This window comes from Cyanistes caeruleus, chromosome 11, assembly GCF_971803275.1.
Source record: "Cyanistes caeruleus chromosome 11, bCyaCae1.hap1.1, whole genome shotgun sequence".
NCBI classification, from domain to species: domain Eukaryota; kingdom Metazoa; phylum Chordata; class Aves; order Passeriformes; family Paridae; genus Cyanistes; species Cyanistes caeruleus.
In genome coordinates this window covers 21,436,324-21,573,145 of record NC_141711.1, presented here as the reverse complement: position 1 = coordinate 21,573,145, position 136,822 = coordinate 21,436,324, and the positions used below count along the sequence as shown (strand labels likewise).

Below are 136,822 nucleotides of genomic sequence, written 5' to 3'. Positions count from 1 at the left end.
CAGCAGCCCCATCCTGCGCCCTGCCCTCAGCCCTTGGGCCGCTTGGGGAAGCCTCGAGGCTGCCGCTGATGGGGCTGCTTGGCTCATTCCAGCACTGCTGCATCTGTGGCCAAAGCAGGGCCACCATCATGTGCTGCAGGGAAAACTGTGGCACATGGGAGTGTGACAGCTGGGCTGGTATTGGCACGGGTTATAAGGCCAAAGAGCCGGGTGCCCCTGGGCTGGGGGCAGTGCCCAGGCTGGGCTTGGCAGAGCCTGTCTGCTCCCTGGGGGCTGGGGGCACTGCTCGGGCCTGGCCGAGGCCTGGGGAGCCCTTGGCCATCCTGCTCGGCCTTAGAGCCTGCACTTGTGAGCCAGAGTTCAATGGCCCCAGCCTGACCAGACACTCAGGGCTGGAGCCTTCCTGTGGTTACGCAGAACCTGAGGCCATCAGAATTTGCCTCTGCACGCTCCACCTCCAGGGGCCAGCAACCGCAGGAGCCCCCAACATGAAGCATACCAAGAGTCGCTGCCATCTTGCTCTCTGGAGAGCAGCAGCTGCAGCACACAGAGTGAGGCAATAGCAGGGTCAACATACAGCAGCTCCCCAGGCCATGGGCACCATGAGTAGTGCCTGTTGTAGTTATAGTAGTTGTAGTACTAGCAGTGTTAGTAGTAGTACTTAGCGGCCTCAGCAGAGTTATAGACATGCCGGGCCAGATCACTGGGGAAACAGCTCCTTCCAGCAAAGGAAAAGCCTACCAAGTGTAACTGACATTAAAAAGGGCCACCTTCATAATTTTGCAAGTATGTTAAACTCTTTACCAAGCAGTCAGCTATTCCTTTGTGCAGCTCTAAAAATGTAATGCTGGGATTTGATACAGTTGCCCTTCAAATACCCCAGGTAAAGGGAGCTGAGTGCTTTGATTCCAGGGAAACCATGAGTAAGTATTAAGAGAAGTATGCTGCTATGTAGCAGTTCCGTAGTTAGTCGAGCATTCTTCCTTTCTGCCATGGAGGGAGAGGACTTGCACGTGGAAGAGAACATGGTGTTCCTGCACAGGGACTCACCACTGACCAGAATCATGTGCGACAGGGAGCAGGAGGGCCCTGATGGCAGGGAGCCAGGTGAGGGCAAAGCAGCCCTCCCACAGCCTGGCCCAGGGGCTGTCGGGGTGGCCAGCGTGGGGGCAAAGCAGAGGCCGGGGCAGGCAGGAGCTGCTCAGCCAGGCCAGGGCTGGGAGCCTCCTTCCTCGCCAAGTGGGGCCCAGCTGGGCCAGGGGGCAGCTGTTGGGAGCCCCGTGCCCGCAATGGCCGCTGCTCTCCAAGGCCTCCAGCCCTGCCCATCAGCCAGGCACGCAGGCAGGGACAGAGCAACCCTTGGGGCCGATGCTGCGGGCTGAGAGCCCCACAGAGCTGCTCATGCCCGCTGCCATTGCCTCTGTCCCCTGCAGCATGCGTGTTGTGTCGTCCCGTAAAGGCCGACCCCTGCGTTTCCCCAGGCCCTGGCAAGTGCCCCTGTGCTGCTCCTGCATTGCCCAGGGCACCCACAGGTGTTGCTCGTGCCTGACAGCGACCAGAACCAGCGCCGAGTGTGACAGCTCTGTTGCTCTGGGCACGGCTGTCAGGCCAAGCCCCCTTTTGGGCTTGGCAGAGCCCGTAGGCTCCTGGAGGGCTGGGGGCACTGCTCCGGCCCAGCCTGGCCCAGGCCTGGGAGGCCTTTGACATTGCTGATTGCCCTCACAGCCTCCAGGGCTGAGCCGGAGCTCAATGGCCCCAGCCTGACCGGACAGTCTGGACTGGAGCCTTCCCGTGGCTCCCCGGAACCCGAGAGCATCAGCGCCAGCTCAGAAACACTGCCTAACTGGGTTTGCCAATATTGTTTCTTGTTAGATCCTTGAAAGGATTTAAAAGGTAAAGTTGTTTGGCAACTTCTTCAAGGAACAAATAGGACACGATTCTTTTCAAGAAAGGGTTTATTAGTTTGGGTTCAGTTTCCGTTTGGAATTCTTATGCTTCCTTAGACGATCCAGAAATTAATGAAAATCTAACATATTCCTAGGAGAAGTTTTTGAATCCACTACTCGCAGAAGTCTCTAAATTCACTGTTTCTCTTAAACACTTCCCTTACATCTAGTTAGCTAGCTGCTCCTGTAACATACAGAGATGCAGTGGTTTACCTGGCTGGACATCACAACATCATGTTACACACACCAGTATACTAACAACCTTTTGTTCCCTGACAGTTACAAAGTTTCAGGCTCTTCTGGAGGTCCTGAATTAATTTTGCATGCACATCCATAGCTGTGTTCCCTCCCCATGCCCAGCATTCAGCCACAGTTACCAGGGAACAGATGTTCCATACTCACCTCAAGCAATAATCTACATCTGTCTTCCCAACCCTCTTATTCTTCACTGAGCTCTACAGATCTACAAAATAACTCTGGGCCCTCTGCACAAAACAAAACACAACACCAATCAGTAGGGTTCAACCCTTCTGATTCTGCTGCTGCTACCAACAATCATGAATGAACAACACAACAGTCAAGTCAGAAGCTCTATTCTTCACGTCCCTCCTATTCTCTTGCCCCCCACCACATGTCGGCTCCAACAGAAATGTTCCCTACTGCAGCCTGGTGTACTAAGAAAAATGAAAGGCAGCAGCTGTCTCCCTGAACCTGCTGAAATCTAAATTGCAGTGAAACAGCAGCTCTTGCATTAAATGCTCAGCAGCAGGATCCCACAGCTGCCCCCAGAAGTGCTGCCTGCCAAGGGCTGAGATCTCCATTCTAACACACCCTGTAAATCAGACAGGCTGGAAGATTGCAGGGCAGTAACTGTATGAACACAGCCATACATTTCATCAGCGTTATCTAACAAGTCTCAAGAAACAAACGTCATTTAAGCCTGACTTGAGACTATATTCTACAAAATAGAACAAGCAATTGTTTTGGCGCCCTGTGTAATTTTTGGGGGCTGTGTATGTTTTCTTTTGTTGTTGTTGTCTTTGTTTCTGAATCGAAAATTCACTGGCTTCAGAAGAGAAAGCCCCAGATTCATTAGGATGAAGAACCGCACGCACATATGCCACTGACAAGAGCACTCGGCATTCCTCAGATTAACACCAGAAAGACAGGAAAAAGTTAAAGGTGATAGACCTACCTGAAAGGATCCTAAATGTCTCAGTAACCTGTCTAGTGACTATATTTTTGCTAAGCTCTAAAAGTTCCTATAGCTATGAGGCAATTATCTGAAAGAAAGGAAAGCCAGAAAGCTGATCAGCCTTTAGTTTTTACCAGGACTCTCTCATGGGATCTACCACAACTTTGACCACAAGAAAGCATGGCAAATTTTGACTACAGAGCATTCATAACATTTTTTCCTCCTTACTCAAGTCCAGTAAGGGTTTAAAAGGGAAAAATATACAAAAGGGGCTGAACAAGTTGTGTCGTACCTCTTAGGTGTTCATCATCTTTAGAGAAGAAGAAAACTCCAGCACTTTCTGTGCATGGTAGAGAAAAAACCCTAGACAAGTACAAAGGGGTTTTAGCATCCTAAAAGGTCCTATCAAATCCCATGAGCATGAGTTAGAGCTGTAGTGCCTCAGAGAAATGGTATACATGGAAGAACTCTACTCCATAGTTTGCAAATAAAACCTTCTATTAAAAAAACCCACTTTTTACAAGAAAACTGACTGTGTCTTTGCCTTTTGGCAAAACTCAGTTTGGGCTTGGCCAAACCAAAACAACCCAGTCAATTTCTTGTGCTCATCTTCTCTCTCTTCACATTCAACTTCACATCCAATGGGCTGCTGGGACTCTGGACTCCACACAGCACCAATGGTTTTCCAAGATGACTTTCCTTGCTCAGAGGTGTGCAGTGTCAGTTTCCCATTTCCTCAGTGCTGCCATTCATATTCCCACAGCATCCAACTACTACAGCCAAGTAGACAACAAATACAAATGGAACTTGCCTTTCTTGGTGCTTTTCAATTTCTGACATCTCAGGCTCATCAGCACCCTCAGAAGTGAGGTCTTGGAAATGTGAATCCTCTTGCCACCTGACTTTTTCCAGTTTTATTGTTCCAAGTACGTGAGGCTCTGCAAAACCAGCACCAAAAGAGAAAGCAAGCCAAAACCAGATTATTTCTCTGCTTGCCAGGAAAAATTCCTTCTTTCAAGTGAAATATGTACACTGGGGAAGACAGATTTAGGAAGGACAGAATCTTCTCCTCCCTGATTTTCTGAGCTGTAGCTCTGCTCCAGGATCTTCCACTTTGTTCAAGGCATCTCCTATGTATTCTTCAACATTTATCATCGCATCCAGAAGACAGTGAATAGCTTCTGAATTTAGCACAAGTGTGGGGGGCTTGTTGCTTTGTGTTGTTGTTTGTTAATATTTTGGATAACTTGGCACGGCTTCCTTTCATTCCTATCTGACTGTGACTTGATTAAATATTCCTTCATCTTCATTTCATAAGGCCTTATTTTATCTGAGCTTAGGACACCCCAATGATCCTTCAGTGTCATTCAGTTTCACTTTTCTGAAGGTCCAGGAATAGAATTCGGTAACTAATGAATGGTCATGGAGCTTGGGGTCAACTCCAGGATTTTGCTCCTCCCTCTACCTTAACACCCATTTTCCTTAAAATCCTGTTGTGTTCCATGTAACTTGGTATGACTGCTGTGTCACCTCTGTCCCTGTTTGAGAACTTTAGGGCATGACAACAAGCTTTTTCACCACTCTGCAAAAATCCCAATGCCTTCTCAAGGCGTGCCTCTCAAAATTCCTGAGATGCAAGCAGGAGTTACCTCTCATTAATCTCCCACAACCTTGGCAAGTAGCAATGAAGATCAAAATGCTTCAGCATAAGTACTGACTTCTGCTGCTGATCATCCTCTGGATTATGACCTTCTTTACACCATCTTGCTCTACAGTGCCTGCCAGAAGCCGTTCCTTAGAAATGGCTCCGTTAGGAGGGTTCTGCTGTTACCTTCTTTGATGCCCAACTCCTCTGTGTCTCCAAAGAAGGAAAACTTGAACACACTCGACTCCTGAGTTCTGTCGTTTTCAGGTAAAGGTCTCGGACATTCGTCTGGGGCAGAGTCCTGCGCATCCTCTTTGTCCCAGGCAATTTCCACGGTCTTTTCTGGTTTGATCTTTGAAGGTCCAATCAAGTCTTTAAAATCAGCAGCAGTGTCTCAATCGATTTCTCCAGACACTTGAGGCAGTGTCTCACTCTCTTCTTTCTTCTTCTGCTTTACTGAAGGAAGGCTCTACTGAAATGAGATGGTTTAAGGATAGCAACTCAGCACACGGCCTTTTCAAAGACAGCTTCCCTAAGAGCCACCTTTCTTTTCATGTCTCCCTAAACATATCCAAGCCATTAAGGACTGGTTCACTTTCAAGGGTAAGCAGTGGGGAAATATCTGTCTAAAGGCACCAATGAGTGTCCTTTTTAATTAGCTATGTCCTTAAGTGGCTTTTCCCTTAACAATACACGATAACAGAAACCAAGAATCATAGAAATGCCAAGAGCTAATTCGGGTTTTCCCACAGACCTGCAAATCTCAAGGTCCCTGTACTGACCCTTCTCACCTTCACTTACAGCAGCAAACGGAAGGACTAGAAAGAAAAGATGACACTACGTGCTGCTGATAGAGGTCCGAGTTGAGGCCCGACGTGGCTGGCGGGAGCGGTTGCTCCAGCGCGACGTCCCCGATGGTGTCCCCCTGCGCCTGGGTGTCTCAGCACTTGCTGCTGTCCTCCTGCTCCTGTCCTGGCGACTCCGGGATTGGACAGGTTGATTTGAAGCCCAACGTTGCGGGCAGGAGCGGCTGCGTCTGGGGGACGTCCCCGAGGATATCTCCCTTCGCCTGGGCCTCTCTGCCCTCGATGTTCTCCTGCTGCGCCTGTCTCGGCAACTCCTCGACCGGGCAGGTGGACTCTGGGCATGAGCTTGCTGCCGGGAGCGGCTGTGTCTGCGGGAAGCCCGCGACGGTGTCTCCCTTTGCCTGGGCCTCTCTGCACTTGATGTTCTCCTGCTGCTCCTGTCATGGCGACTCCGCGACCGGACGGCTCCATCTGAGGCCCGCCTTTGCTGGTGAGAGCGGCTTCGCCTGCGGTCAGGCCCGGCACGTCTGGAATGGACCCTGTTCTCAGGGCCCGTCCAGCTGCTGGATCTTGCCCTTGCTGTGCGTGGGCTGCCGGTGTCTGCCAAGGAAGAAGCTGGACGCCGGAGGCTTCTGTGACTGCTGGTCCCTGGAGTTGGAGACTGGGGAGCCAGACGCGATGGCACTGCGCTGCTGGAGCTTGGCCTGATGGCCTCAGATTCTGACAGGCCATGAGCAGGCTCCAGTCCTGACTGTCTGGTCAGGCTGGGGCCATTGAGCTCCAGCTCATCCCTGGGGGCTGCAAGGCCAAACAGGAATGTCAGAGGCCTGTCAGGCCTGGAGCAGGCAAAGCCCGACCAGAGCACTGCCCCCAGCCCTCCAGAAGCCCATGGGCTTTGTCGTGCCCAGCCTGGGCACTGGCCCCAGCCCAGGGACACCCGCCTGCTTTGCCTCATACCCGTGTCGAGACCAGCACAGCTGTCGCACTCCCAGTGGGTTGTCCTCACTGTCAGGCCAGAGCAGTGCCTGTGGGTGCCCTCAGCAGCACAGGAGGAGCACAGGAGCAGCTCCCAGGGCCTGCGGAAGCAAACGGGTTGATGGCTCTGAAGACAAAGTGTCCCAGCACGGGATTGTGCAGCCGAGCTCCTCTGGCTCTTTCCGCTTTGAGCCCTTCCCGAGACACAGGTTCCCTGCAGAGCCCCGGGTGCAGCTTCCCAACTCACCCCTCTTCCTCTGCCTCCTCCCTGCCTCCTGGGTAAAAGCATTCCCTGGCATTGCACCTGTTGTGCCTCTCTCCAAGATCTGCAAAGGCGTCATTGTCCTCCCATGTTGGGTCTCTAATGGAGAAAGGAAAAGCTGATGTGTTTTTGCTGCCCTGACCCCATGGATGTAACAGGGTGTCCCTGCTCTTCCTCCAATGCTTTTCCAAGTCCCATGAGAAGCGGAAGTCCAGACTCCCTGGATGGGGCAGGGCCTGGACTGCTGGGGCAGGGCCTGGCACAGCACAGCATTTGCACCCTCCTGTCTTGTGAGCCCCACAGAACGACACCAACCTGAAGGGGATGCGGATTCCCATGATGAACATTTCAACAAGGAATGTCTCATGGTCTCTGCAGAGGGGGCAGGAGAAGGATAAAACACCAGCTCCCATGGCCTGTCCCTGCAGGGCAAACAGAAGCAGTGTGAGCCAGGCCCCGGTGCTGCTGAGCACCTGCTGTGTCCCAGGCCTGAGGGCATGGCTCCCACCTGGAGGCAGTCCCTGTGGAACCAGGCTCTTTTGCATGCCGGGCACACTATGGTCTTGTAGGTCATTCTGTCCTCCACTGGCTCCATGCAGATGGGGCATTCGGTGCCCGGCTCTGGAGTCACCTGCACGTCCTGCTCTGGACGGTGCTCAGGGCAGTAGGACCTGGGGGCAAAGGGATGGGCATAATGAGAAAGTCTTGGTCCTTCCCTGGGGGTGGCCAGGAGGGGAGAGGGGCTACCTGAATGGGGCAATGTACAGATTGACACAGCCGCCCTCCTTGGCACAGGGCAGGTGGAACCATCTGTCGCAGCCTTCTTTGCAGCACATGATGGTGGCCCCGCTCTGGCCGCAGACGCAGCAGTGCTGGAATGAGACAAGCAGCCCCATCAGCAGCAGCCTCGGGGCCTCCCCACACAGCCCCAGGGCTCCGGGCAGGGCGCAGGATGGGGCCGCTGCTGGCTCTCAGCCCTCAGAGCCAGCTGGTGAAGGAAGCTCCTGTGCCAGAGGCTCCACAGAACTGCTGGGAGCCAGACTTTGTCCCACAGCTGGCTGCATGGTCAGCCTTTCTTGCTGGAGGTATGGGATAAGTTCTGGCCAACCTCTCCTGGCACAAATTTTTTTGCTCTTTTGCCAGGCGCTCACCTTCTGTGCTGCCCGCCTGACTGCAAGCTGGATATCTCGATGCAGAAAACCCAGGAGTCCAACACGTTTATTGGCTTGCTGGAAAAGCAGTGTGGCAAAATACTGCAGAAAGGGAGAAGAGCTGATGAGGACAGGGTGGCAGGGACTGCCCATTGCAATGCTGGAGAGAGTGCCCAGAGCCACTCACCAGGCAGAAGACGTGGGCACAGAGCCCGTATTTCTCCTGTTTATCACCGCAGATGTCCGGGTCAGCCTCTACACGGTGACACAACACGCATGCTGCAGGGGACAGAGCCAATGGCAGCGGGCATGAGCAGCTCTGTGGGGCTCTCAGACCACAGCATCGACCCCAAGGGCTGCTCTGTCCCTGCTTGCGTGCCTGGCTGATGGGCAGGACTGGAGGCCTTGGAGAGCAGCGGCCATTGCGGGCACGGGGCTCCCAACAGCTGCCCCCTGGCCCAGCTGGGCCCCACTTGGCGAGGAAGGAGGCTCCCAGCCCTGGCCTGGCTGAGTAGCTTCTGCCTGCCCTGGCCTCTGCTCTGGGCCTCACGCTGGCCACCCCGACAGCCCCTGGGCCAGGCTGTGGGAGGGCTGCTTTGCCCTCACCTGGCTCCCTGCCATCAGGGCCCTCCTGCTCCCTGTCGCACATGGTGGCTGTCAGCGCTGAGTCCCTGTGCAGGAACGCCGCTGTCTCCACCAGGTGCTGGTCCTGTCTCTCTCTGCGGGAGAAAGAAGAGTGATGGGAGTTTGCAGAACAGGCCCAGAGCTACGAGGGTGCTACTCCCTGGTCAGCCCTGCGTGAGCCCTGCTCCTGTCCGCCTTCTGCTCCTATTGTCGCGTTGAGGAACACCGCCGTCTCCTCTGGATGTTCCTGCGCTGATTCTGGGAAGTGAGAGGCAGGTGAGCCTGCAGCACAGGCCCAGAGCGCCGAGGTGTGGGGCCCCTCTGGTCCCTGGGCAGCTGCTTCCCTGCCTTACCTTCTCCTCCCGTTGCCAGGTCGCACTGACACACGGCCTGAGCCCAGCCTTCCCTTTTGGGGCTTTGGTTGCACGCGTCACAATGGCCACTCTGACATCAGCATCTTGCTCCCAAAGTTCAGGCAGCCATGGCCTCAGTTGCCTGGCAGCCACTTGAGGCCGCCCCCTTGGGAACCAAGGTTCTGAGATGGTTCCAAGCCTTTGGTCAGCACGGAACCAGGCCAGGGACACCTGCAGCAAGTGCAGGGTCCAATCCCAGGCCCCAGGGCAGTCATCGAGGGTGGCACTGTAGGCAGAAAGGTGCTGTTCAGGCACCGCCATGCCAGGGCTCCTGCCCCGGCAGTCGAGCTTGTGCAGAGTCTCTTGCACTTCACAGATTCCAAACCTCCTCTCGGTGAACCAACGTTTTCCTCAAGACCTCTCTGCAGTAAACTGAGATGAACCTGATTTCATGCCCATGCTGATCACCGTTGGGAACAGGAGATGAAGCTGGGGACCACTGCAGCTGCCTCCCAACCTCAATTCTCCTGTCATCTAACCATCTAATGAAGTTGACATTTCATATTAAGTGGAAAAATTAGTATTAAGCTCCTTAGAAAGCTCATTCTTTACATTGACGCAATGGAAACACGGGAAATTCAATGAAAGATTACCTTGTATCTGACTGGAGAGCTTGCAACAGTACTCAGCTCAGGAGTCAAATACTTTTCCCAAATTAAAGAACTTTGTCAGTTTGGTCCATGCTTTCCTTCTAGCAAATATATTGAAAAAAGTAAAGACATGACACATACAAACAGTTCTTGTAGAGTTTTCACATTCACGTCTTTGCAAACACGCTCCTGCAAAGTCCAGATCATTGACTGCTAGAACTGTCAGCGGGATCCCAGGGAAACAGGGCAGGGGCTGAGAAGCAGAGATACCCTGCACCTGCCTGATGCTGGGGCACCGGGAGTTCATCCATGTTCCTGTTTCCAGGGGAGAGCCCCCCTGGGTGGAAAACAATGCTTTCACTGAACTAGGAGGGAGGCACAGCAGGTGCAATGCCAGGGAATGTCTTTATCCAGGAGGCAGGGAGGAGGCAGAAGAAAAGGGGAGAGTTGGGAAGCTGCACCCGGGGCTCTGCAGGGAACCTGTGTCTCGGCAAGGCATTGAAGCAGAAGGAGCCAGAAGAGCTCAGCCATGCAATCCCGAGCTGTGGACACTTTGTCCTCAGCACCAGGAACCCGTTTGCTTCTCCAAGCCCTGTGAACTAGTCCAGTGCTGCTCCCGCAAGTTATGCATTGACACACAGCCACCGACTCTTTCTCAACCCTTTTCAGCACCACGCAGTAAAATGTTGTCACTGCTGCACAACCTAATTACTAAAAGTCTAATTATTCAAAGTCCTGCAAAGAAGCAACTTACATTCAAAGCATACACATCAAAAATCCCAAACCCTGGTACAAATCTTGAATTGACACAAGAAACATGTTCCTATTCAGAAACACAGGCTAACACTTTTGGACAGTATTTTTTTCTATTAGATCTTTGAATGGATTTCAAAAGTAACATTGTTTGGCAAGTTCTTCAAGGAACAAGCAGGAAACACGTGTGAACTCTAAAAGAAGATTTATTGGCTTGCTTTCACATTCCTTTTGGAAACCCTATGCTTCATCCAGCATGCCAGAAAATGGTGAAAATCCAACTTCATATTAGGAGAAGTTTCTGAATTTGCAGTTTGCCTCAAAGACTTTCTTTACACAGTTAAGGAACTGGTTCTGTAACTTATAGAGATTGAGTGGTTCCCCTGACTGGACATCACCACATGACCTTATACATTCCAATATGCAAAACAACTATACTTGCCTAGCAATTGCAAAGCTTCAAGCTCTTCTAGAGGCTTTGTCCTGAGCAACTTCATTAGGTCCCTCTCTGCTTGGCTGTCAAGCCCGTCCAGGTCACTCTGGAGAGCAGCACAGCCTTGTGGTGTATCAGCCCCTGCTCCCGCTTCTGTGCTATCAGCAAACGTGCTGAGGGAGCGCTCCGTCCCTTCTGCCAGGTCACTGGGGAATAAGGCAAACAAGGCTGGCCCCAGCACGGCCCCCTGAGGTCACAACCCCTCTGAGTTTGGAGCTCCACTGTCCACTTCTCCACCCCACTCTCCCTCAGCTGCCTCAGGAGCATGTGATGGGAGGCAGGGACAAAGCCTCGCTGAAGTTCCGGCTGACAACTCAGCCACTGCTCTCCCCACACAAACCCAGCCAGTCACTGCAGCAGAGGTGGCTATGCTATGAGATTCCTCAAGCATGGTTTTCCCTTCCTGTTATTCCCGAGCTTTGGAGATGACATCCAGGAGGAGGTGTTCTGTCACCTGTCAGGAGATGGAGGAGAGGCTGATGGGCCTGCAGTTTCTTGGCTTCTTCTTGGTGCCCTTTGGCAAGACTGCAGTGATGTAGGCTTGCCTGCAATGCTCATGCCTCTCTTGTGGAGCATCACTTTGCCTGACCGGCTGAGAAAGCGCCCAGTGCCGGGGCCAGGAGCAGAGATTTCCCTAGGCCCCAAAAGGGAAGGCTGGGCTCAGGCCGTGTGTCAGTGCAACCTGGCAATGGGAGGAGAAGGTAAGGCAGGGAAGCAGCTGCCCAGGGACCAGAGGGGCCCCACACCTCGGGGTCTGGGCCTGTGCTGCAGGCTCACCTGCCTCTCCCTTCCCAGAATCAGCGCAGGAACATCCAGAGGAGATGGCGGTGTTCCTCAATGCAACGACGGGAGCAGAAGGCAGACAGGAGCAGGGCTCACGCAGGGCTGACCAGGGAGTAGCGCCCTTGTAGCTCTGGGCCTGTTCTGCAAACTCCCATCACTCTTCTCTCTCCCACAGAGAGACAGGACCAGCACCTGGCGGAGGCAGCGGCGTTCCTGGACAGGGACTCAGCGCTGACAGCCGCCATGTGCGACAGGGAGCAGGAGGGTCCTGATGTCAGGCAGCCAGGTGAGGGCAAAGCATCCCCTCCCACAGCCTGGCCCAGGGGCTGTCGGGGTGGCCAGCGTAGGGCCCAGAGCAGAGGCCGGGGCAGGCAGAAGCTACTCAGCCAGGCCAGGGCTGGGAGACTCCTTCCTCGCCAAGTGGGGCCCAGCTGGGCCAGGGGGCAGCTGTTGGGAGCCCCGTGCCCGCAATGGCCGCTGCTCTCCAAGGCCTCCAGCCCTGCCCATCAGCCAGGCACGCAGGCAGGGACAGAGCAGCCCTTGGGGCCGATGCTGCGGGCTGAGAGGCCTGTGAGGATGCACACGCGCAGCGCCTTTGGTTTGTTACCACAGAAAGGAACGTGTTTGCACCAGCCTACCAGCAGAAAACACCTATTTTGCAACAGTCCATTACTAAAACATTGCCTTTGCAGGAAACCTGCATGGATGGATCAGGGATCATCCATGCTCGCACAAAACAACAGACTTCTTTTACTGAGTACTGACTAACAACAGAAATACTACACAATGGCAGATTTCTCATACTAAGTCACGTCTTCCCTGTGAGAGAAATGACAGATTTACCTTTACAAAGAAGCTGTGGGTCTGCTGGTGGATAAAACTAGCATTGAGAGATATAAAACTAGCATTGAGAGATATAAAACTACGGGAAGGATTCCACTGATTAATGAATGGAAAAAACCATATTTGCCTTTACAAACAAACTGTAGATTTTCTGGAAAATGATACTGCATGTTGACAGATGAAAAAAACAATGGGGAAAACCCAAAAATTCTATAGGAATTAAAAATGAAGAGGGAGGGTTATACATTAGAGGAGAATCGTAAGTATCAGGCATTCTGCAAAGTCGGTACCTCTCAAATACCTCAGCCACTGGGGAAAGAGAGAGGGACAGGGAAATTAGGATAAAAAGGAGGCTGCGTCCACCTCTTTGAGAGACCCCAGGGGAATGCCCCATGGCCTCTCCCTTTTTTTGAATAACGTAAAAGGACTCCCGTGTCTCCTTTTTGGATATAAACCTCTGGTGTTTGGGGATTACTTTCCCTGACAACAAGGCACAGAGAAGAAAACAAAAATTAGAGAACCTTCAAAGAACCAGGTTTTCTTCTTTGTCTTCTCAGTACTTGCTCTTTGAACTTTTCTCATCCTACTTGTCCCTCCTCCAAACAAGGCACTTTACAGCTTTTTTTGTCTCAGTGGTGTATTTCTCCAATCGCTGACTTGCCATTTAAGCTCCGGTTTATCAAAAATACACAACAAGGGATTCTCCATGGAGGAGGGTTGCAAAAGCCTCTGGATTCCTGACCATTCACCTGTGCCAATGCTCACAGTTATCTCCTAACACACCTGAGCTTCCTGTCTTTCTCTGAGGGAAGGATTTGGCTCAAGTCTAGGAAACGGGGCAGGGGAGACCGAAAGCTTCCCCTGAGATGCTTTCTGGAAGGCCTGCAAGGACCCTGTCTTTCTTCGGGAAAGAGTGTGATCATTATGCACAGTGTCTTGCCCTAGATGCCCCCTCTATTCCAGAAGGACTTTTGTCCACTTCATCGCTTGTCTGAGCCTCCAGTTCCAGGGCCTCCAACCTGCTCTGTAAGGTACTAAATGTGTAAGTCGACTGCGAGGTTTCAGAATAAAGCAGTCAGCATGGCTCTAACTAGGTTTTTTTAGTCAGCCTTACAATATATTTTGAGAAGGAGGAGAGAAGGGGGAGATTCCACAACAGAATCCAGCACAGTCTGGCCAGCTTTCTCAGCTGGGTTCTTGAAGCACAATGCCCAGCGCTCGCACTGCGCCGTCTTTACCTGTGTTCTGGTGACCGGGACCATCCCATGGTCAGGCCCAGGATGATGTTGGTGCCAAAGCCCTGTTGCCTGCAAACATCACACTCTTTTTTTACCCAGCTGGAGCTGAGTTCAGCCTATTTGCTGAGTTGACTTTATCCAAGTTTTCCTTATCTTGGCAGTTCTACCAGATGTCTTTATGGCCCCTAAATCCTGCATCCTTTGTGTCCCCTTGTTGTGAATTTATGTTGTAAATATTGGCTTTTCACAATTATTCTGATAAATATATTATATGCTTTCACTATATTCTTTTCTCTTAGCAAGTTACAGGCTTAGATAGGAATTCTGAATGGTAAGGATATGTCTCATCTGGAGAAGGCAAGATAACTCCAACAGGCAAGACAATGGGAGGATCAAGCTGTGGAAAACAGGCTATTATCAGCAGCAGGAAATGGAGAGCAAACTGTTACCAAAAAGCCAGTACCAGGACGTTGGCAAGGGGGAAAGATATGAAGCCCATCTGCTCTCTGAGGAAGTATAAGGGGCCTGGACTCTTATAACAAGTGACCATCTGCAGCAGAAAGGAAACCAAACTCCAAAATAATACTGACCAGCTAGAATAACGATAACCAGCAAAAATTATGCTGACCAGCAGAAAATAACATGATCCAAGAAGGTGGAACCAGGGAGGGGACATGCTTGAATATGCATTAACCTCTCACAGCAAGGATGGGATAAAAAGGACACTCCTGAGATACCAGGTGTGTTCCTGGCAACCCACCAGGGCACCTGACCGTTTTAACCCTTTGCTTTATTTCTTTTGTCTCCTAATTGTCTTTTGTTTATATTAAATTCTTTTTATAATTTATAAAGTGAATCTCGTTTTTAAGACCCTGGTAGTGGGCATCCTTCTTCTCAAGCTTTCTCAGCCTCCCTCTGGGGCTGAGATCCGTGAAACTGAGCCTTAAAAAGACAATTGTAGCAACAAGCCCTTTGCTTTCCTAACACCTGGACATCACTTGGAGCTCGCAGGCTGCTGTGTGTGTCACAGGTGAGATGTCTCTTCTTGTGGATCAGGCTTGAAAGTGTGTAAAGCTCAAGCACGAAAGGCCATCCTTTCTTCACGAAATGTGACCTAGGCCGCAGTTTGCAACAGCTCCGCGCCCGCCCCTTCCTGAGAGCCAGACCGCTGGCGGCGCCATTCCGGGGCTCAGGGCGCTCCCTGCTGGGCCAGAGCCGCCATGACAGCGCGGGCGCCGCGCGGCGGGGGCTGGAGGGCGGGAAGGGGAGAGCGGGCGCGAGGGCCGGGGCGGTTGGTGCCCAGAGCCGGGCTGGCGCTGCTCCCTCAGAGCGTTCCCGGCCCACGCTCGGGAGCCGTGCGGCTCTTGCTCGGACTCTGGGAGAAGCGTGCGGCCGCTGCTGGGCCCCGGCCCGCAGATCTCGCTACTGGCCGAGGCTGGCCGAGGCTGCAGTGCCAGAGCTGCCGTGCGGCGTGGCACTGCCAGGGCCTCCCGGCCGGGCCGGGCTGGAGGTGCCCACACCTGAGGGAAAGCCCGCCATGGCAGCGCCGGGGCCGCTCCTACCCCGGGGCCGCCGGCAGGAGCCACGGCTGGGACGTGCCAACAGACCGGCACTGCTTGCACGTCTTCAGTAGATGGAGACGGTGCCCGTGACTAGGCTGCAGGGCTCCAGTGTCAAAGGGCTTTGAAAAGTGTAAATTACTATATTTTTACTACATGGCTTTGTGTATTGTGAAAAATGAGGTACACATTTTTTAAAATAGAATTTAAAAGTCTAATAGAAAGACAAGTAGGAGGTAAAGTAAAATATACAGATGTGGCCAGGTGTCTCTGCGTTCAGCTAAGAGAGCACACTTTGTTAACAAAGGATTGTCCCTTAAAAGCAGAACCCTACTACATAGTCATAAATTCTCATACAGAATTCAGACATTCTTCCTAACTTTGAGGTGTTCTTTTGTTTAGTTTTTAACTTCCCCTCTTCTCAAGAGATCAATCTCTTGGTGCCACTGGGTTTTACCCTCTCCTATAACGGGTGCAATAAATTCCTCTCTTGGAGGGTTTGGAGGACTGCTGTCTTCCTCTGGCCAAAGTAATCTAAGAATGCAGGGGGGTCTCTGACTATCTTTTCAGTCTCTGGGTTATATAAACAAAAGTAGTTTGTGCTTAAATATCATGTTATAGCCTAACATCTATATGTATTATACCAGTATTTCTAAGTTTCATCAATAACAAATAAAAGAACCTATATTAACGCACAAAGTTTTCTAACCTTACACATATAACTTCTATTTTAATATTTGTGAAAAGCCAATAATATGCACTTAGAACATGGAGGAAATTAAGTCACCTTTTTTTACCTTTTTTTAAAAAATCTTCTTCTCCAGTTCTTTTTCCAGTTATTTGATACAGCGAATTATGGCAGAATTAGCCCATGGCAGAATTACAAGACTGTAAGTACTATAAAATGAAATAATTTTTACGTTCTTCTGTCTTTCACAGACTGTTCAAACTTATGTTGGCTTGATGTGACCAACAGAAGAGTTTGGCTCTGCTTTTAATTCAAACAAGGAGCAGAGCTGGAGCCCATTGAAAAGAATCTCTTCCCTTCCTAGCTTATGCAAACTGCCAGGGTTCTTTTTTTCCAGCTGTTATAAATTTGTATTGTGATATTGGCTTTCGCAGATGAATATTATATATTAAATACTTTTTAGCTATGTATGTACTTTTTTGCTAACAAGTCTTAGGTTTAAAAGAATTTCCTGAGTACAAGGCAAGGAAACCCCAGAGGGCAAGGACACTGGAGCCCAAGTTGTTATCAGGAGAACAATAGAACCCAAACTGTTATCAGCGGAAGATATGAAGACCAGCTGCCCTCAGGGGAAGGATGAAGGGTCTGGACTGTCATCAACAAGTGACCATGTGTAAAAGAAAGGAAACCAAACTCCAAAATAATGCTCATCTGCAAGAATAATGATGACCAGCAAAAATAAATGCTGACCAGCAGAAAATAAAAATTGTACAAAAGCATGATCTAAGAGGGGATGCTTTGAATATGAATTAAACCTTCACAGCAAGGGGGGATAAAAAGAGGGTTCCCCAAAATACCAGGTGTGTTCCTGGCAACCCACCAGGGCACTTGGCCATTTTAACTCTTTGCTTTATTTCTTTTGTCTCCTAATTGTCTTTTGTTTATATTAAATTCTTTTTATAATTTATTAAGTGAATCTCATTTTTAAGATATCTAATGGGCAGAAACTGCCAAAAAGATCATTAGTTATTCAAGGAATGAGTGGAAAGGATCAAGCGGTGCATTTTATTCAACCTCTCTTAGTAGATGTGGAGGACAGGTTTAAAATGCATAAATTCCTCTTTCTTCCTAATTGTGATTGTAATTTAAGAGGAAAAGATTTGATGGCTAAAGTGAAAATGCAAATTAGGATTGTAAAAAATGACACGGAGTCCAACACTGTAATATCTTTGTGGAAAATGTCTGAAAAGGCTTATGCTAAAATAAACCTGGACGTGTGGTGAGACCCAAAGAAATACAGGAAACTTGACACAGAGCCTCTCCAAATGACTTTGAAGCAACCAGGACAAGCGGTGTCTAAAAATCAATGCCCTCTTTCAAGGGAGGGAAAGAAGGGGTTACAGCCTGTCATTGAGTCCCCGCTATAAGCAGGTCTTTTAGGGCCGTGTATGTCTCCCTACAACACCCCTATCCTGCTGGTTAAAGCACCAGCTAGAACCTACAAGATAGTGCAAGATTTAAAAATAATAAATGAAATTGTCAGATCAAGGCATGCCACAGTTCCAGATCCCTATACAATCCTGAACCAGATCCCTTCTTCACATCAGTATTATTCAGTCCTGGATTTGAAGGATGCTTTCTAGAGGAGTCCAATTGCAGAAGACAGTAAGGAGTATTTTGCCTGTGAGTGGGAACAAGAGGAAGGAAAGAAAATAGGGAAGCAACAATTGACATCAACAGTGCTCCTGCAGGGATATCCAGAGTCACCGGTTTTGTTTGGGAAAGCTTTGCAGAAAATATGAGAAGAGTTTACTCCAGCCTCAGGAGTTAGGTTGTTACAGTATGTGGATGATTTGCTTTTATCAGGGAAACAGGACAAGGTAGTTGAAGAGGCTACTGTAAAGCTGCTTAATTTTCTTGCTATAAAAGACTTGAGTGTCCAAAAAAAAAAGACAGTTAGTAGAAAAAAAGGTCAAATGTTGAGGACGTATTCTGACTGGAATGTTACGTATATTGACCCAGAAAGAATACAAGAGATTTTACTGGTACCATTAGCCCAGCCGAAAAAAGAGTTACAGCAGTTTTTAGGGTTATTGGGGTAGTGCAGAGTATAGACTGAAGATTTTTCTGTTGTGGCCAGACCTTTATATTTCTTTTTAACCCAAGACAATCCTAATGTCATCCTATGGACACCAGAAGGAGAGCAAAGCTTTAGAGAATTAAAATACAAATTGGTTAATGCCGCAGTCTCAGCCCTTCCTGACTCAGAAAAAGAATTTGAACTATATGTGAACGTAAAACAGGGTGATGCTAAAAGAATTTTGGTGCAAGAGCATGGGGGAACACGGAGGCCTGTTGCCTATTTTCCCAAGCCCTTAGAGCCGGTGGCCAGAGGCTGGCCCCTTCGTCTGCAAAACTGTGCAGCCACAGCTCTGATCATGGCTAGAGCCTGAAAGCTGACAAGGGGGAAGGTATCTGATTGTAAAAGTTTCACATCAGATTAAAGCTTTGTTAACTAAGAGACCCTCTAAGTAGATGACCAGTGCTCAGTTATTCCAGTATGAGTCTTGTTTAATGGAACCAGAGGATTTAGAATTTAAAATTAGGAAAAGGTTTAACCCAGCCTCCTGTTTGAACAGCCCTGAAGAGGGGGGACAGGAAGAAACCCATGACTGCATTCAGGTAGTAAATCTCCAGATGCAAATGAGAGAAGATTTATGAGATAGTCCCTGGCCTGAGGGAGAAAATGTGTTTATTAATGAGTCTTCAAGAGTGCTAGAAGAGAAATTATTTACAAGATACTCTATCATCAATAGAAAGCAATTTAAAAAAAAAGGCAGAGGTTACCGCCCACCTGGTCAGCTCAGACAGCAGACAAGAGAGTAAACGTTTCTATTGATTCTAAATATGCATATGAAGTAATAGAAGCATTTGAAAAACTAAAAAAAAAAAAAAAAAAAAAAAAAAGAAAAAAGAGTTTATTAGCTTGCAGGGGAAAGATGTTGGCTCTTGAGAATTTTGTCTCCCACCTATTGGAAGAAGTGAACTTACCAAAATGGGTGGTGATAATACACATCAAGGAGCAGCAGGCACAGTGCTCAGAGGAAGCAATAGGAAACTGACAGGATGATAAAGAAGTTCAGAAAGCTGCATTGTTGCCAGAAATCTTGAAGATCCTCTCCTTGCTCCCAGTAACTGCACTGCTACCAAAAAACCAGTCTTTTCCACCAGTGAAACTTGAGATAATTAAAAAGAGTAAGGCAAAGAATAAGTGAAAATAATTAGTTTGTAAGGAATGGTAAACATTAGATGCCAAAAGCTTTGGCCTTACAGTTGTTAACTTCATGAAAGGCATTAGGGCTCCCAAAGACTGGCAAAAGCCTTCCTCAAAATGTGTGCTGCTGTAAGTCTTTTTACCCTAGCAAAGCAAGCTATTAAAGATTTTTTAATTTGTGCTAAAACAAGTAACAGTTACTAAGAAACTTGCCAGGGGAGGGAGGCCTTGGCCTGTACATCCCTTCCAGAGATGCCAGGTAGATTTTACTGAAATGCCTCGAGTGGCAAGATTTAAATATCTTCTGGTAATAGTATGTCTGTTAACAGGGTGGCCAGAAGCGTTTCCAGACATTTCAGCAACTACCAGACCAGTTATTAAAGTATTTTTGGAACAAATAATTCCAAGCTATGGGACTGTGGAGGCAACAGACTCAGATAGGGGAATTTATTTTACAGGAGAATTTCTTAAAGGAGTAATGACTGCTTTAGGGATACAATGGAACCCCCTGGCACCCCCAGAGTTTGGGCCAGATTGAAAGGATAAATGGAGAAATAAAGAAGCACCTTCTGAAACTGGTGATAGAAACTAACATGCTGTAGGTATGGCTCTTGCCACTGGCTTTAGTAAGAATAAGGGCCAGACCCAGGGGGGGGATATTCAACTATCTCCCTTTGAATTGATGTTTGGAATTCCTTATCCTTGTAATTCTCCGCCTGGGGCAAGGCTAAAGATAAGTGATGTATATTTCAAACAATTTGTGGCCCAGATATTGACTCTTGTGAAATCTCTTCAACAGGAAACTCAGCTGGCACAGACCTTGTCTTTGGACTTTGCTGTTCACAACATCCAGGCAGGAGACTGGGTCCTAGTTAAGGAGTAGAAAGAAGCACCACTAGAAGCAAAGTAGCATAGACCTGTGCAAGTGTTGCTGACCACAGAAACAGCCATCAAGACAGCTGAACATGGGTAGACCCATTGCTGCAGTCTGCAACCACAGCATCATGTCCAGAGAAGCTACAATTACTAGGAACCAGCATGGGACTGGAACGAGACGGGCTTCTGTTCATGAAACCATTTATTCAGCATGGGAACAAACTCAGATTCAGGGACAGAGAGCCCCTGTTATAAATTGTCGTGACTAAATCAGAGAGCCAATTTAAATGATCATTCATGAAAATCAATTTAATTAATTCAGCAAGCGGGCCGGGGAGTCTCCACTCCACCAGCAGCGGTGCCTTGGCTGATAAAGTTTCCCCTTATATACAGTTCATATTTCCTGTATACGTGTCTTCATTACTTTTCCTGGGTTGCATCTGTGCTTGTGTCGCTAGTTGCTAGGTGGTTGTAATCTGCCTCATTCTTGATGTGAGCGTGCAGGCATTGGTTCTATACCAGTTATATGACTTCTAATGAGGAGATGTTCTTGTTATTGTTTGTACAACTGGATATTGTGGTTTGGCCTTTCTGCAGATTCAGCTCTTGTTTATACAGCTGGATATTGTGGTTTGGCCTTTCACAGGTTCAGCTCTAACATTGTATTAAGCAAAGAGTTTCAGCAATCATATTGTATTAAACAATCTTATTATATTAAATTTGATTAACAAACAATAGCAATCTGTTACAGCCCCGAACAAAGGCAGGGTGAGGGGTTTTGAGGGACAGAACTAGGGTGGAGTTCAGAGTCAAGGACCACTAGAAACATAACAAGGGAGAAACCCCAGGGGCTCAAACCCAACTCCTCTGGGCCGCCCTTCACCAGGAGTCTGGAATGGGGCAACTTCATCCAGGCCTCACACAGCCCATCCCCCAAAGCAGGAGGTCAAAATTCACACTAGCTGAGCATTTCAGCCCTGCCTCCCCTTTAACAGTACTTATCTGAAACCAAATCTTTGCCTTCTTGGGGCACCTCACAATAATTGCCCCCTTTTTTTTTTATATATATATATATCTCAAATTTTGATCAGGAGCTTAAAATGTTTCTAAAACTTACACCATAAAAATCTCCACTCCCTCAAAAAGCACCTACAGGCCATGCACACCCTGAGACCCCCTGCAATTTCCCAGTCTCCAGCTAGATCAGATCTAGGGACTGTTTGGAGAAGGGACCAACCGGGGACAATCCTGAAATCCTGGGTGTTTGCTGATCTTTATCCATGCCTTTCACAAATATTGCCTCCTGAAGATGGCACCTCCACAATGAGGAACAGCCCCATCTGATCCAGCTCTCCCTCTTCCATTCTCCAGAAATGAAACGAGAGCCTGTGCAGCAGGAAATTCCTGAGGGAAGCAGTGATTCTGTGCCAGACTGTGCTGCAGGAAGGGAGGCCATGCCAGGCACAGTAAAACAAGGTAATTGCTGTGCCTCTGGGCCTGAGCCCTGCTGAGGCTTGAACTGCCATCTCTGCTGCTTGGCAGTGCCTGCCCGTCAGGGATGTAGCACAGAGCATGGAAAGGGTGTTGAGAGTGACCAGGAGGCAGCCCAGAGCTCCCCTGGCCCCTCTGCAGCTTTGGCCATGTCCATTCAGGACAGATGTGGCTCCCACAGCCTTACCCAGCCCCACTGCAGTGCCCAGTTCCCTAAGGCTGAAGGATATCCCAGAATACCCTAAAAAAGGTTCTCATCTGTGCACCCTTCCAGATAAGGTTGCTGGCAAGGTTTCTCCATTAGCTTGGCTGCATAATGTTGTGAAGCACACTGGGCCTCCTGCAGGTATGTTCTCAGTGTCCCATGGAGGAATAATCATTGACAGCCTGTCAGGGACCAGGTGACAGAAGCTTCTGTGGCTGTTGAGTTACAGGTGTGTCTGCAGGGAGGACTTTCCCAGCTCCTTTGCTGATTGGTGTGCAGAAGCCCCACTTCCATCGCAGGGGTGAGTAGTGTCTCCCTGCTGACCCCACAGGATGAGCACTGGTTTTGTGGGAACCACTGGGAAATGGAAATGTTTTCTGTTGAGGTCCTCCGAGTGACAAAGACAAACGTACAGGAGAGAAGGAATCACTGGAGTCAAACAACATCTGGAAACAAATTGTGGAGGAACTGCAGAAAGGGCCTGGTGGGTTCATGTCTCCCTAAGCCTCCTCCTGAGACCCAGCAGCCAGGAGCTTTCTCTACTCATCAGGACACGCTGTGCCCTGCACAGCGTGCTGCTTTCTTTCCCTCCAAGGCTCATGAAAGCTGTCCGGGCTGCAGCTTCTCCCCAGCCTCCACAGGAAGGCATTTGGCATCAGCTGACAGGCAGCCCAAACTGCAGCACAGGCCGTGCACACCCTGAGATCCCCTGCAATTCCCCAATCTCTGAGCAGATCAGAAAGGGCAGCTGTTTGGAGGAGGGAGGGCCCTGGCCCAGGCCAAATAACCTGGGCACTTTCCTGGTCCCTGTCACTGATAAATACTGGCTCCTGAAGATGCCACCACCCAAATGGGGAACAGTTCCATATGATCCAGCTGGCTCCTTTCTTTCTCAAGACATGGACATACAGGTTCTGTGGAAGGCAGCATTTCCTGCAGGCAGCGGTCACTCGTCAGCAGCCTCTGCTGCAGGAAGGAATGGGATGGCACACATGAGTACGGGCCCAGACACAGGAGGTAATTGCTGTGCTGGGCTCAGCCCTCGGTGGGGCTGTGTGCCAGCAGCTCTCCCCCCAGGGCCGGCCCTTGCACAGTGCGGCGGCAGCCAAAGCTGGAGGTGCCTCAGCTCCGAGGCCTCTGGAGCTCATTCCCAGCCCTTGGGAAATGGGACTCATGCACCAACATTACTCCCTCTGCAGCTGCTCCCAGAGCTGGTCCTGAGTGCCCAGAGGCCCAAGGCACAGGAGCAGGGAGTGGGAGCCCTGCTGAGAGCCCAGGGCCACAGCCAGCCCTGGCACACCATGGGAATGATTCTCATCTTGGTTTACTTCTAGATTCGGATGCTGGGAAGGCTCCTCCATTAGCGTGGTGGTATGAAGTTTTGACGCCCTCTGGGCCACCTACAGGTATGTTCTCACTGTCCTACCAAGGAATATTCATTAACAACCTGTCAGTAATCAGGTGACAGAAGCTTCTGTGGCTGTTTTAGTTACAGGTGTGTCTGCAGGGAGGACTTCTCCAGCTCCTGGGCTGGATGCTGCACACAAGCCTGACTCCCATCCCAGCGGTGAGTAGGGTGTCCTTGCTGACCCCACAGCCTGAGCACTGCTTTTCTGATATCCATTCCTGGGAGGTTGAAATATTTCTTCTTAAGTTCCTCCAACAGAAAAGACCAAACACACATCAGACAAGAAATCCCTGGGGCCATTTGAAGTCATGTGGAAAATGCTGAAGGAAATGCAGCAGGGAGCACAACACCTTGTTGGTCCATGTCCCTCAGCTTTCTCCTGACACTCAGCAGCCGGGGGCTTTCTCTGCACATCTGGACACGCCGTGCCCGGCACAGCAGGAAGGGATCCATGGCAGCCTTGCAATCCTGCTGCTGCTTTCACAGCCTGCAAGGCTGTTCCCCAGCCTGGCCTGGCTGCAGCTTCTCCCCAGCCTCTGCAGGAAGGCATTTGGCATCAGCTGACAGGGAGCCCAAACTGCAGCACAGGCCATGCACACCCTGAGATCCCCTGCAATTTCCTGATCTTGGGGCAGACCAGGAGGGGCAGCTGTTTGCAGGAAGGAGTGCATTGGCCCAGCCCCAACAGCCTGGACATTTTCCTGATCTTTACCTGTGATTTTGACATGCATTACCTCTTGAAGATGCTACCTCCCCATTGGAGAATGTTTCCATCTGATCCAGCTGTCTTTCTTCCTTCCTCAAGTGATGGACCAACAGCCTAAGCACAAGGAGGCACTTCCCAGAGCAAGCAGTGGTTCATTGGCAGCCTCTGCCACAGGAAAGAAGGCGATGCCAGGCACGGGTCCAGACACAGGAGGTAATTGCTGTGCTGGGCTCAGCCCTCGGCGGGGCTGTGTGCCAGCAGCTCTCCCCCCAGGGCCGGCCCTTGCACGGCCCAGCAGCAGCCAAAGCTGGAGGTGCCTCAGCTCCGAGGCCTCTGGAGATCATTCCCACCCCTTGGGAAACGGGACTTGAGGAACAACATCACTGCCTCTGCAGCTGTTCCCAGAGCTGGTCCTGAGTGCCCAGAGGCCCAAGGCACAGGAGCAGCCCTGAGTGGGAGCCATGACATGAGCCAGGGCCACAGCCAGCCCTGTCTCCCAATTGGGCTGGGCCTGCACTGGCTCCTGACAGGGCCTGGCTCTGTCCCCTTGGGCTGGGGGAGCTGTCACAGAGCAGGGAGGGTCAGGGGTGGCTGTGGCTGCTCAGGGATGGCTTTGGCCTGAGTCCCTGGAAGGAGCCACTGCCCAAGCGGCTGCGCTGTCCCCGGGCTCTGCTCCCGGCCTTCTGGGCTCTGTTGGGTGGCACAGCCTGTGCCAAGGGGCAGCAAGGTGCCTGCAGACCCCAGCCCTGGGGGAAACAGAGAATGTACGGGACATACCCAGCATGCTGCCAGCTCAGCAGCAGAGCACAGCATGGGCTCACACTGCCCATTGCTTCCATTGATGCAACCAGCACAACACAAGTTCCTGGTTCCCAGAAGGTCATTGAAAGGGCTTTCTGTCAGGGAATGTTCTGCTGGATAGAGCTAATAGCAGGCGTGCTTTGTTTGGAGATTATCTTCATGTTGTGCTGCTTTGGAATCTGCTATGTCTGGAAGAGAAAACGGTGAGTGTTTTGCTCATCTTTCCCTCCAACAGCTTCTTTTGAAAGCCTATTGTAGACAGGAAACATTTCCAGGGAGGCTGCTGTGGACTTGTGGGTAGTCAGTGGTTGTCCAAATAACCCTGCTGAGAGTTCTGCTGCTGCCTGGGGCTTTCATTGGCCTCCTAATTGCTGGGCCTTGTCCTGGGGAGCCCACTTGGGCTGCAGCCAGTGCTGGCTGCCACTGAGGCTGCCTGGCCAAGAGCAGCCCCAGGAGCAGCAGGCAGAGGCAAAGCAAGGTGGGCAGGACAAAGAGCGGGAATGAGATTGCCCTTGAAAGGCAGAGGTGCTCTGGGGCCTGCTCCTGGCCAGGGACCCTGCCCAGAGCCATCCCCTGCCCGCCGGGGCCTTGAGGGGCAGCTCTCCAGCTGGGCCAAGCTGTGCCAGCAGCTGCAGCCGTGCTGGGGAGCCTTGGCCGCTCTGGGCCCTGCTGTGCAGGAGGGTCTCTGTGTGCCAGCGGCAGCTGGGGGCCTCAGCCACCTCCTCTCTCCACAGGAGCACTTCTGGACAGCATTTGAAGGACAATGGCTGCACTAAACACACAGACAGCTTGAGCAGCACCTCTGGCTGTAATAAGGGCCTGATCAGCTCTCTGAAGAACCCTGCGAAGAGGATCCCAGGACTGCTCTCTTTGAAGAAACCTCTTATAACCCTGTAGATCCCACGGCCAACTCTTCTCCCCATGGGTATCCCCAAGGTCCCTTCAGTCCCTTTTTTGGTCTTCCTCTGTCCCAGCCTAGCCCATTCCTTAGTTCTTGTAGAGACACCAGGACCAGCCCAGCACCCTCCAGCCCCACCTGAGACCAACATGGCCCTTCCTCTGTCCCTGAGCCCCCTGGCCCTGCCCTCTAAACAGCACTGAAGGTGAGCCCATCTGCCAGTGTAGGTGATGGCCCCTTCTTCTCTTCAAATAAAGAGATGGAGCTGTTAGCCCAGTGTCCAGCTGGTAGCACCAGCAAAGCCCACACAGCACCAGCCCTGGCTGAGCTCCATGTCCTGGAGCTGCCGGGGCTGACCACGGTGTGGGCAGGCAGGAGCCAGGCAGGGGCTGCTGTGACCAGCAGTGGGGCCCTGAGGGGCTGGGGGAGTCCAAGCTGAGCGTCCCTGGGCTGAGGGCACATTTCCTTCAGTGGCATCACCTGAGCCTGAACCTCCTCCACTGGAGTGCCCAGGAAAAGAGGGAACCATCAAGACCATCTCTAGGGACACAGCCTGACCAGCAACATCAGCAGGAAAAACACAGTCTCTCCCCAGTTAATAAACACTTGATAGGACCTAACCGGTGGGCCATCACCAATCCTGCAGGGTGCTGCACAGGCTCTGCTGCTCTGGGCAAGGGCCAGAAGGGAAGGGAAGGGCCATGTAGCTGTGGGCCTCAATGGGGCTGAAAAACAGCACTGGAGGCACAAGAACCCAGCTGCAACTACACTTGATTTCCAGGTCAAAACACTCGGTGTAGCTGGGCTGGGCTTCCCTGTAAGGCACGTGGAGGCTTTGGAGTCTCCCATGAGGTACACGGGAGGCTGGGGTCCCTTGTGTGACACTTCAGGTTCCCTCCGAGGTATGGAGGGCACTGGGGTTCCCTGTAAGTCATGCAAGGGATTTGGAATCCTATGTGAGGCATGCAGGGGGTTTGGGATCTTTCCCAAGGTGTGCAGGATGATGGGGTCTCTCCTGAGGTACATGAGGGGGGTTTGCATTCTTATTTGAGATGTGGAGAGGGCTGTGGGCTCCCATCAGCCTGCTGGTGCTTTGTGTCCCTCCTGCTGCATACAGTGGGGCTGGAGTCTCTTCTGAGGCACTCAGGGGACGGGGTCCCTCCCGGGGTCCCTCCTGGGGCAGGTCCGGCTCGGAGCTGCCACGGCCCAGGGGCACCCAGGGGCAGCCGCCGTGCCGGGATGGCCATGCCGAGGGGCCGAGGTGGTTGCTGCACGGGCACGGCTCAGGCGGTGCTGAGCACCCCGAGACAAGGGGCCATGGCCTGCACTGCCTCCATCTGTGCTGGGAACACAGACAGCCCAGCCGGCAGAGCGGCGGCACCGGGCCCCAGCCAGCACAGAGGGGAACAGAACCGATGCCAGAGCAGCCGTGGGGCCTGCCCGGCTCTCCGGGCCTGTGGGCAGCCCGGGCAGGAGCGGCTCGCTCTGTGCCGCGCTCTCCCCACAGAACTGGGCTCCGAGTGAGCAGCTTGGGAATGCTGAGGGCAATTCGGGGCCGCAACTGAACTTGCCAGGGAGAGAAACAATTCATAGGAGACTTCTTTAGGCCTTTCTAAAGATGAACTGAGAAACAACTTCAAATCCCAGGCTAAATAGTGTGTTCTAACGTGTGCTGATTTTTTGAAAACGATTTGTTTGCAACTCCCTGTCAGGCCCGTGGTGCTGTCCCAGCCAGCACCAACACCCAGGAGCTCTGCTGTGTGCAGCACGGCTGGGACAAGGGAAACGAGTTCACATCCCTACAGATGCCCTCTCTGCCTTCAGAGTTAACACACAATAGCAATATTCCAGCAAGAGCAGGTATTTTTACACCCTCAGGACGGTGTGCTCTTGTGGTCCTCATGGTGGATCAGAGAGGAAAGCCAAATTTGATGGACTAAACTTGACTGTAGGAGAGGGATAGCTCAGCAGAGGGCCTGGGGACACAGTGACTGGCACACAGCAGGAAGACCCCAGACTATCACAATTCAGCTGGGAGGGTATAAAAGCCCAGGGGTTCTTGGTTCAGGGTCCCCCAGAGGCACCAGCTCAAGCTGCCACTCTTGCACCATGATAACATTGTTTGAAGGATCCAGTGGTCTGACAGTCTGCTATGGAGTACATTCTACATTTCCAATCTTTTGGGCATTTGGGAGCTTTTGATTTTGCTTTGCACCCAAGATAAATAAACCCCCAAAAGTGCACAAATAACTCCTTTACCATTTCCTCCTTTTATTTTCAGCTGATTTTTATATTGTTCTATTTGCTCTGCTACCTTGTCCTCATCTTTCTAAAATTCATGGGCCTAGTCAGGTCCAGCCTGGGATGGTGCACACATTTTGTTTAGTTCTCTAGTAACTTATCCCCAGCAATCGTGCTGACCACATCCATTTAAAATATTGCAAAAACCTAACCCTGGGCTGCAGTATGTGAATCACACTCCAGTGTGTGAGATGGCAGAGCATCAGGGCAGGCACTGAAGAAGGGGGAATTCCGTAGAATAGATTTGTTTAACCTGACTGCTAATGCTAACACAGAACTGCCTGTCATGTTGCCTTGCCTCTTTGCTAAGCTGAATTTGTGTTTGTGATTCACATGTGATACTTTCTTTTCAAATGTGCCTATTTTAGGGTGATTCTGAGGATGATTTAGAATGATTAGCAGGAGTCAGTAGACACTGGAATAAATCTTTAAGCTCAGCAGGAATTGAATCCTGTGATTTCAATATAGTTCTTATTATTCCACTTAAAACCTCACTATCCGTGCTAAATTTTTTTTTTATTTATTTTACATAACTCTCTGATCACTTGGTAATTGAAAGGCCGAGGTTGGATTTGCATTGCTCCTCTGCCTTTATTATATACTACAGGAGCAGCTGTAAGCATATCTTCATCTTCTCCAGGGCTGGTATGCCCTGGGTTTCCCCACCCACACCCACCCTTGCCGGGCTCTGGGGGCCCCGTTCTCTCACTAGGCCTGTGGAGGGGCTCAGCTGCTCCCCCGCAGGAGCTGGCCAAGGGCCCGGTCCCCCGCCCCAGGGAGCTGTCTGGAGAAGGGACCAACCGGGGACAATCCTGAAATCCTGGGTGTTTGCTGATCCTTATCCATGCCTTTCACGAATAATGCCTCCTGAAGATGGCACCTCTGCAATGAGGAACAGCCCCATCTGATCCAGCTCTCCCTCTTCCATTCTCCAGGAATGAAACAAGAGCCTGTGCAGCAGGAAACCATTCCCGAAGGAAGCAGTGATTCTGTGCCTAACTCTGCTGCAGGAAGGGAGGCCATGCCAGGCACAGTAAAACAAGGTAATTGCTGTGCCTCTGGGCCTGAGCCCTGCTGAGGCTTGAGCTGCCATCTCTGCTGCTTGGCAGTGCCTGCCCTTCAGGGATGTAGCACAGAGCATGGAAAGGGTGTTGAGAGTGACCAGGAGGCAGCCCAGAGCTCCCCTGGCCCCTCTGCAGCTTTGGCCATGTCCATTCAGGACAGATGTGGCTCCCACAGCCTTACCCAGCCCCACTGCAGTGCCCAGTTCCCTAAGGCTGAAGGATATCCCAGAATACCCTAAAAAAGGTTCTCATCTGTGCACCCTTCCAGATAAGGTTGCTGGCAAGGTTTCTCCATTAGCTTGGCTGCATAATATTGTGAAGCACACTGGGCCTCCTGCAGGTATGTTCTCAGTGTCCCATGGAGGAATAATCATTGACAGCCTGTCAGGGACCAGGTGACAGACTGTTCAGTTACAGGTGTGTCTGCAGAGAGCATTGTCCCAGCTCCTGAGCTGGTTACTGCACCCAAGCCCAGCTCTCAACGCAGCAGTGAGTAGTGTGTCCCTGCTGACCCCACAAGCTGAGCACTGGTTTTATGGGATCCATTCCAGTAAAATGGAAATATTCTGTTCTAAGGTCCTCGAAGAGAGAAGACTCAAGATACAGCAGAAGAGATATCCCTGAAAAAAACTGAACTTATACGGCAAATGCTGAAGGAAATGCAGGGGGGAGCACAAGGTGGGTCCATGTCCCTCATCCTTCTCCTGACACTCAGCAGCCGGGGGCTTTCTCTGCACATCTGGACATGCCGTGCCCGGCACAGCAGGAAGGGATCCATGGCAGCCTCACTTCCCCTCTGCTACTTTCACAGCCTGCAGGGCTGTTCCCCAGCCTGGCCTGGCTGCAGCTTCTCCCCAGCCTCTGCAGGAAGGCATTTGGCATCAGCTGACAGGGAGCCCAAACTGCAGCACAGGCCATGCACACGCTGAGATCCCCTGCAATTTCTCAGTCTCCAGCTAGATCAGGTCTAGGGGCTGTTTGGAGAAGGGACCAACCGGGGACAATCCTGAAATCTTGGGTGTTTGCTGATTCTTATCCATGCCTTTCACAAATATTGCCTCCTGAAGATGGCACCTCCACAATGAGGAACAGCCCCATCTGATCTAGCTCTCCCTCTTCCATTCTCCAGAAATGAAACGAGAGCCTGTGCAGCAGGAAATTCCTGAGGGAAGCAGTGATTCTGTGCCAGACTGTGCTGCAGGAAGGGAGGCCATGCCAGGCACAGTCCCAGGAGGTAATTGCTGTGCCTCTGGGCCTGAGCCCTGCTGAGGCTTGAGCTGCCATCTCTGCTGCTTGGCAGTGCCTGCCCGTCAGGGATGTAGCACAGAGCATGGAAAGGGTGTTGAGAGTGACCAGGAGGCAGCCCAGAGCTCCCCTGGCCCCTCTGCAGCTTTGGCCATGTCCACTGACACCTGGCTCCCACGGCCTTACCCAGCCCCACTGCAGTGCCCAGTTCCCTAAGGCTGGAGGATATCTCATCACACTCTGAAAAAGGTTCTCATCTGTGCTCCCTTCCAGATAAGGTTGCTGGCAAGGCTTCTCCATTAGCTTGGCTATATAAAGTTTTGAAGCCCACTCGGCCTCCTACAGGTATGTTCTCAGTGTCCCATGGAGGAATAATCATTGACAGACTGTCAGGGACCAGGTGACAGAAGCTTCTGTGGCTGTTGAGTTACAGGTGTATCTGCAGAGAGGACTTTCCCAGCTCCTTTGCTGATTAGTGTGCAGAAGCCCCACTTCCATCGCAGGGGTGAGTAGTGTGTCCCTGCTGACCCCATAGGATGAGCACTGGTTTTGTGGGAACCATTGTGGGAAATGGAAATGTTTTCTGTTGAGGTCCTCTGAGTGACAAACGTACAGGAGAGAAGGAATCACTGGAGTCAAACAACATCTGGAAACAAATTGTGGAGGAACTGCAGAAAGGGCCTGGTGGGTTCATGTCCCCCTAAGCCTCCTCCTGAGACCCAGCAGCCAGGGGCTTTCTCTACCCATCAGGACACGCTGTGCCCTGCACAGCCCCCTGCTGCTTTCATGCCCTGCAAGGCTCATGAAAGCTGTCCGGGCTGCAGCTTCTCCCCAGCCTCCACAGGAAGGCATTTGGCATCAGCTGACAGGCAGCCCAAACTGCAGCACAGGCCGTGCACACCCTGAGATCCCCTGCAATTCCCCAGTCTCTGAGCAGATCAGAAAGGGCAGCTGTTTGGAGGAGGGAGGGCCCTGGCCCAGGCCAAATAACCTGGGCACATTTCTGGTCCCTGTCACTGATAAATACTGGCTCCTGAAGATGCCACCACCCAAATGGGGAACAGTTCCATATGATCCAGCTGGCTCCTTTCTTTCTCAAGACATGGACATACAGGTTCTGTGGAAGGCAGCATTTCCTGCAGGCAGCGGTCACTCGTCGGCAGCCTCTGCTGCAGGAAGGAATGGGATGGCACACATGAGTACGGGCCCAGACACAGGAGGTAATTGCTGTGCTGGGCTCAGCCCTCGGTGGGGCTGTGTGCCAGCAGCTCTCCCCCCAGGGCTGGCCCTTGCACAGTGCGGTGGCAGCCAAAGCTGGAGGTGCCTCAGCTCCGAGGCCTCTGGAGTTCGTTCCCAGCCCTTGGGAAATGGGACTCATGCACCAACATCACTCCCTCTGCATCTGCTCCCAGAGCTGGTCCTGAGTGCCCAGAGGCCCAAGGCACAGGAGCAGGGAGTGGGAGCCCTGCTGAGAGCCCAGGGCTACAGCCAGCCCTGGCACACCATGGGAGTGATTCTCATCTTGGTTTACTTCTAGATTTGGTTGCTGGGAAGGCTTGTTCCTTAGCCTTGAGATATGAAGATTTGAAGCCCTCTGGGCCACCTGCAGGTATATTCATTATATATATTATTATTATATATATAATAAGGAATAATCATTATCAACCTGTCAGGGACCACATGACAGAAGCTTCTGTGGCTGTTTTAGTTACAGGTGTGTCTGTAGAGAGGATTTCTCCAGCTCCTGGGCTGGATGCTGCACACAAGCCTGACTCCCATCCCAGCGGTGAGTAGTGTGTCCTTGTTGACCCCACAGCCTGAGCACTGCTTTTCTGGGATCCATTCCTGGGAGGTTGAAATATTTCTTCTTAAGTTCCTCCAACAGAAAAGACCAAACACACCTCAGAGAAGAAATCCCAGGAGCGATTTGAAATCATGTGGAAAATGCTGAAGGAAATGCTCCAGGGAGGACAAGGTGGGTCCATGTCCCTCAGCTTTCTCCTGACACTCAGCAGCCAGGGGCTTTCTCTGCACATCTGGACACGCCATGCCCGGCACAGCAGGAAGGGATCCATGGCAGCCTCGCTGCCCCACTGCTGCTTTCACAGCCTGCAAGGCTGTTCCCCAGTCTGGCCTGGCTGCAGCTTCTCCCCAGCCTCTGCAGGAAGGCATTTGGCATCAGCTGACAGGGAGCCCCAAGTGCACCACAGGCCATGCACACCCTGAGATCCCCTGCAATTTCCTGATCTTGGGGTAGATAAGGAGGGGCAGCTGTTTGCAGGAGGGAGTGCTTTGGCCCAGCCCCAACAGCCTCAACATTTTCCTCATCCTTAACCATGCCTTTGACAAGCATTGCCTTCTGAAGATGCCACCTCCCCAGTGAGGAATGTTTCCATCTGATCCAGCTCTGCCTCTTCCTTTCTGCAGAAGTGCATGAAGAGGCTGTGCTGAAGGCGGTGTTTCCCGGAGGAAGCAGTGGTTCACTGGCAGCCTCTGCTTAAGGAAGGGAGGCCATGCCAGGCACAGTCCCAGGAGGTAATTGCTGTGCCTCTGGGCCTGAGCCCTGCTGAGGCTTGAGCTGCCATCTCTGCTGCTTGGCAGTGCAGGCACAGCCTGGACAAGACCGGCACAGCCCAGAGGAATTATCCCCAGCAGGCTCAGGACACTCGGTACTGAGCAGTCCTGTTGGGCTCCCTGCATGGGAGACACGTCCCAAAACCCAGCAGTGGCTGCAAAAGGGTGCCCGTGGTGGGGAAAGGGCAGAGGGGGAGGTCAAGGCTCCACTGCATCCTGAGAGGGCCTGGCTCTGTCCCCTTGGGCTGTAGGAGCTGTCCCAGCAGAAGGAGGGCAGGAGGGATGGAGCGGGGAAGGGATATTTGTGGCACTGCCTGCTGTTGTTTTCCCCAGGGCTTTAGGGAGGTTTTTCTCTTTGGGAGGGGAGAGAGCTCCCAGGAGCCCCCAGCTACCCCACTTTCCTCTCCAGGGATGTTGCACAGGGCATGGCAAAAGGGTGGAGAGTGACCAGCAGCCAGCCCAGAGCTCCCCAGGCCCCTCTGCAGATTTGGCCCTGTCCATTGGCACATAGCTCCCATGGCCTTACCCAAACCCGCTGCAGTGCCCAGTTCCCTAAGGCAGAAGGGGATCCCAGAATGGACTGAAAAGGGTTCTCATACGTGCTCCGTTGTAGATTGGGATCGTGATATGGATTATGTGGAAGCCCTGGTGGAAAATGGCTTGAAATTCTTGGAGGATGTTGGAGGCAAGTTCTCAATTCCCTTTTTACTTACAGAATAATCAATGTCAAGGTTGCAAGAGCTCAGCCATGTGCCATTTCCCTTAACATAATCTCAGGGGTGATGGATTCTGGAAATCTTGTTCCACTGCCTCCTGCAGCCTGGAGGGATCCCACAGGATTGCTGTCAGTGGGAGGAAGGAGCATTTAGCTGTCAATGTTCTTCCCATGTGCAATACCAGTGTCTCCGGTGTGTTCTGTGCACCCACGGAGAAGAGCAGAGAGGGAAGGGGCCAGGCCCAGGGCTGTGCCCTGGGCCTCTGCCTTGTGTGGCTCCTTTGCTGGCCCCAGGGAGCCTGAGAATCTCCTACAGAGCCACAAGAGATGTTCTGTCCTGCCTTTCTTTGCAGCCAAGCCGCTTGGTGAAGGTGATGCAGCTTCTCAACCCATACCCAGGACTGAGCCTCAGGGAGGTGGTGAGGGTAGGTCAAGGCCTTTCCCCCAGGGAGAGCGGCCAGCTCAGAGCCCAGAGCTCGGCCAGGGCAGCATCGCTGAAGGTGCCAGGACAGAGCTGTGCACGTGTGTGCCCTCGGCCTGCGTGATCCCCTCACTGCTCCTGCAGCTCAGAGCTGCCTGTGCAGATCAGCAGAGATGAGAGAAGCTTCTGTGGCTGTTTAGTTACAGGTGTCTGCAGGGAGCGCTTCCCCAGATCTTGAGGTGGTTACTGCACCCAAGCCCGGCTCCCATCGCAGGGGTAAGTGGTGTGTCCCTCCTGACCCCACAGGCTGGGGACTGGTTTTTTGGGATCCATTCCTGGGAAATTGAAATACTTTGTGTTAAGGGCCTCCAAAAAGAAAGACCCAAGATAATGGAACCAAAAAGTCTCTATCATCAAATGATTTCCTGAGACCAACAGAGAAAGAAGTGCAGGAAGGACAAGGTGGGTCCATGTCCCTCAGCCTTCTCCTGAGACTCAGCAGCTGGGGGCTTTCTCTGCACATCTGGACACGCCGTGCCCAGCACAGCAGGAAGGGATCCATGGAAGCCTCACTTCCTCTCTGCTGCTTTCACAGCCTGCAGGGCTGTTTCCCAGCCTTGCTTGGCTGCAGCTTCTCCCCAGCCTCTGCAGGAAGGCATTTGGCATCAGCTGACAGGGAGCCCCAAGTATATCACAGGCAATGCACATCCTGAGATCCCCTGAAATTTTTCGGTCTCGGGCTAGATCAGCTATAGGGGGTGTTTGGAAGAGGGAGGGCCCCAGAGCAGTTCCAAAAGCATGGGCTTGTTCCTGATCCTTATCCATATATTTGACAAGTATTGCCTGAAGAAGACCAGCACAGCGCAGAGGAATTATACCATGCAAGCTCAGGGGTTTGGGTACTGAGATGTCCTGTGCAAAATGGGGCGGCAAGGTGCCTGCAGGCCCCAGCTCTGGGGGAAACAGAGAACATCCTGGCCATATCCACCGTGCTGCCAGCTCAGCAGCAGAGCACAGCACGGGCTCACGCTGCCCATTGCTCCCACAGATTCAGCCGGCACCACAACTCATGCTCAGAATATCTGGGAAAGCATGAGAAGAATTTTCAGCCCGGGAACACATGGTTTGATTAAGCTAATGGCCATTTTGGTTGCTGGAGCCCTTTTTCTGATGATGTGCTGTGCTGGAATCTGGTATTGCTGGAACAGAAAAGGGTGAGTGTTTTGTTGATCTCTACGTCAAACAGCTTCTTGAAAGGCTGCTCATAGTAAACATTCCCAGTGAGGCTGCTGTGGACTTGTGGGTAGTCAGTGGTTTCCCAAATAACCCTGCTGAGGGTTCTGCTGCTGCCTGGGGCTTTCATTGGCCTCCTAATTGCTGGGCCTTGTCCTGGGGAGCCCACTTGGGCTGCAGCCAGTACTGGCTGCCACTGAGGCTGCCTGGCCAAGAGCAGCCCCAGGAGCAGCAGGCAGAGGCAAAGCAAGGTGGGCAGGAGGAAGAGTGGGAACGAGATTGCCCTTGAAAGGCAGAGGTGCTCTGGGGCCTGCTCCTGGCCAGGGACCCTGCCCAGAGCCATCCCCTGCTCGCTGGGGCCTTGAGGGGCAGCTCTCCAGCTGGGCCAAGCTGTGCCAGCAGCTGCAGCTGTGCTGGGGAGCCTTGGCCGCTCTGGGCCCTGCTGTGCAGGAGGGTCTCTGTGTGCCAGCGGCAGCTGGGGGCCTCAGCCACCTCCTCTCTCCACAGGAGCATGTCTGCACCTTCAGAAGACCAGCCAAAGGCTCCCCTCAGCGAGAAGCTGACCTGTCATCCCCGGTCTTTAAATCTGTCCCCATCTGCTGTGCTGCAGCCCCATTTTGAAGGTGTCCCAAAACCTATACCTCCAAAGCTAAACCCTATTCCCCAGACCCCCCTGGATCTGCTCCCTAGTGTGCAGGAGGTGCCCTTTGTGCCAGGAGCAGATGGGGCCTCAGCCGCCTCCTCTCTGCTCAGGAGCACCTCTGCACCTTCAGAAGACCTGACAAAGACTTTAGTCAGCGAGCACTTGACCTGTTACCCCTGCGCTTCAGCTCTGTCCCCATCTGCTTTGCTGCGGGTGCAGCCCCGTTTTGAGGGTGTCATAAAACCCAAACCTCCAAAGCGAGACCCTCTGCCCCTGAGCCCCCTGGCCCTGCACCCTGGCCAGGACTGAAGGTGGGCAGCCCCTGTCCACCAGAGCAAGCCTTGGCCCATGTTTTGTGTTTAAATATTGGCCCATGTTTTGTGTTCAAATATTGGCCCATGTTTTGTGTTCAAATATTATCCCATGTTTTGTGTTCAAATAAAGAGTTGAAACTGTTACCCCAGTGTCTGGCTGGTACCACCAGCAAAGCCCACACGGCACCAGCCCCGGCTGAGCTCCATGTCCAGGAGCAGCCGGTGACTCAAGCCAGAGTTTTCCAGCTAGCTCAAATACAGGTTTTCTTCTCTCTCCGGCCCACTGCCAGGAGGGATCTTGGCCAGAGCTGCTGTCTGGGTTTAGATCAGGATTTGAGCAGTCCAATTCCCTCTGAGCACAAGTCTATAGACCAAGTAAAGAAGCTGTAATAAATTTTTATTATTTGTTAATCAAATTAAATATTATTATTAAAACATGATTGCTAAGGTTGTTTTAAAAAAGCTAACATAGCAGAAACGCCTAACCACAATGACCACATATGCGGCTGTGAAGGCAAGAAGCTGAAACTGCAGAGCTGGAGCTGCAAAATGCCATCCAGCTGTAAAAAGGGGAAGTAGAACATCTCCTTATTAAGGACAATTGCCTACCCACGACCACCAAGAGGCAGAAGAAGACCCCCTAGCAACAGGAAGGGAAGCGCAGGTGCTGATGCGATCCAGGAAGACACAGATGCAGGGACTGTATAAAAAAGGGAACCTCCTCAGCCAAGGTGCGCGCCATGTGCAGGACACTTAAGAGGAAGTGTCCTCCGGCTCGCCCCCAGCTGGGTTTTTGCTTGCTTTACTGCTTGCTGAATTAATAAAAATTGGCTTTCATTAATTATTATATAAATTGTCCCTTCTATTTTGTCACGACAATTTATAACAGAAGCCATAAGGGGGACTCTTCTGGGTTATATTTCACAATGTATTCTTGCAAAGGGAACGCCAGGAAGAGGCAAAGGTTTGGGGGTCTGGGCTGATTATTTTAACAGGACTTCTTTGGAGGGTGCGAGTTTCAGAAAGAACCAATTATTTTTCACAGCTAGCAAACTTAAAAACTTTTTACAAATCAATGTTAAACACGCTAAGATAAGAAGTAACAGACACAGACTCCTTCGAATGCCTACAAAGGTGTAGGAGTAATCTCACAGGAGGGGACTTGGGTATTCGGGGAGAGCGGGGCGGGGGACAGTCACCCGACCTCCTTTAGATGGGACACAGGAGACGGAAATGCCCCGGGGACCACCGGCGAGAACACTTCACTATCCTCGGGAAACCAAAAGGCTGAGTCCCCCGCATGTTCCTGGGCCGGGGCCGGAGAAACACAGAGCGGCCCCGACTGCTGGAAATGACAGCGGCGCTTTCTCTCCGTCCCCTCAGGCTCCCCGCTGCATCCCCACGGCGGGGCAGAGGGGGAGGGCGGTCGGCACGGCCCCCGGCGGCAAGGACTCAAACAGAGGGGTCCTTAAAAAGGAAACTCCAGAAACAACGATAAACCTGGGCCCCGGCAGGGAGCGGGGAAGGACAGAGGAAAAAAGCCTCAACCTCTGGCGCTCCCCCCGGAGTGGGGTACGGGGGAGGAGTGGGCACTCCCCGAGCTGACAGCCAGAGGGGAATGACACAACAAGCCGGGGCTGACCACGGTGTGGGCAGGCAGGAGCCAGGCAGGGGCTGCTGTGACCAGCGGTGGGGCCCCGAGGGGCTGGGGGAGTCCAAGCTGAGCGTCCCTGGGCTGAGGGCACATTTCCTTCAGTGGCATCACCTGGGCCTGCACCTCATGAGGCACGCAGGGCAAATTTCAGCTCTCTCCTGAAGTGTGCAGGGTTCCCACATGAGGTGTGCAGTAGGGTTTAATTGAGAGGGTTTTTTTCTCTTCTCAGCACAGCAAAGGGGACACTCTTGGCTGAGGTTTTGCAGTGCTTGGAGAAAACCTCTTGCGAGCACTTGGGCCTTGCCTGTGGGCACAGTGGGCAGGTGGAGCCCATCCCTTGAGGCCAGTCTGGGCTGCTCAGGCCGGGCTAGGCCAGGTGAGGGCCCTGGCAGGGAATGGCTGCAGCTGTGGGGTCTGATGAGGCTGCCAAGCTTCAGCCTGGCCCTGTGCTGCAGCCAAACAGACATTTACAGCTATGGCCATTCTCTGGGGCACAGGAGGCACCCAGGGGTATAACTGGGGCAGTGGCTTCTCACCCTGAAGGGAGGCTGGCTCTCTTGGTTCCGAGGGCACAGCTTCAATCCCAGTTACCTTTGTGAACCTGCTGGGGAAGTATTGAGGGGCAGAGAATTCCAACCCTTCTCACTGGGAAGCATGGCTGCTGGTGTGGCGTTTTTAAATTTTTTGCCCTCTAAATTTGTGTCCTGGCAGAGGGTTAAGTTTGCTTGCTCTCAGTAAGAGCCTTTTCTTCTTGGTGCTTGGGGGGCTGCAATGCAGCCAGGATTGAAGAAGGATCAGCAGCTGCTTGGTCCATGTTTGTGGGATACCTTGTGGGGCACCTTTTGGCTGTGATTTATGGTAGTGCTTATGCAGGCATTTTACAAAAACTGGCTTCAGTTCTTTCATCTTGTCAAAGTTGGGAATAAATGTCTTTAACACAACTTTAATATTAAGAGCCAGGCATTACTTGCTTGAAGTGCTGCATGCACAGGCCATTGGAATCACAGGCCCAAGGCACAGGAGCAGCCCCGAGTGGGAGCCCTGCCATGAGTCCAGGGCCACAGCCAGCCCTGGCTCCCAACTGGGCAGGGCCTGTACTGGCTCCTGACAGGGCCTGGCTCTGTCCCCTTGGGCTGGGGGAGCTGTCACAGAGCAGGGAGGGTCAGGGATGGCTGTGGCTGCTCAGGGATGGCTTTGGCCTGAGTCCCTGGAAGGAGCCACTGCCCAAGCGGCTGCGCTGTCCCTGGGCTCTGCTCCCGGCCTTCTGGGCTCTGTTGGGTGGCACAGCCTGTGCCAAGGGGCAGCAAGGTGCCTGCAGGCCCCAGCTCTGGGGCAAACAGAGAACATCCTGGCCGTATCCAGCATGCTGCCAGCTCAGCAGCAGAGCACAGCACGGGCTCACACTGCCCATTGCTTCTGTAGATGTTATCACTGAAACAGGAGTCTATGTCGAGGATGCAGTGAACTGTCTGCCCCCAGGATGTCCACAGGTCCTGCATGATAGGCACAGTAGTGACACTGTTCACTGTGCCACTTGTCCTGATATGCTGCTGTTTTGGGATTTGGAAGCTTTACGACATGAGATGGAAAGTTGTTGATTTTTGTCCACAGTCATGCTGCTGTGCACTTGTGGGTAGTCCTTCATTGCCCAAATAACTTTGCTGAAAGTTCTGCTGCTGCCCAGGCCTTTCTTTGGCCTCTTCACTGCGGGGCCTTGTCCTGGGGAGCCCGCTCGGGCTGCAGCCAGTGCTGGCTGCCACTGAGGCTGCCTGGCCAAGAGCAGCCCCAGGAGCAGCAGGCAGAGGCAAAGCAAGTTCACAAAATTTGGCAATCATTTCATGATAGGACAGAAGTTATTTAAGAGCTCATGTAAAGTTTCATGGTAACAGTGATGTTACTGGACAAGCAAATTTGCTACAATTCAGTGTTAAAACCAATCCAACCTGATGAAATTTTGGCTTTGGCCTTGAGACTTTTCTCTTTGTGTGAGCCCTGTTCTGGATTGACTCCCAATCAGTCTTGGAGCCAGTTCTGGGTGAAGGCTCATCCCAGCCCTGACCCTTAGCAGATTTGGGCTCCAAGAGGAAACTGAGGCTGCACTGCACGTGACTAGGCTGCAGGGCTCCATTATCAAAGGGCTTTGAGAAGTTTAAATGACTATATTTTTACTACATGGCTTTGTGTATGAAATTAATTTACTTTTTTTAAACTTAGTTTTAGAAAAACTTATTTTCCAGTTCTTTTTCCAGTTCTTTGATTAATTGAGTGTAATTGAGTAAATTACAGCATAATTATCCTATGGCTGAATTACAAGGCTGTAAGTACTATAAAATGAAATAATTTTTATACTCTTCTGTCTTTCACAGACTATTCAAACTTACATTGGTTCGATGTGACCAGCAGAAGAGTTTTACTCCTCTTTTACTTCAAACAAAGAGCAGAGCTGGAATCTGTTGGAATGAATCTTTTCACTTCATAGCTTATGCATACTACCAGGGTTCTTTCATTTTTTTCCAGCTCTGGGCTGGAATATAAAAATATAACAACAGCAAATACTCCTGTGTTGGAATACAAAATAAAAGCTTTAATACATAAATGAGTATAAGCAGAAATTCTGTATTTATTTTAGGTTTGATGATGTCCACAGTTGCACAAGCATAGTGTGACAGTAATGACATTAATATTTAATACTAGTATATTTTAATTTGCAATATATAACAAATCAAGTATGTCTCATTTTCTGCTATTCAAAGAAAACTAATAATAAGCTGATAACATGCAGCTTGGGAACTATTTCGACACTTTTGGTTAAATTACCACTCCTGACTGTAAAACCCATGATAAATAACAATTTTAATCTACTACTCCTAAAAATAAAATAATTGTGACATCATGGCTCTCATAGGGTGGCTTTACCTTTAAGATGGCTTTGGGAGCTAAGGAAGTTGAAGCTGCTGGTGGCTGATGGGAGTCTTTTCTCCTGACCAATTATTGGTCATTTCTGAGAATTGGTGGTGGTTTTAACCATTGAGAAGTGAGATCAACCTGTGAACACCACCTTAAGATGTAAAGCAGGGTTCTCTTGCTCTCTTTGGTTTCCTGATTCTGAAGAGGTAACAGGCTCTGTCTCGGCCTCCTCCCCCTCCCCCGTCCAGGCCGGACAAGGCTGCAGAGGGCGGGGGGAAGAGAAACGGAGCCGGCCGGCCTGACTGGGTTTGCAGTTTCTGCTGCTGAACTGAAACCTGACACCATGAACATCTGTAGCTTTCCAAGACTTTGACTCTTTTACTACCTGGATGAGACTTACAGATTACTCCTTTTTCCCAGAGAGAGAGAGACAATCAACATAAAAAAAGACATCATAAAACCATCAAAGACAGTGAAGAAAAGAGTTAAGTTTTAGATGAGGAAGAGAATAAGGAGATGCTTTATAAGCTGAAATATTTTTCTGTTAAAGCTATGGAGATGGACAGTAGTGTTCTGAAAAAGCTCCCTTAATTCATGACAGAGTACATTGGGAGGAATGGAATGTTCAAAGTGTGGATTTTGAGCAAAACAGTGAAGCAGTTGTGATACAGTGAGGTGGTGGAACAGAGGAGAAGAAGTAATAGTTGAAGATTTGGGGCTCTGTTGTGGTTTTAAAGCAGTAATTAAAGAATTAGTAGAAAACTTACTCATTTTCTTGCTGTGAGATATGGATTAGAACAAGAGCAAAACAGGGGTAAAACTTAAAAGGAATAAAGAAAGTTTATTAACAAAAGTACAAGAATAAAAAAACTAAAATAAAACTTCCAGAAAACTCCTTTTTTTCTCCCACTACCCAACCATTCCCTTGTTTACATGACAACATAGAGACAAAAAACTTTGGAACTTTGGTGCTTAAACAGTCCCCAATTCCTGCTAGAATCTTTTCATCAGTCTCTGTAGAGAAACAGAAGTCTTCTTCTGCAAATCCATGGAGTTTCTCACGAGAAAACTATTTCTGTTATAATTTTCTATTTTTCTGATGCCAGCTGCCCGAAATCTGTCATCAGTCCTCTCCTCCCATTTCACATCACTCTGAGGTGTGTATGGGTCCATGAGTCTAGGGATGTCATTTTTAAGGATGAGTTATTCAAAGGCAGAAGTTCTCTTCATCTGTCTCTGTGAGCCTCCCTGGAAACAGAAGTTTTCTCTTTGCCCCTCAAGGCCCCAAATCTTCAACTATTACTTCTCCCCGCCCTGTTCCAGCACCTCACTGTATCACAATTACTCCACCTTTTGCTCAAAATCCACACTTTAAACACTCCATTCCTCCCAATATACTCTGTCATGAATTAAAGGAGTTTTTTTTCAGAACACTATTGTCCATCTCCATAGGTTTAACAGAAAAACATTTAAGCTTAATTAAAGCATCTCCTTATTCTCTACCTTTTCTGAAGCTTAAATCTTTTCTTTACTGTCTCTTATAAAGTCTCTTTACATGTTGATTACTCTCTTTTTCTCTCTCTGGGTAAAAGGATTAATCTGCAAGTCTCATCTGGGTAATGAAAAGGTTAAAATCTTGCCCAGGCTTTGTAGATGGTTTTGTGATCTCTGTCGGAGCAGCGGCTGGAGCTGTCTGCAATGGAAGATTCTTCATGGCTGCTCTGGAGAGTGTGGTCACTGTCTCAGCCCGCCACAGGTCAAGAGCTTTTTCTTTCTTTACTCAGCAGTCTGTGGTGAATTCAGTCACAGCAAAAACTGCAGCTGAGCCAGGAACCGGCCAGGCCCGGCCAGAGCCCAGGGCAAGCCCCGCAGGCCCCATCTCCTGGCCTGGAGCCGCTGGGCCCAGCCCAGCCCCTGCCCGGGCCGCATGCCCTGGGCCGGGGACGGGAAGCCAGCTGGAGCTCTGTTACCTTTCACAGCCAGGAAACAAAGAAATTCCCAGGCTTAGGTCTTAAGGTGGTGTTCACAGGTTGATCTCACTTTTCAATGGTTAAAACTGCTGTCAATTCTTAGAAATGGCCAGCTGTTGGCTAGGAGACAAACTCCCACCAGCCTCCAGCGGTTTTAACTTCCTTAGGTGTTTCTCTTTGTTTTCTTAAATGCCAATCTATCACAGGCTGCTTGAGGCAAAGAAAAAACTTCTGTTTCCAGGGAGGCTCACAGAAACAGATGAAGAGAACTTCTGCCTTTGAATAACTCATCCTTAAAAATGACATCCCTAGACTCATGGACCCATACACACTTCAGTGATGTGAAATGGGAGGAGAAAATCTGATGACAGATTTCTGGTCAGCTGGCATCAGAAAAATAGAAAACTGTAACAGAAATAGTTTTCTCGTGAGAAACTCCATAGATTAGCAGAAGAAGACTTCTGTTTCTCTACAGAGACTGATGAAAAGATTCTAGCAGGAACTGGGGACTGTTTAAACATCAAAGTTCCAAAGTTTTTTGTCTCTATGTTGTCATGTAAACAAGGGAATGGTTGGGTAGTGGGAGAAAAAAAGGAGTTTTCTGGAAGTTTTATTTTAGTTTTTTTATTCTTGTACTTTTGTTAATAAACTTTCTTTATTCCTTTTAAGTTTTACCCCTGTTTTGCTCTTGTTCTAATCCACATCTCACAGCAAGAAAATGAGTAAGTTTTCTACTGATTTTTTAGTTACTGCTTTAAAACCACGACAATGGCATTAACATTAAAAATTATATTCTTGCATACATAACACAGAACTTTATCAAATACTAAAATGTATTGAAAATCTATTAGGTAATTGCTTTTATGTGTTCTGTGATTACAGCAAATTACCATACTCTAATGTTGCTAAAATATAATTTTAATGTATCCAGTTTCTAGAGTGTATATAGTACAAGAACAAATATATGCAAAGGTCTGGTTTCACTTCTAACTTCTTCCAAATAGTTGTGTCTAGTCTGCTGCATTTATTTTAGTATTTTGATTCTGGTTTATGATATGGGTTAAGACAATGACAAAATTCTTGGTCTTTTCAGCTACATACTGAAAAATTACATACATAAGAAATTAAAAGCCTTACCTGAATGAATTTACCTCTCAGAGACAAATTATAGTAAACACGTGCCTATCTTTGGTACAACAGTAGTTTCTGTCTGAGCATTCCTGCACAGTGTTGAAATGTTTTTGGTAGATCTTCAAGCATTTCCCATCTGAGGCTTTTTTCCTCCATAGTAATCCTGCAGAAAGATAAACCTGAAAACTTGTTGGTAACACATTCAAACAAGTCACATCTAGGTATATAACAGCGAGAGAATGAAGAAAAAAATTTGGGTGGTCTAACAAGCATTGAAAAGAAACAAATTCTTTTTCTAACACAGTAGGCCCACAAAAGCTAAACTGACTGAAGAACACTGGGTTTTCTTACCAAGGCAGAGCAAGATGTTACCACCTGTCTAGAGGATATTCATAATAATCCCTTAAAAAGTACTGGAAAACAACTTTTTTTTTTTTTTAATTAAAAATACAGTCACACTGTTAAATTATCACATTGGCCATATTCACTGTTTTTCAAGTATTACTGTTGGAGGGTAATTTTCTCACAAATGGGATGGGACCACCGGCTGAAGCTTTTATTTCAGGCACCAGTCTCAGCTACAGACACAGGAGATGGCACAAGCTCACGTCTACCACAAGCAGCTCCAAAATCTCTTTGTTACAGAACATTTTATAAGTTTTTCACGCAATAGCATATTGCTAAAACTTACAGACAGTTGTTCTAGCCAAACATTAAAAGCACATGTACACCTCCAAACAATGCTTGTTTGCTTTCTATTAACAGTTTGTTATATTCTATTACTAAGCTTAAAACCATCTACTATTTTGTAAGCATGTTTTTCTGCAGTCTTAAGGTCCAGCTTAGCCAAGCCTAACAACTCAACTATTGTTTCATGTCCTTGCATATTGTATCTTCTTTACTTTTAGGCTTTGCAGCTGCAGCTAGCTCTAAGTTCTCTGCTTTTTCTCTCATGAGGCCTATTTTCACAGCTTCTGAAAGTCCTCTTACCTTTACTGTTTCCCACATATTATGTTCAAATGACATTTTTCAGAGCATATACAAAGAAATATTCAGAATGCCTAAGTACCTTCCCCTGCCTTGGCACAGATTCTCTTCAGAAGCAGCCAGGACTGGGAGATACTGGAATTGCTCACCAGAGAGTATTGCCATGTCGCTGTCACAAAAAGTCAATCTCAGACAACTTCTTGTGCCCAAACCTCACCTTAAGAGCTTACCATGTGTTTTATATAAACCAAAAATACTTTATTACTGGATTATTATTTTATTACCAAAAATATTTGTTTACTGGAATTGTTTTGAAACACAAAATGGAATAAAATTCCTAAGTGCCTAAACATCTTAGGCATTAATTTGAATAGTTTTGCATGGCACATATCTCAGTTCTTTAGAGTACAGCTGAAAGAAGCCATATAATAATTTTCTTAGAGAAGGGGAATGGAACCAGTTTTTTTCCTCATTTATTCCTATCAATGGACTATTGAGCACAAGAACGTAGTGTATAAAATATATTGATCTTGGACATGAAAATGTTGGAAAGACAGGCACACATTAAATGTGGCTGTGGGTTAAACTTGATGAACTACATCTACAAGCCTTCCCCCCTCAGCATTTTCTCTAGTATGGGTAAGAGGGGGAGGTGCATACAGTGTTCCAGGAATGACCAGAGGATATCAGGAAGCACAGTAGTGCTAAGACAATTTAAAAAATAATGAATTGGATTCCAGCTTTTGAGGTCACTTTATCTGGCAGTAGTGCAGTAGGATTCCTGAGGGTGCTATCCTACTGTAAAACCAACTTAGAGCCGCCCATTTGCTATTGAAGAGCAGCTCAAGCAGGACATAGCCCTTGTTGCTGAGATGCACCCAAAAGGGTGGGTTTAGCTTTGTTAGTGAAGCTTGTTTTCCACTGCGTTATCTGCTTGCTTGAACATCATTTCCCCGTAGTTATCGATTTCCTGCTTGTGCATGAAATTCATGTGTCAATTCACTTCCTGACTCCCTAAGCTTATTTTCCTTTTCTTAAAACCAAAAGTCAGTGAAAATCGAACTGTTCTGCAGCTGCTGAATTATTCTCTACATCATGTCTTTACCAATGCTGAGGGGCTGCATCGTGCAGCTGCTTATAGGAACTGCACTTGAGATCATCCCACTGAGTGGATGGCGAGGGACGCTGTGTAAGTCCCTGGGTATTAACACCGTGGGAAGAGGGAAGATCTTTCAATTCCAGTCTTTCTTAAAAAGATGTAGTATATAAAATGTTCCAGTTACATAAAGGGAGGACAACAGGGGCTGCAGCAGAAGAGGAGCTGTGTGAGTCAGAAAAGGAAAAGAAAGACGTGCTGTGGTGGCTAAGGATCGACCCCCAGCCCCTCTCGTGGCAGGTCTAGTGCCTGCTGGAGCCTCTGTCTCATCTGAGATGCCACCTCAGCAGCCCAAGCCCGCCCAGCTCCAGCATCCGCCACCACCACGTCCTGCTCCGCTACCCCTCAGAGGAAAGGGGCTGGAGAGCTGCGGACCCGCTCTGGGCCACGTCCCTCCTCGCTACCTGCATCGGGGCTCGGCTGGGCTCGCCTGGGCTCGCCTTGCTTCGGCTCAGTTCGGCTCGGTTCGGCTCCATTGGGCTGGGCTCGCCTTGCTTCGGCTCAGTTCGGCTCGGTTCGGCTCCATTGGGCTGGGCTCGCCTTGCTTCGGCTCCATTCGGCTCGGTTCGGCTCCATTGGGCTGGGCTCGCCTTGCTTCGGCTCCATTCGGCTCGGTTCGGCTCCATTGGGCTGGGCTCGCCTTGCTTCGGCTCCATTCGGCTCGGTTCGGCTCCATTGGGCTGGGCTCGCCTTGCTTCGGCTCCATTCGGCTCGGTTAGGCTGGGCTCGGCTGAGCGCCACTCGGCTCCGCTCAGTCGGCAGCCCCGGCCCGGTGGACGCGGAGCGGAGGGAGGTCGGTAGGCGCCGGAGTTGTCCGGAGACCTTTCAGGCCGCCCCCGACTCTGGGAAGGCGGCGCCATCTCGCGTCTGGCAGGGCAGACGCTGGGCCGGCGTCCGCAACGGGGCCCGGCCTTGCTCCAGGGGGCCTGGGCTCTCCGCCCCACCCCGGGGGCAGCCGGGCACTGCTCGCCGCTGGTGCCGGCGGCGGCGGCTGAGGGGCAGCGGGGACGTGCGGGGGGGGCGGGGAGCAACGAGCTCTTGCGGGCCGGACTCGCGGGGATTCCCGGATCCGCGGCAGCCGGGGCTCCCCCTCAGGGGGTCGCGGGCCCCATGAGGCTCTGCGGAGGGGGCTGGGGGTTGCCGGCCCCGGGGCGGGAGGCCACTAAAGCTCCAGGGACCTCGGCAGAAACAGGTGCAGGGCAGCACAGCTGAAGACGGGGTGACCGTCTGCTCTAGGTCTGTCCTCGGATCCTGCTCAAAAATAGGCGCTATTGAAACGGACACTCCGATCAGCCTTTTGCTGACTGGTAGGAGAGTTCTCTCTGCTGATGTCCCCTGGAGAAAAAAACCTGCATGTAATCTTTTCGTATGACAGAACGAGATGTGGTGAGGGGGGTTAGGACTTAACCTTTGACTCTCCTGCTTTGCTAGTCTGGCGTTCGGGGAGAGAGATGTCGTTGAAACCATTCACCTATCCATTGCCTGAAACAAGGTTTCTTCATGCTGGCAGGCATGTGTACAAGTTTAAAATCCGGTATGGCAACTTCAACAGGTACGTGTGTTAAAGCCAAGAAGTCAGCCTGCTGTCTGTTGACTGCATGTGGTAGTGAGTTAATACAAGACCTTAAAACACAGAATACAAGTGGGTAGAAAGTTCGCACAGAGCAATCCTTGGAATAAGGGATGTTTTTTAAGAGTAATAAATGAGGAATTAATCTGCCTGTTAAGTATTTTTTCCTGTTCAGTGGGAATTATGTTTTGTTGCTGTTTAAACTCTTACATGAAACGTAGCTTTGTTGCATTTTGACTGGGATGGTTCCAGCTCTCTCTTTGTTTCACAGTTCTCCCAGTCTCAGTCTCACTGAAAGTGCTGCCAAGGAGTCAGAGGTAGGAGCTGAGACAGGTCCATAGGACCTCAGATGGGTGTTAGGTGAGCAAATGCTTGTTATGGCACTGACAGTATTTTGTCAAATGCAGCATTTCAGGTGTGAATAATGGGGAACTTCCTGGAGAGTCTGAGTGTGGAAAAAAAAAAAATACATTAATGAAAAATATTCCTCAACAGACAAAATTTAGTGTAGAAGAGTCATGCTTTTGTTTGAAATATTCCAAAGAAGCTACTGACTCTTAAAATTGGACAAATGGAAACTCCTGTTTCCATGTTTCAACATTTCCTGTTGAGTTAGTGACAGTTTCTATCTGATTCCTCTTCAGAGTAATTCTTGCAGGAACGCTTTCTCAGGATTTTAGTCTCAACCTCAAAACTGACCATCAATTTCAAGTTGTCTGGCTTGACTGGCTGTTAATACCCCTTGGTTTTTCAGGAGCTGTGGCAATACTGGTGGGCTGGCTTGATGGAGGCTAATCTAATGCTAAATTGCATGTGTTTTCCTTGCAGCTGTGGAACCCATGGGTGTTCTTTTAAGGATGCCATTGCTTTGTGTCCAAGCACAAATTGATGGTCACAATTGATGAGTTGTGTTATTATCTTCTTCCTGAGACATAAGAAGGACTCTGCCATTACTGAGAAATTGAGACAAATATATTGCCTGCTTAAAAATGTTCCTTCCTATTAATTTCTAAAGATATTCAGAATATAGTAATAGCATTAAAAACCTTACTGAAGAAAATGTGCTGATTTTAATTGATAGGAAGAATTACATTTTTTTTTCACTTTTGAAAATATTAAAAGGTATTACAAGAAAAAGTTTTGTGTTTGTAGAGGAGGAGCTTGTTGGGGCTTAACTGCAGTTTCCTTGTAACTGATTTGAGTCAATATTCAGAGAAAGAAGAGTAGGTAAATGCTATGTGTGTTTTGCTGGAAAAATGAAATGACACTCCTTAAATTTAAAGCTTCTTAAATATAATTTTCCTCATTTTTCCATAGTAATTCTTCTATATTAATTTTAGATTAAGATACTCATTCACCTAAATTTCTATGAGTCTGTCAGTGCAGTGCACTCTAAAATGGCAGGAGGGAGTGGGGAGGAGAAGGGGAGAAGGAAAAGCAGAGTATATAGAACCTGGTCTTCCATAATTCAAACCTGGTCTTCCATAATTCACAGAAGCTGTAAAGTAATGTTAATTTTTTCCCCAAGCCTTGAAAGTGTACTTGACAGTGGAATTGTGACGATGTTTTTAATATTTTTCCTTTGTTTATTTTTTTGGCCTCTCCAGGAAGTTTTTCGAGTAATCCTTGGAAATCTTGATGATTTACATCCATTTTCTACAGATCACTTCACTGTCTTTCCATGTATCCTTTCTTCCCTACTCGTAGAAGATTCAATGACTTGTATCTTGTCTCCTTTGGGACCAGTCAGCAGATCTTTTCCATCTTCCCTAAAGTTTGCAGAGGCGTTGGGCTGCTGTCCACAGACAGTGCTGTAAAAGCTCTGTGCAGTTGCACAGCATGGTCATAGAGAAGCTGATACTATACATGAATATTGGCATGCACAGCTTTTGAGGAGTGTGGTTTCCTGGGATTTCACTTTTGATATAGAAGTGCTGTGGCATTTGAGATTGGATTATTCTAGCTAGCAGCTGTACTGCAGGCTCCTCTGCTTTCTAGGTGTTTTTTCATCAGAATGCACGGACTGGCCTTCATTTTTGTCTTCTGGCTTGTGCAACTGGACAGAATTTAGTTGTGTCTGCCACATATTCTGCAGATTGTTAATTTAAAACAACAGTAATTTGAAAAAAGAGATGACTTCATATTTCTGTTGTAGTTGCTGTTGTGTAATGGGTTAAGAAGTTACTCTCCTGAGGCTTTTGTTGAAGAGAAAAGTAATTCAGTTAAATGTTAGCATTTTCCATCTTAAAGGTGTGTCAGCTTTTGGATCAGATCTGGCATCACCTCCTGTGATTCTGAGTGCCCAGGAGTCATGAAGAGCTCCAAGGCATTCCCCTCCTGTCTTTGAAGACTGCATTATGCCTCCTAATAGCAGACAGGAATGAGGCCATCCTCTTTCTCTGTTTGAAGCAGGTACATACGACAGCAACCTATTCCTGTTAGAGGCAGGAAGATAATGTAGCCAAGAGCATCATTATACAGGAGGCAGCCAACCCAGCCATTATTGGTTTGCTTCTCTAAGCTCAGACAGTTCTGCCTGTGTGTTGAGGAGTGTTTGGTTCACAAACTTGTATTTCTAGAGCTTGTAAGTCCATCCACGTGCTCAGGCAGCACTGGGCCTGGAAGAGAACTGTGAGCTCAGAGGCCTGGCATGAGGAGTTGTCTTTCAGTTGGTGTGTCAGGCTCCTCTCTGTAGAGTGACTCTGTTAATCACCAGCTATGATTAGGCCAAAACGCAGGCAATTTCAGTCCTTAAAGGAACTGATTGTATCAATGTTTCATCATCGTCTGTCCCTGGGATGTTAGTTTCTGCTAGCAAATGTGGACTGACAGTATACATTTCACCTTTTTCTCCCTGAGATCAGAGGTGTGTGAAGAGACATGTCCAGCACCATTTGTTCTTCCAAGCAGAAGCTCCTGGATGTCAGACCTGCACTCACATGAAGGAAAGGCTATAACTGTGGTGGCTGTCATGTAAATTATCTCTTTCCCCCTGTTTTGAACTGTGAAGTAATGATGCTGCTTCTATGAATCCAAATCTTTTTCAATTTTTAAATAAAATTTTTAAATAAAATTTTAAAATAATTCCTTTTTAATTGGGAAGACTGCTGAGGGGTTTTTTTTATTCATAGGTTTAGAAGAGCCTGGCATGGTTTTTTGCAGGAGGGAGCCAATACTAAAGGCAGACACAGTTAAGGGAACAGAACCCTCTTAACACAGGTGACTGACGGGGCAGTGTGGATAAGTAAACCTGGGTAAGTGTTTCCTGTAGTGCGTTACACAAATTCATAGTAGCAGGTTGTATTTGCTCCTTTGTGCACATGTGCAGTGTGCTGTGTCTTTTGAAGCTTTAGGAGATATCTTCAGGACTCGTGTTCCTTTGAAATGTTAGTGTTGTGTTTTTAAATCTTACCATTCTTCTCAGATTTGAGTAAATGGGAGCGAGTATCAAAGATGAAATTCAAACATGAGAATGTCCATCTTGTGCCTTATCCCTACATTTGTAAGTTGTACCTAGAATTGAACTCATTTCAGCAAAGTATATCTTGTGGTAAGTCACTGTGATTGTGTTTGGGTAATTTTGGGAAACATCTATGATCTATGTCTTGCTTTTCTCTTTTCCTTCTCCTACTGTATCTGAATCAGAGAAAGCAAAACTGCATGTGGGATAACTGTACCATGAGTCTGAAATAGAGCATAACAGGGTGTTCTTTGTTGTCTCACATTGCTTTTCTAAAATTCCCTGAATTTCCTGTTGTCTTTCCAACCACGGCTGACTCTTTAGTTGGTATTTTTACGAAGCAGTGCCCATTGGCTCCCAACCTTCATTTTTAATGTCAGTCATTGGGCTGGAGCCAGCACATGCATGTATATGGGACACCTTTTTCTTCCTTGTGCTTTACTATGTTTGTTGACAGAGAACATCACACTCTTTGTTGCTATTTTACTAAAGAAAGAATGGATTTCTCTAAAAAAATAATGATAGTAATCATGGTAATAGCCTCTTTTATATAATTAGCAAACATTTTCCCCTCAACAGTGTCTCGTTTTCCAGGTTTTCTGTGAATTCTCTGAACAACCTCAGGCTGCAACTAAGGCCTCTGTGGGACTCTACATTTAAACTTCTTTTGTGAAAACTGAGTATTCTTACTATTTCCTGTTCTGATTATCAAGCTCTGAAAAAAGTTACTGTTTTTTTTTCTTTTAATGACTGCTTAGCAGATAATGTGATCTTTATAAAATTGCCAACTAGCAATTTCTTAGACTATCAAACATCCCATGTTTGGATGTAAAAGCTTCTAGCCATGGAGAGTTCACTAACTTCCCTCTACACCTGTTCCAGTATTTAATTGCCCTATCCAGATAGTTGTAGTGCATTACTATTCTAAAATTAGGATCATTATAAGGCTCTGTTCCTTTCAGACTTGATGTTTCAAATTTCTGTTGGTGGGGATTTGTCTTCAGGGAAATACATGTGAACCCCATACATCCTACAGCTGGCCAGTATTCTCTAGGGGCTGTGTTCCAGATGTCCTTGCATCTTCCATCTGGTGCCCAAAGCACAGTGAGATGCTAACTGTTCTTCAGGCCCTTGTCTTCTGAAGACACCTTTGACTTCTTGAAGACAAGCAATTGTCACATCCCATTGATATCTGGTGTTCATAGCCAGGAATTCTGGTTCAGGAAGAGCTGTATTTGAACATTTTCAATTTCAGTGTATCTTGTGCAGGTCCAGTAGTTTATCTTGCTCCTGGAAGAGGAACTGCAGTGCAAAAATGTATTTTTCAGTTGGTTAAAGTCCAGTCTAAATACTCACCAAGTTTTATACCTCTCTTGCAGGTAAAGAAGTAAAAAAGGGCAGTGATAAGCTTGTAAGTTGTGCATCTGGTTTTCTTTTGTTGTTCTAAGTATTCTTGAGAAGCAGAATATATGCCTTTAGGCAATGCTAGAGTTCTCCTACCACTAGGAGTTAGTCAGTCAGTGTAAAGTGGCACCAAATTCTCACCTGGAACCATCCAAGGGAGAGAAGTTCTTGTGGTAGTTCTGCTGGGCCTGGAAAGCAGTCTTGTATCAGGACCTAAGAGCCTGCTGCCTTGAGTTCCCCGGATTTCCTGCCAGCCTGAGTGAGCTGTCCAGTCTTTTCTCACTGGAAGAATCTGTGAGATTGATATTGCTGAGTAATTTAGTTCCCCAGGTATTGTGTTGTAAACAGCAAAGTTACGCTTATTTGAGGAGTTTTTGTGTAATGAGAGCTCAGGGTAGGTTTATTTTCAATATAGGTAAGTGTCTGAAGTGAATTAAAGAAGAATAATTCAAATCCAAATTTCCCCAAAGAAGTGTCCAGATTCCCCTACGGATTTTTTTTCTACCTCTGCATTCCTGCTACTTACATTCCTTGGCAGTCCTCTGAAAATGGAGGAAATAAGATATCCTAGAAAGAAATACTTTGTTTAAAACGGTTGAGCATAATTCTCTGGCTGACCTGCCAGTGCTTGCTTCTTCAGTCCTGAATCCTTTTTTGGTTTTCAGTGTATAAGCAGGGACAATTTTTGCAAAATATGAATGTACATTAACTATGAATTTTGTTCTAAAATAGAAAAGTCAAAATCAATTGTTATCAATACCCAGTTTGCAATGTTTTGAAGGTCAGGAGAAGAAACGAAGTGTCAGAAAGTACTGCAACGAAAGAAGCAGTGAAGAGGAGAAGAGTGGAAGTCAGAGATGATATCTCATGCCCACAATCATGTATGGACAGGTCAGTTGACTCCAAAAGAGTCTCCCAGGACACATATTAATATTTTTAATGTCTCTTGTACCTTCTTCATGTTTCATTTCTGTGCAATCCTTTGCCCCATTTTTCTTCTTCCTTTTCTTCCATGGGTAACACAATCTAAGCATCGTTGCTTATATTGGGAAGAAAGTGGTCCTGTACTTTCCAAGTTCCCATACCATTCACCAAAGCTCTGCCTGTTTAATTCCTCTGTGTTCACATCACCTTTTGAGTCACAGTGAGGTGATAGCTCAGCAGCCAGACAGAACAGTGCACTGACTTGCACACCTGAGTTTAGGACAGCAAGGGAAGAACTGGAACCAGTTTTCCACCTGCCTCCCAGCCTGCTCCATTGAGCCAGCTGATGAATTCTGCCCTCTTGGCTCAAGGCTGATGGCAAAACACCTTGGAACTTGCTCTTTTCCAACTGCTTTAAAGTCTCGAGAAATTGCATATGTTGTGTGTACACAGGAGTATTCTCCCACAACTTCACCATGTGTTTCTTCTGTAGCTATACTTCTCATGGTGATTCCCAAGTAGATCTCTAGCTTTGGATTTTACAGAATGGTTGAGGTTGGACAGGTCCTTTGATACCATCGAGTTCAAGCCCTCCTGCTCAAGCAGGGTCACCCAAAGCAATTTCCCTCAGGTCTTGAGTAGACTCTGAGGGTGGAACCACCACAACTGTGAGAGAGAGCCACTTGCAGTGTATGACCACAGTTCTAGTCAAAAAGGTTTTTCTTGTGTTCAAATTTAATTCCATGTTTTGCAGTCTGTGCCTTTTTCCTCTTGTCCTGCCAGAAGACAAGAGGGTTGAAGAGAGTCTGGCTCTCTGTTCTTCATTCCCTCCTATCAGGTGTACATTGGTAAGATCCCACCTAAGCCTTCTCCAGGCTAAACAGCCTCATCTCTCAAAGCCTCAGTTTACCCCGGTGAGTCCCAGTCATGTACTGGGGTTTCTGCTCCAGACTGGGACAGAGGTGCCTCAGCAGCCTTGAACAGAGGGCAGAGATCACTGCTTGAGGACAGTGATTTGGCAGAGCTCTGCCTAATTCAGCTCAGGGTATTGTTGGACACCTTCAGTGTGGGGGTACAGAACTGGCTCTTGGCTAACCTTGGGCTTAGTTCTTGACTACCTCTCAGAGACCCAGTGTTATTTTCAGGCTGGCAGGCTTCTTTTATTTTTTTTAAAAGAAGAAAATGTATACCTGTATTGGATCCTCACAAGTATGTGTCAAACAGTCGTGGATCCATCCATGGGCAGAAGTGTTTACACACACCTTTCCCCTCCCATGTACAGACTATATGCAATCATCTACCTTGTTGCCTTATATCCTTCCCAATTCCCAGATGTGTTTCATGCAGGGATATTAACAAAGTTTGAAGCCAGTTCTTCTCCTGCTCATGCAAATGTAGTCCTTTAATCCCTCTCCCATCCCCCTGGCTTGTTTCTACTCGCAGTACAACTGTTGGATATGAGGGAAGAATGAGCCCAGGATTCAGAATGCTTTTATTTCTTTTAGCCAAAGACAATCAAGTTGTAGGTTAATAAAATACAAGGTGAAAAAAGACTATTTCATGATCCAGTCTAGCAGTTCTCTCTAGGTCCTGTATCTTGCCTCAGCAGGTATGATTAGAACAATCCATAATTCCTAAGTGTATGCTTGACTTCAAAATCCAATTTGTGAGCATTAGCTTCAAGCCTTCTGTCATTTTTTCCCAGTTACACTGTTATACTGGAGAGCTCATTCAGGCTGAGCATCTTCCCTGCCCCAGGAAGGAGTGTGTCTGCTGTAGTGAGACCAGCTCTCTGTCTTCTTTCTGGACAAGCTCTTTTGCTCCTAAATTCTCTTGGGGGGGTTGGGTTTTCTTGGGGTGCTACTGAGCATTGAGAAATCAGAATTTCCAAGTGACACTGCCAGTGATTCTGATCACCTCAAGTGAAGCCGGGATGGTTTTTCTGCACATGCATCCCTTTGTACTTCTCCATATGGAGTTTCCTCTGTCATTTTAATGCTCCACAACCAAGCCTTGCAAGATCTTTCTGTGGTTCTTTGCTATCTGCCCTGGTAACCTGTCACCCTGAAAACTCAGCTTCTGAGCTTGCTAACATAGTTTTCTAAAGACTTTCCCAGGACAGTAACTGTAAACATAGATATGTGTACATTCTTTCTGTTACACGTCATGTGACGGGCATCTCTCATGGCCAGTGCAGTGAGAAAGTGTTATCCTGACCATCCAATCCCTGGCCATGGTCAGAAGCCTAGAAATCCTGGGAGGAAAAATAAACTCTGCTCTTTCTTGCACCACACCTCAGCCTGTGTCCGCGTGATCTATTCATCTTCAGCAGCAACAGTAATCTTGTAAGATTCACAAGCTCTCTCGGCTATCTGCTCATCCCCCTTTTCATTTAACACTTTTTAATTGCTTGTTTGTCATAAAAAGTCAAAATGAGTGCATATTTTCATTTTTAAGGAAGAGTTTGAAACATGAATACAAATACAGATTAAGGGTATCTATCTTGTTGAGTAGAGTCCTACTATAGTCCTGGTTTCTAGTGATGTACTTGGAGTAGCTGATTCCTTCTTGTGACTTATTGTAAACTCAGTTTTTATTTGCTTATCTTTAGAACTGGAGCAGAGTGTCTTCACCAGATGAGTAAAGCAGAACATGGATTTGAAAAGGTAAGCTACAGAATATTCAGAAAGAGACAACAGCATCAATTAATCCTGGACCCTTACAGTGGAAAACATAAAAATGCCTGCAGGTAATTAGTCTCCTTTTTCCCTGCATCACCCTAATAAATTTTTACTCCTCTCCAGACTGCAAAGGGATGTATTATGTTTTTTTTGAGATGACACAAGCTTTTCTGACTGTCAAGCTACAAGCTTGGGGGTAAGCTCAGCCTCTGAGAGGTGAGCCTGAGGGATGCCCTGCCTTTTCTCCAGGACTCCAGTCCTCTGTCATCTCACATGCCCCTTTATGGAGGATTCCACAAAGGGCCAACAGTAGGTGCTGGCATCTTTACCTTGGCTTCGCTGTGACCATGTGCCACTCCTCAGCTCTCTCTGCTGATGGCCATGCAGGCATCACCCTGTGGCTGAAACACTGCCATGCCTTTTCTCACTATGGCATCAGAAGGCAGATTCATGACAGGATTGTTCCAGAGGGATTGGCTGTTGGTCTCTAAAGCCACTGTTCTCCAAAGACCTTGTTAGGAGGAGAAGATTCTTTCTCTTGTAGCCCACAGGCTCCAAGGTTGCTCAGATAGAGCTGCTCTTAGGCATACCCCAATGCCCGTGGTCCTCCTGGCTGTTGCACATCCTCCCAAATACACTTCATCTATTTTCTGGATACCCATTCTAAATTCAATTCAAATCCCTACCACACTATCACCTTTCTGGCTTTTCCCCCCCTCTCTAACTCTTTGGAAGTGTTTTTTTTCCAAGGAGGCAAACACATTCCTCTTGGGTTTGCCCACAAAGGAAGCCCAAAACTTTCTTTCAGAGCAGGGTTTTTTGACAGGTCTGTTGGATTTGCAAGACAGGAGAAGACTGCCTGGTAACTCCGTGGGAACATTCAGTAAAGAATAACTTCTCTAAAACAAGCAGGTTTATTTGTCTGTAAAACTTGTATCCCTTTTTTCCCCCCACTCTGCTTACCTTTGCAGTATTAGTGACAGGTGTCTACACATACCTTCTCTGGCTTTTCCTCAAGTACTCAAAGCACTGTTGGTGAGATAAGGATCATTTTTTGAAAGATGCTTTTTTATTCCCCTGTGGTGGTTTTAAAGCAGCAACTAAAAAATCAGTAGAAAACTTACTTATTTCTTGCTGTGAGATATAGATTAGAACAAGAGCAAAACAGGGTTAAAACTTAAAATGAATAAAGAAAGTTTATTAACAAAACTACAAGAATAAGAAAACCAAAATAAAAGCTCCAGAAAACTCCTTTTTCTCCCACTTCCCAACCATTCCTTTGTTTACATGACAACATAGAGACAAAAAACTTTGGAACTTTGGTGTTTAAAGCAGTCCCAATTCCTGCTAGAGTCTTTTCATCAGCCTTTGTAGAGGAACAGAAGTCTTCTTCTGCAAATCCATGGAGTTTCTCACGAGAAAACTATTTCTGTTATAGCTTTCTATTTCTCTGATGCCAGCTGACCAAAAATCTGTCATCAGTCCTCTCCTCCCATTTCACATCACTCTGAGGTGTGTATGGGTCCATGAGTCTAGGGATGTCATTTTTAAGGATGAGTTATTCAAAGGCAAAAGTTCTCTTCATCTGTCTCTGTGAGCTTCTCTGGAAACAGAAGTTTTCTCCTTGCCTCAAGCGACCCCGAATCTTCAACTGTTACTTCTTCCCCTCTCTGTTCCAGCACTTCAATGTATCACAATTACTCCACCTTTTACTCAAAATCCACACTTTGAACACTCCATTCCTCCCAATATACTCTGTCATGAATTAAAGGAGCTTTTTCAGAACACTACTGTCCATCTCCATAGCTTTAACAGAAAAATATTTCAGCTTATAAAGCATCTCCTTATTCTCTCTTCCTCATCTAAAACTTAACTCTTTTCTTCACTGTCTTTGATGGTTTTATGATGTCTTTTTTCATGTTGATTGTCTCTCTCTCTCTGGGAAAAAGGAGTAATCTGTAAGTCTCATCCAGGTAGTAAAAGAGTCAAAGTCTTGGAAAGCTGCAGATGTTCATGGTGTGAGGTTTCAGTTCAGCAGCAGAAACTGCAAACCCAGTCAGGCCGGCCGGCTCCGTTTCTCTTCCCCCCGCCCTCTGCAGCCTTGTCCGGCCTGGACGGGGGAGGGGGAGGAGGCTGAGACAGAGCCTGTTACCTCTTCAGAATCAGGAAACCAAAGAGAGCAAGAGAACCCTGGCTTTACATCTTAAGGTGGTGTTCACAAGTTGATCTCACTTCTCAATGGATAAAAGCAACGCCAATTCTCAGAAATGACTAATAATTGGTCAGAAGAAAAAACTCCCATCAGCCACCAGCAGCTTCAACTTCCTTAGCTCCCAAAGCTGTCTTAAAGGTAAAGTCACCCCATGACAATAAGAGAAAAAATGTAAATCTATGTGCATTAGCCAATAGTAATTTGCTTAGCCTGCAGATCCTGGCAAACCCTATAATAGGTGTGCTAAAGATAGAAATAAATGGTGTTCACTTTTACTTCTGTGAAGAGTCGTGAATAAGCTGGTGGTCTCTCAATATTGGGCGCTCTGAACGGGACCCTGCGGGCAGGGGGGCTTCGGCGTTGGTGGAGCGGATCTGAGCGCGGATAGACGCTACCTCGGATTGGTACCGGACAGGCAACCTGTGCGCGGTGAGACGTGGTGCTGTAAGACGTGGAATTGGAATTCAGGTTGCTGGGGGAGACCGAGTGCGGAGGAGTAAGTGAGGGGGCGCGATCCTCCCCCCGCCGTGCGCCGCCAGCATGGAGGTTGAATTTGCAGCGGCAAAAAAACTGCTTCTGAGTATTCTCGTTAAACGAGGTGAAGCAGTCAAGGAAAAGGACCTGGAAAAGCTCGTTGTGTGGGCTTAAAACCATGGGCACTTGGCAGTGCCCCCTCTGCTCTTTGCAGTTGGGGAATGGACGGATAGAAGGGCTCTGATGTGGGAAGCAGCAATCATTGGAAAGAGTAAAGACGTAATAGCGCTCAGTTCGATATGGAAAATTGTGTTAAATACCTTAAGGGATATGAAGGCAGAGTCCAGAGTCGTAGCCGCCGCTGCAGAAGCCATGGCACATCCCGAAACGCACGTGCCACCACAGTCACCTCCTGCCACATCAATCAGCCGTCTGGGAGCTTTCTTTGGGGTTGGGCACGTTTGGCCAGCGAAGGGGTTCACAGGAAGGCAGTGTAGCACCGTATCGGAAATTTTAAAAGCTCAGGAGTGTGCCAGGGCAGGCAGGACCGTGGCAGCAGAGCCCAAACCTGAAGTTACTCCGCCGGATGTGGATGTAGAAATGACTCATCTCTGGAAGGAGATGGCGCCAGCCCCAGGCAGGCACAGCCTCACACGTCATCAGAAATCAAAGCCCCAATTGCCAGCCCCCATCTACTGTTCACTGGGGAAAGCTGCAGGACGTCCCTCTCCCCCCTTGGCGTGTTGATACATTCAACAGACAGGCAACCACCGGCAGCAGATGAATCAGTCAATTGTAATGGTGCATCTAAAAAAGATCTATTAGGGAGGCAACAACAAATAAAACTGTCATTCTAATTAGGAACGGCAAAAAGAACGACACAGACTCTCAAGGGAGTCAGAACAGGAGAATTCCTCTAGTTTATTGCTCTAGGCTTGTCTTATAGACAGATACATGGAAAGTATAGAAAGGAAACTCTTATTGGTTAGTAAAGTGCTACATTACCATCATTGATCAGTGGGGCACAACACCCTCTGACTCTCTCTTGCAAGGAAAACAAGGGGACAGACAAACAGCACTTGGCAGTTGTTTTCTGTCTCTGAGGATTGTTTTGAGATCCTCCTATGAATTTCTCAGGCTAGCTTCTCAGGCAGGACTGAGAGGCCATGGGGCCTGCAGCTTGCTCCAAAGCTAGCATCCATATAAAACAGCTCATGCAACAGCTGCAAGCTCAGATTGAGCAGACACTACGTGCAAACAAAGTCCAGCGGTATCAAGAGAAAGCAGCTCTGCATCAAACACCGAAGCAGCAGGGAGAGTCTGTTCAGCTACGGCAGGATGTGATACATCCTGAACTATTTGCTTCACTTTTGGACACACTCTTAACACTACAATCTTACTTAAGTTCCAACTTTATTACCCTGGAAGAAAAGAAGCCAAATTTAGATTGGTTTCTACCCAAACCAGGAGGACATGGGGGAGCACCGAGGTGTGTGCAGAGAACAAAGGCACCCCCAGGGCAGAGGCAGAGCAGAAGAAGCTCCAAGGCCACGCTGGACAATTGCAGGAGCAGCTGAGCAGAAACAGGTGGCTCGGACAGTTTCAAAGAGAGACAAAATAGCCCAAAAATCTCAAACTATATGGTATCTAGTTGGAAATTCATCACTGTAATTAAAAGTTGATAAGCTGCAATGGTCACTGTTGTTACCACCTGGCCCTGAGAGGCTTTTCGTATAACATCACCTGCTTTTGTAAAATCGTGCCCTTTTTCCTCTATCTGCAAACAACGAGAGAGAAATTGAGAGAAAGAACTGCATGTGTTATAGTTAACTTTGTGAGGTATTTTCTTTCTCTCCGTTTTTCCTCTCTGCGAGAGTATGTGGGGGATGACAAAGAAAGATAACAGCAGAGCTGCAGCAGCAGCAGAGCGGGCAGTCCACCGCCCCCCGCTCCCTCTCTAAGAAAACGCACCAGGTTAGTACCCAGTTTGTTAAAAAGTCACGATTCACTGGTTTTTTCAAATGTTTTTATGTAGCCTGTTAATTTTGTGTTTCAAGTAATTATGAGTTTATGCAGTTGCAGTTTTTAGAGTCTTAATGGAGAAATTATTGTGATTCTTTGAAAGTTTAAAAAGGCCCCTTTTCAAAAGAAGGGGTTAAAGGTGAATATTAACAGAAGTTACCTTGCAATAATTAGCTTTAAAACCTAAGGTTAAAATATTGAATGATTTACAGCTCCTAAGAAATCAAACTTCCAATTAATGTTATCTACAAAAGAGATTTTTGGTTTAAAAAATAATTAGTTCACAGAACTTTACTATACAAGAGAAAGTTAAGTTAAAGCATATATTACCCATTTGCTTGCTTTGTCCACAATTTTAATAAGGTCATTTCAATGGGAGTCATTTTTTTATATGAAACACATATAACTGCATATATACCAATTTGGATTTTGGATTTCAATTAAGAATTGGACTTGATGTTTCTGAAAAGTGCTACAAAAGCTGAATGGCAACTTGCCAAATCCTGTGTTGTTGTGGTTTTTCTCTAGAAAACCGCACTTTAAAATCCTAACCAACTTAAGCATATACTAAGCAAATTCCTGTTATGAATAAATATTTTTAGTAGAATTTGCAGTTATTGTGAGTTATTATCAAAGCTAGATGACATAGAATTGTGATGTATTTGTTACATTTTTATAATCTTTATAGTGAATCCATGTTATTGTTATATTGTGTTTAAAAGGTATATATCAAACTTTTAGTTGCCTTTTTGTAGGAACAGAATAAGGTTAAGTTATGTTTTTATTTAATATAGATTGTTAATAGAATTAAGAAAAGTCAAGTTTTAGTATGTTTAGGCTTGAATGTTTTTAAGTTAAGTTTTATAACTTAGATATTCCTTTAAGGTTAAGTTTTATTATTTCCTTTTGTTATAATTAATTTTTATTAGGTTTAAATATGGTTTAATTTGAATTGTTTTGGTTTTTTGGAGACACTTGTCTAAACTGCAAAGTATAGTTATTTTCCTAGAGAGATGAAGATAGCTACAATTAAAACAGCTGTGATAGAACACTGGTGAACCTGCTTGTGGATAGAAGTGAATGCAGTCTGTGACACCTTGACTTCATTGGGAGTTCTATTGGTTGTTGCAATTGCTGCAGTTTTTGTTTGTTATAGCTTTCTTATTTTTCAGTGTTTCCAGAATTCCAAGAAAATGTACCATTGCTGAGAGTCAGCTGCCATGGGAGAGCTTCAGATTAAACCAACTGCTGAATGGTTGAATTGGTCTGGTACCTGAGGCTTCTGATCATTTGCTTTGTACAAATGCATTTTAACAGTTTGCTGTGCTGTAAGTATCTCATAGCTTCTACTATTGAGAACCTTGTTTTAAAAATGAGTTAAGAGACATCTTTCCAGTTAAAAGCCTAGGTCCTGGCCAAGCCTTGACTTTAGCAGGACAAAATGTTTGCCAACAGATCCAGATGTTTTCTGCACCAAATCACTATTTGAGTCAGTTTTTGACTCGGCAATTTGACCCTATTAATATGACAGCTGGATCAATTTTGAAGTGAGCTTGGAGAATCATTTCTGGAGGTGGTTGTCCAATCCTTCACTGAGTTTTTTTGGCTTTTGTTTATTTGCAAACTATGGGATGCTGGTGCAGTGTTTTAGTAGTTAATAGTAGTTTCATATTACATATATGTTATTAATAATGTTTCTGATTTGATTGATTTTTAACTGCTATAAGTTTTTATTCATTGTGTATATAGTTTTGTGTTAATGTTGATGTGTATAACAGAAGTACATCTCATTTTTATTTATTTATTTATTTTTAAATGGGGGAAATTGATACCCTAAAAGCATTTGATTAGTATAATTCATTAACTTCAAGGGGAGAAGTGTCTGTGTTTTGTTGACAGGTTCAAAAAGGTCACCTGTCCATCTGACCAGACTGTCTGCCTCTGAACACACGAGATCCAGTGAACAGAGAAGTCACCACACAACCTTGGTACTCCAAACAAGATCAGAAGTGGAGCTGTCAGGACACAGTTATGTCTGAACACTACACAGTTTGCCAACAGAAATTTTATGTTATTATCATGATGTTGTGTCTCTACCAATTTTTTCAGTTATCTTTTGTTTTAAGATTTAGAAGGATGTGAAGAACAAGCTGAACATCGATGCCCTCACTCAGTCACCAATCAGCTGACAGCTGACATCACGGGAGCAGTGAACGTTCCAAGACTGAATCGTGTTCAATCATAGTCTGTTTGTGAGGGAAATTCTGTAGAAGATCTAAGAGTCTAGAGACTCCATCTAACTGTTTATAAAGGAAATTGTAGTTGTGTGTTTACCCTTTCAGCAAATTGCTTTCACTCTTAGACTACATATATACCAGAGCACGTGTGTTAAAAGTAGTTAGATAATAGTTTAAAATAAAGAGTTTAGCCTGTGTAGTAATTGTTATATTAGTATAAAGGATAAGTATTCCTCCTTCAAGAGTTAATGTGAGCATATTTGAATGTTCATTTAACATTAATGCCTTAATTGTGAGTCTGCAGGCATGGTGTCATTTGCATGGAACACACTGCTTATGGTAATTGTGCTGTGTATAGTCCCAGCTGTCTGCTAACTGACATCCAAAAGTGACAGAACATTTGGGTCACTCTGGCACACTTGAGTGGCCAAAATGTCGATGTGTTTTAGCCTAGTCACACCTGGAGATCCTTTTCACACCTGTCTCACAGGAGTCCCTGAATGGGATCCTCAAGCATTTAAAGGTTTAGTTAGTAAAGAGACACGACTGAATCGATTGGCAATGTCGCAAGAGTGCAGTCGCACTGTTGGCTTCACATCAAGACAACTTGAAGCCTGTTGGCAAGCAAAAATTATCAAAGTTCTTAGTATTACCACAGAGCCCCCAGAAGAATTAGGCTTGTTAGGTTTCACCAATACCTCAGGTGGATGGATAATACTCGAGCCCCTGACATAAAGCCATTCCAACAAAGTAATGCAACACTGGGTTACACTCAATCCTATAGTTGATCTCATTACTCACACTGAAAGTAAAGCCTTTTATTCATGGTGCAATCTCACAGGACAATTACCAAGGCAATTACCTAGTTCAATATTCCTAATCTGTTGAGGTAGAGCATAGAGTGCAATTCCTGCTAGTCCATATGAAGGACCCTGTTATCTTGGGAAATTTACTTTGCTCCATCCAAGCTTTCATCAATTGCTGAATGTAACTGATAAAATAAAAAACATCAAACGGTCAAAGCGAAGCCTGAATGAATTACAATGTAATGATGTTAGAGACCCTGACTTTTGGAATCATGTTATAATATGGGCAGCGTCCTTCTTCATTCCAGGAGCAGCTGCTGCTAAAGGATTAGCAACTCGAAAAAGGCTCGCTTGCTGGACTAGAAAAGAATTCTACTAAACATCCACAATGTTAAGTGAACTTTCAGCTGATGTGAGTAGTGTACATCATGCAATATTATAAAATTGAGCTGCAATCGACTTTTTGCTCTTAGCACAAGGCCATGGTTGTGAGGAGTTTGAAGGCATGTGCTGCTTGAATCTTACTGATCATTCAGTTTCCATCCACAAACAACTACAACAGCTACAGGATGGGTTACATGCCCTGAAAGAAGATAGTGACACCATTGGAAGTTGGCTCACCAGCTGGGGCATCACTGGATGGTTGAGTCCTCTTGTGCTAGAAGGGGGATGGAATTTGCTTATAGTGTTAATTGGGATGATACTTTTAAGTTGTATGTTATCTTGTCTTGGCAAAAATGTAGAACGAGTCGCATCCAAAGCCTGGTTTGTGCAAAAAGAGAAACGGGGAACTGTAGATAATATTCTAACAGAAGGTGGGCATGAAAGGCCTGTCTGCACAAACCAGCCTCTGGAATAAGTCGTGATATTAAAGGCTAAAGTCCTTGAAACTTTCCTGCAGAAGAGAGAGTAAAGTAAAACAATATCCTTGTGTACAGGAGAAAAAATGTAAACCTGTGTGTATTAGCCAATGGTAACTTGCTTAGCCCGCAGACCCTGTAGAACCCTATAAAAGGTGTGCTAAAGATAGAAATAAACAGCGTTCACTTTTCCTTCTGTGAAGAGCCGTGAATAGCTGGCAGTCTCTCAATACACCTCTGTCCCTCCATTGGGAACAACGAGAAGAACAACACAGACTCTCTTGTGCATTGAACAGGAGAGCGAGGTTTATTACCTCAGATCTTCTTTTATAGACCGATACATGAAAGTACAGACAGGTACAACTCTTATTAGTTAGTAAACTAACACATCACCATCATTGGTCAGTGCGGTACACCACCCCTCAACCTTGTCTTGCAAGATAACAAGGAACAGACAAACAGCACCTGCAAGGCTGTCTTCTATCTCTGAGGGTTGTTTGAATTCCCCCTTACGATTTCCCAGGCCACTTTTTTCAGGCGAGACTGAGAAAGTTATGCGGCCTGCTTTTCCACAGGCACTGTGCTCCCTGCTTTTGCTCACAGTTAGCATCCATACACCGCTGCCAGAGAAGCTGTCTTTTCCACCAGAGGAACTTGAGATAGTTAAAGAGAGTGGGGCAGAGGAAAGAGGGGGTAATTGGTTTACAAGGGATAGTAAGCAGTGGATACCCAAAGCTCTAGCTTTACAGTTGTTAAAACAATTTCATGAAGGAAGTCATTGGGGCTCCCAAGGAATAGCAGAAGCCTTCCTCAAAATGTACGCTGCTGTGGGTCTTTTTACTCTGGCAAAGCGAGCTATTGAGGGGCATTTGATTTGTGCTAAAAACAGTAACAGAGTTACAATGAAACTTGCCAGGGGAGGGAGGCCTTGGCCTGTACATCCCTTCCAGAGATGCCAGGTAGATTTTACTGAAATGCTTCGAGTGGCAAGATTTAAATATCTTCTGGTAATAGTATGTCTGTTAACAGGGTGGCCAGAAGCGTTTCCAGACATTTCAGCAGCTACAAGATCCGTTATTAAAGTATTTTTGGAACAAATAATTCCAAGCTATGGGACTGTGGAGGCAACAGACTCAGATAGGGGCACTCATTTTACAGAAAAATTTCTTAAAGGAGTAATGACTGCTTTAGGGATACAATGGAACCCCCTGGCACCCCCAGAGTTCGGGCCAAGTTGAACAGATGAATGGGGAAATGAAGAAACACATTCTGAAGCTGGTGATAGAAATTTAGATGCTGTGGGTACAGCTCTTGCCACTGGCTTTAGTAAGAATAAGTATGGATGCTAACAGTGAAGCAGGGAGCATAGTGCCTGTGGAATAGCAGGCCACATACCTTTCTCAGTCTTGCCTGGGAAAGTGGCCTGTGTGATAAGCAGAGACCCTTTTGTTTGCCTAAACATGTAGATACGATGCTTTGCAAAACTATGCTTTGTGGAATCAGGATGAGGTTGAAGGTTGCTACTGACGCTTGCATAAATCACTAACGGCCTTGCGAGCTTTCTTGAATTCCAGAAAGTCACCAAAGATAAGCCTTAACAGAAAACAGTGAAGAAAGATCAAAAGGATAAGACTGAAGAAGACCTATGATCTTCATCCCGCGACCACCAGAAGGCAGAAAAAGACCCCCTAACAACCGGAGACACATGCGCAGAGATGCCAGAGAAAGGACACGTAACCCGGAAGGCGGGTTAAAAGGGGGAATACAGAAACCAGCGGCGCGGCAGTTTCGCAGGGCGGGAACTCTCCTGCTCCCCTGTCGCCCAGTGCTGATCTTTTGCTTATTGCTTGCTTGCTGTAATTAATAAAACTTTTCTCTGATTGAACCATATCACTCTTTTTGAGTGAATTCATAACAGCCTGGGAATTCATAAAGAGGAATTCAAACAATCCTCAGAGATAAAAGACAGCCTTGCAGGTGTTGTTTGTCTGTTCCTTGTTTTCTTGCAAGACAAGGTTGAGGGGTGGTGAACCCCACTAAACAATGATGGTAATGTGTTAGTCTACTAACCAATAAGAGTTTTCCTTTCTGTACTTTTCCCTTATCGGTCTATAAAGAAGACCTGAGGTAATAAACCAAGAGAAATTCTCCAGTTCGACTCCACAAGAGAGTATGTGTCGTTCTTCTCGTTGTTCCCAATTTTGCGACAAATAAGGGCCAGACCCAGGGGGGATATTCAACTATCTCCCTTTGAATTGATTGGAAATCCTTACCCTTGTAATTCTCCGCCTGGGGCAGGGCTAAAGATAAGTGATGTATATTAAAAACAGTTTGTGGCCCAGATACTGACTCTTGTGAAATCTCTTCAACAGGAAACTCAGCTGGCACAGACCTTGCCTTTGGACTTTGCTGTTCACAACATCCAGCCAGGAGACCGGGTCCTAGTTAAGGAGTGGAAAGAAGCACCACTGGTGGTTAAGTGGCTTGGACCTTTCCAAGTGTTGCTGTCCACAGAAACAGCTGTCAAGAGAGCTGAACACAGGTGGACCGATCGCACTTGGGTCAAGATCTCTGAAGCCTTGGAGATTTGGACATCTCAGCTGGAGGAGAAGGATGGGAAGCTGTGACTGACACTCCACAGAAGTGGACCAGAGCAGGAGCCAGTGCGTCGACATCAGGGGGAGCCCCGAGTGCCTCCCCACAGACTGCCTGCTGAAATAGTTTGTGTGGGCATCCCTTCTCTCCAACCTCCAGTCATTAGAGGCCAATCCTGGCTGTCATGGCTTTCTTTATGTTAAGGTGTTTCTGTGCCTTCCCTCACCACAGGTGGTGCAGGAGACAACATGAAAGTGAAAATTAGGTGGGGAAATTAGATGACACCATTAGAATGTTTCTCTTAATAATCTTACCTTTATACTGTCAGGCTGGGGCTAAAATTGGGAAAATAATTTTTTAACCTTAGGAGAAGAAGTAGCAGAAACCTTTAACCTTAGCAATTGCTGGGTCTGCAGAGGCCCAGGGGAATCTGAAAACTGGCCATAGGTGGCCAGCCCAGTCAAACCTTAATAGTGGGTTAGCACCCTGGATGAGGTCCATAATAGAAACAAGATTTTGGGATGAAGAAAGAAATCCATGACAGCTTCATTCTTCTGAAAGAGGCATTTATTGTCTAAATAGAACAGGAAGCATATACAGGAGAATGGGACATGTTTCCATGGTTACCTCATGAGCTATAGATTAAACAAATGCTTTTTTGTGCTGCAGCAACTCTGACCTTTTTACCATGCATCATCCCTTGCTTAGTAGAAATAATTCAACGTGTGATCAAAGAGATGCAAGTATTAGCCATGCCTACTGATCCAGAGATGGCTGCAAAAGGATAGAAATTGATGTCACTGCAAATAATTGCAAAATCAAAAAAAGACCCAGGAACAAGAAATTAAGTCAATGATAACTAAAGTTTGTAAAGACAATTATTAAGAAAAAAAAGGAGAGGGATTGAGAGGAATAACAGATTTGTCTTTACAAATAAGCTGTGGGTCTGCTGGTAGGTAAAACTAGCACTGAGAGATAAAAGAATCAATGGGAAAGATTCCACTGATTGATGAATGGAAAAAAGATATTTGCCTTTACAAACAAATTGTAGGTTTGCTGATAAATGAAATTGGATATTGAAAGATGAAAGAGACAATGGGGAAACACCATAAATTCCTAAGAATTAAAAATGAAGAGGGAGGGTTATACATTAGAGGGGAATCTTAGGTATCAGGGGATTTAGCAAAATATGGATATGATCTAGTATCAATATCCAACTGGATGGACAAAAACTCTCTAATTGTTTTAATTAGAAAGGATATGTTTAATTAGCGCTGGACTGGTGCTGGGTCATCCCTAATGTGCACGCAGCCCTGAGTACAAATGGTAATTGGCTTTGATTTACAAAATTATTGAATACAAATACATATTCATAACTCAGTTACCACCCACTCTCCATTTCTCATGTTAATGAGGAAAAAGGAAATTAAGCACGCCTGGTTTGTTCTTTGAAATAAGTCGGTGGTCTTTTTATGAGCAGTGGTCCTGGAAGGGAGGAAGGAATGCGTCTTGACCTTCCTACCTTTCAGGGTAAGATGACAAATGGGCCAGATGGGCGTCTGTCTGCGCTCTTAGTTTCTTGTTTTAGTGAGTCTTTCTGATTTACTCTTGTCTTTATCAGGTTTTCTGTTTTCTTTCTTAAGCCCAACTGAGTCAGCGTCTCCATCTTCTACCCTTGGTAAGGCCTCCCCATTTGCCCTTGGTGTCTTGGTTTTAGAAGACAGGTGTCTGCTAGGGAGGGCAGGAGCCTCCCTTGGAATAAAAAAATGTAGACCCCCTCCCTCCAAATTATTGTAATTCTGAAATCAAGGGGCCTCTCAGGCAGAGATCTGGGGATAGGAATAACAGTTCTTTACTAGTATTTATAACAAGGCAAACAAACAACAATAACTACAGCATTAGCAAGAAAACAGAACCAGGGACCCCGTGGCAGCTTTCTTGGCCGAGACGGGAAGGGATGGAGGAGAGGCTTTGCTTCACAAACCCCCTCGGGCGGGCAGTCCCGGTACTCCTGCAGGGCTCTGAGGAACAGTCGGCTGGAACAGCAGGGATGAGCAGAGATCCCGGAGCACTGGCTGAGGTGTAGGGAGACACCATCGCAGGATGACACATCCTGGTCATCCCCCGATGTGTTATCCATCCCCCAACGTGTCTCAATGCATCCCAATGTTCCACCAGGCACATTGGGCCTCCAGTCCAGCATTCCACTGCCCTCCAAAGTAGAGGCCAGACCCCCAGAAAGAAAGGCCAACCATGCAGCTGGCTGTGGGACAAAGCCACAGCCACATGGAGCCTCTGGCACAGGAGCCTCCTCCACCAGCTGGCTCTGAGGGCTGAGAGCCAGCAGCAGCCCCATCCTGCGCCCTGCCCTCAGCCCTTGGGCCGCTTGGGGAGGCCTCGAGGCTGCCGCTGATGGGGCTGCTTGGCTCATTCCAGCACTGCTGCGTCTGTGGCCAAAGCAGGGCCACCATCATGTGCTGGAGGGAAAACTGTGGCACATGGGAGTGTGACAGCTGTGCTGGTATCCGCACGGGTATAAGGCCAAAGAGCCGGGTGCCCCTGGGCTGGAGGCAGTGCCCAGGCTGGGCTTGGCAGAGCCTGTCTGCTCCCTGGGGGCTGGGGGCACTGCTCTGGCCTGGCCGAGGCCTGGGGAGCCCTTGGCCATCCCGCTCGGCCTTAGAGCCTGCACTTGTGAGCCAGAGTTCAATGTCCCCAGCCTGACCAGACACTCAGGGCTGGAGCCTTCCTGTGGTTACGCAGAACCTGAGGCCATCAGAATCTGCCTCTGCACGCTCCACCTCCAGGGGCCAGCAACCGCAGGAGCCCCCAACATGAAGCATACCAAGAGTCGCTGCCATCTTGCTCTCTGGAGAGCAGCAGCTGCAGCACACAGAGTGAGGCAATAGCAGGGTCAACATACAGCAGCTCCCCAGGCCATGGGCACCATGAGCAGTGCCTGTTGTAGTTATAGTAGTTGTAGTAGTAGCAGTGTTAATAGTAGTACTTAGCAGCCTCAGCACAGTTATAGACATGCTGGGCCAGATCACTGGGGAAACAGCTCCTTCCAGCAAAGGAAAAACCTCCCAAGTGTAACCGACATTAAAAAGGGCCACCTTCATAATTTTGCAAGTATGTTAAACTCTTTACCAAGCAGTCAGCTATTCCTTTGTGCAGTTCTAACAATGTAATGCTGGGATTTGATACAGTTGCCCCTCAAATACCCCAGGTAAAGGGAGCTGAGTGCTTTGATTCCAGGGAAACCATGAGTAAGTATTAAGAGAAGTATGCTGCTATGTAGCAGTTCTGTAGTTAGTCGAGAATTCTTCCTTTCTGCCATGGAGGGAGAGGACTTGCACGTGGAGGACACCATGGTGTTCCTGCACAGGGACTCACCACTGACCAGAATCATGTGTGACAGGGAGCAGGAGGGCCCTGATGGCAGGGAGCCAGGTGAGGGCAAAGCAGCCCTCCCACAGCCTGGCCCAGGGGCTGTCAGGGTGGCCAGCGTGGGGCCCAGAGCAGAGGCCGGGGCAGGCAGGAGCTGCTCAGCCAGGCCAGGGCTGGGAGCCTCCTTCCTCCTCAAGTGGGGCCCAGCTGGGCCAGGGGGCAGCTGTTGGGAGCCCCGTGCCCGCAATGGCCGCTGCTCTCCAAGGCCTCCAGCCCTGCCCATCAGCCAGGCACGCAGGCAGGGACAGAGCAGCCCTTGGGGTCGATGCTGCGGGCTGAGAGCCCCACAGAGCTGCTCATGCCCGCTGCCATTGCCTCTGTCCCCTGCAGCATGCCTGTTGTGTCGTTGTGTAAAGGCCGACCCCTGCGTTTCCCCAGGCCCTGGCAAGTGCCCCTGTGCTGCTCCTGTGCTGCCCAGGGCACCCACAGGTGTTGCTCGTGCCTGACAGCGACCAGAACCAGCACGGAGTGTGACAGCTCTGTTGCTCTGGGCACGGCTGTCAGGCCAAGCCCCCTTTTGGCAGAGCCCGTAGGCTCCTGGAGGGCTGGGGGCACTGCTCCGGCCCAGCCTGGCCCAGGCCTGGGAGGCCTTTGACATTGCTGATTGCCCTCACAGCCTCCAGGGCTGAGCCGGAGCTCAATGGCCCCAGCCTGACCGGACAGTCTGGACTGGAGCCTTCCCGTGGCTCCCCGGAACCCGAGAGCATCAGCGCCAGCTCAGAAACACTGCCTAACTGGGTTTGCCAATATTGTTTCTTGTTAGATCCTTGAAAGGATTTAAAAGGTAAAGTTGTTTGGCAACTTCTTCAAGGAACAAATAGGACACGATTCTTTTCAAGAAAGGGTTTATTAGTTTGGGTTCAGTTTCCGTTTGGAATTCTTATGCTTCCTTAGACGATCCAGAAATTAATGAAAATCTAACATATTCCTAGGAGAAGTTTTTGAATCCACTACTCGCAGAAGTCTCTAAATTCACTGTTTCTCTTAAACACTTCCCTTACATCTAGTTAGCTAGCTGCTCCTGTAACATACAGAGATGCAGTGGTTTACCTGGCTGGACATCACATCATGTTACACACACCAGTATACTAACAACCTTTTGTTCCCTGACAGTTACAAAGCTTCAGGCTCTTCTGGAGGTCCTGAATTAGTTTTGCATGCACATCCATAGCCGTGTTCCCTCCCCATGCCCAGCATTCAGCCACAGTTACCAGGGAACAGATGTTCCATACTCACCTCAAACAATAATCTACATCTGTCTTCCCAACCCACTTTTTCTTCACTGAGCTCTACAGATCTACAAAATAACTCTGGGCCCTCTGCACAAAACAAAACACAACACCAATCAGTAGGGTTCAACCCTTCTGATTCTGCTGCTGCTCCCAACAATCATGAATGAACAACACAACAGTCAAGTCAGAAGCTCTATTCTTCACGTCCCTCCTATTCTCTTGCCCCCCACCACATGTCGGCTCCAACAGAACTGTTCCCTACTGCAGCCTGGTGTACTAAGAAAAATGAAAGGCAGCAGCTGTCTCCCTGAACCTGCTGAAATCTAAATTGCAGTGAAACAGCAGCTCTTGCATTAAATGCTCAGCAGCAGGATCCCACAGCTGCCCCCAGAAGCGCTGCTTCCAAGGGCTGAGATCTCCATTCTAACACACCCTGTAAATCAGACAGGCTGGAAGATTGCAGGGCAGTAACTGTATGAACACAGCCATACATTTCATCAGCGTTATCTAACAAGTCTCAAGAAACAAACGTCATTTAAGCCTGACTTGAGACTATATTCTACAAAATAGAACAAGCAATTGGCAGCCTGTGTAATTTTTGGGGGCTGTGTATGTTTTCTTTTGTTGTTGTTGTCTGTTTTTAAATCGAAAATTCACTGGCTTCAGAAGAGAAAGCCCCAGATTCATTAGGATGAAGAACCGCACGCACATATGTCACTGACAAGAGCACTCGGCATTCCTCAGATTAACACCAGAGAGACAGGAAAAAGTTAAAGGTGATAGACCTACCTGAAAGGATCCTAAATGTCTCAGTAACCTGTCTAGTGACTATATTTTTGCTAAGCTCTACAAGTTCCTATAGCTATGAGGCAATTATCTGAAAGAAAGGAAAGACAGAAAGCTGCTCAGCCTTTATTTTTTACCAGGACTCTCTCATGGGATCTACCACAACTTTGACCACAGGAAAGCATGGCAAATTTTGACTACAGAGCATTCATAACCAGGCAGCATTTTTTCCTCCTTACTCAAGTCCAGTAAGGGTTTAAAAGGGAAAAATATACAAAAGGGGCTGAACAAGTTGTGTCGTACCTCTTAGGCGTTCATCATCTATGGAGAAGAAGAAAATTCTAGCACTCTCTGTGCGTGGTAGAGAAAAAACCCTAGACAAGTACAAAGGGGTTTTAGCATCCTAAAAGGTCCTATCAAATCCCATGAGCATGAGTTAGAGCTGTAGTGCCTCAGAGAAATGGTATACATGGAAGAGCTCTACTCCATAGTATGCAAATAAAGCCTTCTATTAAAAAAACCCACTTTTTACAAGAAAACTGACTGTGTCTTTGCCTTTTGGCAAAACTCAGTTTGGGGTTGGCCAAACCAAAACAACCCAGTCAATTTCTTGTGCTCAACTTCTCTCTCTTCACATTCAACTTCACATCCAATGGGCTGCTGGGACTCTGGACTCCACACAGCACCAATGGTTTTTCAAGATGACTTTCCTTGCTCAGAGGTGTGCAGTGTCAGTTTCCCATTTCCTCAGTGCTGCCATTCATATTCCCACAGCATCCAACTACTACAGCCAAGTAGACAACAAATACAAATGGAACTTGCCTTTCTTGGTGCTTTTCAATTTCTGACATCTCAGGCTCATCAGCACTCTCAGAAGTGATGTCTTGGAAATGTGAATCCTCTTGCCACCTGACTTTTTCCAGTTTTATCGTTCCAACTGTGTGAGGCTCTGCAAAACCAGCACCAAAAGAGAAAGCAAACCAAAACCAGATTATTTCTCTGCTTGCCAGGAAAAATTCCTTCTTTCAAGTGAAATATGTACACTGGAGAAGACAGATTTAGGAAGGACAGAATCTTCTCCTCCCTGATTTTCTGAGCTGTAGCTCTGCTCCAGGATTTTCCACTTTGTTCAAGGTATCTCCTATGTATTCTTCAACATTTATCATCGCATCCAGAAGACAGTGAATAGCTTCTGAATTCAGCACAAGTGTGGGGGGCTTGTTGCTTTGTGTTGTTTGTTAATATTTTGGATAACTTGGCATGGCTTCCTTTCATTCCTATCTGACTGTGACTTGATTAAATATTCCTTCATCTTCATTTCATAAGGCCTTATTTTATCTGAGCTTAGGACACCCCAATGATCCTTCAGTGTCATTCAGTTTCACTTTTCTGAAGGTCCAGGAATAGAATTCGGTAACTAACGGAATGGTCATGGAGCTTGGGGTCAACTCCAGGATTTTGCTCCTCCCTCTACCTTAACACCCATTTTCCTTAAAATCCTGTTGTGTTCCATGTAACTTGGTATGACTGCTGTGTCACCTTTGTCCCTGTTTGAGAACTTTAGGGCATGACAACAAGCTTTTTCACCACTCTGCAAAAATCCCAATGCCTTCTCAAGGCGTGCCTCTCAAAATTCCTGAGATGCAAGCAGGTGTTACCTCTCATTAATCTCCCACAACCTTGGCAAGTAGCAATGAAGATCAAAATGCTTCAGCATAAGTACTGACTTCTGCTGCTGATCATCCTCTGGATTATGACCTTCTTTACACCATCTTGCTCTACAGTGCCTGCCAGAAGCCGTTCCTTAGAAATGGCTCTGTTAGGAGGGTTCTGCTGTTACCTTCTTTGATGCCCAACTCCTCTGTGTCTCCAAAGAAGGAAAACTTGAACGCACTCGACTCCTGAGTTCTGTCTTTTTCAGGCAAAGGTCTCGGACATTCGTCTGGGGCAGAGTCCAGCGCATCCTCTTTGTCCCAGGCTATTTCCACGGTCTTTTCTGGTTTGATCTTTGAAGGTCCAATCAAGTCTTTAAAATCAGCAGCAGTGTCACAATCGATTTCTCCAGACACTTGAGGCAGTGTCTCACTCTCTACTTTCTTCTTCTGCTTCACTGAAGGAAGGCTCTACTGAAATGAGTTGGTTTAAGGATAGCAACTCAGCACACGGCCTTTTCAAAGACAGCTTCCCTAAGAGCCACCTTTCTTTTCATGTCTCCCTAAACGTATCCAAGCCATTAAGGATTGGTTCACTTTCAAGGGTAAGAAGTGGGGAAATATCTGTCTAAAGGCACCAATGAGTGTCCTTTTTAATTAGCTATGTCCTTAAGTGGCTTTTCCCTTAACAATACACGATAACAGAAACCAAGAATCATAGAAATGCCAAGAGCTAATTCGGGTTTTCCCACAGACCTGCAAATCTCAAGGTCCCTGTACTGACCTTCTCACCTTCACTTACAGCAGCAAACGGAAGGACTAGAAAGAAAAGATGACACTACGTGCTGCTGTTAGAGGTCCAAGTTGAGGCCCGACGTGGCTGGCGGGAGCGGTTGCTCCAGCGCGACGTCCCCGATGGTGTCCCCCTGCGCCTGGGCGTCTCAGCACTTGCTGCTGTCCTCCTGCTCCTGTCCTGGTGACTCCTGGATTGGACAGGTTGATTTGAGGCTCGACGTTGCAGGCGGGAGCGGCTGCGTCTGGGGGACGTCCCTGAGGATGTCTCCCTTCGCCTGGGCCTCTCAGCACTTGCTGCTGTCCTCCTGCTCCTGTCCTGGAGACCGCTGGACCGGACAGGTTGGTTCAAGACTTGACGTGGTAGGCGGGAGCGGCTGCGTCTGGGGGCTGCCTGCGATGGTGTCTCCCTTCGCCTGGGCCTCTCTGCCCTCGATGTTGTGCTGCTGCTCCTGTCTCGGCGACTCCTCGACCGGGCAGGTGGACTCTGGGCCTGAGCTTCCTGGCGGGATCGGCTGAGTCTGGGGGCTGCCCGCGATGGTGTCTGCCTTCGCCTGGGCCTCTCTGCCCTTGATGTTGTCCTGCTGCTCTGGTCACAGTGACTCCTTGACCAGACAGGTGGACTTAAGGCCCGAGCTTGACAGCAGAAGCAGCTGCATCTGGGGGAAGCCTGTGATGGTGTCTCCCTGCGCCTGGGCCTCTCAGCCCTTGGTCTTGTCCTGCTGCTCCTGTCATGGCGACTCCGTGACCGGACGTGTCGATTTGAGGCCCGACTCTGCTGGCGAGAGCGGCTTTGCCTGCGGTCAGGCCCAGCACATCTGGAATGGACCCTGTCCTCAGGGTCCATGGAGCTGCTGTGTCTTGGCCTTGATGTGCTTGGGCTGCCGCTGTCTGCCAAGGATGAGGCTGCACGCCGGGGGCTGCTGTGGCTGCTGGCCTCCGGAGATGGAGAACGGGGAGCCAGACCCGATGACACTGGGGTGTTGGAGGTGGGGCTGATGGCCTCAGATTCTGAGAGGCCCTGAGAAGACTCCAGTCCTGACTGTCCGGTCAGGCTGGGGCCATTGAGCTCCGGCTCATCCCTGGAGCCTGTAAAAGCAAACAGGAATGTCAAACAGGCCTGGACCAAGCCATGCCCGACCAGAGCACTGCCCCCAGCCCTCCAGGAGCCCATGGGCTTTGCCGTGCCCAGCCTGGGCACTGGCCCCAGCCCAGGGACACCCGCCTGCTTTGCCTCATACCCATGTCGAGACCAGCACAGCTGTCACACTCCCAGTGGGTTGTCCTCACTGTCAGGCCAGAGCAGCACCTGTGGGTGCCCTCGGCAGCACAGGAGGAGCACAGGAGCAGCTCCCAGGGCCTGGGGAAGCAAACGGGTTGATGGCTCTGAAGACAAAGTGTCCCAGCATGGGATTGTGCAGCCGAGCTCCTCTGGCTCCTTCTGCTTTGAGCCCTTCCCGAGACACAGGTTCCCTGCAGAGCCCCGGGTGCAGCTTCCCAACTCACCCCTCTTCCTCTGCCTCCTCCCTGCCTCCTGGGTAAAGGCATTCCCTGGCATTGCACCTGTTGTGCCTCTCTCCTAGATCTGCAAAGCCATTGTTGTCCTCCCATGTTGGGTCTCTAATGGAGAAAGGAAAAGCTGATGTGTTTCTGCTGCCCTGACCCCATGGAGGTAACAGGGTGTCCCTGCTCTTCCTCCAATGCTTTTCCAAGTCCCGTGAGAAGCGGAAGTCCAGACTCCCTGGATGGGGCAGGGTCTGGACTTCTGGGGCAGGGCCTGGCACAGTACAGCACTGGCACCCTCCTGTCTTGTGAGCCCCGCAGAACGACACCAACCTGATGGGGGTTCGGATCCCCAGAAAGAACATTTCAACAAGGAAATCCTCATGATCTCTGCAGAGGGGGCAGCGAAAGGAAAAAAGACCAGCACACATGGCCTGTCCCTGCAGGGCAAACAGAAGCAGTGTGAGCCAGGCCCCGGTGCTGCTGAGCACCTGCTGTGTCCCAGGCCTGAGGGCATGGCTCCCACCTGGAGGCAGTCCCTGTGGAACCAGGCTCTTTTGCATGTTGGGCACACGATGGTGTTGAAGGTCTTTCTATCCTCCACTGGCTCCATGCAGATGGGGCATTCGGTGCCCGGCTCTGGAGTCACCTGCACGTCCTGCTCTGGACGGTGCTCAGGGCAGTAGGACCTGGGGGCAAAGGGATGGGCATAATGAGAAAGTCTTGGTCCTTCCCTGGGGGTGGCCAGAAGGGGAGAGGGGCTACCTGAATGGGGCAATGTACTGTGTCACACAGCCGCCCTCCTTGGCACAGGGCAGGTGGAACCATCTGTCGCAGCCTTCCCTGCAGCACATGATGGTGGCCCCGCTCTGGCCACAGACACAGCAATGCTGGAATGAGACAAGCAGCCCCATCAGCAGCAGCCTGGGGACCTCCCCACGCAGCCCCAGGGCTGCGGGCAGGGCGTAGGATGGGGCCGCTGCTGGCTCTCAGCCCTCAGAGCCAGCTGGTGAGGGAAGCTCCTGTGCCAGAGGCTCCACGGAGCTGCTGGGAGCCAGACTTTGTCCCACAGCTGGCTGCATGGCCGGCCTTTCTTGCTGGGGGTCTGGGATAAGTTCTGGCCAGCCTCTCCTGGCACAAATGTCCCTGCTCTTTTGCCAGGCTCTCACCTTCTGTGCCGCCCTCCTGACTGCAAGTTGGATTTCTTGAGGCAGAAAACCCAGGAGTCCAACATGTTTCTTGGCTTGCTGGAAAAGCAGTGTGGCAAAATACTGCAGAAAATGGGAAGAGCTGATGAGGACAGGGTGGCAGGGACTGCCCATTGCAATGCGGGAGGGAGTGCCTGGAGCCACTCACCAGGCAGAAGACGTGGGCACAGAGCCCGTGTTTCTCCCGTTTGTCGCCGCAGATGTCCGGGTCAGCCTCTACACGGCGACACAACACGCATTCTGCAGGGGACAGAGCCAATGGCAGCGGGCATGAGCAGCTCTGTGGGGCTCTCAGCCCGCAGCATCGGCCCCAAGGTCTGCTCTGTCCCTGCCTGCATGCCTGGCTGATGGGCAGGGCTGGAGGCCTTGGAGAGCAGCGGCCATTGCGGGCACGGGGCTCCCAACAGCTGCCCCCTGGCCCAGCTGGGCCCCACTTGGGGAGGAAGGAGGCTCCCAGCCCTGGCCTGGCTGAGCAGCTCCTGCCTGCCCCGGCCTCTGCTCTGGGCCCCACGCTGGCCACCCCGACAGCCCCTGGGCCAGGCTGTGGGAGGGCTGCTTTGCCCTCACCTGGCTCCCTGCCATCAGGGCCCTCCTGCTCCCTGTCGCACATGGCGGCTGTCAGCGCTGAGTCCCTGTGCAGGAACGCCGCTGTCTCCGCCAGGTGCTGGTCCTGTCTCTCTCTGTGGGAGAAAGAAGAGTGATGGGAGTTTGGAGAACAGGCCCAGAGCTACAAGGGCGCTACTCCCTGGTAAGCCCTGCGTGAGCCCTGCTCCTGTCCGCCTTCTGCTCCCGTCGTCGCGTTCAGGAACACCGCGGTCTCCTCTGGATGTTCCTGCGCTGATTCTGGGAAGGGAGAGGCAGGTGAGCCTGCAGCACAGGCCCAGAGCCCCAAGGTGTGGGGCCCCTCTGGTCCCTGGGCAGCTGCTTCCCTGCCTTACCTTCTCCTCCCGTTGCCAGGTCGCACTGACACACGGCCTGAGCCCAGCCTTCCCTTTTGGGGCTTTGGTCGCACGCGTCACAATGGCCACTCTGACATCAGCATCTTGCTCCCAAGATTGAGGCAGCCATGGCTTCACATGCCCGGCAACCACTTGAGGCCACCCCCTTGGGAACCGAGGTTCTGAGATGGTTCCAAGCCTTTGGTCAGCACGGAACCAGGCCAGAGACTCCTGCAGCAAGTGCAGGGTCCAATCCCAGGCCCCAGGGCAGTCATCAAGGGTGGCACTGTAGGCAGAAAGGTGCTGTTCAGGCACGGCCACGCCAGGGCTCCTGCCCCTGACAGTCAGTTGCCCAGAGAGCTTGTGCAGAGTCTCTTGCACTGCACAGATTCTAAACCTGCTCTTGGTGAACCGACGTTTTCCTCAAGACTTCTCTGCAGTAAACTGAGATGAACTTGATTTCATGCCCGTGCTGATCACCGTTGGGAACAGGAGATAAAGCTGGGGACCACTGCAGCTGCCTCCCAACCTCAATTCTCCTGTCATCTAACGATCTCATGAATTTGACATTTCATATTAAGTGGAAAAATTAGTATTAAGCTCCTTAGAAAGCTCATTCTTTACATTGACGCAATGGAAACCCGGGAAATTCAATGAAAGATTACCTTGTATCTGACTGGAGAGCATGCAACAGTACCCAACTCGGGAGTCAAGTGTTTTTCCCACATTAAAGAACTTTGTCAGTTTGGTCCATGCTTTCCTTCTAGCAAATATTTTGAAAAAAGTCAAGACATGACACATAAAAACAGTTCTTGTAGAGTTTTCGCATTCACGCCTTTGCAAACACGCTCCTGCAAAGTCCAGATCATTGACTGCTAGAACAGTCAGCAGGATCACAGGGAAACAGGGCAGGGGCTGACAAGCAGAGATACCCTGCACCTGCCTGATGCTGGGGCACCGGGAATTCATCCATGTTCCTGTTTCCAGGGGAGAGCCCCCTTGGGTGGAAAACAATGCCTTCACTGAACTAGGAGGGAGGCACAGCAGGTGCAATGCCAGGGAATGCCTTTACCCAGGAGGCAGGGTGGAGGCGGAGGAAGAGGGGAGCGTTGGGAAGCTGCACCCGGGGCTCTGCAGGGAACCTGTGTCTCGGCAAGGCATTGAAGCAGAAGGAGCCAGAAGAGCTCAGCCATGCAATCCTGAGCTGTGGACACTTTGTCCTCAGCACCAGGAACCCGTTTGCTTCCCCAGGCCCTGCGAACTGCTCCGGTGCTGCTCCCGCAAGTTATGCATCGACACACAGCCACCGACTCTTCCTCAACCCTTTTCAGCACCACGCAGTAAAATGTTGTCACTGCTGCACAACCTAATTACTAAAAGTCTAATTATTCAAAGTCCTGCAAAGAAGCAACTTACATTCAAAGCATACACACCAAAAATCCCAAACCCTGGTACAAATCTTGAATTGACACAAGAAACATGTTCCTATTCAGAAACACAGGCTAACACTTTTGGCCAATATTTTTTCCTATTAGATCTTTGAATGGATTTCAAAAGTAACATTGTTTGGCAAGTTCTTCAAGGAACAAGCAGGAAACACATGTGAACTCTAAAAGAAGATTTATTGGCTTGCTTTCACATTCCTTTTGGAAACCCTATGCTTCATCCAGCATGCCAGAAAATGGTGAAAATCCAACTTCATATTACGAGAAGTTTCTGAATTTGCAGTTTGCCTCAAAGACTTTCTTTACACCGTTAAGGAACTGGTTCTGTAACTTACAGAGATTGAGTGGTTCCCCTGACTGGACATCACCACACGACCTTATACATTCCAATATGCAAAACAACTATTCTTGCCTAGCAATTGCAAAGCTTTGAGCTCTTCTAGAGGCTTTGTCCTGAGCAACTTTGTTAGGTCCCTCTCTGCTCGGCTGTCGAGCCTGTCCAGGTCCCTCTGGAGGGGTGCATCAGCCCCTGCTCCCGCTTCTGTGCTATCAGCAAACGTGCTGAGGGAGCGCTCCGTCCCTTCTGCCAGGTCACTGGGGAATAAGGCAAACAAGGCTGGCCCCAGCACGGCCCCCTGAGGTCACAACCCCTCTGAGTTTGGAGCTCCACTGTCCACTTCTCCACCCCACTCTCCCTCAGCTGCCTCAGGAGCATGTGATGGGAGGCAGGGACAAAGCCTCGCTGAAGTTCCGGCTGACAACTCAGCCACTGCTCTCCCCGCACAAACCCAGCCAGTCACTGCAGCACAGGTGGCTATGAGATTCCTCAAGCATGGTTTTCCCTTCCTGTTATTCCCGAGCTTTGGAGACGACATCCAGGAGGAGGCGTTCTGTCACCTGTCGGGAGATGGAGGAGAGGCTGATGGGCCTGCAGTTTCTTGGCTTCTTCTTGGTGCCCTTTGGCAAGACTGCAGTGATGTAGGCTTGCCTGCAATGCTCATGCCTCTCTTGTGGAGCATCACTTTGCCTGACCGGCTGAGAAAGCGCCCAGTGCCGGGGCCAGGAGCAGAGATTTCCCCTGGCCCCAAAAGGGAAGGCTGGGCTCAGGCCGTGTGTCAGTGCGACCTGGCAACGGGAGGAGAAAGTAAGGCAGGGAAGCAGCTGCCCAGGGACCAGAGGGGCCCCACACCTCGGCGCTCTGGGCCTGTGCTGCAGGCTCACCTGCCTCTCCCTTCCCAGAATCAGCGCAGGAACATCCAGAGGAGATGGCGGTGTTCTTCAACGCAACGACGGGAGCAGAAGGCGGACAGGAGCAGGGCTCACGCAGGGCTGACCAGGGAGTAGCACTCTCATGGCTCTGGGCATGTCCTGCAAATTCCCCACACCCTCCTCCAAACAATGCACTTTACAGCTTTTTTAGTCTCAGTGGTGTATTTCTCCAATCGCTGACTTGCCATTTAAGCTCCGGTTTATCAAAAATACACAACAAGGGATTCTCCATGGAGGAGGGTTGCAAAAGCCTCTGGATTCCTGACCATTCACCTGTGCCAATGCTCACAGTTATCTCCTAACACACCTGAGCTTCTTGTCTTTCTCTGAGGGAAGGATTCGGCTCAAGTCTAGGAAACGGGGCAGGGGAGACCAAAAGCTTCCCCTGAGACTCTTTCTGGAAGGCCTGCAAGGACCCTGTCTTTCTTTGGGACACAGTGTGATCATTATGCACAGTGTCTTGCCCTAGATGCCCCCTCTATTCCAGAAGGACTTTTGTCCACTTCATCGCTTGTCTGTCCCTCCAGTTCCAGGGCCTCCAACCTGCTCTGTAAGGTACTAAATGTGTAAGTCGACTGCGAGGTTTCAGAATAAAGCAGTCAGCATGGCTCTAACTAGGTTTTTTAGTCAGCCTTACAATATATTTTGAGAAGGAGGAGAGAAGGGGGAGATTCCACACCAGAATCCAGCACAGTCTGGCCAGCTTTCTCAGCTGGGTTCTTGAAGCACAATGCCCAGCGCTCGCACTGCGCCGTCTTTACCTGTGTTCTGGTGACCGGGACCATCCCATGGTCAGGCCCAGGATGATGTTGGTGCCAAAGCCCTGTTGCCTGCAAACATCACACTCTTTTTTTACCCAGCTGGAGCTGAGTTCAGCCTATTTGCTGAGTTGTCTTTATCCGAGTTTTCCTTATCTTGGCAATTCTACCAGATGTCTTTATGGCCCCTAAATCCTGCATCCTTATGTCCCCTGGCAGTGGGCATCCTTCTTCTCAAGCTTTCTCAGCCTCCCTCTGGGGCTGAGATCCGTGAAACTGAGCCTTAAAAAGACAATTGTAGCAACAAGCCCTTTGCTTTCCTAACACCTGGACATCAGTTGGAGCTCGCAGGCTGCTGTGTGTGTCACAGGTGAGATGTCTCTTCTTGTGGATCAGGCTTGAAAGTGTGTAAAGCTCAAGCACGAAAGGCCATCCTTTCTTCACGAAATGTGACCTAGGCCGCAGTTTGCAACAGCTCCGCGCCCGCCCCTTCCTGAGAACCAGACCGCTGGCGGCGCCATTCCGGGGCTCAGGGCGCTCCCTGCTGGGCCAGAGCCGCCATGACAGCGCGGGCGCTGCGCGGCGGGGGCTGGAGGGCGGGAAGGGGAGGGCGGGCGCGAGGGCCGGGGCGGTTGGTGCCCAGAGCCGGGCTGGCGCTGCTCCCTCAGAGCGTTCCCGGCCCGCGCTCGGGAGCCGTGCGGCTCTTGCTCGGGCTCTGGGAGAAGCGTGCGGCCGCTGCTGGGCCCCGGCCCGCAGATCTCGCTGCTGGCCGAGGCTGGCCGAGGCTGCAGTGCCAGAGCTGCCGTGCGGCGTGGCACTGCCAGGGCCTCCCGGCCGGGCCGGGCTGGAGGCGCCCATACCTGAGGGAAAGCCCGCCATGGCAGCGCCGGGGCCGCTCCTACCCCGGGGCCGCCGGCAGGAGCCACGGCTGGGACGTGCCAACAGACCGGCACTGCTTGCACGTCTTCAGTAGATGGAGACGGTGCCCGTGACTAGGCTGCAGGGCTCCAGTGTCAAAGGGCTTTGAAAAGTGTAAATTACTATATTTTTACTACATAGCTTTGTGTTTTGTGAAAAATGAGGTACACATTTTTTTTTTAAGTAGAATTTAAAAGTCTAATAGAAAGACAAGTAGGAGATAAAGTAAAATATACAGATGTGGCCAGGTGTCTCTTCGTTCAGCTAAGAGAGCACACTTTGTTAACAAAGGATTGTCCCTTAAAAGCAGAACCCTACTATATAGTCATAAATTCTCATACAGAATTCAGACATTCTTCCTAACTTTGAGGTGTTCTTTTGTTTAGTTTTTAACTTCCCCTCTTCTCAAGAGATCAATCTCTTGGTGCCACTGGGTTTTACCTTCTCCTATAAGGGGTGCAATAAATTCCTCTCTTGGAGGGTTTGGAGGACTGCTGTCTTCATCTGGACAAGGTAATCTTAAGAATGCAGGGGGGTCTCTGACTATCTTTTCAGTCTCTGGGTTATATAAACAAAAGTAGTTTGTGCTTAAATATCATGTTATAGCCTAACATCTATATGTATTGTACCACTATTTCTAAGTTTCATCAATAACAGAAATAAAAGAACCTATATTAACGCACAAAGTTTTCTAACCTTACACATATAACTTTTATTTTAATATTTGCGAAAAGCCAATAATAGAATATGCACTTAGAACATGTAGGAAATTAAGTCACTTTTTTTAAACTTTTTTAAAAAAATCTTCTTCTCCACTTCTTTTTCCAGTTATTTGATACAGTGAATTACGGCAGAATTAGCCCACGGCAGAATTACAAGACTGTAAGTACTATAAAACGAAATAATTTTTTACATTCTTCTGTCTTTTTACATTCTTCTGACCATTCGAACTTATGTTGGCTTGATGTGACCAACAGAAGAGTTTAGCTCTGCTTTTAATTCAAACAAGGAGCAGAGCTGGAACCCGTTGAAAAGAATCTCTTCCTTTCCTAGCTTATGCAAACTGCCAGGGTTCTTTTTTTCCAGCTCTGGGCTGGAATTTAAAATTATCCCAGCAACAAACACTCCTGTAAAGTAACTGATATAAATTAGGGATTTGTTGTGTGTGCTCACTAACCCCTGAGCCCCTCCGAGCTGCAGCTCCCTGTTCTCTTTGCAGACAGAGGCTGGCTATGGATGACAGTCGTGCGTCTGGCCTGATGCACAGCACATCCACACAGGAGCTAAGGGATCATCCTTGCACAGCCCATCCTGGAAGAAGAGAGTTCACTGATGAATCCGACACCGTTTTATGGCATGGCAGCAGAATAAAGGCTAGAATTGGTCCTGTTCCAAGCCCTTTACATTTTGCTGTGTGTAATGGACACAGGAACTACGAGTTTCCTATTCATGCACAATTTGCTGTCTGAGAGCACACATGTTGCCACCTGTTAGTTTATCTTCATTAAGTATGTTTGTTCACCTTCGTTGAGTTTAGAGTTGGTTTGTCCCAGTTACTCCCCCACTATCCCGATATAGTTTGTTCCCAGTTGCCTGTCATTGTAAACCTCTCCCCTCTTTCCAGATTGTTCCCCATCCATCACTTTGGTCCTACCCCCAAGCCCTATCAATCTATGTACACCACACCTTTTGTTCTGGTTCCTTCCCTGCTCATCATCCCTTACTCGATGCCCTATTGGTTGTATAGCTATCCTCCCTCCCCCAAGTCCCTACCATTGGATTTGTGTATTGTAACCCCTTCCCACAACACCTCCCCTGCTGCAATATTATTGGTTGTTGTATGAGCCGCCCACAGGCTTTAAAACCTGGAGCACAGAGGTGCCCAGGGTCTCGGCTCGGACTTTCTTCTCGAGGTCCCAGCCCTGTCCCTCATCGCCTTCTCCCTGCACCTGCTGGAATAAACTTGTTCCTGGGAAATTGGAGGACTCCGAGCACTCTCTCTCCCTTTACTGCACCTCGTGTCGCCCTGCATAATATAGAGCCCAAGCCCAAAGGAGCTCTAGAGGTTCCAGGTCGAGCCACACAGTGCTCGCCTGGTTCCCCACTCCTGCCGCTGATGCTTGGCACGAGCTAGCCGGGGCGTGAAGGGCCAAGCGGGCAGCGACACACACAGTCCTCAAGGTCACAGGGGCTTGCAGATCTGTGTCTGAGATGACTTTAAAAACAAAACCAACCTTTATGTGCAACACCTGTGCTTCAGAACTTTACAATACAAATCACAAGCTGATTCCGACTGTTAAGTGGGAAAAAACTAAACCAAAGAACAAAACCAATACTCTGACCCCACAAAACAAACAAAGAAAAGAACCACTAAGAAAACCACTAAGAGAACCACTAAGAAAATAAACCAGAACCAAAAATAAATCAGAACCAAAAATAAACCAGAACCAAAAGCCCCACAAATCCAGAAAAAGATAAAAATCAGGTGAAGGAGGCAGAGATCCAAGAGCAACAAATGGGCAGAGGAACTACAAAAAGACAGGTAATAAGAAGGGGCAGATAAGAAGTGGCTATGGCACCAAGCTAGCCAGGTCATCTGAGATACTCTTCTCACACTTCTGAAAACCATCTGACACAAAAATAAACAGAAAATAAATGATGATGTCTGTGATAATGGGGCTCTGCATGTTTAGCTGTAATCTATCCACTGTGTGTAAGTTCTGTTTCCTTATTAAGTCACATCATCTGGCAAGGCTGTTTTTCTGTCCAAAGAAAAAACACTGCAGTGGAAAGGAGGCCAGCTTGGAAAATACTAAAAGCAAGAGCTAAAAATAATGTGTTGTTTGGTTGGTTTGCTGTTTGCTCATGGGTTTTTTGTCTGTCTTTGAAAGGAGCTCCTTGGATGTTAATGCAAGCAAGAAGTCCTTTGTAAAGGGCTGTCTTTGCAAAACACCTGCCACTTCTGTGATGCAAGACAGAAACAGCTTCCCTTGGGCTGCAGCTGGAAGGCTTGAAAATGTGTTCCAGAAACTCGTGATATGACAGAGTCTGATGAACACAATTTAATGTCATGAACTGCAAGATGTAAGTTACCTGATAAAATAATCCGAGTATTTCTATGGCAAGCAGCAGGAAAGGGCTGTGCATTGGAATGACAGGAAACAGCCCCAGAGTGCATGATGGACAAGTTTCCCAGCCAGAGCAGACCAGAAGCACTGGGAGCACAAAGAGACACACCCAGGAGGCCCAGCAGCTCCTTGCTGAGGGCCCATTTCATGCAAGGACTGTCAGTCAGAATATTAAATCAATTAAAAATAAAAGGGTGGGGGCAGGCAGCAGTGAGGTGGCCTCAAAGGTTCAGCTCTGCACTCTGCTTTTGTCACCAATATTCTCCTAGTTCCTGTGTTGGTTTTCCTAGAGAATTTGTAGCCAACAGAGCTTCCAGTCCCTTTGATCAAATCAGTCTTAAGAGCAGTTTGAGGCTGTGTCAGTCATTTGGATGTGAGCACTGACAGGGCTCCAGGCAACAAAAGAACATTAAGTGCAGGCCACCCCTACAGCTTTTCATATTAATGAGCACAAAGCCTTTATTTTTGCAAACAGAGGGATGTTGGGGGCATTTTTGCACCATCAGGTTGAGGTACAAGGCTGCGGATCTACACCGCACTGTGGTAAGGAGAGGAACACAGGTGGGGACAATCCAGGCTGTTAGCAGTGCCCCCACCCCTTCATTAGGGACATCACAATTGCTTTTTGAGCTCCTAAAGCTGCTGGTGAACAGCTCTTCTTCTTTTCTCGCCCCCTGCACACTGACAGGCAAGTTGAACAGAAAATCTGCCCCTCCATCCATAATCTCTGAGCACCAAAGCAAAGAACAACAACAAAAAAAAAAAAACAAAAAAAACCAAACAAACAGAAAAGAAAAGATCACTTTGTGCCCAGGCAGATGTTTTTAAGAGCTTTCTAAGATTGACTAAGCCAGTGCTAACACCATTAATCTCAACAAATATTTTTACTTCCAAAAGTATTGTGCTGAATGAAGTGTCACACATTGTGTGCCTTGCACAAAGCATGGGCCGGCTGCTGCCATGCACAGGTGGGTGCCGGGTCAGACCCTTTACCTTCAGAACCAGCCCTGCCTTCCTGAGGGACAGAAATTCATCTGTCAGAATCCCTTGGAGCTTCTGGAGCTGCTCTTGGCTCACCTGTGGATAATTGGGCTTCTGTGGAGAACTTTGAGCTTGGTTCCAGCACATGGGGTCTGCAGAATCTAAGCAGCATCTTTGTGGGGCTGAGAGGAATGACGCATTTGCCTTTACAAACAAGCTGTGGGTCTGCTGAGGAATAAAAATTGGATATGGAAAGAGAAAAGAAACAATGGTGAAAAACCATAAATGCTATAAGAATTAAAAATTAAGAGGGAGAGTTATACATTAGAATGGAATCTTAGGTATCAGGCACTCTGGGAAGTCTGTACCTCTCAAGTACTTCAGCCAATGGGGAAAAAGAGAGGGATGTGTCACCAGGAAATTAGGATATAAAGGAGGCTGCGTCCTCCAAAAATTGGAGAGAACCCAGGGGAATGCCCCATGGCCTGGCCCTTTATTCAAATAAAGTGAAAGGACTCTTCTGTCTCCGTTTTGGACATAAACCTCTGGTGTTTGTGGATTAATTTTCCTGACAAATGGTGGCTCTGTCCGGGATATTTGCACCATCCAGGGCGGTGGGCAGCGAGCGCAGCTGAAGGCGCCTCACCCAGTTTTGGTGGCCAGCTCCCCTTGGTGGTGGCCAGCACCGGGCGATCGATTGGGTTCCCGAGACTGTCCAGGAGACAGACGAGAGGTGGACCAGGGGGGTCCATGAAGAGTCCACAAGGAAGGACCACTGAAAATCTCACTGGTGAGTAAAATGGGATCTTTGGGGAGCAAACTTGAGAGTGCACCCATGGAGGGTTGCAAGGGTAAAGCTGGGAAGGGCCCCCAGCAAAAGCAATGACAGTCCCATAATAGCCCCCAAAAATCCCTTGGGGAGAATGCTGAGCTCTTGGGACAGATTGTGCATTCACCAGGAGGTAACTGGGGAGATAATGGTAAAATATTCTTATTTTGTGTGGCCAGAATATAAATTGCCAAAGGGGCTTATATGGCCGCCTTATAAAACCAATGGAATTTGTTTGTGTCGCATTTTATGGAACTAGGTAGAGGAGAATTGGAAAAGATAGACTGAAAGGAAATGTAGATTGATATGGTTTTGACAAGCAGAAGGAGAAATCTATGTGTCAAGAGAAAGAGGAGGAAGAGGAAAACAGTGAAGATTAGGATGTTTTTCAGCACCTTCCCCTGTCTTGTAAGCCAGTGTTGCCAGCTGCAGGTCCCCTGTATCCTCAGCTTCTGGAGCAAAGGGATCAGGGCAATGCTGTTCCTATGGTTCCGCCTGCAAATAATAATGGTGTAGTGGGAGGGGAGCAGCATATCATACCACCCCCTAGAACTAGAAGAGGAGCTCAGTTTAGGGCATTAGCCCCCCAGACCCAAGAGACAGGGGTACACCAGATGCCACTCAGCCAAGTTCCTTTGGGAGGTCAGGGGGGAGGGTTTGGCTTTGTCATTGTAGCACTTAGCACCCAGGATATAAGTGGATTGAATAAAGAATTACCCCCATATTAAGATGATCCCATAGGGGTAGGGAAATGATAGAAGAAGATTTGGGCAATGCAGATTATACCGAGAAAGATTGAGATTTTCTTTTGGGGGTTTTGTTTGGGTCATCAGAGAAACAAACGATTTTGCAGAAAGCTGGGCAGCTGTGGGAAGATGAACATCCACAAGCAGTGGGGGAGTCTGGACCTAATGCACCTACAGTGGATGATGCCAAGCCCCAGGCAGAGCCCCAGTGGGACCCAAATAAACAGGCCAGTGTGGCTCACCTCTGCAATTAGCATGCTTACTTGATTAGGGCAATCAAATCAGTGGCTCCCAGAACTAACAACATAGCTAAGGCTATGTGGTTAGAACAAGAAAAACATGAAAGCCCCTCTCATTGGTTAGAGAGGATTAGGGATGCCTTGCGGAAGCATGGGGGGATGGATCCTGAAGGACCAGCCTTTGACACATGACTGAAGGTACAATTTGTTACTAAGGCCTAGCCTGATATAGGGAAAGTGTTACAAAAAGATCAAGAGTGGCAGAATACGCCTCTAGAGGAATTGGTTAAGAAAACCCAGCAAATATATGTAAGAAGGGATGAGGAAAAAGCAAAGGCTAAGGTGAAAATATTTGCAGACTTTTTGCAACCCCAAATGAATACACCACAGGGTTCAAGGGGTCCCCCGGGGCAGAGGGGACGGCATTGGCCACAAGGAAGTGGCAGAGGCGTTCCCTCCTCGACAGGGAGAGCCGACCCAAAGAGCGGCTGGGGAGGAACCAGTGTGCTGCCTGCAAGGCAGAAGGGCATTGGAAAAGGGAATGTCCACAGAAACAGCTGGACCCTCAGGAGGAGGAAGTCCAGAGGATCATTATAATGGATTGTTAAGAGTGTCAGGAGCTCCCATGATATCAAGGACCCACCACTTTAGAGCCCCTGAGAATTTTTAAGGTGGGTCTGGATCGAGAGGAGGTGTGTTCTGGTACACACACAAGGACATCTTGACCCACCTTAAATTTTATACCTAAGGGGCAGAAACTGCCAAAAAGATCATTGGTTATTCAAGGAATGAGTGGAAAGGATGAAGGAGTGCATTTTATTCACCCTCTCTTAATAGATGTGGAGGACAGGTTTAAAATGCATAAATTCCTCTTTCTTCCTAATTGTGATTGTAATTTAAGAGGAAAAGGTTTGATGACGAAAGTGAAAATGCAAATTAGGATTGTAAAAAATGACACGGAGTCCAACACTGTAATATCTTTGTGGAAAATGTCTGAAAAGGCTTATGCTAAAATAAACCTGGAAGTGTGGTGAGACCCAAAGAAATACAAAAAACTTGACACAGAGCCTCTCCAAATGACTTTGAAGCAACCAGGACAAGTGGTGTCTAAAAAGCAATACCCTCTTTCAAGGGAGGGAAAGAAGGGGTTACAGCCTGTCATTGAGTCCCCGCTACAAGCAGGTCTTTTAGGGCCATGTATGTCTCCCTACAACACCCCTATCCTGCTGGTTAAAGCACCAGCTAGAACCTACAAGATAGTGCAAGATTTAAAAATAATAAATGAAATTGTCAGATCAAGTCATGCCACAGTTCCAGATCCCTATACAATCCTGAACCAGATCCCTTCTTCACATCAGTATTATTCAGTCCTGGATTTGAAGGATGCTTTCTAGGGGAGTCCAATTGCAGAAGACAGTAAAGAGTATTTTGCCTGTGAGTGGGAACAAGAGGAAGGAAAGAAAATAGGGAAGCAACAATTGACATCGACAGTGCTCCTGCAGGGATATCCAGAGTCACCGGTTTTGTTTGGGAAAGCTTTGCAGAAAATATGAGAAGAGTTTACTCCAGCCTCAGGAGTTAGGTTGTTACATTATGTGGATGATTTGCTTTTATTAGGGGAACAGGACAAGGTAGTTGAAGAGGCTACTGTAAAGCTGCTTAATTTTCTTGCTAAAAAAAGACTTGAGTGTCCAAAAAAAAGGACAGTTAGTAGAAAAAAAGGTCAAATGTTGAGGACGTATTCTGACTGGAATGTTACGTATATTGACCCAGAAAGAATACAAGAGATTTTAGTGGTACCATTAGCCCAGCCGAAAAAAGAGTTACAGCAGTTTTTAGAGTTATTGGGGTAGTGCAGAGTATAGACTGAAGATTTTTCTGTTGTGGCCAGACCTTTATATTTCTTTTAAACCCAAGACAATCCTAATGTCATCCTATGGACACCAGAAGGAGAGCAAAGCTTTAGAGAATTAAAATACAAATTGGTTAATGCCGCAATTTTTCTGAGTCAGCCCTTCCTGACTCAGAAAAAGAATTTGAACTATATGTGAATGTAAAACAGGGTGATGCTAAAAGAGTTTTGGTGCAAGAGGGAACACGGAGACCTGTTGCCTATTTTCCTAAGCCCTTAGACCTGGTGGCCAGATGCTGGCCCCTTTGTCTGCAAAACTGTGCAGCCACAGCTCTGATCACGGCTAGAGCCTGAAAGCTGACAAGGGGGAAGGTATCTGATTGTTAAAGTTTCACATCAGATTAAAGCTTTGTTAACTAAGAGACCCTCTAAGTAGATGACCAGTGCTCAGTTATTCCAGTATGAGTCTTATTTAATGGAACCAGAGGATTTAGAATTTAAAATTAGGAAAAGGTTTAACCCAGCCTCCTGTTTGAACAGCCCTGAAGAGGGGGGACAGGAAGAAACCCATGACTGCATTCAGGTAGTAAATCTCCAGATGCAAATGAGAGAAGATTTATGAGATAGTCCCTGGCCTGAGGGAGAAAATGTGTTTATAAATGAGTCTTCAAGAGTGCTAGAAGAGAAATTATTTACAAGATATTCTATCGTCAATAGAAAGCAATTAAGAAAAAAAGGAGGCGGTTACTGCCCACCTGGTCAGCTCAGACAGCAGAACTGTGTGGGCTTGTGAGAGCCTGTGAATTATATCAGGATGTAGAGAATATTTTAACAGAAGGTGGGCATGATATTTTAGTAAAAGCCTGTCTGCACAAACCAGCCTTTGGTATAAGTTGCAATATTAAAGGCTAATGTCCTTGAAACTTTCCTGAAGCAGAGAGAATGAAGAAAAACAATATCCTTGTGTCTAAGAGAAAAAATGTAAACCTGTGTGTATAAGCCAATGGTAACATGCTTAGCCTGCGGACCCTGTAAAACCCTATAAGAGTGTGCTAAAGATAGAAATAAACGATGTTTGCCATACTTCTGTGAAGACTGGTGAATAGTCTGAGCTGTTTCTCAATATCTGGCACTCCAAACAGAGACCCTGAAGGCAGGGGGCTTCAGCAGGTCGGTGTGTGGAGAGACGCGGTTGTGGACCATGGCTGGTGGAGCGGATCCATGTGCGGAGAGATGCGGTCTCGGATCGGTACCGGGTAGGCTCGCCCGTGCGCGGGGAGACACTTTTAGCACCGCAATCTTACCTAAGTTCCAACTTTACTGCCCTGCAAGAAGAGAAACCTGATTTAAAATGGTTTCACCTGAACCAGGGGGACGTGGGGGAAAGCACTGAAGTGTGCACAGAGAACAAAGGCACCCCCAGGGCAGAGGCAGTGCAGAAGAAGCTCCAAGGCCACGCTGGACAAATATCAGCAATTATGGAAACAGTTGAAACAAAAACAGGTGGCTCAGACAGCTTCAAAGAGAGACAAAATAGCCAAAAAATCGCAAACTATATGGTATCAAATTTGAAATTCATCACTGTAATTAAAAGTTGATAAGCTGCAATGGTCACCATTGTTACCACCTGGCCCTGAGAGGCTTTTCGTGTAACATCGCCTGTTTTTGTAAAATGGTGACCTTTTTCCTCTATCTGTGAACAACGAGAGAAATATTGAGAGAAAGAACTGCATTTGTTAAACTTAACTTTGTGAGGTTTTTTCTTTCTCTCGGTTTTTCCTCTCTGCAAGAGTATGTGGGGGATGATGGAGACATTACTCAGACCTTCTAGAGATAACAGCAGCAGAGCAGCAGCAGAGCGGGAAGTTCACCCCCCTGCTACCGCTCTAAGAAAAAGCACCGGGACAGTATCCAGTTTGTTAAAAAGTCATGATTCATTGGGTTTTTAAAATGTTTCTGTATACCCTGTTAGAGTGAATTTTGTGTTTTAAGTAATTATGAGTTAATGCAGTTGCAGTTTTTTGGAGAAAAGTATTGTGATTCTTTGAAAGTTAAAAAGCGCCTTGTTTAAAAAGTGTTTAAGGTGAATATTAACAGAAGTAAAAGTTACCTTGCAATAATTAGTTTTAAAACCTAATGTTAAAATATTGAATGATTTAGAGCTCCTAAGAAAACAACCTTCCAATTAAAGTTATCTACAAAAGAGATTTATGGTTTCAAAAATAATTAGCGAGGAGAACTTTACTGTAAAAGACAAAGTGAAGTTAAGCATATATTACCCATTTGTTTGTTTTTTCCACAATTTTAATAAGATAATTTCAATGTCAATATTTTTTGTTATAAAAGACACGCGTAACATGTAAATATATATTCCAAATGGGACTTCAGATTGTAATTAAAAATTGGACTTGATGTTGCTTGATGTTGCTACAAAAGCTGAATGGCAACTTGCCAAATCATGTGTTGTTGTGGTTTTTCTTTAGTAAAAGTGCACTTTAAAATCCTAACCAATTTAAGTATATACTAGGCAAATTCCTTTTATGAATAAGTATTTTAGCAACATTTGTAATTATTGTGAGTTATTATTAGAGCAAATTGAAACAGAATTTTTGTGTATTTCTTATATATTTATAATCATTATAGTGAATCCATGCTACTGTTATATTGTGTCTAAAAAGTATATGCCAAACACTCAGTTGCCTTTTTATAATAATAGAGGAAGATTAAGTTATGCTTTTATTTGATATAGATTAAGTGTTAATAGAATTAAGCAAAACTAAGTTTTATTATGTTTAAGTTTGAATGTTTTTAAGTTAAGTTTTATAAATTTGATTTTCTTTTAAGGTTTTGTTATTTCCTTTTGTTATAACTAACTTTCATCATGTTTAAATATGGTTCAATTTGAATTGTTCTATGTTTTGTTAAACATACTTGTTTAAACTGTAAAGGATAGTTATTTCTTTTAGAGAAATGGAGATGACTACAACTAAAACAGCTGTGATAGAACACTGATGAACCTGCTTGTGGATAAAAGTGAATGCAGTCTGTGACACCCTTGATTTCATTGGGAGTTCTATTGGTTTTTGCAATCACTGCAGTTTTTGTTTTTTATAGCTTTCTTATTTTTCAGTGTTTCCAGAATTCCAAGAAAATGTACCATTGCTGAGAGTCAGCTGCCATGGGAGAGCTTCAGATTAAACCAACTGCTGAATGGTTGAATTGGTCTGGTACCTGAGGCTTCTGATCATTTGCTTTGTACAAATGCATTTTAACAGTTTGCTGTGCTGTAAGCATCTCATAGCTGCTACTATTGAGAACCTTGTTTTAGAAATGAGTTAAGAGGCATCTTTCCAGTTTAAAGCCAGGCCCTGGCCAAGCCTTGACTTTACCTGGACAGAATGTTTGCCAACAGATCCAGATGTTTTCTGCACCAAATCAGTATCTGAGTCACTTTTTGACTCAGCAATTTGACCCTATTAATATGACAACTGGATCAATTTTGAAGTGAGCTTGGAGAATCATTTCTGGAGGTGGTTGTCCAATCCTTCACTGATTTCTTTTGTTTGTTTGCAGACTCCATGATTCTGGTGCAGTATTTTATTGGTTAGTGGTAGTTTGATATTATATATGTTATTAATAATGTTTCTGATTTGATTGATTTTTAACTGCCATGGGTTTTTATTTATTGTGTATATGGTTTTGTGTTAATGTTGATGTGTATGACAGAAGTACATCTCATTTTATTATTTTTTTTTAAAAAAAAACAAAACAGGGGGAATTGATGCCCTAGAAGCATTTGATTAGTGTAATATGTGCATTAGAAATTTGGAGCAAAATAATGAAATATTTATATTGAAAGTTTAGAAAGATCATATAACTTAAATTTCCAATTGGGTGAACCATAGCTAAGCCAAAATGCTTCATTAACTTCAAGGGGAGAAGAGTCTGTGTTTTGTTGCAGGTTCAAAAAGGTCACCTGTCCATCTGACCAGACTGTCTGCCTCTGAACAGATGAGATCCAATAAACACAGACGTCACCACACAACCTTGGTACTCCAAACAGGATCAGAAGTGGAGCTGTCAGGACACAGTTGTGTCTGAGCTCTACACAGACAGTTTGCCAACAGAAATTTTGTGTTGTTCTCATGATGTTGTGTCTCTACCAATTCTTTCAGTTATTCTCTGTTTTAAGATTTAGAAGGATGTGAAGAACAAGCTGAACATCGATGCCCTCACTCAGTCACCGATCAGCTGCCAGTTGACATCACAGGAGCAGCGGACATTCCAAGACTGAATCACGTTAAATCATTGTTTGTGAGAAGAGTTTTATAGAAGATCTAGAAGAGTGTAGAGACTCCATCTAACTGTATATAAAGCAAATTGTAATTGTATTTGACCCTTTCAGCAAATTGCTTTCACGCTTAGATTGCATAAATACCAGAGCACGTGTGTTAGAAGTAGTTAGATAATTGTTTAAGATAAAGAGTGTAGCTTGTGTGATAATTGTTATTTGTAGGTTATTGATAACTTTAGAAAAGATATTAGTATGAAGTATAAGTATTCCCCTTTCAAGAGCTAATATAAGCATATTTGAAAGTTCATTTAATGTTAATGCCTTAATTGTGAGTCTGCAGGCATGGTGTCATTTGCATGGAACACACTGCTTATGGTAATTGTGCTGTGCATAGTCCCAGCTGTCTGCTAACTAACATCCAAAAGTGACAGAACATATGGGTCACTCTAGCACACTTGAGTGGCCAAAAAATCGATGTGTTTTAGCCTAGCCACACCTGGAGATCCTTTTCACACCTGTCTCATAGGAGTCCCTGAATGGGATCCTCAAGCATTTAAAGGTTTAGTTAGTAACGAGACTCGACTGAATCAATTGGCAATGTCGCAAGAGTGCAATCGCACTGCTGGCTTCACATCAAGACAACTTGAAGCCTGCTGGCAAGCAAAAATTATCAAAGTTCTAAATGTTACCATAGATCCCCAAAAGAACTGGACTTGTTAGGTTCCACCAATACCTCAGGTGGATGAATAATGTTTGAACCCCTGACAGAAAGCCACTCCAACAAAGTAATGCAACACTGAGCTCTAGTTAACCCTATAGTTGATCTCGTTACTAACACTGAAAGTAAAGCTTTTATTCATGGTGCAATCTCACAGGACAATTACCAAAGCGATTACCTAGTTCAATATTCCTAATCTGTGGAGATAGAGCATGGAATGGAATTCCTGCTAGTCCACATGGAGGACCCTGTTATCTTGGGAAACTTACTTTGTTCCATCCAAGCTTTCATCAATTGCTGAATGTAACTGATAAAATAAAAAACATCAAACAGTCAAAGCGAAGCGTGAATGAATTACAATGTAATGATGTTAGAGACCCAGACTTTTGGAATCGTGGTATAATATGGGCAACCTCCTTCTTTACTCCAGGAGCAGCTGCTGCTAAAATCTTGTCAACTCGAAAAAGGCTTGCTTGCTGGACTAGAAAAGAATTCTACTAAACATCCACAATGTTAAGTGAACTTTCAGCTGATGTGAGTAGTGTACATCATGCAATATTATAAAATTGAGCTGCAATCGACTTTTTGCTCTTAGCACAAGGCCATGGTTGTGAGGAGTTTGAAGGCATGTGCTGCTTGAATCTTACTGATCATTCAGTTTCCATCCACAAACAACTACAACAGCTACAGGATGGGTTACATGCCCTGAAAGAAGATAGTGACACCATTGGAAGTTGGTTCGCCAGCTGGGGCATCACTAGATGGTTGAGGCCTCTTGTGCTAGAAGGGGGATGGAATTTACTTATAATGTAATTGGGATGGTGGTTTTAAGTTGTATGTTATCCTGTCTTCATAGAAGTGTAGTGTAACTTTTCTTTAAAAACTTGTTTTTCTGTTTCTCTGTTTCTGCTGTATCTGTTCTGTATTTTTCTGTCTCTTCCCGGATTTCTTAGCCTCCTTTGGACTGAATTCTTTTGGGATTCTCCCTTGTGGGGAGCCCTGCTTATCTCAGTTCTTCTGATTTGAAGAAAACTCTCGAGCTCGTTAGAATCTTGTTTCTCATGTTTATTAACAGGTCATCACAAAACTTAACAGGTCTCTCCAGGCTGGCTACACAAGGTTAATCTTTGCAATCTGGTACATTTCTTTCTTCTGATGGTACAAACAAGGCCTTGTGGCACATTTGTGTCTGATGCACAAAATGGCTCTGAACTACGCAGTTCTTTTATCTTTATACCTATTGTTACCTAATTAACAATAGACACGTATATTATTTTTCTTAATGACCCAAAGACCCATCACCTGTGTGCAGCACTGTGGCATTTTCTGTCCAATCACTTACTATTACCCAAAAATCTCTAGGAGAAGAACATGAAGAAGAAAGAAGAAGGGACAAGAGACAACACCCTAAATCCTCCATCTTGTCTCCTGTTCTCTAAACTGACTTTTTCACCCAGTGATTTTAAAAAACTTTCTAATCTACACACTTACACTTTTAGCTTTTATTATCTACCTTTAACATTTGTTCTCATATATCACCATGAAAACATGCTCATGAATTTCATGTTATATGAAATTCAGTGTTTTTCTGGATCTTATAACTAAGTATCAGAAACAAGGGCACACACTCTGTATTCCAGACTCCAACAGGTTCTGATCACTCAGAGCAACCAGAGGTTTTTCAGGAAGCAGAAAGCCTTTATTTTGGGTTTTTCAACCCAATTTTGGGTTTTTTAAGGTGTTCCAATACAGGTTGACTTGGTAGAAAGAACAAGACCTCCCTCATCCCACTGGTGGGACAAGAGAAAAACACTATCAGGACATCTGTGTCTTGTTTTGGGAAAGCAAACCTTACTCTCACTGACACTCCTTGAGAGAGAAAATATTCCCCAAAGACTTTCCCTTGGGAACAATCAGCCCCTGAGAGCTTGAATGTCTCTCAGGTTCAGAAAATCATGTCCACAGTCAGGCTGTGTCCCTGGTGTTGCTCTTGATGGTTTCCTGGGCACTCCAGTGGAGGAGGTTCAGGCTCAGGTGATGCCACTGAAGGAAATGTGCCCTCAGCCCAGGGACGCTCAGCTTGGACTCCCCCAGCCCCTCAGGGCCCCACCGCTGGTCACAGCAGCCCCTGCCTGGCTCCTGCCCACCCACACCGTGGTCAGCCCTGGCAGCTCCAGGACATGGAGCTCAGCCGGGGCTGGTGCTGTGTGGGCTTTGCTGGTGCTACCAGCTGGACACTGGGCTAACAGCTCCATCTCTTTATTGGAATGGATGAAGGGGCCATCACCTACACTGGCAGATGGGCTCACCTTCAGTGTTGTTTAGAGGGCAGGGCCAGGGGGCTCAGGGACACAGGAAGGGCCATGTTGGTCTCGGGTGGGGCTGGAGGGTGCTGGGCTGGTCTTGGGGTCTCTACAAGAACTAAGGAATGGGCTAGGCTGGGACAGAGGAAGACCAAAAAAGGGACTGAAGGGACCTTGGGGATACCCATGGGGAGAAGAGTTGACCGTGGGATCTACAGGGTTATAGGAGGATTCCTCCTGTTCTGGGATGGCTGCTCTGGGATCCTCTTCTCAGAGCTCTTGAGAGAGCTGCCCAGGCCCTCATTACTGAAGAGGAGCTGCTCAAGCTGTCGGGGTGTTTAGTGCAGCCACTGTCTTTCAACTGCTGTCCAGAAGTGCTCCTGTGGAGAGAGGAGATGGCTGAGGCCCCCAGCTGTCGCTGGCACACAGAGACCCTCCTGCACAGCAGGGCCCAGAGCGGCCAAGGCTCCCCAGCACAGCTGCAGCTGCTGGCACAGCTTGGCCCAGCTGGAGAGCTGCCCCTCAAGGCCCCGGCGAGCAGGGGATGGCTCTGGGCAGGGTCCCAGGCCAGGAGCAGGCCCCAGAGCACCTCTGCCTTTCAAGGGCAATCTTTTCCCCTCTCTTCTTCCTCCCTACCTTGCTTTGCCTCTGCCCACTGCTCCTGGGGCTGCTCTTGGCCAGGCAGCCTCAGTGGGAGCCAGCACTGGCTGCAGCCCGAGCGGGCTCCGCAGGACAAGGCCCCTCAGTGAAGAGGCCAAAGAAAGGCCTGGGCAGCAGCAGCAGAACTCACAGTAGAGTTATTTGGACAACCACTGACTACCCACAAGTCCACAGCAGTCTCACTGAGAATATTTCCTGTCTACCATAGACTTTCAAAAGAAGCTGTGTGAGGGAAAGATGAACAAAACACTCACCGTTTTCTCTTCCAGGCATAGCAGATTCCAAAGCAGCACAACATGAAGGTAAGTTCTAAACAAAGCAGGCCTGCTATTATCCCTAGCCAACAGAGTGTTCCCTGACAGAAAGCCCTTTCAATGTCCTTCTGGGAATCAGGAACATGAGTTGTGGTGCCGGCTCCATCTACGGAAGCAATGGGCAGTGTGAGCCTGTGCTGTGCTCTGCTGCTGAGCTGGCAGCACGCTGGATACGGCCAGGACGTTCTCTGTTTGCCCCAGAGCTGGGGCCTGCAGGCACCTTGCTGCCCCTTGGCACAGGCTGTGCCACCCAACAGAGCCCAGAAGGCCGGGAGCAGAGCCCAGGGACAGCGCAGCCGCTTGGGCAGTGGCTCCTTCCAGGGACTCAGGCCAAAGCCATCCCTGAGCAGCCAGAGCCACCCCTGACCCTCCCTGCTCTGTGACAGCTCCCCCAGCCCAAGGGGACAGAGCCAGGCCCTGTCAGGAGCCAGTGCAGGCTGTGCCCAGTTGGGAGCTAGGACTGGCTGTGGCCCTGGGCTCATGGCAGGGCTCCCACTCGGGGCTGCTCCTGTGCCTTGGGCCTCTGGGCACTCAGGGCCAGCTCTGGGAACAGCTGCAGAGGGAGGAATGTTGGTGCATGAGTCCCATTTCCCAAGGGCTGGGAATGAGCTCCAGAGGCCTCGGAGCTGAGGCACCTCCAGCTTTGGCTGCCACCACACTGTGCAAGGGCCAGCCCTGGGGGGAGAGCTGCTGGCACACAGCCCCGCCGAGGGCTGAGCCCAGAACAGCAGTTACCTCCTGTGTCTGGGCCTGTGCCTGGCATCGCCTTCTTTCATGCAGCAGAGTCTGGCACAGAATCACTGCTTCCTTCAGGAATGGTTTCCTGCTGCACAGGCTCTCATTTCATTTCTGTAGAATGGAAGAGGGACCGCTGGATCAGATGGGGCTGCTCCTCATTGCGGAGGTGCCATCTTCAGGAGGCAATATTTGTGAAAGGCATGGATAAGGATCAGCAAACACCCAGGATTTCAGGATTGTCCCAGGTTGGTCCCTTCTCCAAACAGCCCCTAGACCTGATCTAGCTGGAGACTGAGAAATTGCAGGGGATCTCAGGGTGTGCCTGGCCTGTGCTGCAGTTTGAGACTCCCTGTCAGCTGATGCCAAATGCCTTCCTGCAGAGGCTGGGGAGAAGCTGCAGCCAGGCCAGGCTGGGAGACAGCCCTGCAGGCTGTGAAAGCATCAGCGGGGCCCAGGAGCCCCGGCAGAGGCAGCAGAGCAGCGCTGCCCCCAGGGTCACTGCCAGGGAGGACAAGGTGAAGGCTGAGCATGGCTCAACCTCAGGCAGAGCTAAGGTGGGATCTGGGCTGCTCTCTGGCAGGAGGAAGGGTCTTGTGCCATCCCAGAGAGCCTGTGCTCGTCCCCAGGGAACAGTTCTGCCCTGCATGTGCCCCCTGCAATGAGCTGTGCTGCTGCCAGTGCCCCGTGTAGCTGTAGGGCTGCTCAGCTGTGGGGCAGGGACAGGAGCAGGAGGCTGCATGTGCAGCTGAGCCATGGCTGCAAAGCCCAGGGCTCTGGGCTCCCTGCTGTCCCAGGCCAGCCCAGAGGCCAGGGGGTTCCTGTGGTAGCTCTGTGCAAGTGGGACAGGGTTTTCCCCCTGGCTCACTTCAAGTGGCTGCTGGCAGGAGCATGTTTCCCTGTGCAGCTATTTAGAAGTTTGCAGGAAGTCTGTCCCATGAAATACGGAGCTCCAGATGTTTTAGGTTTGCATTGTGGCCTCTGTTACATTTTGTGTGTCCATTTTGCAGACCTGAATGACTGCAGTGGTCCCAAGGAGGTTACCCTGGCGTCAGAAGTTTCCCTGCCAACTTCCCAGATGCTCTTACCTTCCAAGGCCTTGCCTTCCATCTAGAATTGCCTTTTTCCCTCAAAGACTTTATCTAACTCTCCTTTATTTTTAAGCTGACCATTCTGCAGGGGCAAAAAATCCTGATTTAAAACACTGGCTATTTTCTGCTTTGCTGCCACTTGATTTTAGCCTCTGTGAAGTTGTTGTATAGAATGAGTAGTTCTCTGAATTTTTACAGCTCTGTTGGATAGTATTTCAGAATGAGCTGCATTATTCTACTTGCATTAAGAAAATCAGCTTTTAGTCAGTCTGTCCCAAAAGTGGCCCAATCTCATACAGTTTTGAATGAAAATCCTTGGGGAAGGATTTGTCTTCCCTTCGGGGAAGACAAATTATCTAGTATCAAGAACAGAGTTCACCTTTGGGTATCACTCCTGCACTCCTAAGCTTTTCTTTCAATCTCCTCTAAAATACTCCAGCAAAGAGAAGAAAGTGTTGATTTAAATGCCCACAGGTATTAGAACCAGGGATTTCTTTTAGAAACCCGAAAGAAGATGTTTACTAAAATCAGCATAAGGGCAGATAAGAATCTCTGCCAAGAGCAATCTCCATCTCTGCCCTTCTCTTTCAAACACCGAGGCTCTCCAGCATCCAGGGGCTGAGGCCTTCATCATGCAGCAGGTTTCAGTCTGCTGGCCAACAGAGTAATGTCCTGTCTGCTGCCAGTAGCACATCCACTGGGAGAGGGTCCAGGCATATGTACCTTGCTGCTCTCCTACACAATCTCTGTGTCTTATGAGAGCTCTGCAGTCTGGAACCTGTCTTGCCTGTTGCCCACATGGCGTTTTTGAGGGCTTGAAGTCTGCCAGAGGTTTACACGAACCTTTGCTTCCATTACCAGGCCTCCCACTGAGCCAAGCCAAGGAGAAGGATTATCCCAGCAGAACTGGTTTTAGGAGTGACAAAGACCTGAGGGATGGCTTTGGAAAGGTAAGGGATAAAGACATAGATGAGCAGACTTCCTTCAGGGTCCTTCAGAGTCCTTCAGAATCCCTCAGAGCTGAGTCCTTCAGAAGCCAGGAAGTGAGAAACAGCTGCCATTCCTGGCCATGAGTGTTAAGCAAGAGCAGTTACCCCTCCTTGCTGCATATTGCACATGGTTTATATTCTGCTGCCATGGCCTGTAGGAACTGAACTGCCTGCTCACTGGGCATGTGAGCTCTTCATCTGTCTTGGAGCACTCTGATGACTTTTGTGCTTCAAGCAGGGCTTCCTGTCATAGGTTGCAGTTGGAGCAGTGTAAGGTTGTGGCCCTAAAGTCTTCCACTTCCCTGTGTGTAATTGCCAAGGTGAGGACAGGAGACATGCTTGTGAAACTATTGGAATGAATATGGAGCTGCATTAAAGGCTGTGGCACTCTATGGACCCTGTGCTCCTGATGAGATGTTGTGTCTGGTTTGGGTGTCTCTGCTTACATCTGTGATGTATTTCCATTGCAACTAGACCTAGTTGCAATGCATTATGCAAGTTGGCTCAAAAGAACTTAGAGTGGAAGGTTGAGGAGCTTATTGAGGAAGAAGTGAAGAAAAGGACACAAAGGAAAACATCCTTGCAGCTGCCTGCACAGACAGTTGACAGTGGGAATGCAGAAGAAGCAAGTAGGTGGTGGCTACACTTGTAGTCTTTTTTGACCACTTGCTTGCCCTTTGCACGGTGCTGCAATCAGACTGGGGGGCTGCTCTGATTGCATCTGAGTGGAAGCTTGAAGAGGAGTTCTTTCTTCTCCCCCAAGAAATATACAGAAGCCCATAGCCTCACTGAGTCAAAAACAGAATATCAGCTTCCCACCTTAACCTTCAAAGCCTTTCAGAGAAGAAAATTTTGTCTTGCAAAGTTGACTGAGGCTTCAGACTCTCTCCTGGAGAGCAGCCTCCAGGGAAGGGGAGTCCAAAAGAATGCTCTTTAGCCATGGTGGAACTGAGAAGAAACAAAATTCAACTTCTTCTAATGGAAACACCAGAGATCCTCCTCCTGCCACAGCCTGCAGAGGAGCTGGCACTGTAGAGCTGTGCTGAAGCCCCAAGCCAGTGCTTCTGCTGTAGCCCCAGGAGCCAGCAGTGTTCCTGACTGAATCCTGGCTGAGGGGCTCTGACTGCAGTGCTGTATGTGCTGCCCCCAGGGTGGCAGCAGGGACCTTAGGAGGCATCACTCAGCCCCAGGGCATCATGCAAGGCTATCTGCACTTTCATTTGGTAACTTCCCCAGCCAGCCTCTGAAACAGGAAAACAAAAGCAAAGCAATACTGGGTTTTCCCTGTTTATTAGGGGAAGCATCACTGCAATTTGGTTTTAAATTAGAAGAGAGTAGATTCAGATTAGATACTAGGGGGAATGTTTTTATAATGAAGGGGATGAAGTACTGGAAGAGTTTGCTCAGAGAAGCTGTTGTTGATCCAACCTTGAAAGTGTTCAAAGCCAATTTACATGGGGCTCTGAGGAATCTCATCTAGATGAAGATGTCCCTGCTGACAGGGGTTGGACTAGATGGTGCTTAAAGGTGCCTTCCAACTCAAACTCTTCTAGGATTCTGGGATTCTGGGATCACTGTTCCATGTTAGCGTGCCAGTGTTATACTTGAAGTTCTTTGGGATAACAAAGAGATGTTACCCAACTCCAGCAAGTTTTCTGGCCCTTTCCATCGTCACCCTGTGCAGCAGCCTTCACTTACAAGCTCCTCTTTGGTCTCCCCACAGGCTTTAGCCTACTGCCTATCAATGGCACAGCTTCCAGTGTGCAGAGAAAACACCCTGGTAGTGCCTTGAAGAAGAAGGTCTTGAGGAAGCAGGACAATGTGCCCGTACTGGCCAATATGCCCATCATCCATGGGGATGGCAGCTTCCCACAAAATTCCTCAGGTAAGCCTGCTCCGAGGCAGCTTTTTCCCACACGGGTTTTTCCTGCCCCAAGAAGCCCAAACTTCCACCTGCCTCACCCAGCACAGCTTGGATCTTGGGTCCCTAGCCTGTCCTGAGAATGAAGAGCAAATGTACTTTTGAGTCACTCCAGCTCTGCGTAGTGGAGCAGCTGGTTCTTAGAGATCCATTGGAAAGTGGAACTGAATAAAGTAGTGGTGAAGGCCTAAGCTCTGGCTTTTGCCCCACCTGGTAGTCCAAACTTCAGCACTGGTGCCAGGAGGCAGCTGTAACTGCAGGGATGTGGTGTGGGGCAGTGTGCCAGGGTGTGCTCACTGGGCACCCACGAGTACCACCACGATCAGTTGTCCACTCACCATCTCGGCCCTCTGCCCGTGCTGCTGTCCGGCTCTGCAGCCAGCTTTCTGCTATCCCAGCAAGGGCTGTCTCTGCATGGCAGTCAGCCCTTGGTGCAGTCGTGCTGCTGCTCCCAGAAGTGCCCAGTGGCTCCTCACTGCTGCCATCCCACGGCCTGCAATGCCAAGAGGGAACAAGCAGTGCCTCCTGTGTCCCCCCAGCCAAGTACAGTGGCCGTATGTAGCAGGTGACAGCCGGGCGGGGCTGCCTGGTGCTCCCAGGCTGTTTGCTGCCTGCAGTAAATACCCAGCAGATAGTCCCCAGTGGCTCTTGTCTCTCCCTTGTGGGTAGAGTGCCTGTGCTATCATTCCAAGTAGGGAGAAATGAAAAAGAAAGGAGCTAGGATTGATACTTGGAATGCTCTTTTCTAGAGGTGCTACTTCCATGTTCAGAATTGACCAGAACTAGCGTGACGTGGCTCTCCATTGGTAGTGAACCTAGATGTGTATGTCTACACACTTCTGCAGTGACATCACTGATGTCAGTGTCTGGGGTACATCAGTGAGATCCACATTAGCTCCTGGCTGAATATTTTTGATGTTATGGTATACTTTGTGAGAACAGGCAAGGTAGCACAGAAACCCTAGAGAGTCTAGAGCAGTTCATCTGGGTTCTGTGCAATGTTTATTACTCCGTCATTGTAGACAGCTCAGATGTTTTCATCCACACATTAGTAAATGATCTTTTGAGTGCACAACATGAAATTTTGGATGGACAGTGCTTTTGATGACAATTTGGTTTCATAAGAAATGCTTTTATCATCTGATTTTTCTCATACCATGTACATTTTTTTCCTTACAAAAAATTCAATTAAGGAAAAGCCTGGACACCTGATTATCAAGAGCATGTGTCTGGCAACCATTTGCAGCTGCATTTGCATATTTTTATCAGAGTTTGCATTTGGAAGGCTATTTTATCAACTGTCTAGACTGGAAATTGCATTTTTCCACAAGTGAAGGCTTAGGCACTGCTGAGTTCACAAACATGAACATTTGATGACAAACAAATTTCACCTCAGCATCTTTGAAATACAGCCAGTGTGTACCTCTGCAAGAGCAAAGATTCATGATGCTTGGAAAGAGCAAAATCCATAAAGTACTCCCTGGCCAACAGTAGGCTACAATGTATGTGCAGTCAGCTGCCTGCTGTCTAGAAGATTTGAAGGCAATGGAAAGAGAGGCGCTGTCAGGAGTGAAGGGTCAGGTATCGCTGCTCCCTGGTCGCTGCTGCGTGGGGATTCAGCCGGGCCCAGCAGGGCTGGGTTGTTCAGCCTTGGCTTGGGGCTGTGGCAAGGCAGCTGCAGGTGTTTCCTCAGGGAGCTGCAGAGTGCCTCTGTCCTCGGGGCTGGGGGAAATCAGGGTGCTGAGACAAGAGAGGCAGCTGAGGGGTTCCCTCCTGGGGTAGCAAGTGCTGCTGGTGGGCGCTGTCTGGCAGGCAGTGGGAGCTCGGCGGCCTCAGGAAGCTGCCGCTGCCTGTGGTAGCTGTGGCACTTGGGAGCTGGCGCTGTGTGGGCAGCTGTCAGCTTTAGCCTGGAGCTGTGCCCAGCTGGGGGGGCTGGGAGAAAGCAAGCAGCCCAAGGAGCCAGGCAGCAGGGAAGTGTCTGAGCCAGTGCCACTCTGTCCCACATGGAAGCCTGGCTGGGAGGTGGGGCTGCAGGCCGCTCCATGGCGGGGTGCCTTGCCCGGGGCTGCAGCGCTCATGGCTGACCCTGTCCTTACAGTGACCTGGCAGACGGCCACTGGTGCCAAGCGTCGAGAGGAGCCGCTGCGTGGGAACAGGCAGAAGGACACAGCCTCTTGTGACCCACAGCAGGCCTTGCTCAAGGCACTCTCCTTGCTGGGCAGCGATGACTGGTAAGAAAGGCCCCGTTCACTCTGTCTCCCTCTTAGCGTTAAGGTAGCTCAGAAGTGGATCTTGCTAGTGCCTCTGAGCCCCAAGAGCCCAGAGGGCCAAGGAGCACCAGTGAAACCACTGCAGAGCAGTGGGAGGATAAAGATCTGACAGCAGCCTTTCCTTGGCCTTGGTCTGCAGCAGTGCTCCAGCTGCAGCAGGTCCCTGCTCTTTGCTGGCTTTGCCTGCTGCTTCATGGAGCTGCAAAGGCAATCTTGAGGGAAGAGAGAAAGCTGTGGGACAAGATGATTTGCTGGCTGAAGGCAGAAGCAGGACGGCAGCACTTTTGAGTGTAGAGATTTGGGTGCCTTGGGGCACTGGCCCAGTGGGATTGAGTAAGGTTTCTTCTCTCTGGTCCCACTGCTGACAGCAATGGCAGCTGACAGGGTCTCCCTGGCACCTCCTGCATGTGAATGCCACAAGCAGCTCCAGGGAGTTCCTCTTTCTGAGAAATGGCCTGACTTGTGCTTTCAAGTCCCTCAGCCTGTCATTACTGTAGAAGGGCTCATGGCAGAAGAGAAGGAAAAAGAAATATAATCCTCTAGGAATCTTGCACTTTTGGAATTCAACTTTTTCCTTCAACTTTTTCCTTCTCACTGCATCATATGGGCCTGAGATGCTTGGTCAAAACTCACATCGTGTCCCAAAATTTGACATAGACAGAAGGAGGCCCAGCGGTGCTAACCTGACAAATGTTAGTTGGTATTGTTAGCGTTCAGGAACACATAATCATGGAATGATTATATGAAGGTGCTTTATTGAAGAGCTCTGGGTGTCAGGGGTACTCATACCCAAACCTGACCCACCTTGGTTTCGAGCTGAACATGTTTTTATACTCTGTCATTATATAACTTACATATTAATTATTAAACTTATATTGTTCTATTGTATCCATTGTTTTTACTTAAGCAGGAATTTCTCGTGATCCCCTCTCAAACCCCTCACATTGTTTCTCATGTTCTTTAAACAATAATTGTATCTAATCACATCTAACAATTGTATCATTCATCATATACTGATTACACAGGTGCAGTTTCACATGATCTTTAGCAAGCACAAGGCCAACCATTCCCAGGACCTACTTTTCCCAGGGCTTGCCAAGCCTAAATTTCTTTCTAAGTCCCCAGATTTTCTATGATTTTAAAACCTTTTACTATCAGTATTGATTGTCTTTTTGATGTCTGTGTTAGCATCCACTCATTGGTGAATGCTTCATTCACATGGGGATAAGGACTCCATTCACATTGGGATAAACATGAAAAATCTGCTACAATGCATCTCCATGTGCAGTCGCCTTTGCTTTGCCCTTTCTCTTCTGCTTTCTCTTCCTCATTTCTCTTTGGTGCCCTGTGAGGTGCAGAGAGCATCTGCAGGTGTGGGGGTGTCTGGGTGACACTCAGGGGTGCCCGTGGGATCATCACCAGCCCTGTGCTGCATCCCTGATGCCTCACCAACTTTGCTGTAGCTGAGGGCCTGCACAAAGCAGGTGCTGAGAGATGGAGTTGTTGTTTGCACCTTTTAAATAACACATTGCTGTTATGGGGGTTGTTTTAGGTAGAGGGTTTTGCCAGAGTTTCAAGTGTTCTTGCCCAGGTGTGGAGTCTTCTGGGACATGCTGCTGCTTTTTTCTGGGCAATGTGGAAGAGGAGTGGAGTGGTTGACAGACAGGCGTAGATTGCAGAGTGGAAAGTCAGCTCCAGAGTGCCAGTGCAGTCTCTTACTGCTGAACTGCCTGCTGGGGCTGGTAAAGAAGGAAAATGCCCCAGGAACAGCCCGATGGGACTGTGTCTCAGGGACAGGAACAGGGAGGTGACAGGAAACAGCAACTTGGTCTGGTCTCACAGCTTCTAGGAAGCAGTGACAGAGGAACTTCATGGGCCAGAGGTTTCAGAAAGGCTGTCTTGTAAAACGGCCACAAATGAAGACTCTGAGAAAAATCCTCTATTTGCCTCGTCGATTTGTGTATGCTTTTGACAGCCACAGCATCCTGTGGCAACAAGTTGTACAATTTGCTTAAGTGCTCCTTGAAAAGCACCTCCCACTGAGGTGCCACTGAGCTGCCAGCCTGGTCATTTCAGAGGGTGCTGCCTAGTTCTTGGGTGGAGAGAAAAACCAATCTTTTTGGTACTTGCCTTTCAGGGAGCTGAAGGAGAAGGCACTCTCCAGCATCAAACAGCTGGCTGGGTCCCATTCAGAAGTCGTGCTTTGCAGACTTTGTGAAATTTGCCTGGCAGTTACCAGCGAGGTGAGAACATTCTTCTGAATTGTCCCCTGTACTTCATACATGGTGTGTAGAGTAGATATGTTCATGTTCATGTCCATGTGTGCTCAGGAATTGCCTCCAGTTCTGTTTTTAGACCTTATATTTCTAGTGTCTGTCAGCTAGGATGTGTGTGTGCATGTAGCTGTATTTCCTGGTAGGTTGGGTGTCTGACACTCATCTTTGAGTGAGGTGTCATTGTAGTGCAAGGTGCAAATGCACAAACTGAGACACTAATTATGTTATTTACCAGAGTCCTAACCTCTGCCTGAGCTGTAATTCAACACTGCCAATTAGTCTGTAGACTTGAGCCTGTGCTTTCCGTTTCTTGGCTGAGTGCTTTAACTTCTGGTGTTGCTTTTTTGAACAGGAGCACATGATTCTTTTGTCTTTATGACTTGTGCCTTATGGTTTGCTAGCAGCCCTTGTTTAATTTGTTTGTTTCCAAACAAAAGGACCTAAAATCAAAGGGGTGGGCATTATAGAAGAGTTAAGTGAAATTGTTTGTTTTTAGGCCTGCTGTCAGCAGGTCTGAGGCCCGAAATTGGTGCCAGACTAAGTGCCTTTCTGTGCTTCAGCTCTCCTGCTCTTATTATGCTTTTTGTTCCCCTGGACAAATTGGGATGTGTTGCCATTTCCTGAGACTTTTGTCTAAGGCCACAGGTTTTCTTTTCAAGGTGATTCTTATGTTTCTCTCATCACTTCCCCAGGTGAGCAACCTCTGCTCCAAGGTGTCCTACACTGCAATCGTCACTCTTGGAGAGCTCTTTGCAACCTTGAAGAAGGACATGGACTCCGAGGTGGATGAGGTTGCTCAGGTCCTGCTCCCAGTGGTTTGGAATTCTCCAGAGTTTGTTGAGAAAGCAGCCAATCAGACCCTGGGAATCATGGTTGAGAACGTGAGTCCTGCACGAGCACTGGCTGCTCTCATGGACAGGGAAGACAAGTAGTTTCTTCTTCTTTTAGTGATCTTCTTCACCTTCTTGTGTGTGGGTGGGGGAAGGGATGAGAGACAGAATGGGAATGGTGGGAGGGAAGGCTCCTGCACCCTGCATCTTCTGTGAACTCAGTGACTTTGTTCTCCCACCAACCTCACTTCTTTCCTCTTGTCACCTATTTCTGCCCTCCTGCAGCCTATTAGTTCACAGAATCATAGAGCTGTAGAATGTGGGGAGTTGGAAGGGGCCCATCAGGACCGTCAAGTTCAGCTCCTGGCCTTGCACAGAGCACCCCAAGGATCACACCAAGTGCCTGAGATTGTTGTTAAAATGCTTCTTCAACTCTGTCAGGCTTGGTGCTGTGAGCACTGCCCTGGGGAGCCTGTTTCAGTACCCAACCACCCTCTGGGTGAAAAACCTTTTCCTGATATCCAACCTAAACCTCCCCTGACTCAGCTTCCTGCTGCTTCCTGGAGTCCTCCCAGCCTGTCAGAGCTTCCCAGAACTGGTGAATGGTGGGGAAGGGAAAGTGCCTGCAAAGGCTAAGGATAGAGCCTTGGGCTTTTGTGGGAAGAGGGACAGTTGCAGTTGCAGCTGTGAGCGCTCTTTGATATTTCACAGCGCCAAGCACAGAGGCCTGGGGAAAAACCACACATCCTCATTATGCCATTAGCTTGAGAAAGAAGGAGGAGACTTGCTGGGGTGAGGAGTACATGGGGGAGAATGTACTGGATGGGGCACAGCCTGCACAGCTGGTGCAACTCCTGCCAAAAGGAGTCTTGTAGTACTGTCCTGGCCTTAGAGCTTTACTTTCTATTCAAACTGATGTTTCATGTTAGCTTTGAGATGATGAATCACTCTACTGGCACCTTCACAGGCTGACTGCCATGGGACAGCTGAAGCAAATGCTGCCTTCAGTGTTGGTGCTGGGCCTGATAGTTCCCAAGAGACACTCTCTAGAACAGGACAGCCTGGCTAAACTGCCTGCCACCCCTTCCTCAGCTTTGGAATAGGGTAAAACATTCAGATGTATCCCTTGCCAAGCCTCCCAGAAGGAACAGGCAGCATTGCTGGATATTCTGCAACGTCAAGCCCCACAGCAGGTTTTTCCCTGCATTTCTTTTTTATCAAAGGTCTGCAGATTTGGGGATAAATGGGTGGAAAGAGCCTCAATCCTGCTGCAGCTCTGTGTAGTGAGTGTCCTCTGATAAGACAGCATGAGTTGTCATTAACTTCTAAAGAATTTCTATGTAATCTATTTCTTTAATCTTTCTCAGAGCAAATTTTGGGAAAGAGATTGAATATCAGATAATGCAGGGAGACTGAATTCCTCCCTCTTCCTTGCAGGCAGTCCTTCTGTTCAATGCTAACTTTGTGTTTAGCTGAGGACAGAACCTCCTACAGGTGTCTAAAGTTGCAGGAGAACCCAGGCCTCCTTTGCCCAGCAACAACAGGGAGCATTCTCTGGCCAAGGCCTGTGCTGCTGTGCCTCCTTCTCCCTGTGTCCCAGTGTTTGCTCTCTTCTTCCCAGGAGCCGCTATGTCCAGGTGCGGAAGTGTGCGGCCAAACTCCTCCTGTCCTTGATGGGGAAAATTGGAGTCACGAAGCTCGCAGACACACCCAGGGCTGAGAGCCTGGCACAGGTGGCAGGGAAGCTTGCTCAGGACTGTCACAAGGACACAAGGTAATGATCTTCATTTCACCTCCTAAAACAGGAAATCTGTTTGGTGTCTGGCATTAAAAGGGAAATCCAGAAAAGTGTAGGAACTACAGGAAATAATACTTTACCTCTCCGTGTGGATAAGGGTCATAGAATCATGGAATACGCTGAATTGGAAGGGAATCATCAGGGTCATCGAGTCTAGCTCCTGGCCAAATGCAGGACACCCCAAGAGACACTCCATGTACCCAAGAGCATTGTCCAAATGCTTCTTGAGCTCTGTCAGCCTTGTTGTTGTGACCAGTGCTCTGTGTTCCCTGGGGAAATGAGTGTACTGGGTAACCTGAGCATGTCCAGCAAGAAGGAGCATTGCCAACTTCCTGTGACTTGAAGGACTCTTGACTGTGATCAAAAGAGCTCAGATTAGCCAGACTAACAGTTTTGTTTGGCCTTAGGTGCACAACCCAATGCCAAAGTGGTGGCTAATGTTCATCACTGAAGGATCCCAAACATCAATTTCTCATTAACTTAGGACTTTCCTAGAAGTATTTCAGGGACCTTTAGCCAAAGTATTCAGTCTTTCTAAACCTCTCTTGCAGATTTCTATAATGCTGCTATCTGTGGCTGAATGACCTCCAAATTGCTTCTTGAAGAGCACTGCAGTTTCCTAGTGGCAAAATCAACCCAAACCACCAACATCCTCTTACTTTGATAATTATATTCATTTCCGTTGATGATTAGATTCCCATTAAGATTCCCATTCCTCATATTCTCCTCTTGCCTCTTGTGTTCAGCTGACAGCACTGTGCAGCAACAAGTGGAGGTAAATGTCTCTCTTTGCTGAGTAGGTAATGCCTTCTTATGCAAGGATTGCACCTGATGAGTTTGAGGTATCAGCCTCTTCTGTTAACACTCTTCCTATGTTTGTTCACTTTTCTTTCTTCTCCTTCCTTTGTTCCTTAGGCACTATGGACAGGAGATGGTGAAGATGTTGCTAAATCATCAAAAATTTAAAAGGCTTTTGGAGCAATCTGTTTCTACCTGTGACCTGGAAGATATTCTGTCAAGAATTAAGAAGAAAGTAAGTGTTTGGCAGGAGAAATGTCTCCTTTGTGCAAGGATTGCCACTGCTAATATGAGTTCAAACATACCTAATCAGTCTTTATCTCATTCTTCTTCTTCTGAATCACTTTGCTTCTGGGAATGAGCTGTTAATCCTCAGCCTGTTCATCTGCAGACTACAAAGGAACTGATATTCTTAGGGAAGAAGTGGGGTTTTGAATATTTTGAATATCACAAAGGGGAAAAGGGAAGAGGAGAAAATGGGGTTTCATTTCAGCGTAACCCCTCACCATGCTCTCCAAACTCTGCCCCCAGTAAAGGAATTAAGTGAGAATTGTGCTTCTGAAGATAACAGAATCTTTGGAAAAGACATTGGACATAGTAGTGCCATGAAAATTTCCAAATATACAAAAGATGTACATGTCAATCCCAATTACAACAATTACTGTCTGTCTGCTGGGAATACTGCCCTGCTCTCGAGCCCTGTGGAGCTAGAGGAAGCTTAGTGAATTCAGCAGAGTCCAGTGGAAAACCATAGGCTTGTTTGTGGGTTTTTGTTTTTGTTCTTCTTATCTACATTATAGAAGGGAGTGTGACTTTGTGGAGGAACAGGGAGAGCAGGTATTGAATCAAATCAACTTCCAACACAATGGGCCAGCCCCCAGGGAATCTAAATTTTTCTGCTGCTTCCTTTAAGAACACTCATTGCCTACCAGTTTGCATTATTCCCATTCCTGCTCAAGACTAATGAAATTGGGATTTTAGAGTGCTGCTCAGTATGGCAGCACCCATAACCTGCCTTGGGCTATTGAGAACAAAGAGTTGGCATCACTGAATCTCTGGTCCATTTCCTTCTGTAAGCCAGGAAATGTCTCCCTAAGCCTTGGTAGCTGTGATCCTGAGGTTCTAACCTTCGTTTTAAACAGAGACTGTCCTACTGTATATTCTAAAGAGTCATGGGCTTTCTTTATGTCTTTGTAGGAGATGGAAAACCAGAAGAGTGAAGGCCCATCTAGCTAGCTAGATGACTACTAGCCAGGCCTCTACAGCTGATGTTTTCAGGAGCATCCAAATAATCGGGAACATCAGGAACTCAAGGATGGTTTTGCTCTCCATTTTCTATAACAGGACATAAAAGACATGGGGGGGTTATTTTCTTTTTTTCTTTTCTCTCCCATCTCCCCCCTCTTTAAAACAAACCAAACAATTATAAGCAAGGTTATTCTGTGTATTGGGGACACATGACCCGGCACCAGCAGCAGCACAGAGGTACATTTTGGTGTAAACTGGCAATTTGGGCTAGGCAACGAGGGCAAGAAGGGGAGGGGGGAGGGAGTTAAGAAGACTTGTGAACTGTCACAGTGTCAGGTATGACATTGGCAGTCGTCTCTCGTCGTGGCCCTGGTAGCAGGACGGTTTGGCCTCTGTCTGGTTGTTGGTCTGGTGGCAGGTCGGTTCGGTGGACTCCGACAACGTCTCCGTTTTCAGGCTGCAGTGGACTGCTGTTTTTCAGGACCTGTGTGGGTCTCAGGAGACTTTGAAAGTTCTGAGTCAAGATGCCAGTGAAGAAGAGCAGCGATTCCTCAAAGTAGCCCCAGGCCACATTGCCTTCTAGTAAACGGTACTGAGCACTTTTGTTAGATGGGACAAAGCACATGACAAGCTTTACATGTGTCTTCCTCAGGAAATTCTTTCTGCTTGAGATGACCTGTGCCAGAGATTGTTTCCATCCCCTACAAATGCCCTATGATAAAAATTGGCTACTTCTGCATTACACTGAACACAGCTTCTCTGGAGAGGTTTCCACAGAAATTGGGTGACAAAAAGACACCCATTGGTTGTGGCTCAGACGATCCAGTGCACTGGCAAGGGCAGTGTTGTGGAGGCGTGGAGAGGGCTGTGTCTCTGCTGCCTGACTTGGGACAAGTAAATTCAATCAGGGCTGTTCTTTTTCATCAGAGAGGAGTCTTTTTCAGATTGGTGTTTTGATGAGAAGTCCCAGTCAAGAAGCAAGATGCCATTCCCCAAAAAAGCAGCTCCTGTGCAAGTTGTTTGGCCTGGCTGATTCATGGCTTTCTTACTCTCAAACAGTACCAAGTCTGAGTAGTAAGTATCAAGGCAATTCCTAAGCAACATTGGTCAACAGGTGTCTCAATGTGGATTTATGATATTCCTGTCCTTCACACTGTTTGCTTGATGGACAGCAAGTTTGGTTTATTTCCCCCTGTGCTGCAGTCCAAATTCAAGACAGGAATTTGGTCCTTGCTGTCCTTTCTGGCAGGGGCAGAGCTACTCGTACCTGTTCTCCTCTGATAAGAAGAGAGTTATTTAGCTCTGTCATGCTCAGTGGTGGCAGAAGAGTGACCACATGCCTCAGTAGCATAGCTAGGATCTTGGAATGCTCATGGAAGAGACAGGTTGATCCAGGAGAATTGTTCCCTGTGGGTTTGTTAAGTTGTGGATCTAGTCTCTGGGAAAGCAAACATCATGTTAGCATAGTGCTGGGATGTCTGTTTTGACTATTCTGATTTTATCTCTGTTACTGATTTCCTGGATCCTTCAGATATGCCCCTGTTCATCTGTTCAGATGCATCTGAGCTACTGTTACAGATTGTCATGCCTGGTGTAGAGACACTTCTCCAGAGTGATGAGTTTCCTTATTATAAGACACACATGTCCCCTATGAGGAGGCATTTAAACTTGGAAGTAATGTCCCTCTGTCCCCATAAAGCAATGAGACCTGTGTGCCTGGGAAGCCATCTGAAGGTAGATCAGATACATCTCATCCTTGGTTTTCCTGAGTGAGCACTGGTGAGAGTGTTACTCACAGACTGTCTCCTGTAATGATTGTTATGAGGTCCATATTGTTTTTCAGAGCCTCATGATTTTCCAGCTTGAAATTACATCATTAGGGAAGCTCCTCGAGATGTTTTGCTCACAATTAACTGAAGGTATTATCACCACCAAGTTATAATTTGGTTTTATTTCCCAGGGTGAAGTCTACCTCTGAGGAACACCTCCTACACCGTGCAAAAGCCCAGGTCACGTTACCTCCACCTGTGGAAGAAACGGAGCCGCTCCAGAAGCTTTACAATCTCCTGGAAGCCAAGGGGTTTCAGACACAGCTGGAAGGAGTGGCATTCCTTCTCGAGCTGTGCAAAACCAGCCCCCAGCTCATCTCCACTAACATTGTCCAAGTATGTAGGGTATCTTCATTGTTCTTTTCCTTTAGCTCCTTTCCCAAGCCTGGAGCAGTGAAGTTCATTCTGTGTGTCTTGGCACTACATCCTGGCAGTTTGGGACAGGCTGGTCCCTCTTACACAGACAAATTTCATTTGGGTCCAGGCTTCAGAACAAGTTCTTTCAGTCCAGCTGTATTTGTCAGGCAGGGGCCTATTGATGCTGTTCATCAGATGATGACAGAGTTTGCTGCTGCTGTAGCTCCTGCTGTCTCCTACTCCCAGCTGGGTTAAGTGAAGGGAATACCAGCGCTGAAAGCATGGCAATTATTCTCTCGATAAAAAATGGTTGATCATGAGGAAGAGAAGTATCAGGCTGGGTTGGTTTAAACCCATATTTTTTGAAAGGTTACTTCTGTAAAGACCACCTTGTCTTGCACAGGCACAGCTCCGGGTTACTCATATCTATCTTTGTCCCTATTCCTCTTGGTAGAGATGGTGCTCACCCTCCCTATGGGGGGCCTATTTTACTCTCTGGAAAGGGAGGAAAATGACTAAGAACAGATCTGTGCCTTCACCTCCCAGAAGCTGCATTTCCCTTTCTCCAGAAAATGGTGCCTGATAATGTGGTTGTCAAGTGACTGAACCTGCTCTAATGAGAGCTGTAGAGCACATTAAATTTCAGAAGCCGTCCTGTTAGTTAGACAAATGGTGTGGATCCTGGAAGAGTTGATCAGAGCCCTGCACTTCTCCAGACCCAGAGACAGACAAAAGAAAACTTAGATCTCCTCCAGCCATAGTTTTGACAAAATCAAAACTGCCCTCAATACTTGAGGCAAGTGCATAGAAAAATGGGCACATTAAATATCTGGTTCCATACTTCTAAAGCAAAGGTCATCTTTTTGAATTAATAAATGGAATTAATTTAATGATTTACAGGTGGAGAGAAACACCACAGGAATTATTCTTTCCCCACTCAAACCTCTTCAAAATACATGAAAATCTTTCAACCAGCATGAGGTTGTGCAACCACTCCAGTGAGTGGCCCCCAGGAAAACAGTGACATTGTGCAAGCAAGTGCTGACCTGTCCAAAAGGATCAGATTCATCTTTTACGTTGCTGAGTGCGCTTGTCCACATCCCCTGTTCAAACAAGGACATTGTAATCCAGCAGTCATGTTGTTTGCTCTCTCCAGATTTTTGATTATTTTGTCCTGAGAATATCTGACAGCCACGAGAAGGTGAAGCAGAAGGTGCTGGACGTGCTGTCAGAAATCATCGGCGTCCTGGAAGATGCCTTGAGCCCGGTGATCATCCATTTGGTTGAAGGAGTTACAAAGAACCTGAACTCAAAGGATCCCGGGGTTCATGCTGCAGCTGTGAAAGCACTGGAAGAATCCATTTCTCATTTAGACAAGGCTGAGCCCTGACATGGACTCTCCTCAGCTGTGTCTCTGCCTCTGCCACACAAGAGATCACTGAGAGCCCTGATAGCTCTTGTTGTCTGTGGAACACTGCAGCTGACATCCACCAGAAGCTGTGGAGCTGCAGTCCCTACACACCAGTCCCCCAACAGGCTTGAATGTGCATCAGCATTTCCCAAAGGTCCCAGGAGCCCTTGGCTCTGTGCTGCTTGTCTGAAGAGGAAGCCCTGGACTACAGCTTTGCTAGAATTCAGAGCCAAGGGGGTTTTGGAGTTTGCTTGGGCCCCATTTGATTTCCCAAATGAATAGCTTGGCTGTTGGCATGAAGGGACACAGGCCCATCAGAGCTTCTGCAGAGCAGCCTCCTGGAAGGCTCTACATTATAGGCATTAGCTGCCCATTTCCCACCTTTCTTCTTTGGTTTCTTTTTTCAAAGGAGAACTTTTGATTCACCAAGTTCATTTCCTTATAACAAACAGGTAGAAATCCAGCTGTCAATGATGCCTTGTTCCACATGTTGTTTTGCATGGGGCAAGATGGCTGTAGCAAATAGCTACCTAGGCAAGGGCTGCTGCAAATTCCTTTGCCACACAGATTGATGTCAGCTCTGAAAATGCCGCACTGGGGAATGTGCCTGAGCAATGAAGTGTTAAAAAGGCAGGTCTTCCAGGGGAGTTTCCACTTTCTCCACCTCAGCTGTTCTGTGAGCACATGAACTGCCTGACTCAGTGCCTTTCTGTGTTCCAAGTATGGAGTTCTTCCTTTTTACTCTGGGATGCAAACCCTTTCCACTGTTTACATGTGATTGAACTCTTGAGGTCCCTGGTGTGAAATGTTTAATGTAGCTCCTGGTACAGCAGACGACTTTGGATCTACTAACGTGAAAGGAGAGCTTTTCTTCTGGAATTAAAAGCCCTCCCAAGGAAGCTGGAAGGAAAGAAGAAAAGGATTCAAAAATAAAATGTTATTTTATAAAATGGGCTTGCCCCTGCCCTTTCCCACCCCACTGTCCTTTCACTTAGGACTTCTGAAGAGTGAGCAGAAAAGTGTGTTTCTCTTGTAGATAAAGATCTACTTTATCAGTAGATAAAGTATCACTGATGAAAGAGTTTGGCCACCGATGGAGTCAACTGAGTGGCCAAGCTCTGCTGGATGTCACAGAGCGTATCACAGGTATGGCCAACCCTTCTAAGCCAAGAGGTCTTCCAAGGGAGAATGTACAGGGAATGCCTGTGAATAGACAGTAGAGTAGCTCCTCCAAATCAGGAGGTGCTGAGCTTGTCCCTCCTGCCCAACACCCATGGCAGGTGTATTGGGCAGGTTTTCCTGGCTGCTGCTGTGGTGTGCAGCATCTGAGACGGGGGCAGCGCTCGGCCTCGGGGCTGAGCTCTCACTGGGGCATGTCAGAACCCACCTCCAGGAAAGGGAAGGGCTAAAAATACCCTAGCTGGCTCCTCTCTTGGAAGTTCAGGGGCATCTGTGATCCTTGAGGGAAAGTGGTGGCAAATGCTGTTTCAGGGGATCAGTTTGTTTTGTCCTCACAGAATCCTTATTTTGCTCTTGGAAGGTTTTAAGGCTGAACCCTGCAGGGCCTGGGGCTCACAGCTTAGGTCAAAGCTTAACACACATATTAGAGGCACAGATTTAGTGCAAGGCAGACACCTGTCTTCTAAAACCAAGACACAAAGAAAGTTTCCCAAGTTAACAGGGTCCTCCATGTGGACTAGCAGGAATTCCACTCCATGCTCTATCTCCACAGATTAGGAATATTGAACTAGGTAATCACCTTGGTAATTGTCCTGTGAGATTGCACCGTGAATAAAAAGCTTTACTTTCAGTGTGAGTAATGAGATCAACTATAGGACTGACTGTAACCCAGTGCTGCATCACTTTGTTGGAATGGCTTTATGTCGGGGACTCAAACATTATCCATCCACCTGAGGTATTGGTGGAGCCTAACAAATCCAATTCTTCTGGGGGCCCTATGGTAACATTAAGAACTTTGATAATTTTTGCTTGCCAGCGGGCTTCAAGTTATTTTGATGTGAACCCAACAGTGTGATTGTACTCTTGTAATATTGCCAATCGATTCAGTCATGTCTCGTTACTAACTAAACCTTTAAATGCTTGAGGATCCCATTCAGGGACTCCTATGGGACAGGTGTGAAAAGGATCTCCAGGTGTGACTAGGCTAAAACACGTTGATTTTTGGCCACTCAAGTGTGCTAGAGTGACCCATATGTTCTGTCACTTTTGGATGTTAGTTAGCAGACAGCTGGGACTATACACAGCACAATTACCATAAGCAGTGTGTTCCATGTAAATGACACCATGCCTGCAGACTCACAATTAAGGCATTAACGTTAAATGAACTTTCAACTATGGTCACATTAACTCTTGAAGGGGGAATACTTACACTTTATACTAATATCTTTTCTAAAGTTATCAATAACCTACAAATAACAATTATCACACAAGCTACACTCTTTATCTTAAACTATTATCAAACTACTTTTAACACACGTGCTCTAGTATTTATGCAATCTAAGTGTGAAAGCAATTTGCTGAAAGGGTCAAATACAATTACAATTTGCTTTTATATACAGTTAGATGGAGTCTCTACACTCTTCTAGATCTTCTATAAAACTCTTCTCACAAACAATGATTTAACGTGATTCAGTCTTGGAATGTCCGCTGCTCCTGTGATGTCAACTGGCAGCTGATCGGTGACTGAGTGAGGGCATCGATGTTCAGCTTGTTCTTCACATCCTTCTAAATCTTAAAACAGAGAATAACTGAAAAAAATTCGTAGAGACACAACATCATGATAACAACATAAAATTTCTGTTGGCAAACTGTCTGTGTAGAGCTCAGACACAACTGTGTCCTGACAGCTCCACTTCTGATCCTGTTTGGAGTACCAAGGTTGTGTGGTGACGTCTGTGTTTACTGGATCTCATCTGTTCAGAGGCAGACAGTCTGGTCAGATGAACAGGTGACCTTTGTGAACCTGTCAACAAAACACAGGCATTTCTCCCCTTGAAGTTAATGAATTACATTAATCAAATGCTTCTAAGGCATCAATTTCCCCCATTTTTTAAAGAAAAAAAAAGTACATGAACTGCCCTCTCTGCTGTTGCTCTCTGCTGTTAACTCTAGAAGGCTTGAGCAAAGTCTCTGTCATCCCCCACATACTCTCGCAGAGAAGAAAACAGAAAGAAAAACCTCACAAAGTTAACTTTAACAAATGCAGTTCTTTCTCTCAATATTTTTCTCGTGGTTCACAGATAGAGGAAAAAGGGCACCATTTTACTAAAACAGGCGATGTTACACGAAAAGCCTCTCAGGGCCAGGTGGTAACAATGGTGACCATTGCAGCTTATCAACTTTTAATTACAGTGATAAATTTCAAAGTTAGCAGTTTTTTGGCTGTTTTGTCTCTCTTTGAAGCTGTCTGAGCCACCTGTTTCTGCTCAACTGCTCCTGTAATTGCCCAGCATGGCCTTGCAGATTTTTTTTCTGCTCTGCCTCTGCCCTGGGGGTGCCTTTGCTCTCTGTGCACACCTCAGTGCTTTCCCCCGTGTCCCCCTGGTTTGGGTAGAAACCAATCTAAATTTGGCTTCTCTTCTTCCAGGGTAATAAAGTTGGAACTTAAATAAGACTGTAGTGTTAAAAGTGTCTCCAAAAGGGAAGCAAATAGTTCAGGACGTATCACATCCTGCCATAGCTGAAAAGATTCTGTTCGTTGTTTCAGCATTTGCTGTGGAATTTCTTTCTCATTATTTTCTTCTCTTTGACTCTCCCTCCCTCTCTCCAAGGACAGCATAGACAGGAATGCTCTCCCAGCAGAGGGAGGCAAAGACATCTGCTGCTGTGACGCAGGTAGAATTACGGGGCTCACAGCCTCAGCATATCTCGCTTTTCTGGTTTTTAAGGTATTAATTACAATCTGCCAAGTGGGACTGAGAGACAGTGTCCTTGCTTTTCCCTGTAATTATTCTCTGTCACAACAAATCTCCTATATTTTTCGATTCTTCCAGGCGCCCACGCCTATTATCTCTAGCCCATAGAACGAGCTTGTCCAGGTCTTATCCCCTGACTGCTTTGCCTTGTTTAATGAGAATAATCAGAAGCAGCTTTTTCGCTGCCACAAACTCAATTTCCATGCTAGCAGCGCACGGCAGGGGGAGGGTCACGACCCCTCACTTACTCCTCCACCTTCAGTCTCCCCCAGTGACCTGACTCCTTTTTCCACATCTCACCGTGCTGCGTCTCACCACGCTCAGGTCGCCTATTCGGTACCGATCCGTGTCCGCGGCTTCCAGCGCCCAGATCCGCTCCACCAGCTCCACTACTGAATCCCCTCAGCCCGTGAGAGGTTCCTGTTCAGAGCGCCAGATGTTGAGAGACCGCCAGACTATTCACGAGTCTTCACAGAAGTAAAAGTTAACGCCATTTATTCCTATCTTTAGCACCTTTTAAAGGGTTTGCAGTATCTGCGGTCTAAGCAAGTTACTATTGGCTAATACACATTGGTTTACATTTTTTCTCTCATACACAAGGATATTGTTTTGTTTCATTCTCTCTGCTTCAGGAAAGTTTCAAGGACATTAGCCTTTAATATCATGACTTATGCCAAAGGCTGGTTTGTGCAGACAGGCCTTTACTAAAATATCATGCCCACCTTCTGTTAAAATATTCTCTTCACCAGTGTCTCCATCTGTCTGCTCTGTGCAACTACGGAGAAGAGCAGAGAGGGAAGGGGACAGGCCCAGGGCTGGGCCCCAGGGCTGGGCCTTGTGTGGCTCCTCTGCCAGCCTCAGGGAGCCTGAGCTGCTCCTGTTGCCGCTGCCAAGCTCTGGCCCTGCCTGAGGCTCAGTTCAGAGCTGCTGGCAGCTCCAGTCAGCTTCTCCCCTGACTGCCATGCAAGGGGCTCCTTCCATCCCAGTGTGGGGCTACTGCAGGCACGTGGTCCCCCTGCCCCTGCTCCTGAGTGGAAGGCAGAGATGAGGGAGTGCCTTGGAGGGCAGCAGTCACCCAGGTGCACTCCATGCCCCTCTGGACTGAACGAAAATCTTGACTGTCTAAGACCTGTCCTGTCCTGTCCTGCCTTTCTTTCAGCTGAGCCTGTTAATGAAGATGATCTGGCTTACCATCCCATGTCCTGAACTGTGCCCCTGGGATCCAGGAGTGATTCTCTGGGAGATGGTGACGGTAGGTCAAGGCTTTTCCCACTGGGAGAGCTGCCACTGCAGAGCCCAAAGGTCAGCCCCAAGAAACGGGACTCATGCACCAACATCCCTCCTGCTGCAGCTGCTCCCGGAGCTGGCCCTGAGTGCTCAGAGGCCCAAGGCACAGGAGCAGCTCTGAGTGGGAGCCCTGCCATGAGGGCAGCTAGCCCTGGCTCCCAACTGGGCAGGGTCTGCACTGGCTCCTGACAGGGTTAGGAGCTGCTGGGGGAGCAGTCACGGAGCAGGGAGGGTCAGGGGTGGCTGTGGCTGCTCAGGGATGGGTCTGGCCCATGACCCTGGAAGGAGCCACTGCCCAGGCAGCTGCGCTGTCCCTGGGCTCTGCTCCCGGCCTTCTGGGCTCTGTTGGGTGGCACAGCCTGTGCCAAGGGGCAGCAAGGTGCCTGCAGGCCCCAGCTCTGGGGCAAACAGAGAACATGTGGCAGTATCTAGTGTGCTGCCAGCTCAGCAGTGGAGCACAGCACGTGCTCACACTGCCCATTGCTTCCGTAGATGGAGCCAGCACCACAACTCATGTTCCTGATTCCCAGAAGGACACTGAAAGGGCTTTCTGTCAGGGAACATACTGCTGACTAGAGATAATGGCCATGGTAGTGAGTGGAGAGCTTGTCTTCATGTTGTGCTGCTTTGGAATCTGCTATGCCTGGAAGAGAAAACGGTGAGTGTTTTGTTCATTTTTCCCTCAAACAGCTTCTTTTGAAAGTCTATTGCAGACAGGAAATATTCTCAGTGAGACTGCTGTGGACTTGTGGGTAGTCAGTGGTTGTCCAAATAACTCTACTGAGAGTTCTGCTGCTGCTGCCCAGGCCTTTCTTTGGCCTCTTCACTGCGGGGCCTTGTCCTGGGGAGCCCGCTCGGGCTGCAGCCAGTGCTGGCTCCCACTGAGGCTGCCTGGCCAAGAGCAGCCCCAGGAGCAGCAGGCAGAGGCAAAGCAAGGTAGGGAGGAAGAAGAGAGGGGAAGAGATTGCCCTTGAAAGGCAGACATGCTCTGGGGCCCGCTCCTGGCCAGGGACCATGCCCAGAGCCATCCCCTGCTCGCCGGGGCCTTGAGGGGCAGCTCTGCAGCTGGGCCAAGCTGTGCCAGCAGCTGCAGCCGTGCTGGGGAGCCTTGGCCGCTCTGGGCCCTGCTGTGCAGGAGGGTCTCTGTGTGCCAGCGGCAGCTGAAGGCCTCAGCCACCTCCTCTTTCCACAGGAGCACTTCTGGACAGCAGTTGAAAGACAGTGGCTGCACTAAACACCCCGACAGCTTGAGCAGCTCCTCTTCAGTAATGAGGGCCTGGGCAGCTCTCTCAAGAGCTCTGAGAAGAGGATCCCAGAGCAGCCATCCCAGAACAGGAGGAATCCTCCTATAACCCTGTAGATCCCACGGTCAACTCTTCTCCCCATGGGTATCCCCAAGGTCCCTTCAGTCCCTTTTTGGTCTTCCTCTGCCCCAGCCTAGCCCATTCCTTAGTTCTTGTAGAGACACCAGGACCAGCCCAGCACCCTCCAGCCCCACCTGAGACCAACATGGCCCTTCCTGTGTCCCTGAGCCCCCTGGCCCTGCCCTCTAAACAGCATTGAAGGTGAGCCCATCTGCCAGTGTAGGTGATGGCCCCTTCTTCTCTTCAAATAAATAGATGGACTGTTAGCCCAGTGTCCGGCTGGTAGCGCCAGCAAAGCCCACACAGCACCAGCCCCGGCTGAGCTCCATGTCCTGGAGCTGCCGGGGCTGACCATGGTGTGGGCGGGCAGGAGCCAGGCAGGGGCTGCTGTGACCAGCGGTGGGGCCCCGAGGGGCTGGGGGAGTCCAATCTGAGCGTCCCTGGGCTGAGGGCACATTTCCTTCCGTGGCATCACCTTGGCCTGCACCTCCTCCACTGGAGTGCCCAGGAAAAGAGGGAACCATCAAGAGCAACACCAGGGACGCAGCCTGACTGTGGACATGATTTTCTGAACCTGAGAGGATTCAGCTCTCGGGAGCTGATTGTTCCCAAGAGAAAGTCTTTTGAGGAGTTTTTCTCTCTCAAGGACTGTTTATGAAAATAAGCTTTGGTTTCCCAAAACAAGACACAGATGTTCTGAGAGTGTTTTTCTCTTGTCCCACCAGTGGGATGAGGGAGGTCTTGTTCCTTCTACCAGTCAAGATAACCTGTATCAGAACACCTTATAAAAGTGTTGAAAAACCCCAGAATAAAGGATTTTTGCCTCTTGAAAAAAACTCTGGTTGCTGTGTGTGATTGGAACCCTCGTTCTATAGTTCGTGTCCTCTAGCAACACCTGACCAGCAATGTCAGCAGGCAAAACCAAGGTTTTGTTTAGCAATGGCCCTTTGATGAAGTAAAATATTTACAATCAGGGCAGTCAGATGGGAGAACACTCAACGGGTACAGCCAAGGCTGTGAGGTCACAGCAGGCTCTGGGGTTACACAGGTTGAGGTCACGGCAGGCTCTGAGGTCAGAGAGGTTGCAGAGCCCCGTGGTTGCACAGCACCACAAGGACGGAGCAGTCAGTCCTTTACGACTGTTGCAGCAGCATCGGCGGCTACGGCAGCAGTGCTGACACTGGGACAGCGTTGTGAGGACAGTGGTGGCAGCAAGAGTTGGAGGACTGGCAGTGGGCAAGGCACCATGGCCTTTGCTCTGCGCCTCTTCCTCCTGCTCCTCCTGGCAGTGGCCCTGCCTGACAGGGCTGCCCAGGCTGCTCCCTGGCGAGCACAGGGAGCAGGTGAGCAGGCGGCCTGGTTCCCCTTTCTCAGGACAGCACTTCCTTCTCTCTGGGAAGCATTGGGGATGGTTTTCCCCAAAGCATAAGGGAGGGTTTCCTCTGTGGGAGGGAGAGAGTCCCCAGGGGCCCCAGGCTAGTCCTGTCACCCCTCCAGGGATGTTGCACAGGGCATGGAAAGAGGGTGTTGAGAGTGACCAGAGCCAGCCCAGAGCTCCCCAGGTCTCTCTGCAGCTTTGGCCATGTCCATTGACATCTGTCTGCCACGGCCTACCCCAAACCCCTTGCAGTGCCCAGTCCCCTAAGGCAGAAGGGGATCCCAGAATGCACCATGGACATGGTTCTGATCTGTACTCCAATCTAGATTGGAATCATCACATGGATTACCTGGAAGTAATGAATGATGGCTTGAAATTCTTGGAGGATGTTGGAGGCAAGTTCTCAATACATCTTTCCTGACAGAATAATCAGTGTCAAGGTGTCAAGAGCTCAGCCATGTGCCATTTCCCTTAACATAATCTCATGGGTGATGCATTTGGAAACCTTGTCCCACTGGAGCCCTGAGTGATCCCACAGGATCACTGTCAGTGGGAGGAAGGAGCATTTAGCTGTCAATCTTCTTCCCATGTGCAATGCCATGTCCCGTGCAATTCCCTAGTGCAGTGTCTCCTTCCGTGTGCTCTGTGCAGCCACGGAGAAGAGCAGAGAGGGAAGGGGCCAGGCCCAGGGCTGTGCCACAGGGCTGTGCCTTGTGTGGCTCCTTTGCTGGCCCCAGGGAACCTGAGGATCTCCTATAGAGCCATGGGAGCTGTTTTGTCCTGCCTTTCATTGCAGCCAAGCCTCTTGGTGAAGACAATGTAGCTTCTCATCTAACACCAAATACTGAGGCTGTGGGAGACGGTGAGGGTATGTCAAGGCCTTTCCCCCGAGAGAGCTGCCAGCTCAGAGCCCAGAGCTTGGCCAGGGCCGCATCGCTGCAGGTGCCAGGACAGAGCCGTGCACGTGTGTGCCCTCGGCCTGCGTGATCCCCTCACCTCTCCTGCAGCTCAGAGCTGCCTGTGCAGATCAGCAGAGATGAGAGAAGCTTCTGTGGCTGTTTAGTTACAGGTGTGTCTGCAGGGAGGACTTTGCCAGCTCCTGGGATGGTTACTGCACACAAGCCCAGCTCCCAGGGTAAGTGGTGTGTCATGGCTGACCCCACAGACTGAGCACTGGTTTTGGGGGATCCAATCCTGGGAAATGGAAATATTCTGTTCTAAGGTCTTCCAAGAGAGAAGACCCAAGATACAGCAGAAAAGAAAACCCTGAAACGATCTGAACAAATACGGCAAATGCTGAAGGAAATGCAGCAGGGAGCACAAGGTGGGTCCATGTCCCTCAGCTTTCTCCTGACACTCAGGTATGGATGCTAAATCTGAACCACAGTGCCTGTACAAATTGCAGGCTGCATGGCTCCTCAGGCTGCCTGAGAAAGTATCCTGGGAAAAATATGAGAAGGAATTAAAACAATTCTCAGGGACACTAAACAGCCTTGCAGGTGTTGTTTTGCAGTCTCTTGTTTTCCCTTGCAGGAGGGAGTCAGAGGGGTTGTGTGCCACTGACCAATGATGGTGATGTAGCACTTTGCTAGCCAATAAGAGTTTCTTTTCTGTACTTTCCACGTATCTGTCTATAAGACAGGGCTGAAACAATAAACTAAAGAATTCTCCTGTTGAGACTCCCTTGAGAGTCCAGTGTCGTTCTTTCTAGCTGTTCCCAATCGGAACGACACTCAGGAGCCAGGGGCTTTCTCTGCACACCTGGACACGCTGTGCCCGGCACAGCAGGAAGGGATCCATGGCAGCCTCACTGCCCCCTGCTGCTTTCATGGCCTGCAGGGCTGTTTCCCAGCCTGGCCTGGCTGCAGCTTCTCCCCAGCCTCTGCAGGAAGGCATTTGGCACTGGCTGACAGGGAGCCCAAACTGCACCACAGGCAATGCACACCCTGAAATCCCCTGCAATTTCTCAGTCTCCAGCTAGATCAGGTCTTGGGGCTGTTTGGTGAAGGGACCAACCGGGGATAATCCTGAAATCCTGGGTGTTTGCTGATCCTTATCCATGCCTTTCACAAATATTGCCTCCTGAAGATGGCACCTCCGCAATGAGGAACAGCCCCATCTGATCCAGCTGTCCCTCTTCCATTCTCCAGGAATGAAACGAGAGCCTGTGCAGCAGGAAACATTCCCTGAAGGAATCACTGATTCTGTGCCAGCCTCTGCTGCAGGAAGGGAGGCCATGCCAGGCACAGTCCCAGGAGGTAATTGCTGTGCCTCTGGGCCTGAGCCCTGCTGAGGCTTGAACTGCCATCTCTGCTGCTTGGCAGTGCCTGCCCTTCAGGGATGTTTCACAGAGCATGGAAAGGGTGTTGAGACTGACCAGGAGGCAGCACACAGCTCCCCTGGCCCTTCTGCAGCTTTGGCCTTGTCCATTGACACCTGGCTCTCACAGCCTTACCCAGCCCCATTGCAATGCCCAGTTCCCTAAGGCTGAAGGGGATCCCAGAACACCCAGCAAAAGGTTCTCATCTGTGCTCTCTTCCAGATAAGGTTTCTGGCAAGGCTTCTCCATTAGCTTGGCTTCATAATGTTGTGAAGCCCACTAGGCCTCCTGCAGGTATGTTCTCAGTGTCCCATGGAGGAATAATCATTGACAACCTGTCAGGGACCAGGTGACAGAAGCTTCTGTGGCTGTTGAGTTACAGGTGTGTCTGCAGGGAGGACTTCCCTAGCTCCTGACCTGGTTACTGCACCCAAGCTCGGCTCCCATCGCAGGGGTGAGTGGTGTGCCCCTGCTGACCTCAATGGCTGAGCACTGGTTTTGTGGGATCCATTCCAGTAAAATGGAAATATTCTGTTCTAAGGTCTTCCAAGAGAGAAGACCCAGGACACAGCAGAAAAGAAAACCTTGAAACGATCTGAACATATACGGCAAATGCTGAAGGAAATGCAGGGGGGAGCACAAGGTGGGTCCATGTCCCTCAGCCTTCTCCTGAGACTCAGCAGCCGGGGGCTTTCTCTGAACATCTGGACACGCCGTGCCCGGCACAGCAGGAAGAGATCCATGGCAGCCTCACTGCCCTGCTGCTGCTTTCACGGCCTGCAGGGCTGTCTCCCAGCCTGGCCTGGCTGCAGCTTCTCCCCAGCCTCTGCAGGAAGGCATTTGGCACTGGCTGACAGGGAGCACAAACTGCAGCACAGGCCATGCACACCCTGAAATCCCCTGCAATTTCTCAGTCTCCGGCTAGATCAGGTCTAGGGGCTGTCTGGAGAAGGGACCAACCTGGGACAATCCTGAAATCCTGGGTGTTTGCTGATCCTTATCCATGCCTTTCACAAATGTTGCCTCCTGAAAATGGCACCTCCACAATGAGGAACAGCCCCATCTGATCCAGCTGTCCCTCTTCCATTCTCCAGGAATGAAACGAGAGCCTGTGCAGCAGGAAACAATTCCCGAAGGAAGCAGTGGTTCACTGGCAGCCTCTGCTGCAGGAAGGGAGGCCATGCCAGGCACAGTCCCAGGAGGTAATTGCTGTGCCTCTGGGCCTGAGCCCTGCTGAGGCTTGAACTGCCATCTCTGCTGCTTGGCAGTGCCTGCCCTTCAGGGATGTTTCACAGAGCATGGAAAGGGTGTTGAGAGTGACCAGGAGGCAGCCCACAGCTCCCCTGGCCCCTCTGCAGCTTTGGCCATGTCCACTGACACCTGGCTCCCACGGCCTTACCCAGCCCCATTGCAGTGCCCAGTTCCCTAAGGCTGAAGGATATCTCAGCACACTCTGAAAAAGGTTCTCATCTGTGCTCCCTTCCAGATAAGGTTGCTGGCAAAGCTTCTCCATTAGCTTGGCTATATAAAGTTTTGAAGCTCACTGGGCCTCCTGCAGGTATGTTCTCAGTGTCCCATGGAGGAATAATCATTGACAGCCTGTCAGGGACCAGGTGACAGAAGCTTCTGTGGCTGTTGAGTTACAGGTGTGTCTGCAGGGAGGACTTTCCCAGCTCCTTTGCTGATTGGTGTGCAGAAGCCCCACTTCCATCGCAGGGGTGAGTAGTGTGTCCCTGCTGACCCCACAGGATGAGCACTGGTTTTGTGGGAACCACTGGGAAATGGAAATGTTTTCTGTTGAGGTCCTCCGAGTGACAAAGACAAACGTACAGGAGAGAAGGAATCAAACAACATCCAGAAACAAATTGTGGAGGAACTGCAGAAAGGGCCTGGTGGGTTCATGTCCCCCTAAGCCTCCTCCTGAGACTCAGCAGCCAGGGGCTTTCTCTACCCATCAGGACACGTTGTGCCCTGCACGGCCCCCTGCTGCTTTCATGCTCTGCAAGGCTCATGAAAGCTAGCCTGGCTGCAGCTTCTCCCCAGCCTCCACAGGAAGGCATTTGGCATCAGCTGACAGGGAGCCCAAACTGCAGCACAGGCCGTGCACACCCTGAGATCCCCTGCAATTCCCCAGTCTCTGAGCAGATCAGAAAGGGCAGCTGTTTGGAGGAGGGAGGGCCCTGGCCCAGGCCAAATAACCTGGGCACTTTCCTGGTCCCTGTCACTGATAAATACTGGCTCCTGAAGATGCCACCACCCAAATGGGGAACAGTTCCATATGATCCAGCTGTCTCCCTTCTTTCTCAAGACATGGACATACAGGTTCTGTGGAAGGCAGCATTTCCTGCAGGCAGCGGTCACTCGTCGGCAGCCTCTGCTGCAGGAAGGAATGGGATGGCACACATGAGTACGGTCCCAGACACAGGAGGTAATTGCTGTGCTGGGCTCAGCCCTCGGTGGGGCTGTGTGCCAGCAGCTCTCCCCCCAGGGCCGGCCCTTGCACAGTGTGGCGGCAGCCAAAGCTGGAGGTGCCTCAGCTCCGAGGCCTCTGGAGCTCGTTCCCAGCCCTTGGGAAATGGGACTCATGCACCAACATCACTCCCTCTGCAGCTGCTCCCGGAGCTGGTCCTGAGTGCCCAGAGGCCCAAGGCACAGGAGCAGGGAGTGGGAGCCCTGCTGAGAGCCCAGGGCCACAGCCAGCCCTGGCACACCATGGGAATGATTCTCATCTTGGTTTACTTCTAGATTTGGTTGCTGGGAAGGCTCCTCCATTAGCCTTGAGATATGAAGATTTAAAGCCCTCTGGGCCACCTGCAGGTATATTCATTATATATATTATCATATATATAATAAGGAATATTCATTAACAACCTGGCAGGGACCACGTGACAGAAGCTTCTGTGGCTGTTTTAGTTACAGGTGTGTCTGCAGACAGGATTTCCCCAGCTCCTGGGCTGGATGCTGCACACAAGCCTGACTCCCATCACAGGGGTGAGTAGTGTGTCCTTGCTGACCCCACAGCCTGAGCACTGCTTTTCTGGGATCCATTCCTGGGAGGCTGAAATATTTCTTCTTAAGTTCCTCCAACAGAAAAGACCAAATACACCTCAGAGAAGAAATCCCAGGAGCGATTTGAAGTCATGTGGAAAATGCTGAAGGAATTCAAGCAGGGAGCACAAGGTGGGTCCATGTCCCTCAGCCTTCTCCTGACACTCAGCAGCCGGGGGCTTTCTCTGCATATCTGGACACGCTGTGCCCAACACAACAGGAAGGGATCCATGGCAGCCTCGCTGCCCTGCTGCTGCTTTCATGGCCTGCAGGGCTGTTTCCCAGCCTGGCCTGGCTGCAGCTTCTCCCCAGCCTCTGCAGGAAGGCATTTGGCATCAGCTGACAGGGAGCCCAAACTGCAGCACAGGCCATGCACACCCTGAGATCCCCTGCAATTTTCTGATCTTGGGGTAGATAAGGAGGGGCAGCTGTTTGCAGGAGGGAATGCTTTGGCCCAGCCCCTACAGCCTGGACATTTTCCTGATCCTTAACTGTGCCTTTGACAAGCATTGCCTTCTGAAGATGCCACCTCCCCAGTGGGGAATGTTTCCATCTGATCCAGCTCTGCCTCTTCCTTTCTGCAGAAGTGCATGAAGAGGCTGTGCTGAAGGCGGTGTTTCCTGGAGGAAACAGTGGTTCACTGGCAGCCTCTGCTGCAGGAAGGGAGGCCATGCCAGGCACAGTCCCAGGAGGTAATTGCTGTGCCTCTGGGCCTGAGCCCTGCTGAGGCTTCAGCTGCCATCTCTGCTGCTTGGCAGTGCAGGCACAGCCTGGACAAAACCGGCACAGCCCAGAGGAATTATCCCCAGCAGGCTCAGGGCACTTGGCTACTGAGCGGTCCTGCTGAGGTCCCTTCATGAGAGACACATCCTGAAACCTGGCAGTGGCTGCAAAGGGGTGCCCATGGTGGGGAAAATTCAGAGGGAGAGGTCAAGGCTCCACTGTATCCTGAGAGGGCCTGGCTTCGTCCCCTTTGGCTGGGGGAGCTGTCCCAGCAGAGGGAGGGCAGGAGGGATGGAGCGGGGAAGGGATATTTGTGGCACTACCTGCTGTTGTTTTCCCCAGGGCTTTAGGGAGGGTTTTCTCTTTGGGATGGGAGAGAGCTCCCAGGAGCCCCCGGCTGCCCCACTTTCCTCTCCACGGAAGTTGCACAGGGCATGGCAAAAGGGTGGAGAGTGACCAGCAGCCAGCCCAGAGCTCCCCAGGCCCCTCTGCAGCTTTGGCCATGTCCATTGACACATAGCTCCCATGGCCTTACCCAAACCCCTTGTAGTGCCCAGTCCCCTAAGGCAGAAGGGGATCCCAGAATGGACTGAAAAGAGTTCTCATACGTGCTCCGTTGTAGATTGGGATCGTGATATGGATTATGTGGAAGCCCTGGTGGAAAATGGCTTGAAATTCTTGGAGGATATTGGAGGCAAGTTCTCAATTCCCTTTTTACTTACAGAATAATCAATGTCAAGGTGGCAAGAGCTCAGCCATGTGCCATTTCCCTTAACATAATCTCAGGGGTGATGGATTCTGGAAATCTTGCCCCACTGCCTCCTGCAGCCTGGAGGGATCCCACAGGATTGCTGTCAGTGGGAGGAAGGAGCGTTTAGCTGTCAATCTTCTTCCCATGTGCAATACCAGTGTCTCTTTCTGTGTGCTCTGTGCAGCCACGGAGAGGAGCAGACAGGGAAGGGGCCAGGCCCAGGGCTGTGCCCTGGGGCTGTGCCTTGTGTGGCTCCTTTGCTGGCCCCAGGGAGCCTGAGAATCTCCTATAGAGCCACAAGAGATGTTCTGTCCTGCCTTTCTTTGCAGCCAAGCCGCTTGGTGAAGGTGATGCAGCTTCTCAACCCATACCCAGGACTGAGCCTCAGGGAGGTGGTGAGGGTAGGTCAAGGCCTTTCCCCCAGGGAGAGCGGCCAGCTCAGAGCCCAGAGCTCGGTCAGGGCAGCATCGCTGCAGGTGCCAGGACAGAGCTGTGCATGTGTGTGCCCTCGGCCTGCGTGATCCCCTCACCTCTCCTGCAGCTCAGAGCTGCCTGTGCAGATCAGCAGAGATGAGAGAAGCTTCTGTGGCTGTTTAGTTACAGGTGTGTCTGCAGGGAGCACTTCCCCAGATCTTGAGGTGGTTACTGCACCCAAGCCCGGCTCCCATCGCAGGGGTAAGTGGTGTGTCCCTGCTGAACCCACAGACTGAGCACTGGTTTTGGGGGATCCATTCCTGGGAAATTGAAATACTTTGTGTTAAGGTCCTCCAAAAAGAAAGACCCAAGATAATGGAACCAAAAAGTCTGTATTGTCAAATGATTTCCTGAGACCAACAAAGAAAGAAGTGCAGGGAGGACAAGGTGAGTCCATCCTTCTCCTGACACTCAGCAGCCAGGGGCTTTCTCTGCATATCTGGACACACTGTGCCCAACACAACAGGAAGGGATCCATGGCAGCCTCACTTCCCCTCTGCTGCTTTCACAGCCTGCAGGGCTGTTTCCCAGCCTGGCCTGGCTGCAGCTTCTCCCCAGCCTCTGCAGGAAGGCATTTGGCATCAGCTGGCAGGGAGTCCCAAGTGCACCACAGGCCATGCACACCCTGAGATCCCCTGCAATTTTTCAGTCTCGGGCTAGATCAGTTGTAGGGGGTGTTTGGAAGAAGGAGGGCCCCAGAGCAGTTTCAAAAGCATGGGCTTGTTCCTGATCCTTATCCATATCTTTGACAAGCATTTTCTGAAGAAGACCAGCACAGCGAAGAGGAATTATACCATGCAAGCTCAGGGGTTTGGGTATTGAGATGTCCTGTGCAAAATGGGGTGGCAAGGTGCCTGCAGGCCCCAGCTCTGGGGCAAATAGAGAACGTCCTGCCATATCCACTGTGCTGCCAGCTCAGCAGAGGAGCACAGCATGGACTCACGCTGCCCATTGCTCCCACAGCCGGCACCACAACTCATGCTCAGAATATCTGGGAAAGCATGAGAAGAATTTTCAGCCTGGGAACACATGGTTTGATTAAGCTAATGGCCATTTTGGTTGCTGGAGCCCTTTTTCTGATGATGTGCTGTGCTGGAATCTGGTATTGTTGGAACAGAAAAGGGTGAGTGTTTTGCTGATCTCTACGTCAAACAGCTTCTTGAAAGGTTGCTCATAGTAAACATTCCCAGTGAGGCTGCTGTGGACTAGTGGATAGTCCTTCGTTGCCCAAATAACTTTGCTGAGGGTTCTGCTGCTGCTCAGCCCTTTTATTGGCCTCCTAATTGCTGGGCCTTGTCCTGGGGAGCCCACTTGGGCTGCAGCCAGTGCTGGCTGCCACTGAGGCTGCCTGGCCAAGAGCAGCCCCAGGAGCAGCAGGCAGAGGCAAAGCAAGGTGGGCAGGAGGAAGAGCAGGAACGAGATTGCCCTTGAAAGGCAGAGGTGCTCTGGGGCCTGCTCCTGGCCAGGGACCCTGCCCAGAGCCATCCCCTGCTCGCCGGGGCCTTGAGGGGCAGCTCTCCAGCTGGGCCAAGCTGTGCCAGCAGCTGCAGCCGTGCTGGGGAGCCTTGGCCGCTCTGGGCCCTGCTGTGCAGGAGGGTCTCTGTGTGCCAGCGGCAGCTGGGGGCCACAGCCACCTTCTCTCTCCACAGGAGCACATCTGCACCTTCAGAAGACCAGCCAAAGACTCCACTCAGCGAGAAGCTGACTTGTCATCCCCGGTCTTTAAATCTGTCCCCATCTGCTGTGCTGCAACTGCAGCCCCGTTTTGAGGGTGTCCCAAAACCCATACCCTCAAAGCTAAACCCTATGCCCCAGACCCCCCTGGATCCGCTCCCTAGTGTGCAGGAGGTGCCCTTTGTGCCAGGAGCAGATGGGGCCTCAGCCGCCTCCTCTCTGCTCAGGAGCACCTCTGCACCTTCAGAAGACCTGACAAAGACTTTAGTCAGCGAGCACTTGACCTGTTACCCCTGCGCTTCAGCTCTGTCCCCATCTGCTTTGCTGCGGGTGCAGCCCCGTTTTGAGGGCGTCATAAAACCCAAACCTCCAAAGCGAGACCCTCTGCCCCTGAGCCCCCTGGCCCTGCACCCTGGCCAGGACTGAAGGTGGGCAGCCCCTGTCCACCAGATCAGGCCTTGGCCCATGTTTTGTGTTTAAATATTGGCCCATGTTTTGTGTTCAAATATTGGCCCATGTTTTGTGTTCAAATATTGGCCCATGTTTTGTGTTCAAATATTATCCCATGTTTTGTGTTCAAATAAAGAGTTGAAACTGTTACCCCAGTGTCTGGCTGGTACCACCAGCAAAGCCCACACGGCACCAGCCCCGGCTGAGCTCCATGTCCAGGAGCAGCCGGTGACTCAAGCCAGAGTTTTCCAGCTAGCTCAAATACAGGTTTTCTTCTCTCTCCGGCCCACTGCCAGGAAGGATCTTGGCCAGAGCTGCTGTCTGGGTTTAGATCAGGATTTGAGCAGTCCAATTCCCTCTGAGCACAAGTCTATAGACCAAGTAAAGAAGCTGTAATAAATTTTTATTATTTGTTAATCAAATTAAATATTATTACTAAAACATGATTGCTAAGGTTGTTTTAAAAACGCTAACATTGCAGAAACGCCTAACCACAATGACCACATATGCGGCTGTGAAGGCAAGAAGCTGAAACTGCAGAGCTGGAGCTGCAAAATGTTTTCCAGCTGTACAAAGGGGAAGTAGAACATCTCCTTATTAAGGACAATTGCTTACCCACGACCACCAAGAGGCAGAAGAAGACCCCCTAGCAACAGGAGGCGCAGGTGCTGATGCGATCCAGGAAGACACAGATGCAGGGACTGTATAAAAAAGGGAACCTCCTCAGCCAAGGCGCGCGCCATGTGCAGGACACTTAAGAGGAAGTGTCCTCCAGCTCGCCCCCAGCTGGGTTTTTGCTTGCTTTACTGCTTGCTGAATTAATAAAAATTGGCTTTCATTAATTATTATATAAATTGTCCCTTCTATTTTGTCACGACAATTTATAACAGAAGCCATAAGGGGGACTCTTCTGGGTTATATTTCACAATGTATTCTTGCAAAGGGAACGCCAGGAAGAGGCAAAGGTTTGGGGGTCTGGGCTGATTATTTTAACAGGACTTCTTTGGAGGGTGCGAGTTTCAGAAAGAACCAATTATTTTTCACAGCTAGCAAACTTAAAAACTTTTTACAAATCAATGTTAAACACGCTAAGATAAGAAATAACAGACACAGACTCCTTCGAATGCCTACAAAGGTGTAGGAGTAAACTCACAGGAGGGGACTTGGGTATTCGGGGAGAGCGGGGCGGGGGACAGTCACCCGACCTCCTTTAGATGGGACACAGGAGACGGAAATGCCCCGGGGACCACCGGCGAGAACACTTCACTATCCTCGGGAGACCAAAAGGCTGAGTCCCCCGCACGTTCCTGGGCTGGGGCCGGAGAAACACGGAGCGGCCCCGACTGCTGGAAATGACAGCGGCGCTTTCTCTCCGTCCCCTCAGGCTCCCCGCTGCATCCCCGCGGCGGGGCAGAGGGGGAGGGCGGTCGGCACGGCCCCCGGCGGCAAGGACTCAAACAGAGGGGTCTGGAAAAAGGAAACTCCAGTAACAACGATAAACCTGGGCCCCGGCAGGGAGCGGGGAAGGACAGAGGAAAAAAGCCTCAACCTCTGGCGCTCCCCCCGGAGTGGGGTACGGGGGAGGAGTGGGCACTCCCCGAGCTGACAGCCAGAGGGGAATGACACAACAAGCCGGGGCTGACCACGGTGTGGGCAGGCAGGAGCCAGGCAGGGGCTGCTGTGACCAGTGGCTGGGCCCTAAGGGGCTGGGGGAGTCCAAGCTGAGCGTCCCTGGGCTGAGGGCACATTTCCTTCAGTGGCATCACCTGGGCCTGCACCTCATGAGGCACGCAGGGCAAATTTCAGCTCTCTCCTGAAGTGTGCAGGGTTCCCACATGAGGTGTGCAGTAGGGTTTAATTGAGAGGATTTTTTACTCTTCTCAGCACAGCAAAGGGGACACTCTTGGCTGAGGTTTTGCAGTGCTTGGAGAAAACCTCTTGCGAGCCCTTGGGCCTTGCCTGTGGGCACAGTGGGCAAGTGAAGCCGATCCCTTGAGGCCAGTCTGGGCTGCTCAGGCCGGGCTAGGCCAGGTAAGGGCCCTGGCAGGGAATGGCTGCAGCTGTGGGGTCTGATGAGGCTGCCAAGCTTCAGCCTGGCCCTGTGCTGCAGCCAAACACACATTTACAGCTATGGCCATTCTCTGGGGCACAGGAGGCACCCAGGGGTATAACTGTGGCAGTGGCTTCTCACCCTGAAGGGAGGCTGGCTCTCTTGGTTCCGAGGGCACAGCTTCGATCCCAGTTACCTTTGTGAACCTGCTGGGGAAGTGTTGAGGGGCAGAGAATTCCAACCCTTCTCACTGGGAAGCATGGCTGCTGGTGTGGCGTTTTTAAATTTTTTGCCCTCTAAATTTGTGCCCTGGCAGAGGGTTAAGTTTGCTTGCTCTCAGTAAGAACCTTTTCTTCTTGGTGCTTGGGGGGCTGCAATGCAGCCAGGATTGAAGAAGGATCAGCAGCTGCTTGGTCCATGTTTGTGGGATACCTTGTGGGGCACCTTTTGGCTGTGATTTATGGTAGTGCTTATGCAGGCATTTTACAAAAACGGGCTTCAGTTCTTTCATCTTGTCAAAGTTGGGAATAAATGTCTTTAACGCAACTTTAATATTAAGAGCCAGGCATTACTTGCTTGAAGTGCTGCATGCACAGGCCATTGGAATCACAGGCCCAAGG

General features: G+C 48.6%; 6 protein-coding genes across 35 annotated transcripts; 4 read left to right on the top strand and 2 right to left on the bottom strand.

Moving 5' to 3' along the window:
- Nucleotides 1–1,940: 1,940 nt before the first annotated feature.
- On the bottom strand, nt 1,941–9,319 carry LOC147651120 (E3 ubiquitin-protein ligase PHF7-like). Of its 4 annotated transcripts, none has more exons than XM_086846526.1 (16): nt 8,958–9,319; nt 8,587–8,862; nt 8,168–8,259; nt 7,981–8,082; nt 7,577–7,701; nt 7,338–7,500; nt 7,145–7,251; nt 6,815–6,928; nt 6,550–6,668; nt 5,578–6,390; nt 4,791–5,258; nt 3,953–4,079; nt 3,434–3,504; nt 3,142–3,229; nt 2,349–2,431; nt 1,941–2,130 (listed from the first exon to the last, which is right to left on the bottom strand). In XM_086846526.1, exons 2-10 carry the CDS (start codon nt 8,627–8,629, stop codon nt 5,624–5,626), a joined length of 1,632 nt encoding a protein of 543 aa, XP_086702652.1. In that variant the 5' UTR covers nt 8,630–8,862; nt 8,958–9,319; the 3' UTR covers nt 1,941–2,130; nt 2,349–2,431; nt 3,142–3,229; nt 3,434–3,504; nt 3,953–4,079; nt 4,791–5,258; nt 5,578–5,623. The 4 variants fall into 4 exon arrangements, with proteins under 4 accessions (XP_086702652.1, XP_086702650.1, XP_086702653.1 ...); XM_086846524.1 differs by having other exon boundaries at nt 4,973–5,258; XM_086846527.1 differs by having other exon boundaries at nt 4,791–5,255; nt 8,958–9,101.
- A 19,540-nt stretch (nt 9,320–28,859) lies between these two features.
- Nucleotides 28,860–32,027, top strand: LOC111942645 (uncharacterized). The gene is made up of 10 exons (XM_086846666.1): nt 28,860–28,967; nt 29,257–29,477; nt 29,565–29,666; nt 30,118–30,222; nt 30,507–30,578; nt 30,667–30,738; nt 30,825–30,917; nt 31,334–31,453; nt 31,771–31,842; nt 31,942–32,027. Exons 3-10 carry the CDS (start codon nt 29,636–29,638, stop codon nt 32,025–32,027), a joined length of 651 nt encoding a protein of 216 aa, XP_086702792.1. The 5' UTR covers nt 28,860–28,967; nt 29,257–29,477; nt 29,565–29,635.
- Nucleotides 32,028–33,875: 1,848 nt separating this feature from the next.
- Nucleotides 33,876–135,000, top strand: LOC111942221 (uncharacterized). Of its 17 annotated transcripts, none has more exons than XM_086846446.1 (24): nt 124,410–124,677; nt 125,039–125,107; nt 125,509–125,654; nt 125,776–125,847; nt 125,935–126,036; nt 126,863–126,970; nt 127,255–127,326; nt 127,415–127,486; nt 127,574–127,675; nt 128,127–128,234; nt 128,519–128,590; nt 128,679–128,750; nt 128,835–128,924; nt 129,341–129,460; nt 129,778–129,849; nt 129,946–130,023; nt 130,111–130,212; nt 130,665–130,772; nt 131,426–131,497; nt 131,884–131,955; nt 132,152–132,229; nt 132,317–132,415; nt 132,992–133,151; nt 133,678–135,000. In XM_086846446.1, the coding sequence occupies exons 4-24, from the start codon at nt 125,817–125,819 to the stop codon at nt 134,126–134,128; spliced, it is 2,241 nt and encodes a 746-aa protein (XP_086702572.1). In that variant the 5' UTR covers nt 124,410–124,677; nt 125,039–125,107; nt 125,509–125,654; nt 125,776–125,816; the 3' UTR covers nt 134,129–135,000. The 17 variants fall into 17 exon arrangements, with proteins under 17 accessions (XP_086702584.1, XP_086702572.1, XP_086702570.1 ...); XM_086846442.1 differs by having other exon boundaries at nt 124,412–124,677; nt 125,509–125,580; nt 130,123–130,212; XM_086846448.1 differs by having other exon boundaries at nt 124,477–124,677; nt 125,509–125,580.
- On the top strand, nt 46,613–55,302 carry LOC147651119 (membrane-anchored junction protein-like). 2 transcript variants are annotated; one of them, XM_086846599.1, is made up of 8 exons: nt 46,613–46,731; nt 47,370–47,490; nt 47,780–47,825; nt 49,116–49,191; nt 50,933–51,058; nt 52,348–52,379; nt 53,154–53,263; nt 55,002–55,302. In XM_086846599.1, exons 2-8 carry the CDS (start codon nt 47,390–47,392, stop codon nt 55,168–55,170), a joined length of 660 nt encoding a protein of 219 aa, XP_086702725.1. In that variant the 5' UTR covers nt 46,613–46,731; nt 47,370–47,389; the 3' UTR covers nt 55,171–55,302. The 2 variants fall into 2 exon arrangements, with proteins under 2 accessions (XP_086702725.1, XP_086702724.1); XM_086846598.1 differs by lacking the exon at nt 46,613–46,731 and adding an exon at nt 47,057–47,245.
- On the bottom strand, nt 71,462–78,885 carry LOC147651118 (uncharacterized). Of its 7 annotated transcripts, none has more exons than XM_086846514.1 (16): nt 78,742–78,885; nt 78,371–78,646; nt 77,952–78,043; nt 77,765–77,866; nt 77,361–77,485; nt 77,122–77,284; nt 76,929–77,035; nt 76,599–76,712; nt 76,334–76,452; nt 75,085–76,181; nt 74,489–74,774; nt 73,471–73,597; nt 72,952–73,022; nt 72,652–72,739; nt 71,867–71,949; nt 71,462–71,651 (listed from the first exon to the last, which is right to left on the bottom strand). In XM_086846514.1, exons 2-10 carry the CDS (start codon nt 78,411–78,413, stop codon nt 75,139–75,141), a joined length of 1,908 nt encoding a protein of 635 aa, XP_086702640.1. In that variant the 5' UTR covers nt 78,414–78,646; nt 78,742–78,885; the 3' UTR covers nt 71,462–71,651; nt 71,867–71,949; nt 72,652–72,739; nt 72,952–73,022; nt 73,471–73,597; nt 74,489–74,774; nt 75,085–75,138. The 7 variants fall into 7 exon arrangements, with proteins under 7 accessions (XP_086702640.1, XP_086702639.1, XP_086702641.1 ...); XM_086846513.1 differs by having other exon boundaries at nt 75,093–76,181; nt 78,742–78,825; XM_086846515.1 differs by having other exon boundaries at nt 74,489–74,771; nt 75,093–76,181; nt 78,742–78,799.
- LOC111941291 (TOG array regulator of axonemal microtubules protein 2-like) lies at nt 98,588–124,170 on the top strand. 4 transcript variants are annotated; one of them, XM_086846603.1, is made up of 16 exons: nt 99,972–100,178; nt 101,883–101,971; nt 103,734–103,895; nt 106,030–106,162; nt 108,339–108,444; nt 109,170–109,358; nt 110,929–111,081; nt 112,021–112,138; nt 113,101–113,740; nt 115,112–115,316; nt 116,238–117,894; nt 120,540–120,603; nt 121,008–121,160; nt 121,843–121,935; nt 122,463–122,628; nt 123,163–124,170. In XM_086846603.1, exons 3-7 carry the CDS (start codon nt 103,850–103,852, stop codon nt 111,025–111,027), a joined length of 573 nt encoding a protein of 190 aa, XP_086702729.1. In that variant the 5' UTR covers nt 99,972–100,178; nt 101,883–101,971; nt 103,734–103,849; the 3' UTR covers nt 111,028–111,081; nt 112,021–112,138; nt 113,101–113,740; nt 115,112–115,316; nt 116,238–117,894; nt 120,540–120,603; nt 121,008–121,160; nt 121,843–121,935; nt 122,463–122,628; nt 123,163–124,170. The 4 variants fall into 4 exon arrangements, with proteins under 4 accessions (XP_086702731.1, XP_086702730.1, XP_086702729.1 ...); XM_086846605.1 differs by lacking the exons at nt 120,540–120,603; nt 121,008–121,160; nt 121,843–121,935; nt 122,463–122,628; nt 123,163–124,170 and adding exons at nt 98,588–99,183; nt 111,657–111,880 and having other exon boundaries at nt 100,051–100,178; nt 116,238–118,562; XM_086846604.1 differs by lacking the exons at nt 120,540–120,603; nt 121,008–121,160; nt 121,843–121,935; nt 122,463–122,628; nt 123,163–124,170 and adding an exon at nt 98,588–99,183 and having other exon boundaries at nt 100,051–100,178; nt 116,238–117,698.
- Nucleotides 135,001–136,822: the final 1,822 nt, after the last annotated feature.

What these genes read in the sequence shown, in the direction of transcription:
- LOC147651118 (XM_086846514.1), bottom strand. Translation starts at nt 78,413, where the DNA reads ATGTGCGACAGGGAGCAGGAGGGCCCTGATGGCAGGGAGCCAG. An exon ending in CCCTGATGGCAGGGAGCCAG is followed by an intron (nt 78,044 to 78,370) that starts GTGAGGGCAAAG and finishes TGTCCCCTGCAG; the next exon opens with AATGCGTGTTGTGTCGCCGT. An exon ending in CAGTACATTGCCCCATTCAG is followed by an intron (nt 77,285 to 77,360) that starts GTAGCCCCTCTC and finishes CTTTGCCCCCAG; the next exon opens with GTCCTACTGCCCTGAGCACC.
- LOC147651120 (XM_086846526.1), bottom strand. Translation starts at nt 8,629, where the DNA reads ATGTGCGACAGGGAGCAGGAGGGCCCTGATGGCAGGGAGCCAG. An exon ending in CCCTGATGGCAGGGAGCCAG is followed by an intron (nt 8,260 to 8,586) that starts GTGAGGGCAAAG and finishes TGTCCCCTGCAG; the next exon opens with CATGCGTGTTGTGTCACCGT. An exon ending in CTGTGCTGGTCTCGACACGG is followed by an intron (nt 6,391 to 6,549) that starts GTATGAGGCAAA and finishes TTGGCCTTGCAG; the next exon opens with CCCCCAGGGATGAGCTGGAG.
- LOC147651119 (XM_086846599.1), top strand. Translation starts at nt 47,390, where the DNA reads ATGTCGTTGAAACCATTCACCTATCCATTGCCTGAAACAAGGTTTCTT. An exon ending in AAAAGGGCAGTGATAAGCTT is followed by an intron (nt 52,380 to 53,153) that starts GTAAGTTGTGCA and finishes AATGTTTTGAAG; the next exon opens with GTCAGGAGAAGAAACGAAGT. An exon ending in CCACAATCATGTATGGACAG is followed by an intron (nt 53,264 to 55,001) that starts GTCAGTTGACTC and finishes ATTTTTTCCCAG; the next exon opens with TTACACTGTTATACTGGAGA.
- LOC111942221 (XM_086846448.1), top strand. Translation starts at nt 124,581, where the DNA reads ATGGCCTTTGCTCTGCGCCTCTTCCTCCTGCTCCTCCTGGCAGTGGCC. An exon ending in TACGGTCCCAGACACAGGAG is followed by an intron (nt 129,461 to 129,777) that starts GTAATTGCTGTG and finishes GTTTACTTCTAG; the next exon opens with ATTTGGTTGCTGGGAAGGCT. An exon ending in ATTCTTGGAGGATATTGGAG is followed by an intron (nt 131,498 to 131,883) that starts GCAAGTTCTCAA and finishes CTTTCTTTGCAG; the next exon opens with CCAAGCCGCTTGGTGAAGGT.
- LOC111941291 (XM_086846602.1), top strand. Translation starts at nt 105,432, where the DNA reads ATGTATGTGCAGTCAGCTGCCTGCTGTCTAGAAGATTTGAAGGCAATG. An exon ending in GGCGCTGTCAGGAGTGAAGG is followed by an intron (nt 105,508 to 106,029) that starts GTCAGGTATCGC and finishes CTGTCCTTACAG; the next exon opens with TGACCTGGCAGACGGCCACT. An exon ending in GCCTGGCAGTTACCAGCGAG is followed by an intron (nt 108,445 to 109,169) that starts GTGAGAACATTC and finishes TCACTTCCCCAG; the next exon opens with GTGAGCAACCTCTGCTCCAA.
- LOC111942645 (XM_086846666.1), top strand. Translation starts at nt 29,636, where the DNA reads ATGCTGAAGGAAATGCAGGGGGGAGCACAAG. An exon ending in GCCCACTCGGCCTCCTACAG is followed by an intron (nt 30,579 to 30,666) that starts GTATGTTCTCAG and finishes GTTGAGTTACAG; the next exon opens with GTGTATCTGCAGAGAGGACT. An exon ending in GCCCCACTTCCATCGCAGGG is followed by an intron (nt 30,739 to 30,824) that starts GTGAGTAGTGTG and finishes TTTTCTGTTGAG; the next exon opens with GTCCTCTGAGTGACAAACGT.